Raw genomic sequence first — 140346 nt, forward strand, 5'->3', positions numbered from 1 at the left:
CAATTGAAATGTCAGTATTGTAATAAAACAAGTACAGAGACGGGAAGGTGGAGAGAGAAGTATAATAGACTCTGTCACATAAAGACACCCAGAGAAGAAATAGTTCTGGCAGAACCTTGAGCAGTTAGCAAAGCCATGGAACAGAGGTCATCATAGCAGGTCAGGCCTGAGGTTTTATTGCCACAAAGGCAGCGAAGTTGGTACAAACTAAATATAAGGGCGCACAGTCGGGTGTGTTGTTAGTTATCTGTGGCTGACTGCTGAACTGTCAGGTCTGCTCCATCACTGTGAACCTCAGAGTTGATGGATCGCCGCGAAACGCTTCAGTCCTGCAGATTTCACATCTCTAAATGTCTCCAGAGTCTGGCAAAAGATGATACATTTCACAAATTATATAATGTTTTTGAAGGTAGGAGTTGTTGCAGACCAGTGGGGAACGACTGTTAGCATGTTAGCATTTATGTATAAATAGTGACTCAGTTGTGTCCAGCTCATCTGTGTGTAGGACCTGAGTTGACCAGGCGGCGCATTAAAGCAGTGCTTTGTTTAATTGCCTTCAATAATTAATAGTCTGTCTGCTGAATGTGACGTCATGTTGATACTGAGTTGACTCGCTGTTAAAAATAATAATCCTTATCATTATTAATTTTCCTCTTATAAAAGCTGTTTCATTTGAAATACGGAAGTGAAATGGAAAAAGCACACATGGCAAGTATTTGCACTGACTTTATCCTCCAAAATAAATGGGAAAAAATAGCATAAGTAATGCTGGCAATTGCATGAAACACAAAATAAAAAGCAATAAATGCAAAAGAGTGAGTAGTGGCGTAGCGTAGTGGTGCAGACTGCTGCGTTGCTGTACTGGTTTGCTCTCCTCCCTCCCAGCGTTCATGCCTCATCTCCTACTGGATGACAGTGCTGCTGGCAAAGACTCTGCAGCTCAGAGTGTGCACAGAACAAAACGCAGGCCTCCTCACCCAGCAAGACATCAGCACTGAAGCAAGAAACCTGTGAGGAGCAGCAAGTCCCCAGTAAATGGAGAGGCTACTGATGTTAGACAGTGAAGCTCATCAACAGCCTGATCGGTGACATATAGGATCATAAAGGGATTATACAAAAGAGCAAGCAGACCTTAACCCTGCATCATTCTTCCCCTGAAACATCTGTCCTCTGATTGCACTGAGCGACTCGCAGGTCGGGGGGAAAAAGAATGTTGCAGCCTGTGACTCTCCCTCTCCCGTTGCTTGGCAACATTGCCAGACATGCTATGATGTGAGTCATGTCAAGGTCTTTGGTCTCTGCTGTGAGGGTATGAACTTTGTCCTCAGCTGCAGGCTGCAAAAAACTGCTCTCCTTGATTGAAGTCATGAGTAGAAGGTAGGGAGAGAATAAGAAAAGCAGGAGCTTCAGTGATCAGACACCAGTAAAACCAGTAATCTGGAATGAAAAACACGTCGCCAGGGTACCAAACACTGAGAGACTGATGGACTTTTTGGTGGCTTAAACATGTCTGAGCTGGGTGAGTCGGTCCCTATTAAAACAAGGTGACACTGGCCTCAACCATCGACAGAGATGTTACCATGGAAAATACAAAAATATAAAAATGTTGGTCTCCAGAAAATAGAGCTGGAAAGGAAGATATTAGCACCATCTATGTACCTCTATTGTGGCTGAGAGAAGGAAGACAACTTTATAACTGCTATACAACGCGGATGATGCTATAATTAGCTTGTATTTTTCTATCTAAAGGACCTGATGGTGACGCGAAGCAGGAGCTCAGTATTCAGTAGCTGACTGCTGTTTCCATGCAAGGTGGCGATCCTTCCTCCGAAAGCGCCATGCGGCATTTTTCTAATTCAATTTCTGACTAACCGAATCGTTTTTCCGTCCAAACCAGGCGGCGTTCGGGCTTCTCACCTATGTAAAGAGATGAATCCTTCCTGTGCACGTGGTCGTCGATATAAGACACCCCCAGAGGCTGGACAGGTGTGGCGCCGATGCCCAGCAGCACCTGGGCTCCGATCAGCAGCAGGTACATCATGTTGGTGTTGGCTCTGTTGCTGCATCTCAGCCCGGACTCCCGGTTTTCGAGCCTGGAGATGTTGGAGCAGATGTCCCTGCCGTCTTCAGCGTGCCAGGACTCGCCGGCCTCGTACTCGTACTGATGAGTCAGGAACTCCGGAAGGGCCGACAGAAGCGCCCCCAGTGCCATGACGATTCCCCCACAACCAATCAGGCGGGGCCTGTGGGCCTTGGCACCAAAGTAACTGACAAACAGGATGAGGGCCAGGTTGCCGATTTCAAAGCTGCTGGCGATGACGCCCACGTCGGCGCTCTGGAGGTTGAAGCGCCTCTCCAGAGTGGTGAGAACACTCACCTGGAGAAGAGAATCAGTGTCAGACGGATGTCAGCTGCCAACATTTCACGCGCTTGTTGACAACCTGCGCACGATTGACACACTCTTTAGAGGTTTTTGTTCCGATGCACACGTTAAAGTTTTAATAGAAACAAGCGGCAGATCCAGTGACCTTCGTCTTCCACCGAAGACGTGCCCCAGGCATGTCTGCTGCTCACCTGGGGAAACATAATCATGTTCCTGTGCGGAGCTGCAGGGTGAAAACCGCGTGCAGCTGTTCTCATTAGCAAACTCCAGAGAGATACACCGCAACAGCTGCGCATGTGATCAACTCCCTCCCTACATCTCACACCGTCTGAGCTATTAATGCCAGTGCACCACGTTAGAGTTCTGGAAACACCTTCCTGATGACAGTATCCAGACACACAGACGTACCTGAAATATAACAACAATACAGTGGAACAAGTGCTCATTATAGGGCTCCATTAATACTTTATGGTATAGTTTATAGTATAGTATGGCGCCTCTGCCAAGCTTCAATTCTTCAATGTCACCACTGGTGCTTGTATTTGGCAGGCACATGGCAGAAGTAGAAGCTCCATCACACAAGAATATTGTGTTTTGAGAAACTAAAGGAAAACTCTAAACGGGAGGGTGAAAAGGACCAATGTTTATGTGCAGTAAGGTTTGATAAATGCTGCAGGCATCAAGCTGAACACGATATATAACAGATCAGCTAGATGCTGAGTTGAGAAATTTTCAGTAATCCTGCAGATATTATATGTTAACTTCCACAAATTGCCCAAAACCAGTCGCCTATATGTAGATCGTACACGAATCTGGCAAAAACCACCCTATAAAAATGAGGGAGCGCTGGTTCCGACACTGCCCTCGGGTATCAAAGGCACACAGGTCACGCCGGCTGAAATTTGGGTCCAACGTTTCGTAACCTGCTCTCCAGCAGCTGCTCATAGACTCTCCGGCAACAGCGTGCAGGCTGCGCCGCGGAAGCGGTGACGCGCTGACGCAGAATGCGCATCGGCCTGGTGGAGAAGACGCAGCCAGTCATCAATCTGAGGGCGCCCCGCGGCAGCTGGAGGACGTGGTCGCACTAAAATGGTCGGGAAATGTAGCTGCGTGTCAGCTGCTCCGTCACTGTTGCTGGCAGAGCTGTTTTAGCTGTGGAGTTCACCGACATACTCACCAGATAGGCGCCCACGGTGCCCTGTGCCAACATGAGCGCACATTCAGACACCAGGAAAATCTTAATGTTGGAGAAACACGAGGTCTTCTTCTGGTTTTCATCCTGCTCCGGGTCGTCGGTGCTGCTCCGCTCTGTGCAGATCTGGTTTTTAACCTGCATCCTTCGGCTCAGGCTCCGGTCGGGCTGGACGGCGTCAAAATGTGCGCGTCCAGTATGACGGAGATCATCTGGTAAGAACGAGAAGCTGCACTGCAGAGCAAAACTGCGAATCTATCAGTCAATAGCCAGTCTTGGCTGAAAGGTGCAGGCATAAATAGTGCTGTCCACTCCGCATTACGCACAGACTTCACCGCCTGACCTGCCAGTGCGTCTAGGCGACATCATCCTGAAACAGGCTGCGTAGGATGCGCGTGTAGCTTTAAATGAGGGGATGCTGCTGTTTTCTCCACATCCGGGAGGTTTCATCCCCAGCAGGAACCACACCGGCACGGACTGGTTCCGGACGCGGTACTTTACCCGGATCCCTCGATCTTATGATGCTCCTCCCCCTCCATCCACATCCAATCACCCTCTCCCGTCTGTCTGTCTGTCTTCCCTCTTTTTCGTCATTTTCTTGCGTTTATCCTTGCAGATTTAGTCATTAGCACAAAATGCAGCATAAAAATATAGAGTGGTAATAATAATTAAAGATATAATAGCTTAATTCTATTTGTTTAAAACGTCAGATAAAGTCGTTGTGATGCCCGTTTAGCTTTAAAAACTCTAATATATTCAGTTTTTACAAGCTATAAAATCAAACTAGGGAAAACTTCAAGGGCCAGTAAAAGGAGTTCGGTTAAAACAGGGATTTTCAAATTCACCTTAATATCAGCAATGGCAGCAGAAAAAACAACCCAAAAACACAAGGTGATGAAGCCTGAATGTGCCCAGATATATATATTTTTTGGTGGTTTAAAAAAATCGTCTATAAGTAATGAAAGTGCTTCATCCTATTAATTTATTCATATTTCCTACTGTCTGCTAATGAGTCCAGCTGCAGCACCAACTCGCACTTTTCATCTACGCTATTTATTTCATGATGTGGCCTTAAAGTGATGTAGTGTGGAGTTAATGTGACACCTGATCAGAGCAACATGAAGAGAAAACCTCTGAAGAGAAAACATGTATAAGATATTAAAAAAGAAGGAAGAAAACTAAGTGGTATTTAAGTGTAGATCACACAGTCAAAGTTGTTCTGCTGATTAAATTGGCATCAGCAGCCAAAGAGAGAGCAGGAGGAGCGCAGCAGCAGTATTTCTTACCTCAGAGGTTCGTTTACGTTCCTCCACTGAAACCACTGAGGTGTTTCATCAAGACAACTTTCATCACATCTGAGGCTCTACACTCAGGGAATGTGTGGACTCAGCAGAAAGAGCGCCCATTACTCACAGAATCACTCAGCCAAAGTGATTTAAGATCAGCCTCCCTGCTGATCTACAGTGAAAACAGAGCAGGGGCTCCTCACCACTGCAGTGCAGAGACAAATGTCCAGTGTGGACAGTGTGGACCGGCAGAATTCAGTCTCTTTCAGAACTGAGACATGGGGAAAAAAACACAGAAAAACCAAATAAATGAATGTGTCAGATATTCCCTGTATAATCAATACTCAAATACCCACAAAGGAAATTTAGTTTTAGAAATCATGTCTAGAAATCCATGTTTTTCACTGAGCTTTTGCTATGACACTTGAACGTCAGCTATGAGGACGTCCTCGTCTCAGCTTACACACAGACACACACACTGGTCCCACTGCTGACAGTGTATCCGAGCAACAAACCAAACATCAGGCTCTTCCTGAGCCATGTGTGCAGCTCCATAGTAACACAAACCACACACGTATTGAAATACTAATCACATACTGTTTGGATACGCTGTGCTACAAAATTTCAAACATATAGAATCAAACTGGCCAAGTAAACAAAACACAAATGCTTCGGCTTGCTGAATCTGCTTCTATTTCAAATAAATGAGAAAAGACTCATGGGAGAGCTGTTGATAGATGCTGGTTACCTCTAGATTCACTAGAGTGAAGATCGTTGATGATGATGACGTCACCAGTCACAATCTGACCGGAAGTAAATCTGCTGAGAGCAGATTGAACAACTTGAACTGCTCAGAGCGTTTTTTCCACCCTCTAATTATGTCCAGTAGATGGCGCTGATTTAACGGACGCCCACCTTAAAACTACCACCAGGGGGCGTCATTAAATGTAAACAGTATCAGGTTTTCACTGCTGGACGACACGAGTTCGTGACAAGACGACCAGTAAAACACAAACAAATTTGCAACAAAAACCAACAGCGACATAATTCAACTGTAAATAACTGGCCACTAAACACAAACACACACACACACACACACACACACACACACACACACACACACACACACACACACACACACTGTCTACAAGTACAGTGTATTTCTAGTTGTTCTCTATCAGAAACCAGAATCCATCAAACCCATTTTGAGGTGCCAGAGATCGTCATAGCAAAAGAGGAGCAAGAAGGTCATCTGGGAAAAGCTGCAGAAAACAACATTTTACAGTACAGTTGTAAAATGTGAACAGAAAGTCAAGAACTCATTGACCACCAAACACAGTGGCTTCAATTATTCAAACCAAAAGTGTTTTTGTTTTTGTTTTAAAAATCACAATTTCTCAGTGTTCTGGAGTAAAAATACACACACACACACACACACACACACACACACACACACACACACACACACACACACACACACTTGATTATGAGTTTGGTAAATGAAGCAGGTGTTGGGATCCTGCAGCCCAGTGGGGGTGTGATATGTGTGGGCGGGTGAAACTGGGGCGCTTCATCTGCCATTTTCCAATTTTCCATTAAATGTGGATCCAAATACTTGTCTGATCTTTTTCTCCATTGTTCATGGAATCCTGATAGTCAGCAGGAGCGTCACAGTTTATCCCAGGATTCATCCCGTCAGTCTTCGCCACCCCAGCTTCAGCTGCCCTACAGTCCATGTCGCCTCTGTGTTAAATTAGCTTTGACTACTTAACTGTGAGTTTCATTCGTGACATAATAGTGAGTTCCCAATATTTTTCACAGGATAAGCCACCTGATATAAGTGAATGAGATTTATATTATATTGTTGGGATTAAATTAGCCTTTTCATAGTTCACGGACTCCTTCAAATTCTACATTATCTTCAGTTCTCTCCTGTGTGTGTGTGTGTGTGTGTGTGTGTGTGTGTGTGTGTGTGTGTGTGTGTGTGTTATATTTCTTTCTTCTGATATGTTCCCATATATTTTACTAATAAAATTATGTCTGGATGATCATGTCCTCTAAATAAATAATATGAGGTTTGATTGTGGAGCTTGTTTTATGAAAAATTATGAAATCTAGTTTTTATCCACATGAACATCATCAGTTATTGTTTTTGATGGAAATCCAAATCATGTTTATTTGCATCGTCTTACAGTATCTCTGCCGCCCTCTAGGGGTGAGCATTAACAATGACGTAATCCACATTCAAGCGTTCCAAGAGATGAAAATGAATAGAGTTAATGTGAACAATTTTAATACCTATTTAACGACAAGAATTATATATCTATAGTTTCCACTGGACAATCGACAGATAATATTATTGAATGTTGGATTGATTGTAGCGCACAAATATCCGAGTCTTTTTTGTAATACGTAGTTTTGACCGTTAGATGGCACTACATGACGTCTACGCTTGGACAGCCAGCCTTTGGATAGGTTTGCCATAATTATTCTATAACACTGACTTGAATGTTAAATATATAAGATTTCTTTATCTTTGAGGCTTCCTTGGAGCATCTTATCATGGCAGTCTGTAGAAGGCAAACCATGTCCCCTCAGTCTGGGCCAAAATAAACTTAATTTAAAGTCACCTCTCTCATATTCGGGACACAAAATGACAGGGAAAAAAATAGAAATAATTTTCACCTTTATTTATTATTATTTTCAATCCTCCAAAATGTGCGCAGGGAAATGTCACAAACATGATTTCGGAATCTGAAAAGGAAGACTAACAGGAAGTGACTCCAATATGTGTTTTTCAGAGTTGACAGTTGGATTAAGCAGAAAACAAAACATGAAGATGAACAATCAAGCTCCTCCTGTAAATGACTGATGGTCTGAAAAAGCCACATTTGACAGTTAAGATAAGCATAAGCGTTAACCGTTTTTAAGCATAAACGGTGTGTTTGTTCCTGAACGTTCTGCTCTGATGCACAGGAGTTTCTGCAAATCTTCAAAATGGTTCTTCACAACCAGCCAACCCATTTTCAGAATTGTGCAATTTGCTGAATTGTATTTCAGCTCTGCTCAGTATTTCTAGATGTTTTCTCCCCAGGAGACACTTTTTTAAACTACAGAATCACAGAGGGGACAGATCATTCCAAATAAAGACTGGTAAATAAATTCTCACTGATATTTTAAGCTGCATTCTCCTTTTGCACAATATTACACAATTTTGACAAAACTACATTAGATGTTTACAAAGTTTTCTGTCATAAAATACAGGTAAAACAGTAGATACATATTAATCATTTTATCATTTATTTCACCACTAAGAGCAGAATCATTAAACTCCTTTTAAAACAACATAAATAAATTGGTGCTTAAGTAAGTGGGGAATCTTCATTTACTTCTAGAAATGATGGAACTGTACATTTCTTATACTTGCCCCTAATTTAATTTAATTTAATCTTTTACTGTAACATTTATACATTTTAAATTTGCATTGATAGTATAGTTTTTTCCTTTTCTCAAAGAAAGAGCCTCTGGAACGGAGCATGTTGATCACATACAAGTATCTGATGCTTTTTATGCATGTTTTTCTTCCTTTCATCCTCTCCATCAATGCCTCCCTAGATGATCTGGATCCGGGCTTGTCTCAGGGACCTGCTGGGAAAGAGCTGATAGCTGGTCTGAAAACCGACATATATCATGACCAAACCCAGATTTGATGTCTGTGAGCAGCAGTGTGTTTCCCAGGTAGACTAATCCTGGCAGCCGATGCGCTCAGTAGGAATCTGCATGGAGAGCTGCTGCAGGAATGATGGCTGAGCCAGACAGAGGCAGTGGAGGCTGGTGGTGCCAGCGAGGGGTCACTGTGGGGTTCCTTCCATCTCACCCACCATCAGTCATCAACACACCTTCCCTCAACTGCTCCTGGCATATCCCTGTCTGAGGATGATGATGCCTCCATCCTGAGTGGGATTCTGCCCGCTGGCAGATGCAGCCTCTCACGCTGACTCTAGTGCTCCCACCTCTGTCCCTGGCTGACTGCTGAACTGCTGCCAAACTCATAATCAAGAGTGTGTGTGTGTGTGTGTGTGTGTGTGTGTGTGTGTGTGTCTTATTAAGGACCGGTTATCTTGAGGTTGGTTAACTACATTGATAGACGTGAATGCAGTAACAAGCCTGTCCATGAAAACAGCATGCACAGCTTACACACACATGGAAGGGGACGTCTGGTATCATGTGAGGACAAGTCACAAGTGTTCCTCAGTGAGTCCTGAGCTCCACCAGAGAGCATCGAGTCATCTGCCTCATGCAGCTCCTCTGTGCTGATCCTTGGTCAGCTGTAGGCACAAACCAGGTTTAGTTGCTCTTTCATTTTGTCCACAGCTATGACAAAAAATCAGTCCACTTTTTGTTCTTGCATGCAAGAATCTATAAATGTATTAATTTCCACTCAGCAGAATTTGTCTTTTAGTCTGCATCACTAATTATGGTGGATAGATATGGTGCAGTCGCCTCTTTTTTAGCATTAAAAAGGGTGCGAGTCACCATGAAGCGTCTCTAAAGAGCTTTCATTAAAGTGACCTTTGTTTCCGTTGAAGATTCTGTCTCAGTCTATTATGCACCATGGCAGGCGTTTCTTCAACAAAGCCTTCATATTTTCGTGACATGGCAACCACTGAATAAAATATGGCTTTATTGGACGTGAGTCACTCATGAATACTCAACAGGAACAGAACTTTGAAGGTCTCTGGGTTTGACTTTGCAGCACAGCTCAGTGGGTGGCGACGTTTTTTAAGGTCACTGGAGACCTGTTAAAAAGCCACTTTCAGGAGACAAAATCGGAATAGAGCGATTGAAGTTTGGGGCATCTGAAAATCACCAGTGGACTCATAATGAGCCTTTTAACGGCTGTCACTTACTGTATCAGTGCACTTTATCTGTGTGTGTCCCACAGAAAAGTGCATTAGCCTGTGCTAACAAAAGAGTCAGCAGCCTGACCAGTGTGCCACAGCTTTCTTTGGATTTCAGCTTGAAAATGAATGTTTTTGAATAAATGGTGATTCCAGGATGGAAAGTCCTTTCTGAGGCACAGACTGTGAGGTAATTTAAGATCGGTTTAAGGACAGACAGGATGATCAAACAAAGATAAATCAGAGCTCATAATTGTCTTTGTATAGATTTAACTGAACTCCAGAGAATACATTTACATCACAACATACATTACATGTGTGATTGCCGCAGTCACAGAAGCAGAGACCCACTGGTAGTTTATACTGATATTAACAGGTGCTTTACTTGTAGTTGTTTTTCATGTAAAGCAATGCTACAAATCATTCAAGACAAGAAGACAAAATATGCAAAATACACAAGACATTTAATTTGAATAGATGTTTCAGATGTCTGGCCATTAGTTATGTGGCACCAGTGATGGCACCTTTGCGCATCGGCTGCGTGAGATGTGGGATTTATTTTTAATTATTATATACAGACAATATTTTGGCGACACCGTAGCGCACCGCTAGAGGGCGATCAAGATGCCCTCATCTTTATGTAAAAGATGCCACAGCAGTTTAACAGGTTATAAAGTGACATGAGACAGTCAACTGTGTTTGCCTCACTGGTGTCAGTTTGTGTCAGGTAAATACGGGCAGACGGATGCACAAGACCAAGTGAAAAAGGGATAAAATATTAAATCGCAGCTTCTCTCCGGGAGACAGAACTATATTCGAGCTCACTGAGCTGACAAAAGAAATGTGAAAAAAGCAAACAGTGGTGAGTTTACCAGAGGTTCAGCAATCCGCCACAGAGCCCTTCATCAACAGAAGGGTATGGGGCAGCCTGAATGTATGGACTGGGGTAGAGCTGCTTTTTTGAGGTCAGTTGAGAATAGATGCTTTGTAAGTGGCACCGCCAATAACATATGATGGTGAAGGACCTGGGGGGCGTATTTTTCACCAGAGTAGAGCTCACAGGACAGTCCAAATCCAAAATGTATGCAGCACCTATATATAATGGTAGACAGAGATCAGTGGCCGTGGGAAAAGTACTGACATTCCTGCACAGTATTTAAATATTTCCTGGAAAACAAGGGTTAGTCTGTCAGGACACAGGAAAATGTTCACCTTTGGCCAGACGTGATGGTGGATCATAGCAACAGAAGCCAGTTCTCCAGATGGGCCCAATAGATGGGAGAAACATGATAAATAATGGGGTTTAGCTTCACCAGTTCACAGACAACAAAAGAATTGCAAATAAAAACAATGACAAATGTGTGGATAAAAATCCTATTATATAATGACAGAATTAAGTAAATAACTCCCCTTATTTTATTAGTAAAGTTTAGCTGCCTACAGGGTAATCGGCCCAATTGCAGGTCTGATCAGGCCAGATTATCAGTCAGGATTATTTTGCAGGGCGAGTGCTTTAAGGATCCAGTCTTGACTGACCTTCAGAGAACATTAGGTCATCTGTGTATGATTTAGAATCTTTTAGGTCCAGACTCAGAAATGGACAAAAAGAGAAATCTTGAGACACAAGACCAGCTGGAGGAGCACTTTGACAGCCCCATGCTCCGATCACCAAAGGGATCACTAATGCCTTCACACCCCACATCCCAAGACTACAGGACCTTGGCAAGGTCATTCTCCAGCACCTAGAGAACGTTGTTCACCACCACATTGAGAACACTGGAACGCCCACAAGCGTTGGATGGTTGGTGTGACTAAAAATAGAAGAAAAGTGGCTTTTAAAGACACACAGGTGGAAAAGGAGTCATCAGACGTGTCAGGAGGAAAAGAGGACACAAAGTGCTTTTGATTAAAGCCCCCAGGCTTTGAACTTTGGACAGTCAAATGTCCCTCCAGAATCTGGAACGTCACAAAAATGTCATCCTCTTTTTCTCAGCACCTTATCAACAGTCCCTGAAAATTCTATTAAAACCCTTTCATCATTCTTTGCGTTATTTTGCTAAAAAAAAAAAAGGCTAGCTTTCACATCATCTCCTAGGCAGAGGTAACGACGTTGATGCCCTTTAAGACCTGATGCCGGATTCGTTCAAGTGAATAAAGGCAACACAAGTGTGAATTTGTTATTCACACAGTTCTGAATTCATCACCTAAATTTAATTAAATCCCTGATTATTGTAGACAGCTATTGTTAATAAAGATGCATGCACGTAGTGTTGTCGGAGCATGTTTTGGTTTGTGGCTGCATCTCCTGCAGCTATGAAGCTGTTTATCTCTGCTGTCTTTACTATTCGAGGCTCATTTTGCTGCTAAAGCAGACTCACATCGTGGCTGTGTGCTAATTCCTGAGCTACACACAACACAGCAGCATAAAAATGCTCAACCGCCTACCAATGTGCCAAACATATATATTTTGGTCAATTTCAAATTTGTTCCTGGTAATTGTTATGTCAACACTGGATTGGGATCGTTTTTTCACCTTAGAGGAACAACTGCGTGAGGAGGAGAACGATGTTCTGCTGGTAAACCGGTGGATTAAAGAGGTTTTAATTTTGGAGATGGATCATGTGACCAGCTCTACTATATATATCTATGAGTGGGGGTCCACATATCTGCTAAGGATGGCTTCAAATTCTCGCTCCCTGTGAGCCAGACTAGAATAATATCAACCACTGGGTTGGATCAGACAAAGATGCTTCATGGAGCAACAATTTTATGCTGTTCTTTGAATTTTAATACACAATTTGGAAAGCACATAGTTACACTCCAAAAAGAAAAGCATTTAACAACGTGCACCAAACTGTTGATAATACCGCAAACGACATCCAACATATGAAGTAAAATGTTCTATTGCTTTAAAAATGTTTTCATTTTATGATTAAGGGATGCTGCTGTTCCCAACACAAGCAAGACGGTTACACAACCACAGGGATGAGGGCGTCTTTACTTTTATACAGAAAATCTACAAATGACACGAATGAGTTGAACATGAAAGTGAAAGTACTTCAGAGTTGACTCATCTCTACCGATAAATAATCACACAACTAGTCTGCAACTGCCCCGGCACAAAAAAGAAAGATGAAGAATTCCATTCCTGGCCTCTTCGGCGCCACATTTCACAGTTTTTGGTGACTAAGCTGGCAGTTCATAATAAAGGTGTTAGAATAAAACTGTTCTAACCGTAGCATCTGGGAAGCAGGGCGAGGGATCTACAGCATGTGAAGGACCACTCACACCCCTTTAATATGTCATCACTAATATCAAACGCTGGTCCCAGTTAATTCCGGAGATGGTCAGCGCTGACTGTTGTGTAATGTGCATTAAAAGTAAATAGAGTCGGACAGAACGAGTGCAGCCTGCAGCTGCTCGGCATTGTCTCGCAACACAGCAGAGATCCCTATACTTAAACGTCAGTGGCGTTTCTTATGTTTCTTGCTAAAATATTGCTAATGGGGGAAAGTGAATCTAAGCCTGCTGTCTACTGTCAGAGCTCATTAAAGCAAGTCTACTCTAAAAGAGGATTCGGGATAATGTGAAGATTTGCTCTGCGGTGTTACCTGTTCCATTAAAGCTCCTCTATATCCTCATCATCTTCCACATCTCTTTATCGCTTCATTACACCAATGTTATAGATCGCAGCACACATACCAGCATGGAGTGATTTGTTTTCCAACAACTAAATAATACACCTGCAAAATCTCGTTTTATGGAAGCGGCAAGCCAATTTCACAGACATGAGCTCTGCGGTCTTTTCAGCTTTGCAAACAGGCCCGCAGGCAGTCCCTTTTTCATTTAGTCCTAAAGCTTTCACCATACTCTACTTAACGTGTGTCACAAAGGCCCCCCTTACACAACACGCACACACCATTGTAAGGCCATGAAGGCGTGTGAGTCCACAAACATGTTACATAAGCAGCAATATGGTGGACGGCCTAACTTGCTTCACAGGAATCTTGTTCGACGTGTCCGGCGTTGCTTTTCTTTCCATCTGCGGCCAGTGCTGTTTGACACCGTGAAGAGGGTGCAGAGCATTTCGGAGACTCCCGAAGCATGGTGCCAGCTCCCCGGTCTGACATCGCGTTGGCTTTGCGGTAACAACCCCGCAGGCCTCTGCGGAAGCGTATGGTGAACAGGCCGTAAATGACGGGGTCAAGGCAGGTGTTGAAAAGTCCAAAGATGAACAGGATGTGGGTGAGGGAGTGAGACACCTTTCCCTCCAGGTCATCTGGGAAGAACCAGTACCACAAACCCAGCAGGTAGTACGGAGTCCAGCAGATTATGAAGCAGAGCACTATGACGATGCTCATTTTCAGAGTCCTCATCCGAGCTTTGGGGATGTTGTTCTTTGAGCAGCGGAGATCGAACTCATTTGAGGACACTGAAGACAGAAAACAACAAGATGAGCTGGGGCTTGGCATAAAATAAAGAATGGTCAACAAAGTGGTTTGTTTCTACTCCCTCTCTCCGGACTAACATGATGTTGGCTTTAAATTTACACCTGCACACTCACAACCATTATTCTACCACAACCAGGCTTAGAAATTTGTCAGTAATTTTAACAGAGCGTATAGCTGCCATGAGGTTGGAGCTCATTACTGCAGAAACAAGCACAGGCGTGAACTCACAGCTCTTTTTCGACATGCGTTTGGAGATCTGGATGAAGATCCGGGTGTAGCAGATAATCATGATAACCAGCGGCAACAGGAAGAGGCAGGAGAAGGTGAACATGTTGTAGGCTGTTTCCTGCCAGTGACTGTGGAAGCTTCCTCGGGTGGTGCACTGAGTAAAGTTTGCTGGATAGGTGATGGTCACATTGTGGAAAATAAATACCTGTTAAATTAAAGCAAAAAGAGATAATAAGGAATTAGTGTAGTTTAGCAACAGACTTTTCTCTATGAGACAACCTGTCACGCCTGTGGTTCCTTGTTTCATTTCTACATTGATCTTCAGCCTATCACAAAATATATATTGTTGTTACTTAGTGTAGAGTGTAAGATGATTGAAGTTATTAATTATTATTAGGTGGCATTTTAAAAGATCAGTCCTGGGCCACAGTGGTAGCTTTTTTCCCCCCAGAATATGCAATAAAAGAATATATGTGACCTTTTTCAACATGTATCAGTTTCATAGGATTTCATTTGCCTGGCATTAAAAAGCCACCAGAGGTGAAGTTGCTATGTGGACTCCTGGTTGCTTTTCATCTTCTGCCTCTTTCTTCTTCACCTGCAGGTTCAGTGTTGACTGGGTGAAACCCCACACAATCCTTAGGTTCAAGTGAATTTCACTCTATATGATCCTAATGTGATCATCCAATTGCTGAATGCAATCCAGTCACAAAAAGACAAGCTCTGTCTCGACATTTTCAGAAAAGCCTCTGCCTTATCCCACCAGGATTAAGGAATCCGAGTGTTAATGATAGAGCCACTAATCCCTGGAACCATGTGGCCGCCTGGAACCGTGCACTTCTGTAAATACAGAGATCCATGTGACAGGAAAAATGATAAAATTCACAGAAAGAATTTCCTCTGGGATATGCTGTTTTTCCTCTATTTTGATGTATTTAAGAGACTTGCAAATGTATGCAAATATATCCATTCATCTTTTGCCAGCTATATAGGCACATAGCCTGCTTACATGGCTGTTGTGTAGGTACTTATGAGAAGTTTCGGGAAAGAGGGGGAAGCCTGACAGGGTATTCCAACCTTTCATGGGTATTTTAAATAAATGGTGGCGAAGCCCCACCACAGATAATCTGCATATAAAAAGACTCAAAGCAGAATTGATCCAATTGCAACAGCGTGTTGTCCTACAGCCTCCATATAATCCTAGTCCCTTTGCCAGGCTGCTCTTTGGAGATTTTATTTCATTCCTAATGCTCACACCATCCTCTCGAAACGCCACCAGCAATATCCAAGGTCCGTGGGCTGGCGGGATGAGGACCGCCTTCAAATCAATAGATGAAACAAGGGAAATCATTTTCAAATCCAGGGTATTTGAGGTCTATAGTTCAGTCTCACAGTTAGTGACTGATATCAAGCAAGTCACCTGGACATGTGGGCCAAACTAGTTGTGAACTAAAGGCAGAACACGTAGAAAGTGTGTGCAGGAGATCTTCACAGCCGCCTCAAAGACCTTCGTCTCTCTCAACTCTGAATACATCCTCAATGAAATATAATTCACTTTATTGTCTGTAACTAGAGTGGTGTCTTACCTGAGGAATTGACAACACGGCGCTCATCGTCCACGCCACCGTCAGCATCACCTTGTTTCTTCTCCGGGCCATGATGATAGCCAGAGGGTTGAGGATTGCAAACTGTCTGTCCAGGCTGATCACCACGGTGACAAAGGCGCACGAGTACATCGCCTGTAGCTTCAGAAACATCAGGATTCTGCAGGCCAGGTCGCTGGCCACCCACTGAACTGTTATGTTCCACACTGCGTCCACAGGCATCACGATGAAGGTCACCAGAAGATCGGCTACAGTTAGGTTGATTATCAGCACGCGCACGTGGGATTTACGTTTCTGTCCATTGACTGCCCACAGCGCCGCCAGGTTGCAGAAGGTTGAAATCCCACACAGGATGAAGGTGACGATGACTCGAACTTTGGCGGCTGTGGTAAACGTGGGGAGCTGCAGCGCCGCGGCTGCTGACGTCAGGTTACCGTGAGGAGCCAGGAAGTCCCAGCTGCCGTTGAGGTCAGCCCCTGAGCTCTGCTGATACATGATGACCGGGCGATGGCGGCAGGAGGAGGCATTCATTTTGTGTCCCTCAGCATTTTGTTCGTCTCATCGCTGCACACTGACAGGAGTAATTGGCTGTAAAACACAGCGTCCTGTCGCCTCCAGCTCCCTGCAGGACGGCAGCACCTGACACGAATGAAGATAATTGTATAAACATAAATATAATATATCTTCATCTTCGAAAAATCTTTAACTGGTTTTGCAGAATATTTATTTTATAGTAAAATTTAGAGCATAGAACATCAATGTCTGTAAAGGTAAGTATTTTTGCATTAAGTTGTAACAAAAATATATATTTAATATGTAAAAAAAAAAAAAAGTTTGTATTTTGATGCTTTAAAAGTGTCCCGTCTGAGTTTTAAATGATTTAGACTAAATTGTAAATCCTTTTACAGTGCTACATCTTTTAAACCTAAAGTTTAAATTGACTGTATGCCTAAGAATACGTGCTGATATGTATCACAGTGTAAAGGTGTGGGTACATTACACTGGAAGATTTAGCCACTTTAAACTTATTCTAGATCTGATCTGTTTCTCATTTTTCTTCTATTGCTCTGGAATGAAAGACGCCTGCATGTATAAAAGCAGCTGTAGGAACTAAAGGAACTCACATCTGCCTCCATGTAGCCGAAGTGAAGCCTGGACGAGGATCACAGATGCGCCTGCAGCTCCGTCCTCCTGCTGGACTCCCTCTGTCAGCTGCAGCGTGGCGCTCCTGTGGCTCCTCTAGGGGGAGGAGCTTCTCTGCATTCAGCGTTGCTTTACTGAGCCCTCAGATGTGCAGGCTTTAGTTTCTGTTGACATCTCCAAGAGATATGTTCTACTTTCTAATTTTGTTTGCCTCTGTATTATTTAATAAGGAATAGCATCAGCAGGAGCCATTTCTCCTCTCCTTTAGCTTGTTTTTCCTGTTAATGCAGGTACATCTCTATTCCATGAACATCACTGCTCCAGCAAGATGGAATCTTTCAGAGAAATAGTCCTGATCCAGCTAGAGGTTTAATTTAACCCTACACATTTAACCTGTGGGAGAAAACCCCAACATTAAGCCCCAGCAGCTCATTTTTGATCATCGTCCTCCTCCTGATCACTTTTTTCATTCATTTATAACTTTTATTTCAAATTGTGATTTGTAGAAAGGGGTTTCTTTTTCAAATCCTACTTATGGCTGTTTTTTTTTTTTTTTATTAATAAAACAAGATATCTGAATATGCAGATCCATAAAATGATAGACAGGTTGTGCTGTTTCAGGTAGGCTGCAGGATAATCCTATTTTTAAACCCATCACATCACTTAGCGGGTTATTTTCCTGGTCTTCAAACCTTCATCATCCATTATTTACTTGGAGGAGAGTTAGCCTGTTGTCAAAACTCATGAGCATATTTTAGTTATGAGCCTGGAAATGTGCACTCTGATTTTTTGTTTTGTAAAAAGGGAAATAAATTGTATCCCGGAGCTGAACTTTTTTCTCACTGCACATTTGATCAGCTCTCTATGTCTGACATGGCTAATTTGTGGAGTCATCTTCAACTATTGCATTATATGGGCTTATTATCATCATCTCCATCACTTGACCATTAATTACACTGGGACTTGCACCACTCTTGGCAGCTATACCAAGAAAGCAAATGCTAACATTTGTACAGGTTTATAGCATTAGATTGCGGTTTATGGGACAGAAGCAGGATGAAGCCAGTTAATAAACCTATTGTAATACAATTGAATTTGCTCTTGTTGTCAATGGTATTTTAAGAAAAACACTCTGCTGCTGTTGTCCATCGACATGGAAGTGGCTCTTGGGTACTTTTAATCTCATATCTGGGTCTTGTGCATTAATACTAATTTTAGTGTTAAGATATATTCCTAGTTGGATTTATGGTGCAATTTATTTTGCATTTGAGCACTACTTGGTTTTGTGCTAGGAATAAAGGCAAGTCTTGGAACATAGTGAGCTGTGGACAAAGTTTGGTGATCTTCAGAACTGTTTATGAGATGCCCTGTTGCTTTGGGTCCCAGACAACACACCTCATTTTCCTCCATTTCCAGTGGTGGATTACTAGCAGCAGCTCATCACTGCTGCTTGTTGGTTTATGACTCTGGGCTACTGTCCAAACAAGCAGTGACCTTCCAGGCACCAAGCGCATTAGACTCAGTTCACCTTAATCAATAGTAATTATGCTGCGTGTAGTGAGGTTAAGCTTTATCGTCATTAATCGCCTTATTATATATAAAAACACCCAACTTCAATATCCAACACTCACATTGTTGCTGTAGGTTTAAAGCGTGACATAAAAACCCATTTCCCGCTCTGCCTTTACCACATTTTGAATAGGATGTGACTGATTGTAATGATCCTCCATGTAACAAAATCCTGAGACATCATTTAAAATCAATGGAAATTAACAGGAACCTATAGTGGCTCACATATGGGTCAAATGACATTTATCAGCCTAAAAGCTTCTGACAGCTGCTGAGCGAACTGCTGATGCTATCATGGTCCCACAGTGGCAGGTTTTGCCGGATGTCTGCACAAATACCAGTCTGAAGGTTAGTGCACGTCTCGAGAATGGTGCCACCTCTACAGTAAATATGTGATATCCATTATGTTTTGACCACAAGACCACTGTTACATCTTTAGACTTGAAAAAAAAATCAACATGTTCAGTAGACAACCTCTGTTGTAGTTACAGTATGTATGGTAGTTGTGTAGATGACTATTATACATCAAAGATGTCTTTGCTTTATGTGCTTCACAGACATTCCTCCATCTTCTCTTGTCCCCTCTCTTTCAGCTTCCTCTGGTTATCAGGTAAATCTGGCAGCTGTCGCCCATATAATGTGAGCAGCATTTGACCTTCTCGCTGCCTCCTTCTGCGTCAGACTCAGCAAAATTATCTGTATTGGATCACTTTAGCTGAATCAGGGCCTGGACCATCAATAAGTTGGAAGTCTGACTCTCTCCCCCTGTATGAAGACTTTTAAGGAGATGCTCAGGCTGTTCCTTTGATTTGAGACATTACAAATGTTTTTATAGCAGAACGCCCACTAAGGAAGCACCACATGTGACAAATAATTGAATAGGCAATACCATTACCAGATGAGAAGTATTTAGTTCGTTGAACTGACATTAAAGACTTTTACAATAGTCACCCACATAAGTAATTGGGGTAAATATTATTGCAATGACTATTGGCCTATTTTTTAAAATGGGGAATCTAAACGACATCTGTTTAGTCTACAAAACAGATTCAATGCATTAAGTTGGTTTAAACCTTACTTTTATGATAGGGACTATTCTATGTCAATTAGTAATTCTGAATCTGCGAGTATGAAAATCACTGGAGTTCCCCAAGGGTCCATTCTTTGGATGGCGTCTTTGATTTAGCATGTACATGCACCCACTGGGTCAGATTATGGGATAGTATAATGTCTCCTATCATAATTATGCCATTGCTGTGAGTATAGCCACAGCCACCAGCACCATTAAATAGCATTGCACTCCAAAGAAAGAAATCCCCTCCTTCAGAAAGACCTTGGGGAGGTTCTCAGAAAGCATTGGCCTCCTCTACAAAGCTCCTCTTTGGCATCTGTACATTGACCTAGGGAAAGAACTGAGGTAGCCCAGCATGTTGCAACAACATCTCTCCAGCAAGACATGATTATCATCTCTGAGTCTTTAAAACATCTGATCATGCTGGAACTATATGCTCAGTATTAGGAACGGGTGGAGGAGTTTAGAAGCAGGAGCTGGAAGACATCCTATGAGCCAATAGAAGTTGGCTGTTGAGGCTTTGCAGGGTTCTCTCTGTGTAAAGTTCTCGGCCGGGCAGCCGAGAAGAGGGCCGTTAAGTCCATGAGCGAAGCTGCAGAGAAAGCCACAAGGTGGCTATGCTGAAAAGATCTGTGGGTTGCTACTGGGACGCAAGCTGATCCTTCAGCTAAAGTGATCCCCAGCTGGGTTGTCTGGGCAAGCGTATCTGATATTGCGAAACATCACTAATGATGCGTCCCAGTACATCCATGAGATGTTTCTTTTAAATCATAGTCTGACTAAGCCAGTGACTCCTAGGAAAGGCTAGGTGGCAACCAAGGAGAGTTTGACTGACTACTGGAGTGACAGCTGACAGATCGGAAAGACGGCAACCAGTACAGCAATGGGCTAGCACCAAGTGGCCTGCATCTTTTGTGAGAAAGAGCCCAGAAAAGCTATGGAAATCCCTACAGAAAAATACCCCCAGGAGATCCTGCGATGGGATGGGGGGGAGCATGAAATCTCCAATCGGAAAGACCTAAGGTTAATGACACCCCCAAACAAACTGACTATTGTTTGGAGCAGGAGAGTGAGGTGCAACGCATAGGTTCTTCTGGACCTGATGAGATGCAGGAGGAGCCTGGCCAGGACCCAACCCACAGAGTCCAGTCCCTCCATGTACCAGAGTTTCTCAATCCCAGCAGAAAGGTTCCACTGCAGCAGTTTGAGTGGCCCCCAGCAAGCAGGCAGTGTGTTTGCAGTTTGATGAAGACGTGCCCAACATCATCCAAGCCACAGGCAAAGGAGGTGCTGACAGCAGACTCCAAGCATTGATCGTCAGCTATGGCTTTGAAAGGTTTAAATGGATTGAGGAGAATGTCACCAGTCTACCCCTATACCATGAACTGCAGGGCCACTAAAATACATCAGCAATGCCAGGAACTTGGACCCCTCAAAAAACAGGGCAAGAGAGCAACTGAGGAGAACAAGCAGCCATTAGTAGAGCTCCATTAGTTTCTGTAGAAGAAGCTGATAACCCTTTGCAGAGCAGAGTGGCACGGAAGAGAGAGAGCTGGGAAGCATGAAGCCTTCGTTGCCAACCCCTTCCGGTTTTCAAAATAGTTGCTCAGGGAAAAGCCGGTTTGAGTGCTCAAGAGAGGAAGTGAATCGCTTCCTCCACAACACCATGAGCGACCCACTGAGGGAACAAGACCTAGGTCCCAACAAAGTGTTTGCCATCCCTGCCCCACCAACAAAAGTTCAGGTTGTGAGAACCCAGCCTGAAGGAGGTTGAAGAGATCGTCAAGGCAGCTAATCATCTTCCCCAGGCCCTAGTGGGGTACCATACCTTGTGTACAAGCAGCTTCTCAAGCATCTGTGGAAGACCTTAAAGTGATCTGACGAAGGAGGAGAGTGGACAACCAGTGGAGGTGTGCAGACGGAGTCTGGATCCCGAAGGAGAAAGACCTAAAAAAAAACCTCAACCAGTTTTGGACAATCTCACTATTAAGTGTAGAAGGGAAGGTGGAACAGTGGAAAACTAGCAGTGTTGTGTTTGGACATTTCGAATGCCTAGGTGTCCATCCCACACAGACTTGTTGAGCTCGCTCTACACTTCCACAATTTTCCCAAAAAGATCCTGGATTATTGTGATACTGTCATTTCAGGCCCAGAGTCACTTCCGGGTCAACAACGTTAGACTGGCTTGAGAAGGGAATAATAACAGGCTGTACCATCTCCGTATCTGGCTGTACCACCAGCTTACTACCATCTGAAAAATATTTCAAAAATTAAAGGATTTCTAACTAAACAAGGTGGGCTCCTTCAGGCTGGATTACGTAATGGCGTGTTTACAGGTCTTTGTAAAAAATGAGTCAGACAGTTGCTGCTCATCCAGGACAGTGCAGCCAGAGTCCTCAGTAACACAAAGAGGGTGGAACACAAGACACCTGTGCTTAAGATAGGCTACACTAGCTGCCTGTGTGGCAAAGAATTGGGCCTGTCTTGGGCCAAAATGCATTGCAGATTGACTTATAGACAACCAGGAAGGGACTCACTCCTGGTTTCCTGAGTCAAAGTGAAGCAGCTTTGAGTTACTATGATCCTCACTCATGGAACAAACTTCCTGAATGCTTGAGGGCTGCTCTAACAGTAAATTCTATTAAATCATGCCATAAATATTTATTTGCCCAGGACTTTCTTTCTTAAACAAGGACCAAAAAAATCCACCTATGTTTTAGGATAATGAATGCTCTTTCATCATTTCTTGAAGACGATGACTTACTTACCACCACTGATGATACATAACCACATCTAATGAAAGGACTTGCTTAAAAGCAAGTTTTTATACATTTATAGTCTGAGCGCATTTTCTTGAAAAATAAAACATGAAATAAAACTTAACTGTTTCTTTCTGACTTTTACTTAATGCGGTTTTAATCAGCTTTATTTTGGTGGCTGACCGCCACCTGCAGGACTCGAGTGTAAAACAAACATGTCAGCGTTGTCTCTTCCTTTAATTCAACCATTTTTCCTCCGTCTTTTTCTGTATCTTTTAATGCCTTTCATGAAATGAAGTGGAACTGTGTTGGAGGACACGCTGTGATCACAGATGGACACTCTTCTGTTGTCAAACTGTAAAATATGGCAATACAACTTAAATCTTTATTTAATTTCCCCCTTCTGTACCATGTAGTTCCATTTATTCTTTGGTCCTGTGCTACTCTGCAAGTGCTTCTCTTTATCGATAAGTATCCCCACTGTGGGTTCAAATAAAGGAATATTTTATGCTGAAGATGCATGTTGTGGCCTGGATGGGGCTGTCAAACGTTCAATAGAGAACTAAAGCACCTCCCAGAGGAGCAGCACACGGTGAGGGCAGAGGTGCAACAGCATGCTGCATTCACCAAAAACAGCCAGGAAAGTGACAAAAGAAAGGTTCCCGCGTAGCAACATTGATGGTCGATTTGTTCCTGTGTGTTAACTCAAACTGGGATGTGGGGAATTTGGAGGGCTGGTGAATCTTTTGAGACATTTGTCACATCTTTCAATTTACGTGTAGGTGGAAAAAACCCAACCATTTTTCTGTAACCCGCACATGAATTCAAACATCTAGAAGGCAAAACATGGGTTTTTATGTATTTTAATGTTTGCTTATTGCAGACACATAAAATAGACGCTGATAAAAAGTGGGGTGAGCAGCAAACACAGGATCAGAAACAGTCTGACAACAGGCTCAACTGGATTTCATGGTTTCCTGAAAACTTTCAGAACAACGATGGTGATGCTGGAGGTCTTTCACGGCTGCAGAACAATCACACTTAGAAGCAACAAACCAAAGTTGTTACTTATTCTTTAGTTACTATAATTGAATCAGAATCCCACCTCGCGTTCCCGTTGCCTGCTATGATTCTTAACTGGGATCACTGCTGCCACATTTTCTAACAAATGTTTATTTGGAACAATTACTATTGCACAATAACACAGCTGTATTTCAGCAACACATACTGAAGACAAATGCCTTTCAACAGCTACATCGAGTACTCAGCGTTTTAAGCAGAAACTCAGGTAATTGATAACTGTCCAATGTTCAGCGGTCTATAGCACCACATAAGCAATCCCCTTCCATCTTTCCACAGCTTCTCATAGCATGTTGCTAAATTCTCCACTAACCCCCTGAAATGTTCTGCAGTCCCAGTCAACCCCACAGCAGATCTGGGCTTCATGCACTGCAGCATACAGCATTCAGTCAGATCTTTAGGAGGTAATGGACACCATGGTGTTGGGACTCAGGATCTCAATCCAGTAACCATCAGGGTCCTGAATGAAGGCTAAACCTTTCATTTTACCTGTGGAGAAAAATAAAGGCCTGAAAAATGTGTCACGTGTGTGTGTGTGTGTGTGTGTGTGACGTTAGTGTACGCTTTTATCTCACCATCATCAGGCTTCTTGACAAATGTGACTCCTTGTTCTTCAAATAATTTACAGGCTACATGAACATCAGGAACTGCGATTCCAATGTGTCCTGTTGAATGTAGACACTCACACTTTACTCTAAACCCAATTTAAGTCATATTTCACATGTACAATATTCAAATATTCAAGTTAGAAAGAAACAAAGACTACTTTAAATTAGTTGTGACATATCAAATTGAACATTCGGTAATATTTTTCAATAAAACAACACGGTAATCCTACCGAAGCCACGCGGGTCTGAGTTTCCATTGTGATACGATTGACTCTCATCAGACTCTGAGCCCCAGTTACTGGCAGATAGAAAGCATGAGAGTGAGAAGTAAGACAAAGATACCAGTTTCAATGGCTTTTTAAGGCCTCTACACACTCTGTGAGTGGAGCATTTTAAGTTTATTGGATGCTATACTGAGAAGGCCACCATATTAGAGCAAGTGGATCGTTAGCTGGCACTGGTTGGGTTTCATCATTATGAGGCCATGGCCAAAGATGCCACAGCAGTTTTAGAAACATTTTTCAATCTTACTGTGTAAGCTCAATGGTGGCTCTTCTGGAAAAGGTCCAGGCTGTTCTGTCCTTTAATTTTGCAGGAATCTCCTTTTTGTCCTCATAACCCAGGAAGTAGAGAGAAAAACGCATGGAGGGGAAGTCAAACTTTTGGAGGAGCCTGGAACCAGAGTGAAAACATCAAGTCAATTCCTCATCAAAGCCATTTTGTTGCCGTCTATATTCGACGGGATTGAAACCTGCTTCCATACTTACGTCATGCCAAGGATTCTGGTGTAGAAATCCAAGGATTTAATGGGGTCTTTGACCCGCAGCATGGTCTGCTGCATCATAAAATCCTGAAACACACAATGAAGACGTCACATTCAAACAGCAGCAACGTGAAGCAATCACAACAAAGATAAATACCGTCTTTTAGAGTATATATAACTGAAAAAAGCTGCTGAATTTTCATCATTTTCAGGTGGCTGAGCCTAAATTCTAGCACAGGGTCCAGTATCCTGGCACCGACTTGTGAAAATCTATTTCACTCTGCTGCGGTGGTCTTCATGTGCACGTGCATGAGACACAGACAGTAGATCACATTTACGGGTATTCTGCTTCCTTCTAAGCATAAGAATGAAATTAGAGATAAACCCGTAAAACAAAGTGCTGTACAAAGTTCCCTTTACCACAACACCATTACGACCCATTTCCTTCTGCGAGCACTGAGCGCACTCCGTGTAAACAGCAAATGGCCAGAGTCTCAAGTTTCAAAAATTAGCATTGCTTGTGGATTACAGATTTTAAAAAAAAAAGATCAATCAGTGAAGTACCCAAAATTTCAGTTTATCATATATAATTTTATTGGGAACAAACATTACTCAGTTTTGTATTGACTATTACAGTACTTCTAACAATAGATATAGCAATTACCTCAGAACCGCTCATTCACAACCTTTATAAGGAATAAAGTTAAAAAATTTGACCAATGGATGACAGTTTTCACTTTAAGTAAAATAACTGAGCGTTTTTTGCTGAGTCTGACGTTGATCTGACTGCATCTCTCCCTCCCGTGTGTGTGTGTGTGTGTGTATTTTCACAGTGTACTGTTATCTGTGAAGCTGCTTACTGTTCAAATTTCCTGTTCTCTTCCTCCCAAGACTACTGTAGTATTACATTACCCTTCATATTTAACACACACTCTACTTAAATCACCCATCCATCTATCTCTCTATACATCTAGATATTTCTATATCTATATAAACTAGTTAGTGATGCACCCACCCAAGTGAAAAAGACCTTAATCTATAAACTCTGATGAAACACCAGAGGTGAACTTTGTCCTGAGATTGTGATAAAGCTCATTGGACTGAAAATACCAGAAAACAGGAGTTACAGCTTGTAATAACTAGGTCTGTGAGAATGACAAATATTTCAAGTTTTTCTTTATTTATTCTGAACAATCTCTATTGACAGATGAAAAACACAGCTTCCACAGCCGCCTGGTTTAAACGACAGCACGTTAGCTGGTTTGACCGACCGGCCGCGCCTAAATACCGACGAAAATTCCAACTTGTCAGATCAGTTGAGCATCTTGTCAACGGTCTTTTGTGGATTTACCAAACGCGAAAAAGAATTCCCCAACAACTTTGGAGTGAAACGCTTTCCGTAGCACAAAGTTTTCAACCAGCTAGGTGTGCAACACATTTTAAATAAAATCCGTACAATGCTGCATGTTTCACAACAGCACAATGTAGTTATTTACCGTAAAAATAAACCTAAATGTATTTTATTTCATGAATGCGACCCGTTTAAATGTGATAAGGAAACAGCAGGTTTAAATGTCAACCGTCGGAATGTTGGATTTTAATACCCCTGGAAATCACTAACGACCCCCTTTTTAACCATGAATAATTCGTCTCACCTTCGTAATGGGATCTCCATCTTTACAGACTCCTGCCACCGCCTCGTCCGACAAACCTTTGTCGCCCATTGTCGCTAATGAAGTGCAATAATCTGTAGCGTTGGGCAGCTGGTTTGATGGGCTGGAGGAGCGACTGTGTCGGGGTGAAGTTGGGTGGGCGGGGCGCCAGGAGACCAACTTCCTGTCTCTTTCAGATTAAAACCCGTTAATGATGCAATATCGTATTAATTTACTACATTTTCTGTTATGTTTTTAAGTGCCTATTGTCAATGTGAGGATAGTGAGGGTTGGTGGTCAAGACAGGCAAAACGTGCTGCCTGCTCATTTTCGAGTTCTGCATGGTCTGATGAAGGTTTTGTAGACCCAAATTAGAAAGGGAACTTTTGCATGATCACTGTCTTTCTGTGAACAAAACAAAAAGTAAAACAACCATGGGAAAACAACCATATATCTGTGTGCCCCATAGGTGCACAGTTTACAATTCTAGAAACTCAGCCACAAAAACTCAAACTCCTCAGGAACAGTAGGTTTAAACTCCCCAAAACCCATGTAATCTTAGAGGAGAGGCCCTGGAAAAGTCACGCTTTTGACCCCTGCTTGAATGCCCACAGCTCTACCCTTCATTTCCATAGAAACACCATTCAAGCTTTAAAATGTTTACAAAGTGAAAGTTGCCCCCTAAGGGGGCATTTCTTTAAAGCATGGAATTTCCCTCCCTAGTGTCATTTAACATTGGTGTCTATGGAAGAAGTTAGATTGTGGCAGGTTGAAAAATGCTTTAAAATTTGCTGAATAAATCTCCATAACTCAGTAGGTCCCACACACATGAAACATATATTCTTTTGTAGCTACAAGCCTCTGCTAATCAAAAACATCACTCAGCAGTTTCTGCCTCTCACAGGCCTGTTGCTGGTCATCTTATGTGGGGCGGAATGAGGGCCATGATAAGGCCATGTATTTAATTGGGTTGGGCGAGAATGATCAAAATTTCTGTGGAGTTGTCTAGTTCACTTTACAATGTTTTTTCCCCTTCGGACAATTTAACTGCTTTTATTGTAAACCTTTTTGAAGTTAAAAACGTCATTCTGGTTCATCTTTTCTAATGTCGAATATTTCATGAAACAGAAAATATCTTTGAACAATTTGTTGTCCATGATTTCGTTGGACTCTGTTACATAACAATTTGTATGCAATTCTGTGTACATCTGACCCCACCAATGCTACTCTAAATAAAAATAATAGCTTATTTCTGAACACAAAGACACATTTTGTGAATTATTTTACTTACGAGTAAAATAAAATTTTCTTTAGTAGAAAAGGAGATATTCATTTTTTTAAAAACTTAATTCAGAAGTTATACTGTATTTACATTTTGAATAAATCACAGCCCAAATGTAGCATTTTATTTCTGTTACACAGAAACATCTCCACACATCTCCATACTCTACTACCCTGAGTGGAGATGCCCGGTGTTTTATTATGAAAACCTGCAAAGGAAGTATCTTTTTAACCATTTGGCAAGTCCCAGTATTACATAACTGGTTAAAGCTACACCCTGTATAGTTAAGCAGGAGCTAAGCTGCACTGCTGAAGACTTTCAACTCTAAAAGGACATTTTCAACGTTCTCATAATGGTTTTTGGTTGCAAAGTTGTGTTTTTTTTAATGTAACATTTATTTTCTCCATTGTTAATGCTCGATTTGAATTATGTTCAATGATTCAATACAATACAATGAAGTCAGACATGAATACTACTTTATTATAGACAAGTTGCAGAATAATGGGAGATGTGTGACAGAGGTTGTAATAGGTAATTAGTCATATATAGAAAAAACCCCAACCCATTTTTCCACAATATACTTTGAGTACATTTTTATTAATGTGTGAATGATAACCAACAGACAGCAACTAGTTAGAGAAGAGGGCCAATAACACCATAAGGCCTGAGTACTTGCAGAGTTCCTGAGACAGTTTGGCTGCAAGAAAACTGTGTTTTAATTTACCAAAAGGTATTTCTTCACCTGTCGGCTGTAGGAGAGATTAAACACATGACTGGCTTCAAGTGGTTGGCAGGGAAACAAAAGAAGCAGCCATAAAGAAGAAAACTATGGTACAACATTTTCATTTATAACACAACAGCAAGGTCTGCTGACAGCCACTATCATTATAAAAATAAATGTTCCCCATTCACAAGCCTGAAGTACAGTCGCCTTCATGACCTTAAAAGCAACAGCCACATGAGATTGGAGGAGAAGAAGAATAGACATTAAGCCCTTTTTGCCTTGGTGTTGCTCCTCAATAGCTGCGCCCAAACATGGTGTAGTACTGAGCTGGCTCCTTAACGCAGACACACATTTGACCTGGCTGTAGTGCCTTCAGAGGAGAGAAGGGGATACACAGGCTTTTGGCGCCCATGGATGGAGCTCCAGGCTCCAGGTCCTGGTCCCTAAAAGACAACAGAAACAACAGAAAATACAGTATCAGGTAAAACTGAGGTAATGCCAGGAAACAAATCATAAGAAAATTATGTTTTACGTTGTAATAACCCAACCTGTAGCAGACCTAATAAAAACATGGAGATTCAGCATCCTGTGTCAGCATACACAGAGGTGCACCAAATTAAAAAAACTAGTTAATGTCATTGTCATCTTGACTGCTTTGTCCCTTTCGGGGCTCACATATGGGCAAAGGCAGGGTACATGACTGGATGGGTTGTTGGTTAATCGCAGGGCCCTATGTGAGCATTTGTGGGTTCTTTACCTTGCTCAAGGGTACCTCGGCAGTGCTCTGAAGGTGTTCTGGCACCTTCCCCTACTACCACAACATCTTCCATGTTTTGTCCACACTGGGGTTTGAACCCTTCGCTTCTCAACCCAGTCCCCCACAGACTGAACTACCCCCACTGTACTGTTAAAGTTTATCTTTGAATTTCAACAACTATCCATTTTGAGAATAATGTCCAAAGCTGAATTAAATCAGCATCAAATTCAGACCGAGAGCTTCAAATTTAGCTGAAAGCCTCCTGACAATCTGCAGCCCCAGTGAAACCTTTATGTTACATAATGACACTTCTGAACACGGTCGATTTTAACACAAGAACCATGATGGACTTACTTGGCAGTGATTTTCTTTATCCAATCCTCGCAGGGAATTTTCCCACAGAATGGGATCTGGACAATCTATTGGGAAAAAAATAAATATTGAATTTCTAGCCAAAAAGGGCAGGCAGTGATTGCGGCTTTGTTGCGATTCTCACCTTGCCCTTGTCAAGCTCTGTCTGGAAGTCTTCCATTGTGTCGACAGCCACCATGTTGGACGTCAAGTCATCAGAAGCTCTGACAAACAAAGAACATCTTATAACCTCCTTCTGTAGTGTTTTTATTTTACGCTCAGTTGGGGACAGAGAAAACAAGATTTTAAAAAATCGTATCTGTAAATTGACAGCACAAGTTAGCTTCTTCAATTCACCGCAGTGAACATTTTCTGGCAGGTCAGGGTCTCCAAGCTTGATTTGTTCGCCAGGGAAATTATTTTTATCTGTCACAGCTGAACGCCACAGCAGAAGAGGGATGGCAGATCGTCCTGGCTGCTTCTTACTTTTTAAATAAGCAGGACTGGATGTCCTCCAACATGGCGGGCAGCTGCTTCGCCACTTCAGCCTCTGGAACGGTCACCTTTGCACCCGTGTCTCGCCTGACCGCCACGCACTGACGCTGCTCCAGGTCTTTGGGACCCACTTCGAGACGAATCGGAACCCCCTGAATGAGAGGCAATTACTTGTTTAGCTTTACTCTATTATCCGTCTGTCATTATCCAAGGATAAATTGATCCGTTCTGACCTTGAGCTCCCAGTGGTTGAACTTCCACCCAGGAGAGTAGTTGTCTCGGAGGTCACTCTTCACCCTGATGCCTGCTCTCTGCAGGGCACTCTGGTACTTGGAACACTGGGTCAAGAGAGCCTCCTTATCCTGCTCTGACAGGGAAGCTGTAATTCCGCAGGGGATGATGACAACCTGTTAAAACAAACAAACACTTTAAATATTCCAATGAATATTCCAATGAATCTCAACTGGGTAAGAAGGTGTCACAAAAGTTTGCATGTGATGCGGCTCAGAGTATCCCTGTGCATGTCTACCTGCAGACAGGCCACCCTGGGCGGTAGAACTAGTCCCTTGTTATCTCCATGGACCATAGTGAGGACGCCGATGGTCCTGGTTGTAATACCCCAGGAATTCTGGAAGGCTAGCTGCTTCTCCCCAGGCTTTTTTGGATCTTCAAACATGATCTCAAACATCTTGGAGAAGTTCTGACCAAGATGATGGGATGTAGCACCCTGAGGACACAAAGTCAATGTCTCATCACCTACTGCTCACTATGATAAATCCAAATTCAAGGATTTTTAGGCTTTCAGACTCAACAAAGTTAGTGTGACTGCGCGACATTGCGTGGACGACTCCGCACCTGAATGGCTCGACCACTGGCAGAGATAAAAGCCTCCACAGTCGTGGTGTAATCTCCTCCGGCAAACTTCTCCTTCTCCGTCTTCCTCCCCTTCACCACTGGGATTGCCATCAGCTCCTCGTACACTCTGGCATACAGATCCAGGATCTGCAGCACCTGCACATATATCAAGTACCCCAACAGTTATGTCCTTATGCAATAATCTGTAAAAACAACCCCAAAAAAAACATGTTGGGCATAAAATGTGCCATGTTATTGTGTAGCACTCTCCATACGTTACCTCTTCAGCAGCTTCCTCTTTGGTGGCAAAAGCCGTATGTCCCTCCTGCCACAGGAACTCTCTGGTCCTTAGGAAGGGCTGAGGATGCTTGAACTCCCATCTCTGGTAGGTGGAAAAGAATAATAGACCATAAATAAAAGATCCACATGTTTAGATTGTATTGTATAAGATGTTTAGTGCCAGGTAAGATGTGGAAAACAGGATTTATGAAGGAAAAGAGGATACCAACCACAACATTACACCACTGGTTGAGTTTGATTGGCAAGTCTCTGTGTGATTGGACCCATTTCGCATATGCTGGATACATCACTGAAACAAAACAAAAACATCTTTCATATAAAGGAACAACACCTGAGACACACCACAAAGATTTCCAAAGGTATTAAGATAAAGAGCTGTTGGTCAGACCTGTCTCACTGGTGGGTCTGACAGCAATGGGTTCAGCCAACTCCGTCTTTCCTGACCGGGTTACCCAGGCAACCTGAGCAAGAAAACACACATTCACACATCAGTCACGGTCTTAATGGTGATATTTTGTTGCATCATCATCATCTTTTTCTACCTCTGGAGCAAAATCTTCAATATGAGTCTTTTCCTTCTCTAGGGCAGCTTGAGAGACGAACATGGGGAAATAGCAGTTCTCCACTCCTAGTTTCTTAATCTCCGCATCAAAGAAGTCTTTAATGGCTTCCCAAATGGAGAAAGACCAGGGCCGTAGCACATAGCAGCCGCTGACGTCATAATACTCAATCATCTCTGCTTTAGTGATGACCTGAAAGCGGGACAACACACAACAACACCAGTTTTACTCCAGATGTTCCAGGCAAGACCAGGGTAAGGTTCAACATTAGTAAAGAAGCAATTCACTTATGAACTTACCTGGGAGTACCAGTCTGCCAGGTTCTCCTCTTTTTTGGCCTCTAAACCCAACCTGTCAACATATACATGTTACAATGGTACAAACATGGAGTTTGCTTTGCACCTGTACTGCTTAATAAGTGTTAATACTGCCAGAATTATAATAAAAACACACAAAAAAGCGACCCAAAGCTCATGTCTCTGTAAGAACCCGACAACCAGCTTTCTAATTACCAGCCATGCCAAAAGGCAAAACATAACAAGCATAAATTCATTATTACTTTGTGAGGAACAGACTATTTTATTGTACTTTTTGCATCATATATTGGACAATTCTGACCACAAATCTTGGTTGATGTGCCAAAATTGCATATACTGACAGATAACATGCACAATTGACATATTAGTCACAACACTATGATAGCGCAATCAAACTGCACCACTGAAGCTTTCAGCAGGCTGCAGGCACTAATCAAATGGCTCAAGAGAACCACAACTCACCAAATATGCATCTACAAAAAGCCAAGAGTCTTTGGAAGAGAAACTACAGCAGCAGAGGGTCACATCAATAGAAGATCCATCTTCAGCATCCAAACAACTCCAGTTTGAACGTCTGTCTCTATGAAGTCTTTATTAGAGGCTAACGAATGACGACTGGCACTTTTGTTTTCATGGTAACAATGATGCACACAGATAAAAGTTCTACCAAGTGTCTTGAAAATAGAATTCTGAGGCAATTAAGTGTGAGGCTTTTATTTAACTTAGACATTTGACTAGATAGAAATGCTCTCAAATAATATTTAAGTACAGTTCTGTGTTCTGAGCAGTGAGTATGAACAGTGACAACTGCTTTTAGACAGACGCCATTCTGAAATCAATAATAGTGAGGATTTGAGAGGGAAAAAAGAGGAATATAATGTGGTTTTAGATGCAAAAAGTAAAATAAAATTTTGCCTCTTGAATGAAACAGATTGATGGTTACTGGAAAAAGACTTGTTAAATGCAAAGGTTACAATTACAAACATCACGGTGGGTCTACTTTGCCCTTCTCCTTTCATCGATTTCCTCTCTCACCGTGTTTGTTTTTTTGGTCCTTGACCCTCTCCTGCTCCACCTGCTCCTCCCGATGGCTCCTTGGCCTGGTGGGCTTTGTCTCCTTTTCCCTTCTTCCCCTCTGATCCTCCACCACCTTGTTTTTTCTCAGCTTTGTTTTCTCTTTCCTTGTGGTTCTTGGGCTCCCCACCTCCAGCAGCAGCTACTGGCTTGTACTCCGCCCCAGTAAGGGACTTGTACTTGTTCTTCAGATCCAGTAAAGTCTTGACTGCTTCGTCCACTTGGTCCTGAGAAGGATCAACAATTACTTATTGCAGCACAAACCACGTCAAAGTTGTCTGTCGTCTACTTACTTTAGGAGCCTTTTGAGCTTTTAATTTCCTGACCAATTCTCCCTGAGCAGCAACCTTCTCATAGAGATCTGTGGCTGCAGGGGCAGGGCTGTTCTGAACAGGGGTGGTGGTTTTCTGAGCTGGGGCAACTCCAGGTTTGTACTCCTGACCTGTGAGCTGTTTGTACTCGACCTTCAGCGCGAGGAGCTGCTTCACTGCTGCATCAACCTGGTCCTGTTTGCACAACCATGACAAAACATGGACAAGACGAACACTGGTGTTATACAACCGACTGTATATAAGTGTATTAACCAATTTTATAGCCACCGTTTCCAATGCAACCACTGTTCAAATCATTTAAAGCAATTATTGTGCATGACAGTACAACAATGTATATTGTGATATTATCTAATTCTAAGAAAACTTCAAATGTGCCAATAAAAAAATATTCCTTAACTTAAGGCACAAACATGGAAGACCTGTGACATTTGAAAACAGTTTGAGATTTGGGGGATTACAGCAGCAATGCACAAACCCTTAGCTGCGAGTTTAGTGACTTGGAACATAATACGTAGCATAATATAAAATAAACTTTTGGAAATATTAACAAGATCAAAACCATGATTTTCACAACAGGGGAATTTTTTTGAGTAGTTTATCCAGAAATGTCAAACATTTGCTTCAGCTTCAACAGACAGTGATGCACAATCAACTGTCTTTACTTTCTATATTAATAAAGCGAAATCACGATGTCAAATGTTCTCTGTGCCAGGATACCTTGGGGGCTTTCTCAGACTTCAGTTTCCTCACATTCTCTCCCTGTTGTGCAACACGCTCATACAGCCCAGAAGGGGTAGAAGAGGAGGCCGCAGCAGCAGTGGCAGGAGGTGCAGAAGTGGGGGGGGCCATCCCTGGTTTGTAATCCCGACCAGTCAGTTTTTTAAACTCCACTTTGAGAGCGAGGAGCTGCTTCACAGCTACATCAATCTGGTCCTGGTTCCATCAACAAATCAGCTTATTGTTGAGGGTGTTTAAAAAAAATTCTATTTTGCATGCATGAAAACAACTTTGCATGCATAAAAATGGTGGTGGGGGCACTGACAATGACTGACAAATTACTAGGACATGAGCTGTGAGCAAATACATGGACAGTTTTGTCACAGAACTCAATGGTCATGAGCAAAGACGTGAAAATGACAGGGACCATCCGTAATGGAATTATGGGTGAACCAGCAGATGGGGATGTGAACAGTGAGCAAGCAAACAAGTGATCAGAAATCAAACAAATGACCATGTACCTTAGGTGCCTGCTCTGTCTTGAGCTTCCTGACCAGGTCACCCTGCTGAGTAACACGAGTGTATGGACATGAGCTGGAGTCTACTTGAGGAGCTGCTGGAGCAGGAGCACAGGTGGGAGGAGCCATGCCTGGTTTGTACTCCAGACCCGTTTCCTTCTTAAACTGTGCCTGCACAAAGAAAAAAGGGAAAAAGATTCATCATTTAAATAACCATGTCCTTATTTAGTCGCCTAAATGTTCCGGTGTATGTACCTTCAGAGAGAGCAGCTCCTGAACTGCCTTGTCCACCTGTTCTTTGGGGGCCTTAGCAGCCTTTAGCTGACGGACACTTTCACCGTGTGCTACAATGCTCGAGAACAAGTCACTGGCTGAAGTCGGGGGGGATGTCGGTGCAGAGGACGGTGCTGGTGTTGGGGTTGCTGCAGCAGGCTAGAAAAGGGAATAAACCCCATCATTGACAAAAAAAACCCAACAACTTATTAACAGATTCATTTTGTGATCGGTCACTGACAACCAGCAACTTAACAAATTTATACTCAATTACACAGCTTCGTATGATGACTCGCAAAACCAAAAATCAGAACAAGACTTTGGATTGCAGGCAGCATTCAGTAATGCTGCATTACACACTTATTACTGTATTCTTCCTCTGGCCTACTGTACTGAATACTGCCCCGCTGATTAGACAAAATTATATTTATAGTTTATTGTAAAACAATAAATATACTGTCAATTTCTAAAAGACCTGAATCACTATGAATTGGTGATAGCGTCACTGGGTTCTAACTACTGTAATTAGCAATGATTAACCATTAAATATGTGTTTCTGTTAACAACAGTCTCTATCATAATGTACAGTGTGCAGGATGGGCATTATGGTGATATAAAGTATATTTTTACTGTAATATGTGGACATACATATAACAGGAAGTCCTCAGTCGACTTTTTAAAGCACTCACAGGTTTGCTGGAGGCCTGGTTCTTGCTCTTTTCCTTGGATCCTGCAGTAGGCATGTCTTTGACATGTCCATCAGGAATGTAGAACAAGACGCAGGGACTCTCCTTACAGCTGTTAGGACTTTTAGAATAACTGGTTAGGCAGGCCTGCGCAGGTGTGGTCTCTAACTTGTTCTGCTCTCACCTGATAGGCTCAAACGGTTGGTCACAGATGTAGAAGCCCCTCCTCTGCAGCTGGATGATGTCACCTTTCTTCAGGTTTTTCAGACAGGGATCGCCAAGCATCTTCTCCTCCGACTGAGTGCATGAGAAAAAAACAATAATTGATCAAAATCTCCAGAAACCAAAGCAAACATCCGACTGTGCAGAAAGGACCTTGCTGTTCTGGTTGATGTACTCTTTGAAGTCGTCGTCTTTGGTGATGACGGCTTTGGTGATGAGTGGTTGGTAGTTGACACAGATGGTAGGAACCAGGGGGGAACTGTCGGTCTCAGCCAGCCAGGTAATTTTTGTGGTCTTCTTATAGTCCTTGTTATCCAGGTTCAGGCGTGCCTCCATGGATGTGACCTTCCCATCTGTGCCTCTGAAGAGATACAAGAAGAAAGAATAGGAGTGTTCACCTGATGCTAAACATGTCTTGACATTTATTTGAAAGAGCTGAGGAATGACCAGCACACACTTGTTGATCTTGGTGATTATGAGATTGCCCCAGTTGATGAAGGTGACCATTTCACCCTCCGAGAATGTCTCTGCATCTGCACCTTCAATGAGAACTTTGGGTCCGTACCAAACCTCCTTCATGCCCACTTCTGCATTCTGGTGAGACAATCAAGATTCCCTCATGACTCAGAAACCACATCAACCTCAACATTAACAGTTCCCATTTATATCAAACACAGAATACATTCTATTACCCAAATAGTAGCTCACTGATAAGAAAAGGCAAATCATTCTAGTTTGGGTTAATAAAACCATTTAAACAGAATAAAGATGCAAAATAAATCTGCAGTCACCGGAGAATCAGCCAGCGGCGGTCATTTATTTCTCAGGAATGAGCAAAATTGAGCTGAATAACTGATTATCCATGAATTTCCACGCACATGTACAACAAACAGCAGACGTTTGTAAGTTATGCCAACGATGAAGACAGTGATGTGATTCTACTGTTAAAAGGGCGGTATGGGCGAGTGATGTCTGCAGGGCAGCACGTGCGTTAGACAGAGACAGCAGAAATAAATTGCCTGCTTTGTTTTAGGGTTTATAAAGACCACAAATATACTGGAGAAGAGTATGTGAGAAAAGTTTCTTCTCCTGTGATCAACAGTCCAGGGCGCCTCTGGCTGAGGCAGAAAGGGTGTTCATTAAGATAATTCTATGACTCAGCAATAACGGAAAATGTGCCTTGAAATGTTGTACGACAAAACAATGTCAAAGTTCTAATAGTTTCATTTAGCATATTAGTCTGAATGGACTTTCAATAACCTGTGCATCTGTCCCAAGTTCATAAATGACCAACTGTTCAATATAGTACTTGGTTTTTTTTTTGTTAATGGTGGCCCTGTAATTCATAAAAAGGAAAGTGTTTTACATCATACTGGCAGCCATGAATATTATCTTTTCCTACAGCTTTGTTCATGTCAGTTATCAGAATTGCTGCTTCCTCACTGGAAACATTACTTCAGTTGCGTTTGGTCATATCGACGTTATTCACGCTCCCAATAAAACCACACCATGAAAACAATCTTAGACAACTTCATGGTTCCATATCGCAACCATCTGTCTTTATTTGCTAGAATTTAAATTATTTTTTAACTTTATGACCATCCCTGAATGAAACATGTATTCATGCATGTGCAGATATCTTGGATATAGTGAGAAAATTAAAGTCAAATAAAATGGAAAAAACGAAATGACAAATATATCAATTACTGCATGCTGCCGTAAACTTTATAGTCTACGCTTAAAGAAGATGTTGACGCATTTAGTTATGGTACATTTTAAAAAGACGATGGGACTTTAAACGATTAAATCATGCTCTCACTTTAGGGTGCTTGGCCACTTCATTCATCTCCTCTTTAGCTTCTGGAATTGAAACGGGAACGGCGTAGGAGCCGGACAGAGCCGTGTACCTGGGAGCTACTGGGTCAATAACCTGACGGAGACAGGAGGAAACACAGCTTGGTGAGAAACAAATAAAGCAGACCAATACTTTATAAAAAAAAAAAAAGCCAAACAGTGAAAAGATTAAGCAAAACAAAATAATGTGAGATTACACATAAACAGTTTTCTGGATGACAAATCAAATTGTGATTGGACAAAAGAATATCCCAGCTCAGTGTAAAAGGTGACGTAATAAAGGTAACGAAGAGAGCAACTGAGGAATCATTAATGGCGGAACAAAGTGATCAGGGTTTGTGACAGTGGGAGGAGGGGAAACAGCTGCTTTTTCACCACCAGTCACTTCCACCGTTTCACCAGTGGATGCTTTTACACATCATGAGGCAAACATTACTATTAATATACTGTACAGTACTGTTAAAATGTCACTTGTCCCCAGGTTTAATGGTGGATTTTTCACAAATTTCCTGAACACAGCGGTAACCTCTGACCACAATGCACCACACTGATCAGGCATAACTGTGCTGGCCCCCACCATTGCTGCCATTACAGCCCTTCCCTTCCCAATCATTAGTCTCACTTGATGGTCGTGTCTCCACTGCGGGGTAGGGCTCAGAGACGTCCCGACTTTCTAATGCCACGTATTTGTTGTGTGACAGTTTCGACTGTGATGTCCCCTGGGGAGTCGCCAAAAGCGAAAGTAATAACGGAGTAAACATGAAAAAAGCCAAAACGGTGTACCGGTAATACCGGAAGAGGGAGTTTTGCCCATGTGACATTGAGTTCCGATCTATCGCTGCATCTGCATACACATCAGTAGGGTAATAAATATTAAATAAATAGAATCTGTTGTGTTGTGATAATTATAAATGCAATAAATGCAAACTATTTCGACAGTTTCGGCGGTTCTGGTATGCTTTTTGTCTACACGAATGCTGTGAGCAAGTGCTGTCTGCTAAGCTAATGCTCCTGTTCTGCTGGGTTCCGCGTCACATTCTACACGAGGTTTACCCAATCTGCGCTGATTAAACCTCAAGGCACAGCCTGGAGTTTTCGGGGTCGATCTAAGAAACTTCCCTGGAGCTGGGACTCAGTTAGGCTCCGCAAAGGTTCCAGTAAACGGCCATTTGATGGAGGTTCCTGCAGTAGAGACACACACTAATGCCCCCCTAAAACTACCCAGAAGTTCCTGCAGTGACCTTATGACAATATTATTCAGTTTACCCCTCAGTTGTCACGTTATGCCTGACCAGTGTAAAATATTCTGCAGCACAATTAAAGCTACATGCAAAGAGCAGTGCTTTATCATGTGTACCTTCAACAAACATGATTGGATTAGACTCTGTCTGGTAAAACAGAGGAGGATGTTGGTGGATTTTAACACAAACCAGCCCGATGATGAAAGCAGGAAGAGGAGGTGAAAATTGAGGGGCGCAAAAAAGTACCTTTACACAGCTAATTGGCCGCTTGGAAACAGAAGAGTGAGATGCTGTTTAATGTTTGATATAAGGAGTGGGAAGGATAGAGAGGAAAAAGGTAGACATATTAAGACAGAATGAACCCTTTACATAATCTACCCTTGTTGCTCTGTCACATTCTTATAGCTGTGGTGAATTCATGTCTGTGCTTGGCTTTTAGGTTTTCCCCTCCAGCCAAGCTTCAACACACATCTTTGACTTGTGATCGGAAAGCATGCTAAAGTCGTGCTAAACTGAAACATTGATGATCGTCCAACAGCAACAACAGAGACAAAGAATTGCAAGCAAACACACAAATGACAAACACAATGTAAAATAGGTTGTAGCCTCTTTTTAAAATATATTTAAACATGCTTCTTAAAACAATAGTTTAAACTTAAAATCTGTTGCAGTGACACTATATTTACCAGCTTCAGTAGGAACAGTTTGATTTAAGTTGAATTGAATTTTCACACAGGCAAGATTTAGGTTGACCCAATTTGGTCCTGGTGTGCTGTGGGTCAGTGTGAGCACCAAAACAGCCGCACCGAGAGGCCTGGAGGGTGGCTTCAGTCAAACTACGGTCGCTGTCCTGTGTGAAACCAGCCGCACCAACTGCCTGGTATAGGCTAAAAAAGCTCCCTGGCATTTGCATTTCTGTTGAGACTTTAGGTTGAGGAGGATCATTCTGCATATCAAACCACAGGTCTCTTCAATTATTTAATTAATTGAAATGTTGATGAAATCAGCATAATTATCAACTGTGTTACCACAGAGGTGCTCGACTTGCTGAAAGCTGGATAACAGACAACATGTTTGTATTAACAGAAAAATGGCCATTTATTCAGTGTGGAATTTGGGGAAATAACTGTCAGGGTAATGGATATTAGTAACCCAATTTCCCCAAATATTATCAAATATAGCAAAAGAAAAAACTCTGCAAAACTCTGGACTATGTTCTATTGGGGAGCCCCACAGCTAAACTGGCCCTCTGTTTTCACTTACTGGATGACTGAAGATGTTCAGTTCACAATCTGCCTGGGGCCCAAGATCATAATTGCACATAAAAGTGACAAAATTATGCAAAAGCATGCTCCATATAACTCTGACACTCTCTTCCACAACACATACATAACACATACAAAAACCTAAACACAGCGTTAAGAATACTTTGTTTTTTTATCTAACCTAAGAAGTTATAAAAACCTTTCAGCAGTACTAATAGTATTTTTAACTTAACCTAAAGATACGGATCCACTGAGCAGTACATGCTGCATGCATGCGTCCTGGTCACACTCCACATATTACTATATATTTATTAAAGGGATGAGGGAGCAAAAAAGCAAGTAACACACAAAGGAAGCGGCCAAAATCAAAAGCAGAATGTGAAGCGAAGTGGCTGGTTTGTGTCTGAATGGTAATGGGGTGATATTGAGATGAACCACATAAAGCAAAATAAAGCTATGAATAGAATGAGAACAACAAAGCAGCATGATGCCACAAGAGGAGCAATTCTAAATCTGCCCTTGAAATATCAATATTTTTATGTCTGACACAAAGTCAGTCATAAACCACACACACTATAAATGGCTGATATAAATATAGATAAATGAGCTTAACCTGAATGATCACTTTTAGTTTACAATAATGGTAAATGTCACAGTAAAAGGCCAGATTAAAATGTTTGAATCGCTTTGTAAATTGAAGCAGAATTTACCCAAATGAGAATAATCTGTCTTTAACATGAGATGAGGCAGAACCACTTAAACCAATTTTGTTAAACCTTCCAAGCTCCCAATAGAATAAAGGCTAACAACCTTCTCACTGATTTGTAAAACACATGAAATAAACTACTGCACTTGTTGGGTCCACAAATATTTAGTGAGAACTAGTCAAACGAGCCCTACAACATTTTACCATCTCAGCCCAGCTTCAGCTATGTATCATCTTTAAACTGTGCATATTATATATGAAACCATTCCATTCTTTAAAAGGCTACTTTCAACATCTCTGTACAATGAACATTATTAATTCTCATGTCAAGAACAAAAATCCTTATTGACAGAGAGGAAGATTTTTACCTTTTTATTGAAAGCCCAAATCTTGTCCCATTCCATGTTCACCACTGACCTGGATCCACCCTGGAAACAAAGAAGTTTTAATATTCATTTCTTTTACTCTGTAGCAGTAAAGGAAGATATAATATATATAATTCTGTGAATTCTCAGAATCCAACTGCAACTGTCGGGACCGTGGAGCGAAATCTAGACAGACTGGGCAGATGTTTAATCATCTGTCACATCAGCTGCTCTCAGCTCTCGACATGTCTGGCAAAAAAATAAATAAAAATCTGGGTCCCTCTGCAAAAATGAGACTTGTACCTGAGCTGCAATGAACTGTTTCAGCCCTTCTACAGTCATTCCTCTCCGTAGCACTCCTCTGACAGTGGGGAAACGAGGGTCGTCCCTGCAGGACAAGGGACAATTTAGAAGTGGACGTGGCAGTACAAAAGGGGAGAATCCATGGGCAAATGGTTTTGAGGGAGCAATTGTTTCAGAACTGCTGACAATTAATTTCAACCACCAGATAAACTGAAGAAAACACACCATCCGTCAACGTATCCCTGGTCGACAAACCAGGTGAGTTTCCTCTTGGACAGCACGGTGTTGTTAAGGTTGAGTCTCGCGTATTCCCAGATGTAAGGCTTCCTGAGGCGCAAGGCATCAATTATCCAATAGAACTGCTCATCGCGATCATGGTACTCGGTGGTTCTGAGAGCGTGGGTCACACCCTCCAAGCTGTCTACTATGGGACAGGCAAAGTCATAAGTTGGGTAGACTCTGGAAAAAGAAGAAAAGAAAACTCATTAGAACTCTACAAATCTACTCACTTTGTTTTGATCCAAATAAATCTTGAACTCAATTACTTATATGTGTTTCCAGTGCGGGGGTGGGGGGTGTTCTTGCAGCGAAACAGGGTGGGGTCCCTCATGCAGCCATTGTTGGACTTCATGTCTATCTTGGCTCTCATGCAGCAGGTCTGACCCTGCTCGGTGCCAGCTTTCATTTCTGTCCACATCTTCATGTTCTGCTCCACGGCTACGAAGCACAGAGATGTTCCTCAGTGAGGCTTCAGATGACTGTATCAAGCAATGGGCCACATGTCCGGGACCTACTGTTGCTTCTGCATTTAGACTCGACGCGCTGCTCCCTCTCCTGTTTCATCTGCTCAGGAGGAGTGTTGTCGATGTAGGCCTTGCCCTCCGTGAGCAGCTGCTCGCCAAATTTCAGGATGATGGGGAAATGGTCGCTGGTGTAGGTGAACTGGTCTGGACGGATCTGAAGCATGGCAACATCTTCCAGAATCACCTGAGGAAGAAGGAAGTCATGAGTGGTAATGTTTTTAACATTGCACAATTAAAATCTTTCATTCCAGCATGCTTGTTTTTACCTTCTCAAAGTCCTCCTTTTCTTTCTCAGGGTTGGTGTCATCAAAGCGCATAATGAGTTGACCTTTAAAGGTGAGCTGGTAGTGCTGGTTGAGCAGAGCAGCCTTGGCATGGCCGATGTGCAGGTAACTGACCACAGCAAAGTAACAATTTATTCCAGTTCAGACAGACAGTCATTAAAGCCCCCCGGTGAATACTTATGAATGGAATGGAAACATAATGAAAAACGTTCCAATAAGGAGTGTAACTGTATTATTGGTACATTCATCCCTTCAGTTTTCTCACAAGAACACTTTTCTATTTTTTTTATTCCATTGATTACAATAGTTTCACATAAACAAGGAAGTAGAGGGCTTTCCCCAAACCTTACCCACTAGCTTCAGGGGGAAATCTAACCACCACCTTGCCAATTTCAGCACCTGGCAAATCGACAAACTTGCCAACATCTTGCTTTTTCTCATCGGACTGTTGAAAAGAAACGGGAATATGTCAAGATTCCATTTCAAGTACCGGTATATTTAATGAAGCTCAGCAGTCAAACACAGGAGTCTTGCCTAGCTTCTAAAATGTACACAAAATAAATATCTGAAACTACACTTACATTGGATTTAGTCAGGGGGACATTCTTTTTGGTATACTTATTGCCCACAGCAGAGAAAGGAACCTGTGAGTTCAGGAAGAAGAACCAGCGACTGACATGGGAGAAGGACTTGCCTTGGCTTTGCCATTCCACATGACCTAGAGCAGAACAAGAACAAAAAATGTAACTCTGGTGGAATACTTGTGTAAAGCTACCAAAAAGGTTACAAAAAGCACCTTTGAGGGAAGCCCAGACAGAAATATCAGCCAGTGTCAGGGAATGTCCGACCAGGAAGGTCCGCAGAGAGAGAGCCTTGTCCAGTTCAGCCAGTGCCACAGCTAAACCAGTGTTACCACACAAACGCTGGGCACTAAACTCCAACCAGTGGTCCACCTGCAGAGTCCACACCATTAATATAAGGAAACATAAAGGATGACACAATTATTTATATCACACTTACCTCAGTCTGCTCCATCGTGTTGGATCCATAGAGGCCGAGAGCTGGAGCAACTCGAGCCAAGTATCGACTGATGGAGTTGCAATCGCTGAACTGAATGACACTGAACGATGGAGAGAGACCATTGAAAAAAAGCAACACAATGGCAAGAATACAGTATTATGACAACATGGAGAAAGGGATGAAAGGGAAATGTGGCCTACTCTGAGACATGAAGCCGCGTGTCTTTTCCTTCCTCCACTGATACCTTCACGCTGTCTTTTACATGCTCTGCTGCCAGAAGGGCTCCTGCAAGCCACAGAAAATTTAGGCTTTGCAAATCAGTACATGTCCAGGAAAAGATGGATGAAGTACTTAAACAAATGCTGGTATAAACTCCTAGCGCCTGAAAGGATAAATTCTAACAACCTTCTTACTGGTTTATGACGAAAATTAGTGTATGACCACAAAAATGTAATGAGAAGAACTAGTCAAATGGGGCCTACAGCATTTTACCATTTCAGCAATGCAGTCTTAAAACTGTGCATATTACACATTAACCCATTACATTCTTTAAAAGGCTACTTTAAAGACATCTGTACCTTGAATATTATTCATTCTCATGGCAATGTAAGTTCCTGATTAGCATGAATCCCTAGTAGTAATACAAAACCAGGACGTACAATCTTTGGTATGACACCACCATAAGATTGTTGTTACGGCTGCTTTTATGTGAAAGATATTTAACACGTCGTACCATTCTCCAGTAAAAGTTAGGCACTTTAAGGGACATCTCTAGAAAAGGTGGGGTGTTAACGAGCAGTGAAGCAGAGCTATTGGAGAGAAAAATAGACACACCCCAGTGCACTGGACCCAATTGACTCCACGTTACAACTTGCTTGCATCAGCCTGCTGTTTTCAGTGCAACCGCGGGGTAGCGCTGTTGAGCTGCTGTCAACGTTAATAAATGTATTATGTTGCCTTTATAAAATGCAACAAAATGTCAAACATTGCCCATGCTGTTACAACAAACAATTGATTATTACATTTAATATAAAAGCATGTGATTTTTGCTATTTCGCAACATGTAGTGACGCTAAACCCTTTTGCTGCTCTAAAGGGGAATAGACGAAGTGTTCTGCTCAAGCGTTCTGTATGGATTAATGTGTCAGTCTCACCTTCATTATCAAGCCTGTACTAAATTATATGTAAATTCATTAAAGCCTGAAAAAAATAAATATGGACATTAAAGAAAGCGTGTGTCATTACGGGGAAACCAGCACGAACTGTCCGTATTGTTCGGAGTGCCACGACGACATGCAAGCTAACTTTAGCTTCCGCACTCACAGCGACAAACTGCAAATAAACACGTGATGAACATAACATTTAAAATGTGGGTCAAACTACCACGTTGAACGGAGCCTGTAAATACGGGGTTAAAACATTTGCATTAATTGCAAGCATTGCTTCCACTTTTTATTGAATTGTGCGCAGTTTTGACACATTAAATACTACCGTGGCCAATAGGGGATGAAAGCGAAAGAATGAAACATAAGAAAAAAGGAGCCAGGTGTTTTAAAATGCTGTGACATTGCCATATATTGGTTACGATTCATTTATATAAATTAATAAAGGAAAACTTTGTACTGGCTTTATGTAGCTGTCACAAAGAGTGGACACACAAACCTTATAATCATGTATGCAACGATTGCAAACTGCAACTCACCTAGAGGTGGATTCGTAGTGTTGATCGTGAGGTTTAACGCCATACTGTGAAATCCTTACTGTAAAAGGTGGCAAAACTGCTCAATTTTCAAGAAAATCCCGTTTCAGACAGCCAAGACTTCTTTCCAAACAGTGCACCACCACGAAACCGGAGCAGCCGCACGGCGAAAAGACCGACTCCCCGACTACTTCGTTTAATTACCAGGCAAATACAACTTGTGATGGCACAATACTGCCCCCGTCTGTGTGGAGGACGAATGTGCAGCCGACATATAGCGACATATTAATATCTGACATGTTTGTTCTTTCTTTTTCTTGACCGATTCAACCCTTTGAAGGTCACGGAGAGGGAGCTGGAGCTCAGCCCAGCTACATATGGGCAGTCGTAGTGCAAGGTTACATAACATAGTTGGTTGCTTTATACTAAACAAATGTCAGAACCCGGAGCATCCATAATTTAAGCATCTGTTTCTTGGCCCATGGGCAACTTTTTTAAACATTTAATTACAATCAGTACATAACCTTTTAAGTTATTTTGCTAACAATCCAACAGATGATCAGGGTAATTTGGAGGAGGTAATAACCATAACCTTTAATAAATATACACATACTATAACATTGAACATAGCAGTTTGATTGACAAGAAAGAATATGCATATGCCTTCTGCTTGGTGTCGTTTTTATAATATCCATACAAATACCTTTACAAATGTCTCTAACATTCTTAATGTTCCCTCGGGGACGTTTTTCTCACTCTGAAAGAATATCTGCTTGCCTGACTCTGACAATGTGAAATGACGCGTCTCATATAATGAAAATACTTTCCGCTAGAGGTCGCTACTAGCACAGATAAAGAAAAATCGAGGTTGCCTCAGAACTGAAACACAGCCAGAGGTTTCCACTCGGAATGATATTTCACGGGCACCACTTCTGCAGCGGGTCGTTTTATGGTCCATTTTTGTTTAGAAACGGTAATAACTTGGTGTTAAAAGTGTATGCTGTCATAAATCTGTCGTGATCTCAGCACCGTGTATGATCAAGACCTGGTACAGCTAACAATATTATATAGCTTTTTATTTATTGCAGAAGTTGCATGGTCTGCTATTTGATGTGTTAGATATTTCACATTTAAGATTTGATGCGTGCTCGACGACAACTAATTTTGCAAGCTATGTCAATATGTACGTATATACAACGCTTAGAAACGTAAACATAATTACAGTCTCAGTCACAGATCAGTAATTGTAACATTTTTTTCTTTCAAAACAAATATTTTCCCAGATTTGTATAACTTATGGTAGTTAAAATCAGGTTAACGTCCATTGTTTGATGTTTATTTATTCAAATTCCCAGCATAAAGGGTCATATTTGCATCAGGCCAGTGCAACCCTCCCTTGGATCAACCATGACTAAGGACAGTCATCATGGCAAGTGGACCATCTCCAGCAGTGATGATGACGATGATAATGAACGTCTTCCTCTATCTGGGACTACAACGTTGAAACATCACCAGCTTGCCACATCTGCAAACAGCTCCCCGCAGCCTTCCCCCAGCCCCAAACTAGAAGTGAAAGCAGAGCCAGCTAACCCCTATGCTGTTGGATCAGAGGCCAGACAGACAGCAACACTGAACCAGTCTAATCCTGGGAAATATGAAAAGAATTCCCCCTTATCTGGAAAAAGGAAAAAGGAGGCAGGTGATGGCTCTGGCTGGGCTCTCTCAGATAGTGATGACGAGGACAACGTAGCTGAGAAGCAGAAAAGGCTCAGCAACGTTCCAAAGAAGGAACCACCAAGCTCGAAAGCAAAGAAAATTAAAGTGGAGAGTGAACGTCCCCCGAGTCCACATGGCCGGGTGTACTATATCGATGAGCCAGAGGACTTCTTTGAATCCAGTGTTCCATGTTTGAATGACATGTACAGGTTTTACCTCAACAAAGTCACAGGTCTGGACAGGAAGTACAACACTGGAGCTTTGCACATCAGAGGTGAGCATTTTAGGTCTAATCCAAAAAACTCTCAGCTCTTCAGGATGCTTCTTAATTTACAGTTTTTTCCATCTATTAATTCATGTTCATTTTTATTCATTTAGACATTCTCTCTCCATTATTTGGAACTCTAAAAGCATCTGTCCAGGTGAGTAGATATAAAAACTCCGAAAACCTTTTTTTTACCATGATGAATCAATCACTTAAAGTTAAATACTGGTAGCGTGTCATCACAAGTCTCAAATAAAACATTACTATTCAGCACAGTCTTCCTAGGATCACACAAGCTATTGCTAATATGGCTGTAGACACTTTACAACTTTCTGCTGGATCTGGAAGAATCAAAGATTGTTTTTCTCCTCTAGTTTAACTACTGCTTCGATATTGCCTGGATGGTTAAGCAGTATCCAGAAGAGTTCAGGTAGGTGATATGGTTTTGCAACCTTGTTTTGATTCTGATTTTACTTTGAGATTTTTAATTTTGGTGGGTTAAATGTATTTTTTGCTACATTGTTTAAATGATATACCTACAAAATGGTAAATAGAAGCACACAGGAGGAAGGAAATGTTAATGTTATTAATAATTCAGTCCATATAAGGAGTACATTATTGTGTAGAGATCGACCGGTCCTGATTGTCCATGGGGATAAGAGGGAGGCGAAGGCCCGACTGGTGCAGCAGGCTCAGGGATTTCCACATATTCAGTTCTGCCAGGTAACAGCTCTTTACTACTGTTAAACTGTATTTTTTATTCAGAATCATTCACAATTTTATATACAATCAGATATATGTGGTGTTGTACCAGATAATGTTTGTTAATGAGAGTGGTGTTTTTCTAATGTTTGTCTAATGTGTGTGACCTTTCCTGACAGGCTAAGCTGGATATTGCTTTTGGAACACATCACACGTAAGTGTTTATTTCCTTTTTGTGGTCTTCATCAGTTATCATCATTTATTATCTCCAGCCATAATTTGAATCCAACCACTTTTATATTTGTGTGTACAGGAAGATGATGCTGTTGTGGTATGAGGAGGGCTTCAGAGTCATTGTCCTGACCTCCAACCTCATCAGAGCTGACTGGTACCAGAAGACACAAGGGTGATTCTGACTCTCACACCTTCTGAAGATCAACGCTGTTGTTATGGAACTGTCTCTAAATTTGCTCCTCCTAAACAAGGATGTGGATGAGTCCTTTGTTTCCACGTTTACCAGAAGGCAGCAGTGCAAGTTCAGGTGAGTCTCCAACCTACTTTAAGAGGGACCTTCTGGAGTATCTGGCCTCGTACCGTGCGCCAGAACTTGAGGAGTGGATCCAGCGAATCAAAGAGCACGACCTGTCAGAGACCAGGTAAAGATGCGCTTTTACCAACAGCCTGTTAGGTATTTTGTCACACTGCACAGCCACAGATGAGTGATGGATTGATTCAGCTTTGTTGCAAATGCTTCAAAAATTTAATTTTGTGTAGCTGATTTTTATTTAAGGATTGTAATCTCTTCCAGTGTTTATTTGGTGGGCTCAACCCCAGGGAGGTATGTGGGTTCAGACATGGAGCGCTGGGGCCACCTGAGGCTCAGGAAGGTAAATACAACAACTAAATTCAGTCAAATGAGAAAAAGACACCTAAGTACCGGTAATTGAATTTAATGTGTTTTCTTCGTAATTTGACAGCTTTTGTCAGAACACACGGAGGCTTTTCCTGGTGAGGAAAGGTGGCCTGTGATTGGCCAGTTCTCCAGCATTGGCTCCATGGGTTTGGATAAAACCAAGTGGTTGGCAGGGGAATTTCAGCGCACCATGACCACCATGGGAAAATCCACTGTTCGTTCAGACCCCCCAATGCAGTTGGTATGTTCGTTCAGGTCCTGGCTGATACATCATTGAAGAACAATAATACAAAGAAGTACAGATGAGTTTTTCCTCCTCTGCTTCTGCCTTTATTTTTTCAAAGAGTTTATTGGTGAACATTAGGAGACTTTATTGAAGTTCAGGCTTCCAAAGTAGAAAATCGTGCTGTATATTTTTGATTTATTGCTTTATTGCTGTGACCATGTTTTCATTCATTATGACCTTCAGTCTCTCTTTTTTCTCTTGGTTTGGTTTGTTGCAGTTATATCCATCAATTGAAGATGTGAGGACTAGTTTAGAGGGTTATCCAGGTTCGTCATTGTCCGCCATAAATATTCATCTGTGATTGATCATATATTTTATCTCGGGGTAAAATTTTGACTACACACGTTTACCAGTATATTTTTGTTTGCCTTTAGCGGGAGGCTCTCTTCCCTACAGCATCCAGACAGCTCAGAAACAACTATGGCTCCACTCTTTCTTCCAGTAAGTTCACCAGTTCACTCTTCTTATCTTGGTTTGTCTGCAGCGTATCATCGCTGTAGTGCTGGTGAGCTCATAAGATCTCTCTTTCCACAATGATTCTATTTACACTTGAAAGGCTCTCCAGCTGAAACATTCTTCGCATTTTAAATGTGGTGGACCTACTTATGTGTGTGTTTAGTCGGTGGAAGGCAGATTCAACAGGAAGAAGTCACGCCATGCCGCACATCAAGACTTACATGAGGGTGTCGCCAAATTTCACCGAGCTGGCCTGGTTCTTTATGACAAGGTAGATGTAGAGTACATTTAACATCTCACCTTAGTGAATATTGTAACGCTAAGTTTCCATATGTTTCTGTGTGTGTTTGTATGCACTCCAGTGCAAACCTGTCCAAAGCTGCATGGGGTGCGCTGGAGAAAAACAACACTCAGATGATGATTCGCTCGTATGAGCTGGGAGTCCTGTTCGTTCCGTCTGCCTTTGTAAGAACAACACAAATGAAAACATCAGTTCTTCACTGTGATTTGAATCATTTCAGTGGCTTCAACACGATGCATTCAATACGCCTCTCTAAATGTTTCCACCATTAAAGACACAAATAAATGTGTAATATGTATGTTTTATATCCATTTAGAAGATGAAGACTTTTCCTGTAAACAAAAGTCCATTCCTGGTCTCCTCTTCATCATTCTCTGGGTTCCCAGTGCCCTTTGATCTCCCTCCCACAGCTTATTCTCCTAAAGGTCTGTGCATTAAAGCCTTGATATATCGCTGATGATCTTTTACTCCACATTTCACTCGTTTTAATGTGTAAGATGTCTTTAAAAAAATAATATATATATATATTTCCAATATTCAGACCTGATAATATGATCATTTTTGTGATTTCTATCATGTGCTATGTTTCTGAGGTCAGTCATTTTTTTTGTAGTTCAGTAAAGTTTTCATTGAGGGTTAACTGATGTTCTTCAAATTAGATGGCAAATTTTTGAAATTCTCTGTCCTTTTGTTTTATGTTTTGTTTTCAGATCAGCCTTGGATCTGGAACATACCATACAGCCAAGCCCCTGACACACACGGCAACATCTGGGTTCCCTCCTAACACACACGAACAATCTTTAAAGCTTTTTGTAACCATTAAGCACTTAAGTGTCAGTAGCATTTTTTTTTATATTTTATTAAAAAAATACTCTCACTGTGGTTTCTTATGTTTTTAACAATAAATAAACCGTTGGTGTGCCATCTGCCTGTATTTTTTTCTTCTTCTCATTTTAATTTGAGTTTCTAATAATACTTGATTAGGGTTTTGTGTTATGCATGTGACTGAGACTGATCTGTTGGCATATAGTTTAAATTGTGGCTGTTCTAAGTCAGCTAGGTAAGGCTATGCTGGCATGGTTTCCTCAGTGTTACCTCGAACAATTAAAAAACAATTAGATTACACAGAAAATGATAGGAAAAAGATAAGGCAAATCAATGAAAGGGTCTTGTGTTTAGATTCCATCTTAGTAAATATGTTCACAGAAGTACTCTTAGATAGTCTTTCTGGACCAGAACTACAGTATATTTGCTGCACGTTTCTGAATATGTTAGTTCCTAAATGACAGCATTCTGTTTTAGTTTTAAACATATTTGAAGTTTGTCCTTCAGTGGACAAGCCAGGTGATTATCACGGACCGTTACCGAGTCGTAGGTGGAGTTCGACCTACTGTAAACGTTGACATGCCTGTTTGTGATGACAGTAAAAACTACGTCTCCCACCCTGCTTTGCGTCACTGTGTCAACATGGCGCCTGTCTGCCGGACAAAAGGCAAATCTGTCTGACGGTGGGCTGAAACCCAATTAGAAACGGAGAAGACATTTTGGGAAAACTGTCAGTGCCTGCGTGTTTTGACGGCCTTACAGAACAGATATATGGTAAAACAAACATCCACGGAGGCTCTTTGGTTGGAATATTAAGGTAAGTTCAGTCCCGCATCTACAATTCCCGCTGCTAACCCCGTACGTCTTACGAGTTGATATCCGAAACCTGAACATTTCAGCTGTGCTGCGGTGGTTTTCTTCCAAAGTTCAGGTCCTGTAATTTGACTAAAACGCTCATGCTTGAATTTCAAAGAGTATGTCTGTGATTCGACACGGAGACGCGAAGTTGCAAGTGGCGTCAACTTTTGATCCGAGCTTGCAGCGCTCTCGTCCGCGGTGAACGGAGGGAAATTCGGCTGAAAAAGTCAAACCCGCAGAAATATGCGTTATAACAACTTTGGTAGATGTCTGCTGAGTCGAAGGTTTTCATGATCATCCGAACGCCAGAGGCCACCGCAAATGCCAAGATGGAATTTCTTCTTGCAGCAAGAGGAAAGAAAATCCTCTATTCCTTCCTAAACGTCTTCTGGGACCATTTTAACACACCTCTGCACTGACATTTGCAAATACCTTACCCCTGTAAACACACAAACACACACACACACGCACACAGAGTTTCTCCTCTAGTGTTCCCACTGGGCCATCCTGGTTTCATCTATTAATGTGACATTATTTCCCACAGAGATCTTTTAAAAGTGAAAGTGGGCATCTGTAGGGTTTGAGCAGTTTCTGTGAGTTTGTTGATGTGTGTTGTGACCGTTGTGGTTTGTTGTTTGGCTACATTGTAGACAGAGGTCAAAGGTCAGAGAGTTCAGAGTCCAGGTCAAGTGTAACAACAGAACTGAGCTCCTAGATGGTCCCAGTCTAGGAGAGACATTCACAGGCGTCTGTTCCCTCCTGCTGGTGGCACCGAAGGAGTCGCCCTGTTCTATCAGGGTGTACGAGTTGACCGGATGTTTACATTTTGCCATTATTTTAGTAAATTCAATATTTATGTAAATCATTGAAGGGTTGCAATGATACTGATTGCAGCAAGTCCATCTCATAATGGTCCTGCAGTAGTCCCACCCCACAGTCCACCAACATGCACATTCAATGCAGACCCCCCCCCCCCCCAGTGATTAGTGCATGGTGTGTGTCCTGTGATGGCCTGCTGACCCATCTAACCCAGGAACTGCTGGATCAGACTCCAGTGCTCCGAACACCATCAATAGGAATAAGTGTCTGTTGAGAGAATATGAATAACTGACTCCTGGTCTGTTCTGTCCTATTTTTATCTCTGTGGCTAAAAGTGGCTCTAGCAGTTTAGTGAAGATTTTGTTTTCACTCTTGATTTAAGCATTCATTAAGATGAGCTGCAAAAAATTCATTCTTGCACCTAAAAATTGTCAATAAACGTAACGTAAACAGCACCAAGCCGGCATGTGTCGGTCGTGTAGGAACTAAATACGTCAATCAAACTTTATGAGGTGTGACTCATCCTCTGCAGCACTGGGATACAAGACGCTGTATGAAGCCTGGCTGCTCCAGATGTAACGCACGCACGCACACACGCACGCACAGACCTATCTATCTTTCTTTGTGAAGACGTTTAGACATAATCTAATATCCAGCCCCTTTAACTGTAACCGTCACAACTTCCCCCCTAACATTACCCCAGCCCTAGCTTAAACCCAATATTAACCTCAACCTTAAAACCACATCCTAAGCCTCAAACAATCCAGCCCAAATGTCCTCACTTCTGTAAAATGTCCTCAATTTGCTCGTAGTAGAATGTGGATGTTGGTACCTAATAAGTAGCCAGTGCAAGCACACACAAACACATACATTTATTTGTCTCTCAAAGTGCATGACAAGTCTGCTGACTTTGAATATTTGCTCTGCTGTTTCTCTACTCATGTGAGAAAAGGACTGAGACTGTATTCTGTCACTTGTGTCCCCTGTCAGATTTTTTTTTTTTGTCTGTCAGCTTGGTGGCGTTTTTGTTGAACATAAGAACTTTCGCTCATATACAATATTCATCAAGATGACAGAATAACAGGTTTGTTACTGATCACATTAATGTGACCACACGGTTCTTTGTGAACATGACATCGACATTTAAAAGGTTCCGATTATCATAGAGAGTTTTCATTCTTCAGGAATGTTCTTTATATCTAGCAGCTGCTGAGCAGTCATAATGTGCGTGCGTGTGTGTGCGCGCGTGCGTCTATCTATCTGCGCACACAGGCAGGAAGGAACAGATGTGACTGTTCTCCATTTTGTTCTATGAGTCTTTCTACGATGAAATGCAACATGAATACAAATGAACAAAAAGACGGTGTTTACAAATGCATTTACGGTATATATTATGTTTGTGACTCATATGATATCCAGCACTGCAAATTCACTGCACTGATAATAACTGTAAAGGCCTGCTGCATCCTAACTGGCCTGATTATACCCTTATTTTGTCTTCTAGGATGTTCCAGCAGTGTGAGGAGCCTCGCTTTACCATCCAGCAGATTGACCTGCTCCAGAGGTTGAGGAGAACAGGGATCACTCCGGTGGAGGTTGTCCATGCCCTGGACACCCTGGACCACCTGGAACAGAAACATGAACACAAGTTGAGCCGTAAATCTTCCTACAGGCCTCCCTCTTCCAGCACCGTCCTTGTGTCTTCCTCCATGATGTCCACTGCCACACAGACAAGCTTTCCTGATACCCACCTGTCCCTCTCACCAACCAACAACTTTGACACCACCTTCCCACCTTTACAGATCTCCGTAGCATCGCCTGTCCCTACGGCTGCTGTGGCCGAGAACGGCCTCCCGGCGGCCACCAATGGGAAGCTGTCACCCCCCCGTTTTCCACTCGCCGTGGTTGGTGGCGCTGTAATGGCGCCCAGCTTTGGGTTTGATACAAATGAAGAGGACATTGATGTTGAAGAGAAGGTGGAAGAACTGATGAGGTAAGAACAAACAAGATGGGAATCGGACGTAAAGCTGGATGATGGACATGGATGGGAAGATGATCCTTTAAAGAAGTATATCTGAAATCATCGTATAACTGCCAGCTCATAATATTACAGCGATTCTCTCGACACTGAAATGTCTTCGATAGCCCAGATTGCGTCTCTTTTGTTTCTTTCTGCTCCTTGTGTGTGTTGCATCGCAATATTCTCAAGTGTGTCACCGCCGATCCGCGTGTTCTCTGAATGAAGACTCTAAGGAGAAAATTTCAAAATGTATTTAGCAAATAGAATCAATTCAAGATACAAATATTTCAGAGCTCCGGGCCAGTTCAAAACCCTCCAATAACAAAGTCAATTGTCAGAGCATGAAGTCTGACAACCTGACAACAAACACACAGGCAAATTATGATGCTAATCCAGTCCTCTGATTTTAGCCAGGACAAAGTTCACATTCTTCTTGCAAATGAACTTATCAACACCACTAAACTATGCAGCCCACTTTTGCGATGGGTCGGTTAACACTTTCAGCCTGACTGTTTCCACTGATTACAATTATTGTTATCGAAACAACAGTCATGTCAAGGGACGGTCAACTGACTGCTTATCTTCATTACACTTGCTAGGTAGGGTCAACTGACTGCTTATCTTTTTTACACTTGCTAATGATTATATTATCCCTAACATCTAAACAAATTCTAACATGAAACAGCAACATATACAGAAAACAGAAAATTCTCTTCGTGTGTGTGTCATGTACACACTGTTAAATCACTAATAAGTAATTTCGGTTTGCTTCATTTTTGGTTATATTATACATTGGTAACTCCATCCTCAACCTTTTACTGCACATACTGTACAACACGGTGAATTTATATGGTCACATGTTGGGTGCAGCTACGTCATTCATCATTTCCTCTGCACAAACCAACCTACAACCAATTTTCGTGTCTTTAAATACGCAGATGTGACAGAACGGGGAGAAGGTTGTGCACATTTGCTGACTTCTCAAACGGATGGATTTGTGGGAGTAAATACACGGTGAACATGCAGAGCAGTCACAGCTGCTGTGTGCGTCCCTGTACCCTGTGGTGGTGCATTGTATAGATCTGTGCATTGTCCCAGTGACACCTTACAGCACAGGTTTATTGATACGTAATACGTAAGTCGTCCATTAGAAAAAACATTCTAATCCCGTCGTTGTGCTCCTGCACTTTTAAAAATATTTATTACTTAATCTTTAGTTGCTATTGTGTTGTGTGCATTATGTCGGTAATAGTCTGCTACCCTGTGGTGTTAAATGCTTTGGAGAATAACAAGTTTGCCTTCAGGCTACTTTGATGAAAAGGTTACCCACAATTATTACTCATTCCGGGACACGTGTGCGCACACGCTGGCAGCTATCATCTGTGGAGAGAGAAGACGGCAATCAGAGCTGTATTGAGGTAGAAAGTGTGAACGTCACGGAAGAATGTGGCTTCTGATTGCTGCAGATTTTCAGCTTTAGTCGTTGCTGTGGATGCCGGAGGTGAACCTTTTTAATGAATGTTGATGTAATCCAGTCAGACATGTGAGGCTACTGGAGAGCTGCTTCACTATTTGGTAACGACTGTGATCTCTCTGTGCTCGCAGGCGCGACAGCTCTCTGATCAAAGAGGAGATTAAATTATTCCTGGCCAACAGGAGAATCTCCCAAGCTGTGGTTGCTCAGGTTACAGGTAAGAATCAACTTGCCCTTTAAACCATAGACACTGAATCATACCCAGAGAGACAGCATGCGAGCGAGCGCCCACTCTGTTGACAATACGGATTTCGCTCCATTCTTCGCCCTTCAGGCATCAGCCAGAGTCGGATTTCCCACTGGCTTCTGCAGCAGGGATCTGACCTGAGTGAGCAGAAGAAGCGGGCTTTCTTCCGTTGGTACCAGCTGGAAAGATCTAACCCCGGTAACACTCCCTTCCATTCCCCACAGCCCCTAAACAAGCATCCACCTGTTCCACTGTCAGCTCGACCATGTGGCTACAACCAGGAAATGTTATTCATGTTTAAGTTTTTGGAAATGTAATTCTTCGGTGCATAGTGGCACGAAGAGACGTGACCATGATGCTGTCCTGAATGTTTATTATTCAGTCAAATCATTTAAAAACTGTCATCACATTTTTCTATGAAGCGATAATAGCATGTAAGCTAAATCCTATATGGAGGCGCACCTTCCTCTTCATCTGGTTGTCTGAAAACAGAGTGGACGCACGTCCTTTGTCAGACCTCTAATTATGTAAGCCGTAAGCTTTTAGATTCTAGATATCAGATCTCACTCACCCAGAAGATACACAGATCAGAATAGCCTTGATTTAGAAACATTCCCACACTTCTTAGGAAATTGGGATCAGTCCTGTAGTTTGAACCTAGTTTAGGAATCCTGGTGACAAAAGTAAAACTTTGACTTATGTAAAAGAAACCTGGTTTACATCGATGATGAAGTATGTGGAGAGCAAACATCAGAGGGACTTTGGACACTCCAGGGTCACCAATGCAGAAGAACAGTTGATGTCTCAGCTGATTTATATTTATAGTGAACTCTCCCACCAACAAGCTGGTTCTGCTGTTCCCAGTTAAACCCAGTCAGGACTGAAGTGAAGCCACATGTATGATCCCTATTACTGAGTCCCAAAAACCAACGAGGTGAAAAGTGTAGAGGCAACAATTACTACAAAACCAGGAATTAAGCCAGTGCCCCTCTCTGTTGTGCGTAGGTTGTGGTTTTCTTTCTTCTGAACGTATAATCAAGCGTTATCAGAGACATGTAGAGAATGTTCACTGGTGTACGGAGGTGAAGAATGTATAGAATGCTCTGAACTCATATTCTTTGGAGAAACTGCGCTAACGCGCGACAGCGACTGACACCAGCTGCTCTGTGACATCAGGAGCCACGCTGGCCATGCGATCTGCCCCACTGGGTCTGGATGAGATAATAGACTGGCAGCAAGCTCCTGCCCAGTTTGGCCCTGCTCCCACGGGCTTCCGTCTACGGCGAGGAAGCAGGTTCACCTGGAGAAAGGAGTGTCTGGCTGTTATGGAGAGGTAAGGAAGAGGTGGTGAACTCTGAGGAGGACTAGAAAAGAAGTCTGTGGACATAAATCCATGAGTTATGAGACATGAACACATGGAAATATTATATGTGTGTGTGTTTACTGTGTGTATACAGCTTCTTCAGTGATAACCAGTACCCTGATGAGGCGAAGAGAGAGGAAATTGCTGCTGCCTGCAACTCAGTCATTCAGAAACCAGGTGGAATAAACCCTAAACCAGTTATAATGGAAAAATGTTTCGTAAAGTTGAGATAAAGGGATAAAGCAAACAGCTCTCTGTGTGCGTCTGTGTTTGTTACAGGGAAGAAGCTGTCTGATTTAGAGAGGGTAACCTCCCTCAAAGTCTACAACTGGTTTGCCAACCGCCGCAAAGACATCAAGAGGCGCGCTAATATTGGTAATGTTTATTTCTGAGTTGGGTCTGAGGGCATCAGCCAGTGTTGGGGGCAACAATCGATCCTGGTCTTTTTCATCCCATCTCTTTTAAAAGCCTTGTTTCCACTTTTCCTGCCTTTTTTCTCAGGTTACATCCTAATATGTTTATGGTAACCAGTGTTTTACCCCCCCTGGTTACTCATTAATTTCCCAATAAACGCATTTATGCACGGTTAAAGAACAGTCAGACCCTCCGGGCTGCGTCACGACATGCTCCTCTCGGTGATGACGCGCATATGATAGATTCCTTAAGTACTTGTTATGCGACTTATGTCTGAAGGAAAACAATCCTCTTCCTGTTTACTGGCTGCTGAGAGCGTCAGCTAAAGCGTTTTTAGAAGCGTTCTGGTGTAGATGTCATGTCCGTTCCTGGTTTTACCCTCATTTATTTATAATTCATGGCGAATTTGTTGTATACGATCAACAATCTTAGGTTTTGATCGATATCCGTCTTTTATTTCATTATTAGATGAAATAATAAGTTTCAAAGTTAATATAAATAACGGCTGCAATGTTTTGGATCTTATATCTTTTACATTTCTAAAGAGTAAACAAATATTAACCAGTAAACAAGCACTCATCCTTGATCCTCCGTCAGATGTTTAGTTCTTTAATTCATTTGTTCTCATTGCTGTTTGAGTTAGTTAGGACATTGTGTGTTTTTGTTTTGCAAGTTTTTAAACACTTGTTTGGAAGATGATGCAGTCGAGGCCGATACACTATGATCAGGTTTGTGTTTTTGAAGAAGCAGCCATCTTGGAGAGCCATGGCATTGAGGTTCAGAGTCCAGGAGGCCAGTCCAACAGTGACGAGGTGGATGGAAGCGACTTCCCTGATCAGGTGAGCCGCCCCCCACAAACACCCAGGATTGTATCACCATGACAACGCAAACTGCGGCCCCAGACAGAAGACTTTACTCTCCTCTGAGACTTTGTACTTGTGTATAAAATGTCACACTTGGCTGCTTCGAGGTTTGAACAATAAACCTAAAGAGCGTCGGTGATAAACCTGACCGTTGTATACGTTGGTTCCTCCTGAACCAGCTGGTTATTATTTGATGGTTGTGCTGCTGTCACAGGCCTGCGAGGTGTCCCTGTTTGACAAGAGGACCCCAGCCAGACACTTTGGTTTCGGTCGAGCTGACCTCTCCTCTCCCACCCTGGTAGACCACGCACTTTCAAATCACCTAATTGGTACATTGAGCCAGACACTATGTTGATTTGTCCCCACTCAGGTTCCCATGGTTCTTCCCAGCGGGTTTCCTGTTCTAGGTCGAGCAGGTCTTTCAGGACAACGGGCCGCACTGATTGGTCGTCCCCAAGCGGCTGCGGCTGGCACAGGCGTGTCCTGGTCCCCCCCATCTCCTTCCCTCCAGGAGGAACCCGGCATGCACCTGTCGGAACCCCAGGACCCAATCAGTCTGCAGAAGACAGCCGTCAGTCACAGCAGCCCAGCTCCGGCCAATCGGGAGAGACCGCCGTGCAGCAACGGGAACGACATCAAGACGGAGACGCTGGAGGACGCCTGAAGCTGAGGCGGATCCCGAAGCCTCAGTACTGATGGAGGATCAAAGGTGTGAGATTATGCAAACACATTTCTAAGAGCGTAAGAAACAGGACAAATATGACCAAAAGCTGAGTGAACTCCAACCCCGAGATACCTCCCACCCCTACCACCCCTACCTCCAACCACCAACCTCCAACCTCCTCTGCTATACTCAAGATAATGGTAATATTATAAACAATAATAATTCTAAGTAATCATTTTTGCTGTTCCACTGAGAATAACAGCAGAATAAGCTAAATTTATCGAAGCTCAGATGTATATGGAAACAAATATTATTAAAAGTATCCAGCTGCCAGACTGATGTTCAATAGGAGTGCTGTTTAAATATAATTTATCACATCTTTATTTCTCCTAATTTAGGATTTAATATGTCCTCAATAATAAAAGAAATAAACCTTTTATTACCTTTCTAGGCCAAGTACAGAAACTTTCAGCAGGTTTAAAAGCAACAGTGTATTTATTACACATCACGTCCACTTATTGAGCATTTATGTTGTCTTGTTTATGATGGTGCCTGTTTATTTATGGGTGATCAGTCCAAATACACAAAACACTGTGAGATAATATATAATCAATACTGATCGGTCAGCTGGGAGGTATGTAACAATCTGGACTCAAGTATGAATTTCATATTTACACACACATATATATATATATATCTATATATACACAGTGTATGAACCTTTAGGGTATGTATCTGTGCCTAAAGTATTTCTATTGACATGATAGATGAGAGGAATGATCCAGTGTTTGGTGGAGGAAGGCTGAGTAAAGCATTAGCCAAAGTATTGAGTGTAATATTTGATGTATATTGGGATTGTGCCATAGTTTTGGCTGGAGCTGCGTGTTAGAGACCTGTTATTCAAAGATGCATCAGATGTGTCACATGTATGTGTGTATTTGTGCCATGTGTTCTAAACACATCTAAATTATATTTAATGTCACTTTATGCTGTCATGGTGCTCACAGTCCCTGCTGTTGAAAGGTCTCCTCCATCGCTGGGAATGACAGAAAAGAGAGAAATCAGCAACACGATTTGAGTCTTACAGGCTGTTGAGTTGACTCACCTCAGTTTTTCAGCGGAGAAAAACACAACTCTGTTAATGTTGGTGGAGAAGCTTCACCTGAAATCTTGATTTATGGTTAAAAAACAAAAAAACCACAAAACATTTACTCGTTGAAGTCATTGGTTAGGAAGGAATTGTCCCCGCACAGCCAATGTAGAAGCCTGAAGGAAGAAGTTGGTTTGGATCTTTGGGGTCTTTACATACAGCACCGAGCTCCCATCGACCCCTTTACAGTGTAAATAGTAATAATAGTTGACGTAAAAATGGATGTTTGCTTTTCCAGACCCTGTTGTTAAGTGAAGCCACAATATTGGAAAGGTCCCGCAGCCGTTTCGTCACTTTATTTGTGCCAGAATCATGAGCAGTGGAGCCACGAAAAATTTAAAAAAAGGCTTCATGTCACCTGCGTTAATGTTCATTTCTCCTCCAGATTTCCCCAAATAATCCCCAAACAATCCCTATTTATGTGTCTGACGGAGCAAAGGCGACTGCTGACACACATGTTGATATAGTCTCTGGTTCTCACTGACACTAACAAAGCCTCTCACGTTTGATTTGTAGTAATGTTCCATAGGTTTTAAGTTAAAGTGCCTTATTGTTTCAGTGGCGGTCAGGGTTTCTACGGTGGCTGTGCCGACACAACAGCGTCAGAACGACAGCAACACTAAAGTGACTTCATTCGCATCGGTTTATCACTGTTCCTCATCAGGTGCTTCACTGGCTAAGCTAGTTACGAGTTAAACTCAATCCAAATACCTCACATTAGCCCTCCGCAGCTATAAGCTATACAACGGCCCGCAGGTTCCTCGTCAGCTACTTTAATGTGAATCTTCAACAACACGAGAGCTGAGTTAATTGAGCAGGGACTGATGGCAGACTGTGAGGAGGCTGTAGCAAAGGTTCCCGGGCTGATCTGGAGCAACGGGAACGTCACTGTCGTTTTGTAAAAGGGAAATTGCTTCATTAGAGCCATTACAGAGAGTTTCAGAGTAAAGGGTAATTCCACTTCAGAACACAGAATTCATCACTTGCTGCAATGTCTCAACGTATTTCTTCTCTCTGGTGGAATTCCAACAACTGCTCAGTGATGATTTCTGTATTTTTAATGTCGGGGTGGAGTATTTGTAGGCAGCAGAGCTGTCCTAATGTCTGTGCTTTAAACATTTACACATCATTTACTATTTTTTATTATTATTACCTTTTGAATTTTGTATTCAGGCAAAGTATAAAGATTACGCTATCCTAAGGGCCTTTTTCGGTTGTTGTTTTTTTAAAATCTGCTAAGCAGAAGCCTTTCTAGAATGAATTTTGAATTTGCGATGACCAGTTAGAGATTATTTCAGGGTTTTTATTCCTTCTGTGCTCATCATTCTTCTGAAGTTTTACTTGAGCAACACGTCGAGGTGAAGTGAAAAACTTGTTTCCAGTTATTTCCAGTCTTTCTGGTGCACTTTGTGTCTGACTACAGCCGTGTCGTGGTGTGTTCACTGGCCTCGGTCCTTCTGCCGTTTGCTGGGTTGGGGGGAGCAGGGAAAGCAGCGGCTGGTGGTTCAGGCCAGTAATTCCATCTGGGAGCCAACCTGCTCCGACAGATGCTTCCATGAAGTGGTGCAGGTGCACTTGTGGATCTGCCTCGGGGGGGCAGGCTCCTGTCCTGTTGAGATGCGCTCAATTCACTCACTCACTCACTCACTTTCTACCGCTTGTTCCTCCACTGAGGGTCGCGGGGCGTTCAATTCATACTCCTCAAATTAAATGTAAATACTAAAGAGATTCCTCATCTGGCTGAGTGTTTTTACAGGTCCCGTTGAAGCATTTCCAGTGGTCGTGGTTTTCTTTTTGGCAATAAACTGATCAATAATCAAACGTGTTTGGATAAAAAGCTCGGCAGAATGTTTGCATTGCTTTGTTATCCTCCTGTTCTTCTGATTCCAGCTTTAGTGCCTTGTTTGGACAGTAGACTGTTCTGTAAGTGCTGTGTGGAAAATCTCCATATGCCTTTTGTTACTTTTTCATCTGTTGGATAAACCTGTTTTTATTTTAAAGGTGTGTTTTTATTGATATTCTATTTCCAAGGGAATAAAAATTGATCAGTCCACAGTGGTTGTGTTGGTTTCTGTACAGTTGGCCCATTTCAGCTTCATATATAAATTCTTCCGTTTCTCAGAAAATGACAAACTTACTGGAGACAAAAAGATTTTTAGTGTTGGACTGTCAGAACATGCGCAGTCCTCCGTACTTGTGCACGAGTGACTGCAGCTCCGCATGGAAGAGCTCAGCAGGGCCCCGCTGGAGTGCTCTGGAAGTCCAGGTTGTCTTCTTCGTTTGTATTGAGGTGTCTGAAGCTCCGAGTCCAGCTGTGGTCCACTCCGGGCTCTTAAAGAGCTGCCTTTTTCAATCCTTTGAACATTCTCTCTGTTGCTTCTGCACCCTGTCACATTTTCCCACATTCATCCTTCGGACACGCCTGACTTCAGCAGCGACCTTCGCTGTCTGACCTTTCTGTAGGAGCCTCCTGAGCCAGAGATAATCGAGCTGTTTAAGAGTTAATGAGCAGATAAGAGCGACGCCAATTATCTGGCTTTCATCAGTGGGAAGCCAGAATAATCACATTTTAAAGAAACACATGAAATATGTCTGTGTGATGAAATATGAGTGAAATATTGAAGTGAAACAATCATGTTTTTGAAGATTCCTGTACAAGAAATGCACATTGTGTGCTTTAGACAAAGTATTGTGTACTTCTGGTACATATTTTGATAGATTCGTCTGTATTTTACATATAAAAGCAGACTGAATTAAACAGGCCATTATTGACTTGCAACTTGCTTTTTGTGTCTGTTTCACACAAAAAACAAAGCCTTGATTGCATTTTTTTCCCCCTCACTAGATGATAAAAAAGAAAATTATAACTGTATTATAATACATGTTTATTCTTTGGATTGCAGCATATAAATGACAATTAAATTAATCAAAACTCAACTTTGTGCTCAGATATTTTAAAGTCTTATGCACATATACATTAGTTAAACATACAAACATACATTCACACACTCATCAATGGGTGGACCTCTGACACGGTCACGGGTTCGAACAATACCTGATGATAAATCTGCCGAACCATCAGAACAGCGAAAGTGATCAGTGAGAATATGATCGATACTGACTGAAGCCAAATTTGAGTTATTCATCTGGTTCTTCCGTCAACTTTTGAAAGGTTTGAGGGAACAGGAGGATTGAAGTTCCATCTTCAGACAAGTTCCCATAACTCGGCAGGCACCAAGCCTCCCGTGCTCATCCAGACACAGGTCCTGGATCTGAACTTCCCAGCCAGCAACCAGCTTTAGAAATGTTGGATCATGCAGTGACAACACATTTTATTTGTGTGTGTTTCTGTGTGTGTGTACACAGCCTGCAGCTGCAGAAGGCCTTAGGAGAGAAACAGACTGCTGACAGAGAGGTAGTACAAGAGGCCATTGGTTCTCATAATCCTGGAGGGACAAATGCGTGTATTGACTCAGATATGCAGCTGTCGTCATGACGCAGGTGTAACAGCAGCCACCAGGGGGCGACAGAACTCTGCATCGAAGCAGTTAAATCTTTATTTAAATTCCCCAATGATGCCTGTAAAACCTCAATATTAATACATAATTTGGCAATATCATCATAACATCTCTTAACATTTTTTTTTTTTACAAATCTTTTCATAGCACGGTTTTAAATGACATGTACACCGAGTGTCAGCTGGAATTGTTCCATCTTAAAATCAGTCTGGCTGCTTGATAATGATGCAGCAACGATGTGAGACTGAACAGGATGTGAAAGCAAGGAAATCAAAGAATGTACAGAGAAAGAAGAAAAAATGTAGAAAAAAAAAATCAACTAATGTGCAATTTGATTAGACATAAATCACCAATATAGAATATTCATAGATCTCTATGAATTATTGGGAGATAGAGTACAAAAATCTTTCTTAACCTGCAGCTGATGTTTGTCCTTCCACCATCGGGCTGCATCTTCTGTGTTTTTACTGTAAATATGAAATGTAACACCAAAAGTAATACATGTATGATGCACCATCAGGGAGGAGGATACAGATATTACTGCAACCATACGTGAGCTCTTTTTAAAACAACAAAAAACAAAACAAAAGCTATGACTGTAAACAAAATTCTTTCTGCTTAAAATGCTGTAAAATAAAATCCTCCCAAAAACAGTACAGAAAAAAAAAACACTCCAAAAAACACAGACACCGCTTGTATTTTCATGTACGCACGCTCATGATTCCTCCCTCTGGATGCACCTGTGCAAAAGAACCGAAGCGCGCGTTTATCCGGGCACAACATAACGTAAAGAAACATATAGAAGCATTAAGTGATCTCATTCCCCCTCACCAGCCGTCCCCATTCCACAGCCTGATGGGAAAAAGACGCGGCTGTCACAGGAGCTGATCCTCATCCAACATCAACGCCACTCTTTTCCTCCAGGGTCACTCAAACTGCTCGAGACTGGACCAAACGGCCCATCACAAACCCACAATCTGCCAACCAGTGACACAGCGGACAGTCGTGACCCAAGCGTTGGGTTTTAGGCTGCGAGCTCCGATATTAAACACGCCACCGCGTCCTTGTCTCGTACTACATCGTTAGAAATCCTCTGAAAACACGGCGGGAGGGTCTCTGCGACTCTCCCAACCACCGAACCGTCTCCTCCTCAAGGCCCCGAAACTCAAAGTGCCTCGTTGTTTACAAAAATTTAGAAGGTGTCGATAAAAAACTGCACCCGAGAGGGTTTTAAAAAATAAAAAGGCTGAATTTCAAGCTAAGGCAAAGAAAGAAATGAACTGATACATTTACAGGTAATTTATAATTACGATAGCAGCAATTTTTCAGCTAAATTATTTGTGCAATACTCAGTAAAACAAAAAGGCTATTTCTCAGTTTCATGCCATAAATCATGTGAAGAAAGACTCAAATATAAATAGTCATTTAATGCCTCCTGAATTAAGATGCGTGATAAAAACAACTGGAGGAGAACTGAGTGCTCGTCCACGTACAGTCCTCAGATTAATGAAGGTTAAATGTGCACAGTTAAATATTCTGACATCCAGAGTCTCCAGCTGACGTTTGTGAGCATCGTGATATGAACACGTGACACGAAGACGATCACTCGTCCGGCTGCATCGGCGCTTCAACCTTCCCACGGACCTCGGTCGACTTTACACAAGCGCTGCGCTTGTCGTGAATGTGGCGTCTCAACGGGAAGGGAACTTTACAGATTTCATGAAATGAGTTCAGACGTTTACACAGGAGCATTTTGGTTTAAGCTCCTCAAACACTGGAGCCTTCCTCTCCCATCCTTTTAATTACAAGATTTTCAAAATCAAACATAATATGGCCAGAATCTTAAATAATGTATTCAAGATGTCAACTGACAGGTACTTAATCATAGTCCAAAACATGAAAAAACATGTTTCTTTGCTCCACAGGTTGGATCATTTATGTTATATATCATATATGATGCAGAAAGCCGCAAAAGCCTTCAAGATTAGATTTGAAGCTCCCCCCAAAGCACTTTTTACACTAATAATTTGGAATAGTGGCAGGATACCTTTTTGAAAGAGCTCCAGACTGTACCGTCTTTCTTCCCATGAGCGCATCTCAGGACGTGTACAGATCCATCCTGCGTTTTCTGAAACATCCTGAAAACTGATTTCCAGCTCACGAAAACCAAATCAACCATGTCCGAATCGACTGAAATGCATAGACGGCTCTTATTTCTTCGCCAACGTGCAACAACTAGCAACACGGCTCACTTTCTTCACTCTCGTGCACACATGCCTTTTCCTAACGTCTCCGTTCTACGGCGCCTCCGGCCCACAGGAAAACCAGCCCCTGTTCCTAACACACATGCAGCTGACCTGCTCCCGATGGTTCTATGGCACCTACCTGTCCGTCTGTCTGTCTGTCTTTAAAAATCTGTTCCCACACTGATCACAGATGCTGCGTATCCTCCACCTCCAGTGCAAAATGGGCTCTCGACGCCTCCCAATATAACATCGCTCCCACGATAATTCTGCCCAACGAGAACTCTCCTACTTCACATAAAGCACCAAACACAACATCAACTTATTTGTGCACGTGGAGGCGACACTGTACAACATTTACAAAAACACGGCCCTCCTCGTCCTGTGCCCTCTGCAGTCCCTGAGATCACCTCACACTCAATGCACTCTCTTTAACACACAAACGACTACACACATCGATTAAATAAGAAAGAAAATATGGTGAAGGCACATTCTGGGGGGGGGGGATCCGTCTTTAGAAGAGAGGGAGTTGAGCCCCTTTCACACAGGCAGTGTAATCCAAACACTGACGGGATTTTATCCAGAGAGGCAGTAAGTATAAACACAAATGTAGTTTTATAAAGGTTTCTGGCCTCCTCCAGCATGTCTGGATTCATCTTCTTGCATAAATACAACTGCAGATCCTCTGGAGCAGCGTGCAGAGCAGCATGTGGACATGTTCAAACCGTGCGTGTGTGAAAGATCCAGAAGATCGAGAAGTCCGTGAGCTATGAGCAACAGCGGCCGATGTCAGAAACATTGTTTGGTCACGTGCAACCGTTTCGTTTCATGTGTGAAAGGGGCTCGCGGAGCTGCAGGAAGCCAGTCGGGCCATCTGAGAGAAACCGATGCAAAGATCAGGGGTGCAACGACATCACTGCATTTTTCAAACGCTAAAGTCAGAGAAGCGGATGATAAAATTAATTGGTCTTTAGTTAAAACTCCCCAGTTGAACTGTGCGTCCTCAAAGTTGCGCATATATAGACACAACCGGCGTTAAAACGACTCAAAATATTAAAGTTTGCACTAACTTGTGTATTTTAAGTAAAAACTAAGATGTGCAAATGATAAACCAGTGGTGTTTTGCTAGATTAAAAACCCAATTTGAATACATGTTTGAGAAGAATGTGACTTGTTTGCATCCCACTTTATCAACCCGGGAATCTTCCGAGGCCAGTCTGGTTTCAGCATCCCGGCTGCTCGGTGACGCTACGCTCATTCATTTTAGATCATTTAAAAGGTGATTCCTGCGTTCCTTCAGCAGGGCCTCAGCATTGTCTCTCGTCTCTATTCATCCATTATTGTAAATGGATGTTGTGAGGATAGATTAAAGGAGGCTGGGCAGTACATCACTTTAGATTGAAAAACTTGTTGCATAGCAGGGAGGAGACCACAGGAGAGCAGCCATGGGGAGTTCATCTCTCCTGGCCATCTCCTGATTCCCTCTCAACTACTCCAGGATTTGCGATTCTCGGCCCGGCGGCCAACCGCACTGTCCCCGCGCAGGACCGGGACGTGGGCAGACGCAGGGACGACCGAGTCTTCCGTGTGCCGACTTGCACGGTTACGAGAGGACAGCCGGCTGGGCCGGACCAGGACCCCGTAACCTGGTTTACAATGGAAGTAACGGTGACCTCCGACCGAACCATCGTTTTTACCTGCAAGGAGAGAATTAAATACTCCGTCACGATGGATCGGATACGCGTCACATGCGTTTGAAGCGAGACTTAAAATAAAAAGGCTCCGGAAAGAAAAAGAGGCTTACCTGCAGGAGTGTCCAGCTCCACCCCCACCCACAGGCCTTCTGCGAACTGCGTCAGTCCCATGTAGCGCACCGTCCCGGCCTTATTGCTCCCAACTGTAACGTATGCCCCCTCTCTCAGCCACTCAGGCCGCACGTTTTCCTGACTGTGTTCTTCATCATCTACAAAGATCTCCAGCCTCTCAAAGCCTTCACTCCCTCCACCTCCTCCCCTTGAGTTGACCAGTTTGTGTTCAGAGTTTGTCGTTGTGACACTGTTGTGATTGGTTGTGCTGGGTGAAGCTGATGTGGGGATGTTGACGCCACACTGAGGAGGAGAGGCCACAAGGTCGTTTTTGTCAGCACCCTGCCGCTTCTCCTGCTCCTGGGGGATAGTGGGTAACGTAGAGTCAGCAGCCAGAAGGGATGAAGATGAGGAAGAGGTTTGGAGGACATCAGACAGAGTAACCATGGAAACACTATTGGAGAAGTAGCCACTTGATGACTGACTGAGGGGGCTGAGAGGGGTTGCGTCATGCGGATCATGCAGAGAAAGAGGAGGAACTTCTTGGAACTCTGCCCGTCTGTCTTTGGTCAATGGCCGTAGAACAGTGGTCTACCGGAACCCAATGGTTGCCATAGGAACGGAGGGACAGGTGAGAGCATGCAGACAAGGCAAAACAATAATCAGCAACAATACATCTATGTGGACTTATAATTGTATTTATAAAGACAGGGTCTGTCATGCATGCTTAATATTTTGTTATACAGCCATATACTGCTGGACTGTACAAAATAAAAAAACACACCGTAGGACATAAGCAAGTCCTATAATGTACATACAACAAAGACACTGTCTCACCGTCTCAACCTTGATTCGACTGTCCTCTCCTCCTGATGTCACGATACGAGGAACATTCTGCAGTGCAACAAACACGATTAAAACAGATCACCTGAGCCTCGTGTCAGACGTTAACAAAGATTTGGTTTGGATACGTTTAGCAGTTTAAAAATGGCAAAAATGTTGGGATTTTACTGCCACCTCTCTGACCTGCTGGCTGTTTGGAGAAGGCCTCAGCTCCTTCTTGTCATCTCGTGCTGGAAACAAAGACTTGAGCAATTTGGGCATCTGAGGAACGAGCGCCTTAACTGAAAGATAAGAGGCAGCAAGTCCTGAACGACCTGGGAGGGGGGGGGGGGGGGAGGGAGAGGAGTGGAAAGGCAGGAATAAAAGATGTAGAAGAGATGAAAGAGGCAAGAGGGAGATGGCAGGTATGGGCGCAGGAGGAGGAAGTGAAAGATTAACACAGGAAGTTGAAAGCAAATACAAGAAATGGCAAAAATAATCATAATGAGAAAAGAACATTTATATGATCAGAGCAGAGCACCTGGCAACTTTGGAAAAGATAATGAAGAGGAAGATAGCACACATTAGATAATGCAAAGTCTTCCAAAAGGAATGAAAGTAGCCAGGATGGGAGTAAATCGAATAAAGCTGCTTTGTGCATGAAACGGTTGCGTAGAATTTGAGGAATGAGAATCAAGTATGGGATTTCTTACATGATGTGATGCAGAGGAGAGAAGACGCATGATCTTGGGTTACCTTGCTCTGGTTCCTGGTTCTGTGGAGGTGTCATGCCGAAAGGAGCTGGTGCTGAAGAAGGGGACGTGGAATAAGTGGAAGGAGAGGACGCTGGTCGGGGGAGGGTGCGGGGAAACTGGGAAGGAATGAAGATATCCTGCTGACTCTCCCATCGACCCTGAGCAACAACACCAGACACGGAGACATATCCAGAATATTTAAAATCCAAACAGCAACTATACACTACAGAACATCACTGCTATGCCGGGCGCATCGCTGGCTACCTTGTCATCCAGCAGGCAGGTTGTGGAAAGGTCTTGTCTACTTCCTGACAGCTGAATATAGACAGACAGAAAATTGAATGGAATTATCTACTATACCAGATATGATTCTGCATTTGGATTTTTACCCTGTGGACTGAAGGAGAACTCAGGCTCCTTCTGTTGCTTCTCCCTCGGTTTGTCAGCTGCTCCTTCACTGCCACTTCCTGCGAACATTTCCAGTTGGTTAAAATTAGAAAGAAAAGCTGCCACAAACCACCGCCACACTGCTTCTATAACGTTTTCTCCATCTACCTGTCTGAGTCTGTCCAGGGTCAGGATGTTCTCCAGGCTGAGGACACTTCGGAGGTATTTCTCTATAGCCGCCTCATCATCCCCCGACTGGCTGTTGTGTGCACCCGCAGCAAGCCGGGCCAGCATGTCCCTGTCCTCCGAACCTGGCGCATCCTAGATTGACATCGGTTTACATAATGTAGTGGCATTCAAGACCCTTCTAAGATTATTTAGGCAAACTCAGAATATTAACGTCCAAACGTACCTCAGGGATGTTAGAAACCACCTCAAAAGTGACCCCGCAGCCTGGGATGGTACTGCGGGTGGACATCCTTTTGAGAAAGTTGTGTGCAAAACCCTGGCGCCCTGGGTTCACGTTGACACAGATCCGTTTTCTTAAAACAAGCTGCATGTCAGCAGGGTGGCTGAGCTGAACCACAACTCTAACTGTCAAATAAACCCGCTGCTCTGGCCACATCCCCCCACGGCTCAGCTGGGGACACTCGTGGATGGTAGAGTCCCACGAAGCCTCTGCTTTCACCTACAAAGATTCATTTGTTTCAGGAATTTCCCCAACGGACCGAGTTAATTCTTCAGCAAAAACGCTCGACTTCACCCACACCTCACTGTCGTAGTGCTTAACGATCTGGAGGTCAAAGAAGTCGTCCTCATCTTCTCCATTCAGGATAGCGTCCCAACCTCCAGCCTCAGGAACCTCAAACTGGTCTTGTGAACTGAGGTCATCAGCTGCAAAAAAAAAAAGGATTGAAATATCAGACTGCAAAGATGAAAAACATGTTTTATTCTGAAAATGATGGGACATACGTTTCAGATTGAGGAAGATAACAGGAATGTGAGTCTCCATTCCTGGCAAAGGAACCCTGTGAACAAACATAAAGCACTCAATATAAACAATACATACATAACATTTAAGATAAAACCCAATTCTGCCACATGGCTCACCATTCTGCTGGAGCTCCAGGGATGCCACTACCAGCAGAGGGCACCATGACAGCATTTCTCTCCTCTGTTAGAGTCAAACGCCATTCGAGCAGCTGGGACTCCCTCTCTACATCATCCTCTGTCTTTTCTGCGTGTACGGGAATACTCAAACATTAAATATTTCATACAATAATGGCGCAATGAATAGTAAGAGCAGAAGATAACAGTGAAGAGAACTGTTACCTGCTTTGCTCACAAGATTTTGTAGGTGCTGGTCAAGGTATTCCTGTCTCTTGGTCAGAGCTGCCAACCACTGCTTCCGTAAACGTTCCAGGTCTCTTTCCTACAGAGTTCAATACTAGATCATTGATTTCCAGTTTACTAGCAAGTATGCAAAACCTTGGTAGGGACAGACCTGATAGCTGTCCATCTCATAGCCTTCCTGGTTTGACGCGCTGTTTCTGATCTCCACACAACCCACCGACACCGCGAGCACTATCTCTGCTATTAGTGGCATAGTCCCCGAGTCCTGAACCGAACGTACATCTACCTGGATTCGCCTTGACTGACCCTGAATATGATGCAAAAGAGGATAAGCAAAAAGGATGACCCAATTAGAGCAATTGCCTTTAATGCTGATGTACTCCTCCAGGTACAGCTGCTGTGTTTAGGGTGATACCAACCTGCCGAAGCTGGAAGATGCCACCGGTCTCCACATCTCTGGCAGGAACCACTTCCACTGGAACAAAATCTCCATTATCATTAATCTCAAGGATTTGTATCCACATCTCTAAACGACGCATCACTTCACTCCATCTGTACAAAAAAAAGCAGAAAAGTTTAGCATGTTCTTGCAATGGAGGGCCTGGTTTGAGTTATTAGAATGCAAGAGTCAGGGAAATGCATGTTTCTACCGGTCCCGCAGAGTACGTGTCTTGGCCTGGATGATGCCAAGGTCCCACAGGGTGGGGTTTCTCCCTGATTCAGCTTGTCTATGTCCAAACACCTCAATGACAACAGCTCCTTCAGTCAAGTATTCAATAAAATCCTCGCTTACGGACACAGCTAGCTCCTGCAGGATCAGAGATCAGTCTTAAGCCAAGAACATATTTAGTTTTAATTGGTTACTCATGCTTTTATATAACATTATAATGTATTTAACTTGATTCTCCATATCACCGCGCTTCACCTCACCTTGCAGCTATCAAACACCACCATGCAGTGTGGGTCCTTGGTACTGGTGGATGAGGATGGCATGTCAACTTCAGGAGCAACAATGATGGGTTCCTGCTGGTCCCAGAACGTATACTGACAGAAGACGAAGTTAGAGAGGTACTGTGGAAGACCAGTCGCTTGCAGGATCTTAATCTGTAGATTAAACACAAGTTATTTGAATACATTTTCATGAATTTGTAGTTCGGTTACAGTCTCAAAACTATTTTATCCTCAATGATGTGCTGTTTCAAACTAAGATGCTGACACAACTTGATGTGCTCTAATGGGCTGTCATCGTACCATGCAGACCAACTTGCGATCCTGGATTTCAGCATCTTGGTTGTTGTCAGTTTCATCTCCTCCAACGACGCTGTCTTCTAATCCCCCTCCGACCCTCACTACCTCCACATGAAGACGCCCAGCCACCTGGCCCCAAGCAGGAGAGAAAAATTAAGTCTAAGCTTTTTTCTCAAGTCATTCATTAAGGTATTTATTTAAAAAGCCTGTGACCACTAACCTCTCCTTTCTGATTGATAATAGGAACAGCATACTGTAGCTTCACGTCGTAGAATAAACAGGAAAGGAAGACATTTGCAACACCAATCAGGCTGTGGTTTTCCTGCTCATCAAAAAATGGGTCTGCTCGACGGAAGTACGAGCTCATCACCTAAATAAAAAAAATGTGCATGAAATTATCATTTAATTTCCGTTCCAAATAAACCAAGGACACGTGAAAAAATCTTTTAGCTAACTGACAGGGTCGTCCTGGTGATGCGCATGGTAGTCCTGCCACTCCTGGTACAGCTCCCTCATGTCAACCAGGCGATTCTCCATCTTCTCTAGACTCCAAATTTGCTTTCCTCGACAACGACGTCGAACTTGAATTGCTGGCTCACTGAGCACCGCATCTCTCTGCATGCACAGACACGGAGGCAAGGAGGTATTCAGAGAACTTCACTGTGAGCGAGCTCTTGTAACATTACATATATGTAGGTAAGGAGTCAGACCTTGCGGTTGGCATTCAGATTGTCTGACGGGATCTGCAGAGTCACTCTGTATTCCGTATGTCGTTCCAGCTCCTCGGAAATAAAACTGGCCTCCTGTACCAAGAGGTTTGCCCGAACTATCTGCTCCCTCAACCGTCGCAGACTCCTCACTAACACCACCTCCCTGGTGGTGGTGGACAGGGGAGAAAAAGGAAGCTTTAAGTAGTTGTTTAATTAGCATTGACATGCAATGTAAAAATCTTCCCACCTTTCCTCTGTCCACTGTCTCAGTCTGCTCTGAGCACTAGATGAATGACTCATGCCTCCAACGCTGAGTCTCTCCATACTGCGGTAATGAGACTGTTGTCCCGGTCCTTGATGGCCAGACACTGGCTGTCCCGACAGGCCTGTGGACAGTCTGTCTGGATTCAATTTCTTGCGAAGCTGTTGCAGTTCCGACTCATACATCTGTCTCTGTCGCTCTAAAGCAGAGCGCTTCTCCTCTTCATGTTGCCTCTCCAGAGACTGAAGGACAGCCTGCATTGGATCTAATGACACAAAAGTAAAGATATTTAATTAACTCGTGAGAATGCTTTTTCTGTTTTTTGTCCTCTTAAACTCCCTCACCATTATTCCCAAGAGCTTTCATTAGGACCTCTGTCTGGGCGAACTCATAGGAAAAGCTAACTTCACTGGATACTTCGCTGCCTGTGTCGCCATCAGCATCGAGCTGTTCGTTGCTCCCACTGTTCTTCATCATGCCACCCTCGCCCTCATCAGCCTCAGCTCCTCGAGAGCGCCGTTTCGGTAAGTTGATCCTGCAGATAAGATGTCAATTTAGCTGACAAGAGCATTTCCTCTTCAGTAAAAAAAAAAAAATCTTTTCAATTCTAAAGAACATGGATACCCAGTAGAGGGTCAAAAAGCCTTTATGGAAAGTATGAGTGAGTAAAAAAACAAACAAAAAAACAACAAATGTACCGAAAGAAGTGATTATTTCCCCACAGAATTCGGTCCCCGTGATGAAGCTGCAGACCACTAGTTGCTGGAGAACCATTAACACATGTCCTGTAACAGGTGCAATGAAGAGAGCGACATAATCAGTGACAGTGGTCCGTCTGTCTATCGGTATGTCCGTTCAATCATGTGACGCTGAGATTTTTTTACCGTGCGTTAGGGTGGGGTGTGAGGATGACTGCAACATCTGTGGTAATATCAATGACGCAGTGCTCAGCCTGAATACCCATCCCACAGAGCTGGATGTCCTGAGAGTCTGCAGAGCCCACCTTTGTGTGGTCCTACACCACAAACATTAAGATATAAGACATCAGCAAAGCTTCCAAAAATATTGCTTCATCATTTAAAATGTAAGATCTGTTTTTCTTTATCATTAATAGAATTACCGGTATTTATTTTTTAAACTGGATGATTAGCTTAAGAAAGACCTTAAATTATTTTATCCAGTCCATTACAAAAATGCTTATCTATAATAAACATTTTAGGTGTGAATAATGAATATGAATTAAATACTTAAAATTCAGTTTTTAGGAAACAGCCAGATATTATTTTCTAGAGCTGTAGCATCATTTCAACAGCTGTTGAGGGATTTGTAATATTTTTACAACAGGGACATTTTGATTTTTACACTAGTTTACAACTAAACAAACTATGACACTCATAAAGGAAAATATCTGAAATCCGAATTTACATATTCAACAACCTATAAAAGTGAATTCTATTTCTATCCTTAAGAATGTTGTTCAATGATTTGCCTTGAAACAAACTATAAACTCTTAGAACTACCATTTAATAACTTTCCGGTTAGTTCCGTTATTGATATCTGTACACACCAGCTATGTAGGCATTCATTTTGTGTGTGTTGGTATTTATTTACCTTAAGATAATAAACTAGAAGTTCATTAAGGGCTGGATCAGCATTAAGGTTGACGAGAAAACATTTATCGTCTCCAACTTTAATCCCTGAAGACTGCAGAGAAATGCCTAAACTCTCCAACTGCTTCTGACGCTCCTACAGAGAAACAGAGAGAAAATAAAATAAATAAATGATAAAATCATTTCTAAATCCTAACAAAGCTGTATGAAAAGGCAGGTGGTGTTTGGTACACTAGCACAGAACAGAAAGCAAATACATGATAGAGTTTGTGTGTGTGTGTGTGTGTGTGTCACCTGCGCGATCTCCTCAGTTTTACGAAGCTTCTCCTCCCAAGTGACGGTCATTTCTTGGATCAGCTTTTCTGATTCTTCCAGCCGGTCTTTCAGGTCTGGAGCCTTCATAGACTGGGGATTTAAAAACAAGTAAGCAAAGAGGGCTGCAAATCCACGAGGAACACAATAAATTTCAAATTAAAAACCTTTACCTCTGCCTGAGTCAGTTGGTCACGTAGTTTCTCGACTTCCTCTCTCAGCTCTCTGATGATGCGTGCGTTGGGGTCCTCATTAACAACAGCGTGGTTGACTATGTTCTTAGCTCGGTCAGCGTACCGCAGGGTCGAGAGGGTCTCCTCATAATTATCTGCTGCTGGACTCACTGTTGCAACCATTGCTGTGCGACTATTCCCACCAAGACAGTCCTGTTGCAACATGGGAAACATCAAAATGTGACAGGAGGAAGAGAGAAGAAGGGAGAAATGTTGTCCAGTCTTTTTGGGTTAGGGGAATGATGCCAAGTAGATGTAAGTATGTACTGTAAGTATGTACCTTCAGCAGCCAGGTGAGAACAGAGTCTCTGTATGGAACAAATTTGTTCTTGTTTTTAGCTGTTCCCTGTTCAGCTAAGGCAGAGATGACCAGGCCAAGAGTAGTGAGAGATCTAAGCAACACACAAAAACAAAAGAAAGAGCTGTTACGGCCTCATATCCCCATATTGAGTTTCTTCAAGTGTGTACATACATAAGATGTACAGATTTATATATACTCAGTGTTCAGCTCAAGTATGTTTTATCTATGTACGAAAGCAAACTACTCAAAAACTAATAATGGGTCTAATTCACGCACTACTGCCAGGACAGAAAAATAAGGCTGTGCTTAAAATAGACACAAACTGTTTCCACATACTTGTTAATGTTGCTTCCCTCTTTCAGTCTTTCTCCTGCTGCTCCAGTTTTTGCCGCTCGCTCGCTCCCAGCCAAGTCTACCAGACTCAACCGGCTCACCTTCTCCCCACTCGTCTACAAAAGAAAGAAGGCAGAACAGAACCAGGTTGAACTACAGCATTACCTTGAAGTTGTTCATTTATTGTGAATCAGACTACTTTCTGTTCAACTTAATGAGAAGTAATGAACCAAAGCCATCTTTAAACTCATTTGTAGTTTGTGGTGTGACACTGATGGAAGTTTTATGGAGTTCAGCTAAAAATGCCACCACAATAAGAAAATTTAACACGCATCATGCACACAGCAGAATGCCATCATGGGTCTCCATCAGCGAGATTTCAGCTGGAAGCATGTTGACAGCATTTCTGTCTTCTGCTACATGCAGTCACCATTGTATACCTCCTGACTCAATGTCATGAACCAACTAATCCGGAAAAAAACAAACATGAAAAAGCCTTTGGAAACTCAAAAATCTCGGGGATTACCACGAAGATAACAAAAACACCAACACACATCACAAATAAGTGTCTGGATTCCTGAAATATCTCTTCCTCAAAACTGCAGTTGAAATTACTCTTAAACTCTACCCCTCATTTGTACCAAATTGTCAGCATTCATTCTTTTGTTTAGTGGCTGCCGCTGTTTCCTGTCTTGTGTAAATAGATATCGTATCACTGGCTGTACTGGAAAAGATCAGATTTGCTCCAAGCTCCCACGCATGAGAGCTCAGCAGTCAACAGAGCTGAAGGCAACACCAGATATGCATCTACTGTACGACAAACACAGCACATCTGTATCATCATCACCACAGCTCTATAAAAAAGCTTCTTATCTTTACATAAATAATCTGGATTTCTACATTTTAATTTTGGCCTAAAACAGTCAGGTTTTTTTTTTTTTTTACAACTTGTTTTTTTTGTGTCACTGACAATACTTGTAACAACTGATTCACGTTAGTTTTGTGATGGTGATGGAATGAAAGCAACATTTACAAAGTACGCGAATAATCCAATTTTGAACGCTATTGTTTTGTATTAAAGATTAGCTAAAGATTAATAGACACAGAAAGGGTAAAGAATGGTAGCTTTTAGATTAAATAGTACGCGTAGCCTGTAGTATTTGTTGGTATATGATAAAATCAGCTCCACTGATACTGATCTGCCTGTAAGCAGAGTGTTTGTGCAGTCTTAAATGTATGCATGTCCATCCATCAGCTTTGGAAGAATGGAGTGTTGTTAAACGTGTTTAGTTTGCAGATGAAAACATTTGTCTGCATAATTCCAAAACTTTGCAAAATGATACCCAAATCAATAATATAGATAAAAGATCAACACAAAGTCTGTGAAACTCTTCAGCCTCTGAGAAGGCAGCACCTGAACATGTCCAGGGTATAATAGATATGGTATGTGACCTGCTACTGAGCAAAACACACAATGAAAAAATCCCACCTAAATATGCCACACTAAACTGGTTTTAAATTAATTTAAATAAGCGTAGTGAAAAACAGCAATTGCCAAGTGAGAGTGTTATGAAACAGGACCAAAGTCCAGACTGGTTGTACTTTGACTAGCATTTGCTGAGTGACATAAGGCACAAAATTCTGAGGAGCAGATTAGAGTGACTTAATCATGAGGCGTGATACAACTACGGGCGATAGATGATTTAACTCAACAATGCCCCATTAAACGGTACGCAGGGATGATGTCTAATTCCATTACCTGTAGGACATGTTATGCATATCACACAGTTATGGAATTAAAATGATTGTATTTGAAAATAACACTTAAAAGCAGTATTTCATGTAGTAATAACTAATACGACCAGGTTGAGTATTAAAGTAAAACAGGATTCAAGTTCAAATTCAACCTTCATCCAGTTTAAGCTAGGAAGTCAAATGTACAATCAGCAAAATGAGAACACAACAAGACCAGCAAACACCACATGCACATCGTCATCATCATCTTGCTTAGATTAACTGCTGTGAGAAACTGGGAGTAGATCATTTGTCAAAGGCTGCCTGCTTACACATTTAAATGAAAACTAAGCAAAGTAAACTAAATTATAAGCTTTGTTTAACACTGAAGCGTCTCCCACATCCCTACAATTATATGTGTATTCCTCTAAATACCAAGTAACAGTAAAACCATGAATTGGAATCAATTCTAAATGGTCAAATATCAGCTGATCTGCCCTGTATGGAAAGACTTCATCAAACAGGAATTCACTTTGAGGAGACAAAAGTGGTTTAAAGGAGACAGTAAATGAAGCGATACAGGACATGACAAACTGGCTGACTGTCTACTGACTGACATTGGGTGTGCCATGCAAACAGAGATGGCTGCAGTCTCAGCTGACAAACTCAAAGTCATGCTTGTAAATTATTAAGAGAATGAGATGGTGCCAAGTTGGTGCGGAAAAAAAAACGAGGGAGGGTCAGTCATTAATGTCAGAAAGTCACGCAGACGTCACCGTTTTGTTCACAGACCTAAAGAAAGTCTTTAAAATGTGTTAGGTTCTTTTAAATGAGTGCAATAATCACATTTTTGTTCTTTCACAGACAAAACGTCTGTGGCAATAATAACTAAACTATTAATAATACAGATAAAGAGTCCTAAAACCACAATCAGATGATCAAATATACTGGCTATGTTTATAACCACAAGACACTTGCTTTACTGTGCCCGATGACAGCAAATTTAACATTCGATTAAAATTAGCAGATTTTCCTCCCAGCGCTTCCTGTTATACCAGTTGGATGTTTAAGACTCGCTGTGCACAATAATCTGACACTCTAAACCTTCCCAATATTTACTGTTACAAGCCTGCAGTGGTAATAAGAGGTTTAGCCTACATACAAGCTCGGTGAGACTGTAAACAGCATCACTGTTTCTGGTGATAATATTCATACATCCTGTCCAGAACAGATCTTACCCCGGACTGTAGGTCTTTGAGCGTGTGAGTGAGGATGATGTTGAAGACGGCGTGTGACCGACTGCTCTCCTCATTCATGTTGGTGGCAGCCACGGTCCGTGACTTATTCCCCTCTGACATCAGGGACTCGATATCCTATTAAAACGATCATAACAAAACAAAAAAAGAGACTTAAGTTAATACATTCCTGCTAAAGTAATGTTATTATAACATATCAGTGTTATAAAACATCTTGTAATATGTTGTAAACCAAATATGTTGTAAACCAAAAAACATGTAATGTTTTTTGTTGTAATATTTCTTGTTCCTCATTGTCACGGTGGGGAAACGCACACAAATATTTTACCTTGTAGCTGGCAACAGCTAGTCGAGACAGACCATCCACATAAGGGCCCAACACTTTATGCTCCCTCACCCTCAGAGCTTGTCTGCCACTGGAAGAGAGGTGAAGGAGGGTAAATGCACTCAAATAGCATGCAAACTCAGTATTTTCTGCTATAGTTGATAGATTAGAGGTAAGAGAAAATCAGGGGAAGTTGGCTGTTATTTCTGAAAACATCTGTCCCTGGTCAACAGACTGTGCAAAACTCTGGCACTTGATTCAAGCTTCATTCTTTTCCCTTCTGCAGCAAAGTCCATATGGCTGTCAGATGGTCTGCTTCTTTTTTTTTTTTTTTTACTCAGGGTCACACAGAGAGTTAAGGTCAAAGGTCATGTTGTCCTGGTCACAGTTATAGACCAGCGCTCCTGATTTACTACCAACCCACTGGACATGAACTGGAACTAGGCAGTGACACCACAGTAATGTATCTGTCAGGTGCCCGATTCAACACCAACAGAAAACATCCTCAAATGTCAGATAACTCACCAGAAATGAACAAAGTCTATTTTTCATTAAAAAAAAAAGACAGAACATGACTCTGTCCTTATGCGGACTACATCAAATTTTGGTATTAAATGGGGAAACACCTCATCTTTCTGTCTTTCTCATCTACTAAAGTCCTTACCCTTTGGGATCCAGCAGATCTCGGACCTTCTCGTTGTAGATCTCCATGTAGGACACCTCAACAGTGAAGCTCTCCTCCTCCCGCTGTTCTTTCTGCGTTCGATCAAACAAAGCGCTGCAGAGTCGAGGAATCAGACCTGGCTGGTCTCCTGAACCCATCATGGTGTATGACTTTCCCGAGCCTGGTAATAACACACAACATCCATGGGAACGGCGTCTTAATCAAAAGGGCATCCTATTAGATCAGTTGAGAGCAATATAAATTGATGTAGAAACTGATGTGCTAGAGTTAAATTACATGATGCTGGAAAGATGATCTTGAGTCTGTAATTCACTCAGATATTTACAGGTATTTACAGGAAAAACAGCACCGCGGTTCTGTTTATCTGCCATTTACGCAGGAATGATTTATAAAAAAAAATATTGCTCTTTGGGTTTAAAAAATATGTCTAAATGAAAGTCACATTCTTATGTTTTCATGGAATTCTTTAATCAATATATCATATATGAATGATTGTGATAGAGTCAGTGATTGTGTAAATCCACACCAAAATAAATAATTGCAATTTTCAGTTTTTATACATCTTCTATGAAATTCGTTGACATTAGTTTCACACAGACCACAAGCTGATGTTCATTACCAGTTTGTCCATAGGCAAAGATACAGGCATTGTAGCCCTGAAAGGCGTTGTGGAGAAGACTTTCTCCAAGGCACTGGAAGACCACCTCCTGACCTGCATACGCAGACCATCATCAATAAACAACATAGGTTCAGAGAAATTAAATAAATGTGGAAATAAATGTGGATTTAATACTTGCGCTGACCTGCAAATTTCTCTTTTTCCGTCTCATCCATCGACCAAAAGCAGTAATCATAGGCAAAGACCTGGGAAGTAGCACAAAGGATGATTTATGATGATATGATTTATTATAATATTGACTGTGACTTGCATAAATCTTGTAACATATTTCTAGATATGACAAAAGACTATAAAATAAGCAAGCATCTGATATACATCAAATATGTGTGTTTATAGTTTCTAAAATGATTCATAGTGAACTTTGTTTACACAGTGATTATTCCTGTTTGTGTCGTGTTACCTTGGACTGATTCCTGATGATGTGGGGAAGGTCAAGGTCCAGAGCAGCATGGGCAGAGATAAGATGACGACATTTAGTGCACAACTTAGGCAGGAGTGGAGCCATGTCAGAACAGATAGATAATAACACTGTAATCATCATCATCATCTATAGTAAATATAATCGGACCATCAAAGTAAAAGAAAAGGGAGGAGGAAGCTGAATGCCTGCGAGCAAATGGAGACATGTAGAAACACAAAGGCAGAGAGCTCGAGTCACTGGCCTCAGGTTGTTTTCTAACACATTTGTTATCAGAACCACCCGAGTCTGCACGTCTTGCTTGTTTATAACGTGAAATTTACTTCTCCGCATTTGGAATGGGTGTCTGTGCGGCATGGTCGAGGGGATTAGGGTTGGGGAAACTTCTGCTTATGGGCATGTGTCTGTGAAGGGAGGGGGGTAGATCAGGAGCTGTCAGAGGGGATGTGATGGAGTCAGATGGTGGGGTAAAGGGGTCACTGGGTCTCATGCTGTCAGGGAGAGGAAGAAAAATCTGGAAGTTGTACTTGTTGGTTAACATTATAATCCTATTAAAATGCCAGAAAGACTTTATGTGGATAGAAGTGTTGCCTAGAGCACAGGCTGAAGAAGTGTTTCTGGAATAATAGTGTTAATAACGAAGTCCTACAATGAGAGACTGATGCAGGTGTCTCGTCATCCAGAGAGTCTGACCACGATGTACGTGGCGCTATGCCCTGTGGCAACATTAATCACCATCATGTCAGGAGAAAACACTGGAAATGCTGCCAAGCCCAACATCAAACTACTAATAATAATTTAAAAGACTTGTTTATAAAACACCCTACCAATCTTCTAAAGATCAACTTTCAACATGCAATAACTGACTACAGCTAACATAATTCAGTACATTCAGAGCAACTGGCTGATGCTTTTCCTAACGAAATGACAATCAGCATGAGCACATTAGTGTCAGCCATCTGGTAATCTCTGCAATAAAGAGATTGACTGAAATATGACATTAGCGTCCCTGAGGGCATGAACTCATAAACACGGAGGGCTGCAAAGTGGTAACTGTTCTACAAAAGTGGACAGTTTTTTTGTAAGAGCCCTTTAAATCGAAAAGGTTAACCTTCCGTGCACATTCTCTCCTCTTAAGGCTTTTACAGAAGTCTATACAATTACAGCTGTCAACATCTCGTCCTTCCAGCACAGTTGCCCATGTCTTGCAATCATATGCCAGTTAGTCAGGCAAAAGACCAATAAACCAATGAGAAGAGCCAACGAGGTAGTCAGGAGGGCCAAAACCCCACCTCACATCTCTTTGTCCCTCCTCCCTCACAGGCTCCTCCACACCGATCATCGTCATCATTTAAAAAATAACTTAATGCATGGCTGCTCTCCCCCTTTCTCCCACTCGCGTTGCCCTTCCCTCTGTGGTATTCCATTTATTTTTTGTCTAGGAACGTACCATCCAGGCTGTTTGGGGGGGGCTGGAGGATGGGGAGGAGGCGAAATGGCTGCCGAAGGGGTTATGAAAGAGAGAAACTGAGCCCAAGACTGGAATGTTGAGCTGAGGTAGTAACAGTAGCTGCTAAGACATGAGATCAGCGCATACTGCAGTGACACTATATGTCAGATCATACTGCAGTGACACTATATGTCAGATCTTCCTATACTGTAAAGATGACATATGGCAGACAACCGAAACATCCACCCACCAAAGAACTGAATGTACTGGCGACATAAAACTGGTTCTGTCAACCACGTTACAGCTAGAACTCATCATATAGTCTAAACATGGCTTCAGTACATTACTGGTAGTTAATTATATGAATTTATATATATGTCAAACATTCAGAAAATGCAATAAACAGTAAAACGCCAGATCGACCACACACGCAATTCATTTATTATCAAATACATTTATTTTAACTAAAAAATAAATGCATTTGATAATTGCTTGGCAATGGATTCACTATGATTTTTAAGCTGAAATTCTATAGGTTATTTAAAGTTAGTCCATATGCAAACAAAAAGCAAACCTGTGACATGAGACTGGGCATAAATTACATGGAGCACTGAAGTACAGTGAAACTACCCTTGATTAAGTGCCCACAAAACATAAACTCTAACCTCATTCAGTATTTAGGTCAAGCTACATTTATGACACATGTCAGCTGTTTATTTAGATCGATGCTGTCATACTAGCTTATAAAAGCAAATAATTGACTAGTACGTCAGACTCCACAGAGATGGGGACAATATACAGTAAGAGAAGCGCTAAACTTAAAAATGCTGATTCCCATCATTCAAAAATCCTCAACGTGGTGCCGTTCTTATTTTTGTTTAACGTCATGAAAACAAAGCTAGCTGCATTTTTGACCCCGACATGTGACAGCAGTGAGATCATTGTCAGAGTGTGTCAATGTCTCATTTGAGCAGGCCAAACAACCTGAAGCTGCCGTCCAAATCTGTTGACCGCATGGCTGCAGGGAGGCTAGCTGGCAGGTCATCACACAGCCTGGAACACAGTGCACAGGCTCCACGGGGCAGGGCATCAGAAGGTCGGGTGCGAGAACTCTAAAGACGCCAATGTTTGTGAATGTGATATGACACAATTCATCTACACCCTCCAGAGAATCTTAGTGGAATCTGAAACCCTCTAGATGAACAGCCAGTAGGGGTACATTTACAGATGCTAATTTCCTGCCGTTCTCGGGACCTGCTCCTGCAGAAACCCTTAAAACCAGAAGCTTTGGCCTTGCTGAACTTCATCACCATCATTAGGTGCTGCAGAGATAGTCCTGCTGCATTCAAGCACAGCTCAGATGGGGCTTGCAGGGCAACTGTAGCAATCAGTGCCATAAAACCAGTGCTAAAACGAGCAAAATATTCAACCTTTTCTAACAAGCCGTCACCACAGTGAGTCACCAGCGGTGGCAGTGAGGAGTTTAGGCTTGTATGGACAAACATTCCTGCTGGAAAAACTGAATCAGATACAGTACCAGGACACACCACTGACGAGCACCGTGGGCAAAACGGATCAGCTGAAGCTGCTCAACACTTACATGAATGAAAATGGGGAAAAAGGAACACTATATACAATAAAAGTACATATTCTGTTTATTCAGAAACACAACAGAATAGTCAGAACTCAACTGGCAACATAAAATTAAAAAAAACTTGACAAATCAAAGTTTAATTTACTTTATCCTAATGAAATCCACAGAATAATCCTTTCATTACTGTTTACAACCCCTCCAAAAACACAGTTTGCAGACATTTTTGAAACTGCACAGTTCCCTGCTTTATATTTCCAGTTAGGAAGTCACAAAGCAAGACTACACATAATGGCACATCTTTTATCTATTCTTGAAATTAAATTAGCTCTGCAAACAGCTCTTCACTGTTTTCCTAAGCCAATAATTTTATTATATTATATTTTATTGGATATGGTGTCACATCAGCTGTAATTTCAGTCAGTCTGGATGCTACAGCCGTGGTTCACGTAGTCTGAATCTGAATCCCTACGCACAAACCAAAGGTATCCGGCTAATGCCGATGCAATCAGACACCTGATCTAAAGTACAAGTACAATTCCTCTGTTAGCAACTTCACCAAGACAACAAAATGCTAAGTTACGGACATTTCTCTAATGTCACCAGCATCGGCAGAGCTGCAGGCAGATCGTCCCTTCCCTCTTTGTCACAGAAACAAGGGCTCAGTTTGATTCAGCTCTTGTTCTAATGTTCATAAAAGTCACCAGGAGAAGTTTATGGTCGACAGATGCTTCAGAACATGAGGGGTTTCCCCCTCGTTTCTATCTTCCACTCGCTCTGGAAGGGGCTCCGCGGTCACCAAAAGCGACCCGGTGTTAACCTCCCCCTGTGTTGCTAAGGAAACGGAAGAGCTGAGAAAAAGGGAGGAAGTCGGGCAGCAGGGAGTTACGACCTAACAGAATGAGAAAAGAAGAGCGGAGTCTGCCTTTTTATGCAACAGTGTCTCTGGCTGCCTCTGTTCTGGGTTTATGCCGAACCCAGGTGTCAATCAGACACGTCTCGTCTTCTCAAAGCAGCCAAAGCTGATGCGTCATAATACGTCCTTTGGTGGGAGGTTCGAGACCCGGAGAGGACTCAGTGTTGCTCACAAACAGCAGCTGGTTGGCAGGATGGAAACCAGTGAATGCAAGAACACAGGCATTAGCTGAATTACTCAGCTTCCTGCTTAAACATACAGATAAGCAAATCACTTTTTTTTTTTTTACACTGCTCTATTATTTTAACTAGTTAACCACTCTGAGCGAATATTTTTATAAAGTGCTACTTAAGGGACTTAAATATCAATTGTTGAATAAGCTATCAGTGGAGGCAAAGATAAATCACACACAAATTCTGAGGAAAGTTCCAGAACTCTGAGGTGAAGCTTTTAAATTAGAAATAAGTTCAGGAACAAACTGCAGCCATTGTCTCATTAAAATACATACATTAACCAATGGGGTTAACACAATAAACTTCATGTGCTGAGAGTCAAGACCTGTAGCGCCCTGCCCTCAGTCCCTCTGTCCTGCGCCAACATGTGTTAAATCAGTCGGGAGGAATCCACTAAGGAGTCAATTCTCTTGCATTACAACTCAAGACAGGGTGTTTCCAATAATACACTAGCAAATCTGGCATAATAATAATGAGTAACAAGAGAATAAATGGTGTGGAAACGTACCTGGAGTCTCCTTTGCCCAGGTTAAGAGAGGAAGGATGGAGGATCGTCTGGTTCTTCACCATCTCCACAACACATTTAGTGTTTAACTCCTTTTCTGTTGAACAGAAACATGGATTTTTACAAAGAAATTAGTCCAACAACCATGAAAACATACAACCACGATCATCATCAAAAGAGTATGCCTAACTGGAAAGAGACGGGAAAAGACACTGGCATGTTATCAATACTATCTGGGATGTTGAATTTCCTGTAAATTAGAAAAAAAAATGGACTAAATGTTGATACAGTCATCACAAAAAGGAACTTATATGTGGACGAAAGAGCCAATACAGATGAAAAGTAACATCTAATCAATTGTGTCTCTCATTTACGTAATTTCTAATAGTTTAACTTAGTTTCATACTGGAATCTGCACAGCCTTCAAAAAGATGCCATGCTGTGAAAGGGACCAGTGACAGAACTGGAAAATAACTTGAACCGCGCTGGAAAATCCTGAGCTTTCACCATTCAGCTGGGTTGCCAGTGAGAACATATGATGCTTGTCTGCCAAAATGGCCTGGGCATCCACATCCTGGCAGAGCTGGCCCAGAAACTTTCCCCTGCCTGAGAACACCTTTGTTTACCCTGGGAGCCATGGAAAGACAGCTGAAGACTGATTCCTGTAATATCCTGAATCAAATATATTGTACGGTGCCATTTATGTTGGTCGAAGCTGAATTTCAACATGAAAAATAGCTAATAGTAGAAAGAAAGAAATCATCTTGCATGGGTACAAGCAGAATCTTGTCAGTAATAAGGTGTGAACCCAGACGTTCCAAATGTTCAGCATTTATCAACAGAAAGATCTTAAACTATTTCCAACTATTGCCCAATCCCAACTAAAGTGATTTGAACTCTTAGCACCCACCTTTAAATACTTATTCTGCAATAAAAACAATTCAGGCTAGAATTTATTGTTGATTCATTCCTATATTGACTTCAAGGGTAATCAATAAGATAATATCCCATTTAGGGTAATTATTTAGTGCCGTTTAACCGGGCTGGTATGGATTCATATAACATAACATGATTGTTCTGCTCCAAGTAAGGAAATTCAGTGATGATTTTTATTCCACAGAGAGGTCAGAGGTCAGTGGTAAAACAGTATCATTGGAAAAGTTGTCATGGAACACTAGAGAGAAGAGCGTATAATAAATAAAGCCTTAACCTGGAGCTCATTTTCAGCTCTTCTGTTTTAACACATCATCATTGTGTTTGAATGAGAACAGGAAACAATCTCAAGTTTCACTTCCTATGGCCTGGCTGGGCTGCCAGAGCAGCACTCTGCACGAGGCCTTCTTGGGGCCCGGTTTTGTGACCCTAAAGGATCAGGGGGTGTGGCTGGATTTGAGGCTTGTCCCACGCAAGTATTTACACAACTGTGTGATGTCACTGAGATTATTGTACTGCTCCGGATGAATATTTACCATTCCTGAGCCGGACCAGTAAAGCCAAGCTGACCAGAAGCAGCACCAAGTGGATCTCCTGGACTTTGCCAGTATAAACTGTGCACGAGTGTCTTCTTCGCCAAATGTTAACTTATTTAATGCCCTTCATTTTTTACTTAGCATGACAGGAAAAACTAGGCCAAACTGTCTGTTCAGAGAGCTGCAGGTCAGGATTGTGGAATCTTGGAGTCAAAGGTCAGAGGACCTGACTCACTGCTGTCAGGGACCCCACAAAACACAACAAAGCAAGCAGAGCTGACGGAGAAGGGGGGGGGGGGACAAAGAGACAGTTAGCATGACAGATGACGGGCTTCTCTTTTCCTGTTGCCGTCTACATTACCCATGAGTCTCCAGTGCTGAAGCTGTACTTCCTGATGACCAGAGGGGAAAGTGTGACACTGAATGGATGGGAGAATAAATGCATTGTTCCCTGCCTTTCCTTTCTCTCCATGACCAGTTCCCACTTTCCCCCAACCTTCTCTTTAGTTCTGTCTTGAACTACCGGCGGTGTCACTGTTGCTGCGCCTGGTATTCTTCGAAGTCCAGCCCATGGGAACACGGACCATTACGCAACATTGGCAAATATTCATTCAGACTCACTCCCTTCCGGCCTTTGTCTAACTCTGCAAAACCCACCACCACCACCACTCCTCTTCAACCTCTGATACAGAAAGGGTCGTCGGACTGAACCGTTTAGAAGCTCACGCCACATGTGGCACTCAGAGGTCAGTCACAACACCTGCCGGGAGCAGGTGGAGTCAAACAGGCGGGAATTCTCATGGTTCCCGCTGCCGCACCAAATGCAAAAAAAATACAAGTTCTTGTGAGGTGGTTGGTAACAAGTTACTAACTACTAACAAGTAGGTTACCTGCAACATAATTTTACTCTTATTCCCTAACACTGGGCTACACTCCAGCCGCTACTTTTCTTGTAATACAAATATAATCATTAGCGATGCTTTATGATGCCAACTGTGTTCCACCAATCAGATATAGCCACTGTAATCACATGAATCAGTTTAACCAATCAAAAGAAGCTATGCTGTCATATGACTACATACAAACTTAGTCTTTTTTTTGCTGCAGTTAAGTGGGTGCTAGCCACATTAGGTAAAAGAATCAGTCTTAAAAATGTGTCTTTTATACTGTAAAGGCCATTCTAGCATATGTAAACATTTTATTAAATGGTACCCTAAAGGAAGCAGAACACAATACATTTAAATGGAGGACTGAATTAGTGTTAGCTACCAACTGTTGCTCGTTATGAATGGTGGAAATGGTTTTGTTAACTGACAACAATTGACTCCAGTATTTATAGTCAGAAACTGGTTAGAAAACATCACATCAATTTTTACTTTTTTTTTTTACATTGCTTTATTCAATGTAGCAATGTTATTCTATATAATTAGCATTTACAGTAGCATAAAATACTCAGACTTGTTCAGCTGGATAAGAAGTTACTCCTCAAAAATCTGACATTAATTAAGATAACTTTGACTGGAACTGGAATGTGTGATGATGAGTTTGGTGCAGAGCTTAACCGCTACAGCCCCTGTGGTAACAGAGGCTTTCCCCCGACCAGATGAAGCCGTATGGAGAGATAACAGATTCCCACAGAAAGAGCCGCCTATGAACGGTAAATGTTGTTATTGGAGGTAGTGAACGTAGGTGAAACAGACCCACATCCCCTACTGTAGTTATTGGTTCCACAAGCTTTATGTTGTGAAAAAGGGAAGTTTGGAAATGTTGGTTTCTTGTGTTTTGGTTTGTCATTTTGCATTTGACACAATAACTAACCTATTTTTAATCTTTTAATGTATTAAATGTAAACACCAGAATTTGTATTTTTGTCCGTTTGATTACATAACTTCAAAAATAAATCAGATATTACTGAGTACCAGTAGTCTTTTTGCTGAATACTTTTTACTCTTCCTTGAGTAATTTTTGGGATGGCTACTTTTTTAACTATCTACCATATTATTTGGAAGTAGTGCGACTCTGAATTGAGTTAAATTTTTAGTTACTCTACCCACCTCTGCACGCAACACCGTGGGGAAATTGCACAGTTTTCCCAAGTAGGAAAACCGAGAGGAGAAATGGAATGAAAAGGACGGACTACTTTTGGACAATTTTGCCTCAATTAAACAAGCATCCAGCTCCTTCAGTAAATCATGAATGTGGTTGCCTAGACACAAACCTCACGATTGCCTTTTGCTGTGTCAGCAACAGTGAAGCTGTAATACAGCTGTTAAGTTCCAGTAAAGCCTCCGTGGATCCAAACCTGTGTGAACTGAAGTGAAATTCCTCCACAGCTAATCTCCAGCTTGCGCATTTTTGTGAACTGACTCAGGCTCATTGTTCAGAAACAGAAACACGTGGGATTATTGTGTGTCTACAACAACTGTCTGACTGTCTATCTACTCTGCACTTGTTCCAGTTCGTTGGAAACATCCGCCTATAGGAAAAATCAGTGCGGCGATCCAACAACTGTCCAGGTCAGCTAGATACATGTGATCTATCCTGCCATTTGTCCCACAAAATTTTCAACTCTCCCCCCAACAAAACAGGATCTGGCAGTTAACCAGGAAAAGTCATCTGTGCATGACCACATGCTGAGTTATCAGAACACTAAATGGGTCAAAATGCTTTTGTCAGCCAGTCTTTATTTTCCTAAAGTACAACTGAGGGTGTAAACATAATCAGGCAGCAACGTCAGACACATGACCTCGTACCTAAAAACCTTTTAACACTTGTGTGCACTGATGCCCCTGAGTGGTTTACTGACACACTGCTATTGTCCCCATTAAGTCAAACCGAACTACAGGTCTTCTGTTGGACAGCTCGTCAAAGCCTTTCTGTCACACGTGAAGCCAAGATGCCACCGGCACCAGCATCAGAAGGTGAGAAAGAAAAGGCATCTTCAACGACCATTTCTAAAAGAAGCTCTGTGACAACATAGTGAATTGGTATCATGCAGAGAAGCCGGGCTACAGACTTCCCTGTGCAGAAGCTCATTCCACTAAAAGGTAATGCATCTGACTGGTATCCCATTCCGGGAAAATTAGTAAGCTTTATGGAAGCGCTCATGTGGCTGTCTGGTGATGATGATGAACGCAAGTGGTCCCTGCATCACATCAATCCGACTGTCTGCGCATCAATGAGCTGCTATTCTGTGCATGCGAGCCATCGGAGTAAACCATCATCACTCACCTCTCCGATTCATGGGCCGTACACGAACAGCCACCTTGACATTGGAGTCGTCCAGACTGGGCTCCCCCATCCTGACTCTTCCTCTGAGATGAGAAGGTAACGCCGATCCAAAAGAAACCAGCTCTTCAGATAAACGAGCATCCAAGATGTTGCCCTCGCCGAACTGACGGCCAGCTAGCGGCGTTCAGGTCTGCTCCATAGGCTGGGCATGTCTCCTGCAAGAAAACGCCTGGGTAAAAACCCGCTAATTATCTCCTGCAGCTCATGGTCCAGGTAATTCGGAATCCTTGCGCAGGTGGAGGCTGCAAAGGAGATAAGAGAAATGTAAATTGCAGAGGCCATGAGAGCAGCTGCTGGATGTGACTGAGCAAACATATGCTATCTGCAAGTCAAAAGCGAGCTAGCCAGCTAATTTGCCTGACAAACTGGGGACAAGCAGGGAAGAAGCAATTGATTTCCGCGAGCGACCATTTACCTACAAAACATCTCCAGATACTACCCGGGTTTCGAGCTACATACCATGGTGAAATCATCCCAGAAATGACACCGGTTAAGCCACATGGACAACCGTCTACAGCGTCCTCAAACCCGCCTGGCAGTCATCTGAAGCCACCCAAAGGAATCCAGTGTCCTCCCTCGGTGTCAAGCTAGCAGCAGCTAGCAGCATCCGCCCTTCCGGCCAAATATAAGCTTACTAAATTAAAAGCTCCTCCGTTAGACACACCAAATCCCTAAGACTAATATTGCTGGCTAAGTTTAAAGTTGTGTGAATCTGAATATAAATCACGTCGATGTTTATATTATGTGTGTTTACATTTCCAGTCTCTACACGGTCACGAAGGTTGGGGACAGACATTTAACTGGCTATAATACTATTACAAATGATTTTTAAGAACACCACGGGTGAAATTAGGTTCACTTTAGTGGCTCTAATTCATCAGGAGTGGAACCACTCTGCTCACTCACAGCTCTACTCGTTTCCACAGGGAGGGGGCAGATTTTATGGTGTACCGCCCCAGCCGTTGACCGTTAACTGTCAAGTAAAGGTTTAAAGGTCCAAGATCCCACAAGTCTTAGTTAATTTTAAATAGTTACTATCGGTGTGTCCCTTCATAACAACTAGTCCTACTGTTATTATCATACAGAATATCAGATACATGAGCCTCTTACCCGATATGTCCAAGACTCCAGACAGTCACGCGACACTTCCGTTGTCAGTCGTCAGTGGACTACATTTATTACGCATTTCCGTTTATACCTTTTCAAAATAAATCATCGTACTTCACGTGAGAAAAGTTACCTTTCTGCACTCCGAAATGCTACAGACAACGTATAAAGCAAAGGTCGTACTCGAATCAGTAACACACTTTTAGAATCATACTTATTAAAAATAAAATTAGAGGGGGGATTTATAGATAGAACTTGTTAAAACTTAATACTGACATTTGCACTGCTTTGCGAAATACAGTAATCGTATATTCATAAGGACAAGATATGGTAAAACATAACATTTTTCATAAATATTTCTAAACCTTTTCAGTTGGAATATTACCATCAACGACATGACGACGATAGGAATAAGAAGGAAAAAAATGAGCTATTATTTTGAAAACCATTAAGGAAGTTCACTCAGAACCCTCTGAAACAAAGGACCGCGGTGACTTTAGACGACGAAATATTGCTGACATCTGCTGGATAGTTGCTAAAACTGCATCACGACGTTTCATTACACAACACCTCTATTGGAATACATTTTTCTGTACATTAGATTTATTTTTTCCCCCTGATTTAACCTTCTTTTTTTTAACCCGATGGAAACAAAATACTGAGAATCAGATCAGGATCTTTCTGGTCAAGGGGTCAGAAGTACATATCAAAAGAACTCTTGCAAAGACTGTTGATTAAAGATGTGCAAGAAGTGCAATACTGTTTATCAGTAAGGACTGGAGCTACAGCACAACAAACAGCAATTTTAGATTTAACACAGGCACTGTTTAAAATCACATGCACTTTTAATGGTCTGTCGCTGTTTGCCTCTAGGACGGAAAGGCTTGTGAATAATTTCAGGGTTTCAGTTCAGTCTAGAGAGTATTCCAGTGGGCAACAAAGCTGAAAGTTCTTTTACCAAATTCATTCCTTACTGGAGGAAAAAATAAACAAGGGTATTAGAGGAACGCAAGGCATAGCAACTGCTTGTTTTATGCTAAAAAACACACAAATAAGGATGAATCGAGCATAAAGGAGCGGTATAAATTAAAGTAATCTAAATCTGCGTGCACTCAGAGATTAGACTCAAAACCTTCCTCTTTTAAAAATCTTAATGTACAATTATTCTGTAGTTCCAGTTATCATTCTTGACAGAATAATGATCATATTTAGAGGGTGGTCTAATTACAAGGTTAACATCTTAGTTCTGCTGCTGAGGCTGCCGGGGTACAGAAACATGATCAGGCTTCTGTCACCCTGCTGGTCACAGCTGCAATAAGAACATCTGAGGCTGCAGGTACATGAACACGATCCTGAAAATATTTAAACACTATCATTTTAATAGGGAAACTATTTAGAAGTATTTGGTTAATTTTATTTCAATTACGGGGCAAATTTAAATCAGCTTCATTTGCCAGTCAATGCATTGTTTCCATCATTTTAGGAATGAACCCTTAAAGGGATTTGCTAATTAATGTAAAAGACTGTAAAATCTTCATTCATGTAAATCTACACGCTCCTCCTATGTGTTCAAGCATATCCTTGCTATTTTACATGTTTGACATTTTGTCTTTCTTATCCATCTCTCCATCTTTCCATCCATAATCTTTACAGCACAGGACCTCATGTTAAAGCTCGAATCAGGCGGCAGCTCTGACGATGGGATACACCTTTGGTGATCCGGTTTCATGACCACTAGAGGGCGCAATGGTATGCATGGTGACGACACTGCAGGGTGTGTTCCTCACAGGGAACTCTGTCAGAGAATTCTACTCCGTTTATGGATCTAAACTCTCATTTATGTTTTGTTATGTTTTCTTTTTTCTTACATGTGCCAAGATCATTCCCTATCACCCTACCATCCAGAGGAGTCTCTCACTGGAAGGGAACTGGTTTAACTGGAGAAAGGCCATGCAGACTAGGAGAACTTGAGCCAGAATTCCCTCCCAGTGAGGTGAATATGCTACCGAACGGCTCTGCTAACTATGCTACACCAAAGACAAAAACACACAAACCTTTTTAGTTTATGGTTTTGCCCTTTTAATTTTAAATGTATTTTTATTTTCTCTGAGCACTCGAATGCTCTTCGTGCAGAGGAGAAAAAAAAGAATCAGTTTTATCGCACTGCAGCTATGTAGGAGAAACAAAGTATAACATATGTTGCAGCCGTCTCCATTGGAATTTAAAGTTTATACTTTTTAAGTAAATTTACCTTCAGGACTGAAGCAAATCTGGGAAGTGGCGAGCGGCTAAACTCCCACAAAGGTTTTCTGATGCAAAGGACAGCAGCTTCCAAGAATATTAAGTGCAATCTGGCCGCTGTTTTTATTCAGTCTCCACCAGCATCTCCCACTTAAGGTAATGAGGTTCTAGCCTCTCGTTATCTCCCTCACACAGACACATACAGTAAATACAAATTGGAGGAGAGGTCAGAGGTCACAGGTGAAGCGACTGGGAAAGCCACACATGGACAGCTAAAGCTAAAAACCACTCACACCTGAGAGGTAGTGATGGATCGAAATGATTTCAATTCATATGATAAATCACAATTGTCTAAAATATACCAACATGGTCAATAGTTCAAAGGTTAAAGCAAAGTTAGCTCATGAGATTGCTCTTTACATTTCTTTGATGAATATCTGTTACAGGTGCAACCTGAAGATGCTCCACAGCTTCCTCAGGATATCCTCGGGAACGTTCACATAGAATTAAAATGTATAGATATGAAACAGAAAAAACATAAAGAGGATTAAAGGCCACCAAAACCTACATCACCATTCAAACCATGACACTGTGGTAATTATATTTCTAAGAAAGTCATTGAGTATGAAATGGCTATTTACAATAAATTTTGCAATGTTGGCTGCAGAAATCCGTGTGTGTGCGTGCGCGCGTGTGTGTGTGTATTTGTGTACGTGTGATGGAAGTGATGGGAATGGAGATTTTCAGGGAAGCTTTACTCCTTATCTGATGACACAGATTACAGCATTTGTTCCGGACAATTATTTTCCCAAAATAAAGGATATGCATGTGTGTGTGTGTGTGTGTGTGTGTGTGTGTGTGTGTGTGTGTGTGTGTGTGTGTGTGGTTTTTGGTACCACTAAGACATGGCCATTAGGTCATCATCCAGATCTTGTTTCTGGTTCCTCTCTCTCTCTCTCGCTCTAGTTGTCAAAGTTAGAAACAAGCCCAGTTGGTAGAGGATTGTTTTTCTGTTAAAATCCCTTAAATACAGCGAAACATGTTTTAGTGAGGTCACCACAGCAAATCATCTTCTTCTGTCGTCTGCCTCTTCTTGTCTCGCACCGAATGTCTGCAGGTCCTCCTACATCACATCTATTCCATCATCCGTCAACCTACTCAACGTCTCTCCTGTGGACGCGTCCGAACTATTCCATGTCAAATTGTCTGACCTTTCTAGTTTGTCTTCAAAGCATGCTGTTCAGTCTCTGATGTGCCTCCTTTCAGAACCATGACAGAGATAAAATATAGATACGGATCTGTGAGGAGATGAGTGAGGGAGAGCGTGGAGGGTCTGGAGGAGGCTGCGCATCTGTCTTCTCCGCTCAGGTGCTGATTCATTCTGTGGACATTAACCAGGTTGTCTTACTCTGCCTGGAGGAGCGCTTTGATGACTGGAGCAGTACTCCGGTGAATTCCCAAAAGGCCTGGGGAATTTCAGATAGACGGATGGACGCAGACATAATCGAGTGATGGTAGCCTCCGGCAGTGTGTGTCCACAAAAAAACGCACTGTTTCAGTGTCGTTCATGGAACTGCTGATACCCTCTCACAAGTCGCCCTTTCACCTCTGGGGAAATCGATCTAATGTTAATCAGACCGACAGTCATCGCTGGCAGATAAAACGTTAACTCTCAGACGCACAGTTTAGGCTGACTGGAGCGTCGTCATTTTCGTGGTGCCACACGATCTGAGAAGAGTCCAGCTTTGAACTCTATGATGTCATGACGTCCATTACAGGAGGCGAAGCAATGCATCAAAGCTCCCACGTCTCCCAAAACCCTGAAGCCGCAGCCGACCAAACCCTGATGGGATCTCAAATGGTTGCTTAATATAATTGTCTTTATTGCATATTGCCCGTGCACAGTCCTTGGGAGGGATCAGGGGTGCAGTTAGCGTGACTTGTATGCGGTAAGAGAGGCTAAAAGCAGGGCTGTGATCAGAAGCCGCTGGAGATTGCGCCGTACGGTCTCGGTGGTGGAGGTTCGTGCTTGAACACAGCCGCCCATTACTTTCAAAGGTTAATGACTTTAGTAGCTTTATGGCCATGAGCTCATTACTTAGACTGGCCAATCTAATCAGCAGCCGCACCATTGACCACTGGCAAAATAAACTGGTGTGGGGGTAAAAAAACAACCCAAGTGTTTTCCCTTCATGGAGACACTCAAGGCTTTTTATCCTTTAGACATAAACAACTAAGACAAGGGAAGCTGATATTTACAGTTATATCTCCTATATTTATTGCGCACACACCTAAAGAAGAGGTTTTGCATGAGTTTCAATCATTAGTGGGATGAATTCTGTCTCCAGATGACGTCACACGTGACGGGTGGGGTGGGGGGGGGGGGGGGGGGGGGGGGGGGGTGCACCAGGCTAGGTTGAAAACATGCTGACAAAATTAAACGAGTTGTACGTCTGTGTATTTGGATGCGGGCATTTTTATGGCTACAGAACCCTCAAGTGTTCGTCACCGAGGCAGACAGTGATGAAAAACAGCAGCAGGAGCATCACAGTCTGTTCCCGTGTAGATCTATCAATCTGCTGCTTCTTGGAGCTACGCTGCTCAATATGGAGCTGTGGGGGTTAGTGAGCGTCATCTCCCACAGCAACAACTGGCAGTCGCTTCAAAAGGCTTCGATGGTGCACGGCAGCCTACATCCACACCGTGGTGCCGGATAAATACGTTCTATAGGAGTAAAATATAACTGTTGTTTTGAACTTTTGCTGTTTCTGCCAATGTTTGAAGACACGACAAGTTTGGGGAACCATTTAAAGTACTGGGGAACTACAGGAGAACCAGAGGAGAGACAGACTGGAAGACACTTCTGTCTGAGACCATTTTCAACTTTTAAGAGGATTTAACCTCAAATTACTTCACTTTTAATAAAGAATTATTGCTTTTTCCAACTATTCTTTAGTTGATGAGGAACTATTGTTGGTGTGTGTGTGTGTGTGTGTGCGTGCGTCAGCCATGATGAGCTTGAGGAACATTGGTAGATAACCGTGTTCTCTTCTCTGCTCTGCTGAACAGATAAATCCCTGAGGAATGAAAACGGACGTGCGTGTGTGTTTTGGAGTATATGCAGGGGTGTGTGAGAATGAAACATTCACTGTTCTGCTGGTTTAGAGTTCTTGTATTAAATAGTTCAGCAGTTTTGCTGATTCTACTGTCCTTGAATTTTTTCCTCATCGTGGTTCTAGATGACCCCACAAACCACGGCGAACTCGGGTCCCAGAGGCTGTGGCCTGCTGTCCACATCCAGATTTCTAAGCTAATGGGTCTGACCTCCATTACTGCCCTTGTTTCATCACACTTACACCTCTTTGTTTGGTGCTCTTGTATTTTTCCACCCTTGCTTGGTTTCTGAGATGCTGAAATTTCTTTTCAACCTTCCTCAGTCAGAGCTGAAGTCCAACTCAGAGCCCAACTATCCTCATGTCAGCAAACCAGAAATTCTGGCTCAATCCTGAATTCTTTGTCACATTAACAGAGTAATGACGAGCAGCGCCCCTCAGATGTTTGATTTTCGCTAGGAAATAATAGAGTGACAGTGGAATAGGCAGAAGAATATCAGCATGCGCATGTGCCCCACCAAGATCTGCTGAAAAAGCCATCCCAACCGATACCCCGAATCAACAGGAAGTGAGTTATTCTGGATAGAATGGTTGATTTTGGGCTTTATTTGGACTGTTTTTGTCCTTCATGCATCACTCTTACAATTACATCCAATCTTGCTGAAAATCAGCACGTATCAGCCCAACAACATGAGTATTTTAAGCTGCTAATAACTTTTTAATAGCTAAAAAGTTGTGTCTGCTCTGGTGGCTGTTATTAATGGTTCTCTGTGGACAGGCTAAATCCTTTAAATTCCCCACCCATAGAGGGTTCTTTTGTAAAGTAGGCAGAATAAAGATGAACAGAATTGTTCACATAGTGAACAAACAGTAAAGACAGGTCAAAGACAGAAATTGGACCAGCCACAATGGTCTCATCTGAATGCAGCAATATCTTGATATTTTACATTTCTCCCACTGCCTCTGAGAAAAAGTCCTCTTCCTGCTGATCCAGGGTGGAGGGAAATGCGGGAATGGGGGCATGAGGAGGAGAGGATGTAGAAGGGCGAGGATCCAGTCAGCAATATTCACAGCTTTAATTATAATGACTAATTAATCACTACCATTACTAAAACTAATAGCCAATATTAGTATAATGAGGACATAAGGAGTCAAACAACAAACATGCTCCATTAGATATCCTGCATTTACCATTAAATTGATTGAAGAAAAGAGATTCAAATTCAGCTGTAAAATAAATGTCAGCTCAAATCCCCAGTTTTGCAGTGTTTTCAGGTGGTCCACGCTGAGTTTAACCTCCAACAGAGACCTCCAGCTCTATCGCTGATCTGTGTCCATGCTGCAGATAAGGAGCCGTGCAGGGTGAAGGGGAAACACATTAACCTATTTGACAGAAAAATCCCACACGTGTCAGTCGGCCCTGTTTATCTTCAAAATGAGAGGTGTTTTAAATTCCTTTCCATTACCCGCCTGATACCCTCTCACTCTTATTATTAATTATTTCTGCTGCTTCTCTTATTGAACAGCCAATGACTTGACTATTGACACGCCAGCCATTATGAGTTTTGGCAATGAGTAGTGTATATTGCATTGAATTCAGGGCACCGCAGCAGTTCTCTGTCATCGTTAAACTCCAGAGATGCTGCAGGTCGTCAAATGATGATGACAGAGAATTGTATATTCATTCATTTGCCCATGAGGTCTTGCTGATTAAGCTATCACGGTATCGCTCTTAGAGTCTGATATATCAGCCACTTTGGTGGAGGAGGAATCAAAGTCTCACTGGCCTCCATGTCGACTGTTAAAAGAGCAATAAATACCTGCTATCCCCATTCTGCTTTCACCATAAGCATCAGTCAAGGCCAAGATCAGGTGGAGCCTAGCTTTCCTGGGGTTACTAATGGCACTGGTTTATCAGGCGTTTTAGCTCACCGCAGCTCAAAGCATATATATATATATATATATATAGGCAATGATTTTATTGGTGAAGAACAGCAAGTGACTGTGTCTCTGTGCTGAACAAACAGAGGGTACTGATGGTGAAGGGGTGGTGACCATTAACCTTCAGACAGTGGCTCATTCAGAAGGAAGAAAATTGAGGGGCAGCAAACAGAAAAGGGGCCGTCACTTTAACCTTTTTGATTCTTGTTTGTTTTCGGGAAGAGAAAGAAAAGGTTCTGGCAGGACTAATTCACATCGTTGACCTTTAGTCTAGAGGAAACATGTGAAACAAGAAAGGGATGAAGTCCATCGCTGTCGACTGAGGAAAAGACATGAATTACACTTACTTAAACACCTGAAAAAGAACCCACGCTGTCCCTCAACAACATTAACATCTGTCTTTCACTTAATTTTAGGGTTTGTATGACTTTAATTTACCAATTTTCAGATTAAATCACTACACACCTCTTTAAAATGACATGATTTTGCACAATCCCCTCCCCCATCCTCTGTAAACAACATTGTTTTGTCTAAGAAGTCTTGATTTTTAAGCTCGGGTTTAGAGGTCGATGAATTCTTTTAACCAGGCCTCGATTGGATCAGGCCTTCTTAGCGTCTGGCAGAGAGAAGATAAGACCTGTTATCTCTCACCAACAAAAACCTGCAACCTCGTTCTGTCCTCCTGATGAATGGACCGGAGGAAAAAGAAACAGTAATGAAGGAGAAACAAAGGCACATCAGCAGAGATGCACAGCAATTAACACATTTCAACTGAATCCTGTTACGACGAGCAAAACCTGCCATTTTTCTAACTAAGCACTCTCATTTTCATTCGTGCAATTATTTCATTTGTGATGTAGAGTACTTCCTAATCTGATGTGTAAAATAATGAAAATCAATGACAACTACAAGGAACAAGCGCACTAATATCATAATCAATTTTCTGTTTTGGAGCTATCAGCAGCAGAGATCAGCTCAATCACCATTGACAACAATACTGATTAGAATGTGTCCATGTAAGTTCTCATTCATCCAGCTTAGAAATCTTTGGATGACAGGTGACGCATCTTCCAGTTAGTTATAATGCTTTGTTACACCTTTATGGAATGGAAAGAATAAGAAAAAAATGCCAACAAAAGTGTTCTAAACCAAGTTATGAAAACAGGAAAGTGTCACATCAAGAAAACAGATATTAATGGCCGAGTGAATGTTACATGTACTTAGAAAACCAAGCAGATTATTTTTTTCATGTCAAATAATGGGTGAGCTGTTCTCAGCATGTGGTGAATGCTGCTGGGCCAACAAAGGCTTAATGTTGAAACTCCTGCTGGTGTGACCAGCCACTGCACGGCCTGATGCTTTTATGGTGCGGCAAAACTATGAAAAACTTGGTCATTAAATATTCAAGGAACCCAGAATTTTGAGCAGGAAGAGGATTATGATGATGGCGTGAGGAGGACGAATACTGAAGGATCCATTAGGAAGGAGAGAAGAGAGATACTGTGTCTTATTGTGTTCTTCTGACCATGTGTTGAGTGTATCTAAACTCCCACTGGCCTGATTCAGGCTTGATCATTTACATTAGACAAAAACAAGAGTCAGATCAGAGGTCACGTCCTGATCACATCTGTCTACAAAGAGTGCAAGAGTCAGTGCAAATCGGACAGTGCTTTACACTTTTAGGAATGTACCACAGCTCCTCAATACCTGAACCCTGAGGTGTTTTAGCTGTCAAGGCTTTACCAGATTGGGATTTTTGGGGGAAAACACAAATTAGTGAGTTTACGTAAAGAACCCATCATGTGAGGGAGCAATATGTCTATTTGAATAACCTGTTTATTTACTGTATACACTTGCCTACTGGTGAGTATCTTTTTTTGCCAATTTTTGCTGAAAAGGTTAAACATTAACGACCTCTCGCGGCTAAACAATCGTTCACCACAGAAACACTCAATGTTCCTCTGACCGTATATTAATCAGCACCTTCACCTCCTCCCCGCTCATTTTCCAACAATGCACAAACACCTATAATGGTGAAGTGCTCTAAAAGGCTGGTTAACCACCACATAATCTCCACACTGACCTCTGGACTTGACCCACATCTGTTGCACTGAGGACACCATCTCTTCTGCTCTGCACCTGAGTCTGGCTCACCTGCAGGACAACGACGCGTATGAATGCTGCTGGCTCAGACTTCGACACGATCATCCAGTAGTTGGTGAGCAGACTGAGTTAATCAAATATCAGGGCCCCCATCATCAGCTGATGGACTCTCTCACTCACAGACCACAGTCAGTGAGCGCATGAAACACCATCTCTGGCTCTATCTCTGTCTCTCCCACAAGGATGTGTTCTAAGCCCACTACTGTTCTGACACACAGCTCTGCGTCCCCCTCAAACCACATCATTAAATATGCGGATGACATGACAGTGGTGGGTCTCATTCGAGACAATAACGATCTTTCCTACAGAGAGAGGAGGTAAAGCGACTGGTGGACTGGTGCTGTGAGAACAATCTGATCCTGAATGTCGAGAAGACCGAGGAATTGATCATCGACTTCAGGAGGAAGCAGCACAGCCGCCCACCCCTCATCAGCAACAACAAAGCTGTGGAGGAGGTCAGCAGCACCAAATTTCAGGGGGGTGCATGTAATGGAAAGGCTGGACTGGTCACTGCAAACATCCTCTGGTTTGTCAGATCCAGGGACTTAGATCAAAAATCCCTGGTGGTTGGTGGTAAAAACAGTAGAGAAAATCATTGGGACTTGCTCAAAGCCCGAACATGATCACAGACTCCACGAACCCCCACCCTGGCCTGTTCTCCCTGCTGCCCTCTGGGAGGACGCCTTGCAGTTTCAGAACTGCAGGTTCTGCAACACTTTAATAACCCTCATGATACTTTTAAATTCTCAGTAGTTCCGTTTGTTACTGTTCTCACATTTTTTGTTTTTGTGCACCAGTTAGTGTCTATTCTATTCTATTCTATTCTATTCTATTCTATTCTATTCTATTCGCTTCTTTGGATTTCTTCTGTTATGCGATGCTTCTTCCTCTCTTTCACTTCTGCGTTTGCGTTCACACTGGAAGCGAAGGTCACCAGGGTTTGGTTGCAAACTAAAGGAGTTCCAGGCGTTCAGGCCAGTCAGTATTTGATACTTTCAGCTTTCACGTGTGGCCAAAAGGAGTAGAAGAGAAAAAGTCTGGTCCATTTAAATGACTCAGAGTTTTTGCTTTTTGGAATGTGGCAACAATACTGACCATTGAGGAGTGTCTTTTATTGTTTCATTGTTTTATACTTAAATATTTACACATCAATACAGTTTAAAAGACCTGAAATGTATTAATCATTAGATTAATTCATTGGCGCACAGAAATAGCCTTAGATGGGTGAGATAATGGTCCCTAACCGAAGAAAACCTTTCAAACTCTCCCAGACTTTCTTGAAAGGTCCATTTTTTCCATTTGTTTTAGTCATCTGTAGGGCTACTTTCAGACTGCCTTGTCAAATCATCTGTGCTCAGATGCTTGGCCCACGTGATCATCTCGCTGCAGTCTGCTTCACAATGGTAGCTAATTGCTCATTTAGAGTCTTGGGTCTCCTTTTAGATTTGCTAAAAAAGCATAATGAGGGGATCGTTGCTCAATAGGACAGAGCAAAACAGTCAGCGTGGCTGATCACCGCTGCTGTGTGGGTGATCATCTGATGCCACAGGAGGTTCCGTTTGTTCTCCAGGGAGAGAATCTAACTTTGTCCTGAGCGAGATGGCTATCTGCCGACTCTCTTCTCATTACTCCTCCCTATCTGCAGTCGGATCCTTTTATTTGTACCAGTTGATCTCATATTATCTCAGCTGAACTTGATCAGTCTCAATTACAGTGCTGCCGCCCATCTTTATTGGCCATTCACCTCACTTCATATCGGGCAGAGATCATTAACCAGCGAATCAAAAACCAGACATATTCAAAAGTTGGGAAACAGAGAATTTCAGTAATGAAAGATTTCATCCCATCTGACATATGATGGATGTTTCTCCAGCCTTTGAGCTTCATCTGGACGTGATGTGGTGTGAAAACAGCTCTGCTGGTCCATGTTAAACCTACAACAATTAGCCTACTTGATGAAGCTCTTGATCTGTGTTTCCTCTGATGGTATCTCTTAATGAACTGACCACGAGAAGAGAAACACAATAATAGTCTATTGAGCTCCAGTCAGCTGTCTGTGCTGCTACACCAACCCATCGGTCTTAACAACGGCGCCATGTTAGATAGAAAAAAGTAGAACACATTAACAACATTATTACTAATTGTCTTTATTTGATAGTAAGTCTAGAAGAACAGATATCTGATATTTGTTGTTTTATATAACAAACAGAAGCCAAGTGACTTATTACTGTTGCCAACTTGCTGCTCCCTTGACTTTCCTGGATAAACCTTGTACAATAAGGCAAATATTTGTGAAATTATTCTAAAACTATAAGAGGTTGGACAGCTTCTAAATCTGACAGTTGCTTGATGGATGAAACGAGCTCCCCTGTCAGTTTTCTTTTTCCAAAATCAGAACATTTGAAATATCATCTGTCATTTCCTGCTTGTGTAAAACCAGGGTAGATTGTTTTTCCAGGTAGAACATGTAATATCTCATACGCATTTGGATGAGTTTAAAAGAAACTTTCTTTTGAAAAACAATGTAATTCTTCTTTTGGACTTGCAGAAGCTGTAAACTCACTTGTTGGTGTTGTAGGTAACAGCACACGTGTGTACAAAACAACTTTACGTGTGACAACTCGGAGTACAGCGTGTGTGAAGAAGGTGTTGTGCATAAATACATGAACCTAAACTGAACAAACTCAGCAGCCATTCTGTAAGACCATTTTGTGACTCTTCGATCCCTCTTTCATCCCCCCTGAGCTCTTTTCCCTCCATCTTTCGCTTGCAGCCAGTTTCATGTTTCTTTCTATTGAGCCACTGCCAAATACTGCTTTTCTTCACTTTATGTAGCCAGAACGTGAGTCTCCTGTAGAAGGAGAAACCTCTCACCCCTATTTTCTTCAAAAGATGTTTTTTTTTTCTTAGATGTAGCAACAAACTGCCCTCTGCCCAAAATCCCTCTTCCTCTGGGAAATGTCCCCAACCTTGACAGCCCATTAGGACTATTTTCTTTTTCCCTTTAACAAATGCTTTTAGTTTTTTCTGGAGGTCAATGTTCAGGTTGGGTCCAGGCGCGAGCAGCCTGCTTTTACCTTTATTTGATATACGATGGTATGTCGGATATTCACTCCCGATAAAACTTGGGAGCCATTTGTGTTTAGACAAAGCAAAGCTGGAGCCTCTGCACTTTGGCCCTTGTCTCCTTACTGTACCTCCGTCAACATTTTCCTTTTAGATTCGCTTGTGTCCATCTGTCTCTTGCTGCCAACTACACCATAGAAGAAGACAGTATACAACAGCTTCAGCTTTGGCTCAATGATTGAAGATTTTTGTTTCAGTTCAAAAAGTACAATGTCGGATGTACTTACTTGGTCAAGTGAAGATTATGCGTGTTCTGACGTCTTCTGCTCCACTCATTAGATTATAGTTTGAAAGCAATATCTGTGAATGCCATCAACAATAACCAGCGTGATTAAATGTTTCGGAAAAGTGACTTCATCTGAGAGAAACAGGACTTCTCTCATTAAAGTGATAGATCGATGCAAACATGCTGCACTTTATCACTGCTTGTTTTTCTTTTTTGGATTTTGGTTTTTGTGCCGACTGACAGTAATGCAGGTCTGCTGTCGCCTGCCAGGAGGCTGGGAAACATCTGATTGTCATTCCCACAAAATGGCGGAGGAGTGACAGATGGATGTCCTCCAACCTCTTTTTAAAACAATATTCAGTATGACTTTGGCTTTTTTTAGTCTCATATGCAGCTAACTTTCTGTTTTAATGTAGCACTATGAGTAACGGTGGCAAATTAAAGCAAAGTTTGATATCTATTGTTCTCACTTGAGAATGTTGCAGGTCATAGAAAGTAAATCCGAGCAGTTTTGAAAAACATATATGTAAACGTGTATCTAAATAAATAAATTATATCCACGACTTCAATCAGAAGAGGCACCTAAAATGAAAAAACTTTATTATAGGAACAGTAACTACTATTTTTCGTCAATTCCCTAGAATATAAAGTAATTTTAAAAATATACTATGTGTTCAGTATATACTGTATCTGCTTGCATCTGCTTCTTGATAGAAGTTCTTTTTTAGGTTTTGAGTGAGTTTGGAAATACTTTTTCAAATATTAGATTTGAAATAATTGTGTTTTGTGACACGTCACGTCCAATGAGCATCTTTTCATGTCCCCAAGGGGCTTTTTTTTGCTTTGCAGACGTAATTAATCCAGTGAATAAAAATGGAAAACAAAGACAGGATGAGATCTGTATCGCTCATACAGTTCTGGGAGTAAAAGTTTATTTGGTCCTGCTACTCTGTACGGATGGAGGCTGATCAACATGTGCATGCTGACGACCTCCTGCATGGCTCCAGAAAGGCCAGCTAAGACGTCTGTGACACCACCCACAGGAGGGGGTAGCTACGTCTGCTGGGACCTGGGCTGAGAAGCAGGCACTTCCTGGTTCAAGTCCCGGTGCTGCCAAAACTTGGAAGGTGTTGTACTAGTAAGGGAAGCTGTCAGAGCACTGCTGAGCTACCGTTGGGCAAGGTGCCAAATCCACAAATGCTCATATAGATGAAGTGGTAACTCATCCAGGGGTGGACCTGCCTTGACCCCTTGTATTCCAAAAGGAATAAAGTGGTTAAGAAGATGAGATGAGACTTTGACAATTACATTTAAAAGCTGCAGTGAATACTTTACTTTGGGAATTTGATCATCCTTTTTGGCATTTTATTGGTCATGAATCAGATATTCTGGACGCATATCACACCCCTCCTCTTTACTAAAATAGATGATGGATACCTTTCTTGATTCCTGTTTGTTCAGTCTCCTCCTTCCGCTCCACTTTAATTTCCTTTGTTCATGTTCTCATCTCCTTTTTAATTTTCCCTCCTCCCCCTCCCCTCCCCCTCCCTATCTTTTTTGTTTCACCATTTACCTCTTCATCATGCACTCCCTCCATCTTTTTCTTCTCTCCCCTTCATCCTCCCCTTCTTCTCTCTGCAAATACAGAGAGAGTTTTGGAAGAGAGAGAATGAGTGGGTTGGAGGGGAGGGGTGGGTCTCTATAAGAGCTGCAGCCTCCAGCTTCCACGTAGTCACAAACATCACGCAGAGACTGACAGGAGGAAAGACACACTGACTGAACATCAACAAGCGCTCCTGGGACCTGGATAGGCTTCCATATCCTCAGTCTGATACAGGTAAGAACCCCCCCCCCCCCCCCAGTTATTAAGGAGACCAGAAATTGTCACGACCTCTGACCTTTGCTGTGTTTGTCCATTCCCTCACATTTCACTCCCTTTTTTTTTTTTTTTAGGAGAGTCTATTTTATGATGGAAGATAATCTGTTGGAGTTTCCCTTCAGGAAAAGTCATTTCAGACATCCATCAGTTGATGTTGATTGTAAATGCCCCACGTTTAATATTTTCTCTGGTTACTTTTTGTTGAACATATCGATCCAGCTTGTATTCTCATGCTGCTGTGACCTCCAAATCCTCCAGGTCCAACAAATGATTCCTTTTCATGATGTGGACACTTTGGATAATTTCTCATGTGCCTAGTCTCTAATTTTACATCTTAAATAATCAATTCTAAGCAATTCTTTTAAAACAAAACAGCAATTTTGAACACTATTGTATTCTCCAAGGTTAAATGCTGGTGTTTCAGTGGCATGAGAGCACAGAGCACGGTCAGACTACAGAAAGCAAGGGAAGACTCTCAGTTGAAGGAGCGGACTTGCGCAGGCACTTTGTTTTGTCTGAGTTAAGAGTGAAACGACTTAAATGGTTTACTTCCAGTAGCGGTTAATCGTTAGGGCCTAATTTACTGCTGCACACTGCTGGAGTGAATGAACAGGGTCTCTCTCCTGTCTTCTTCATGCTGTAGCTGGTAATTTGGGTGAGTGCTCCTTCGTTAACCAGTCACAACATTTCATTCTAGAGAGCTTATTTGTTAATGTGTGAATTATGACAAACATCAACGGAAAGGAATGTACCCCGACCAGTAATTAGTTAACTCTTAAGACAATGCTTCCCGAATTACACCACAACACACCACCACAAGATTAAAAAAACAAAACAATGAAACGGCAATTAAAATGTTTTTATACCAAAGCTTTACATTTTAGGAAATCACAAATTCTGCCATTTTCCAGCTTGAAACATTATAAACATGTGGAAAGTTTTATAAAAACCTCCTGAATTGAGGCTAAAAGTATCTACGCGAGCCACAGCCTGACAGTTTTCATTAGATCCATTGTGCTTTCCTGAAGATACTTAAAAACACCAGATAAAAATGTATTAAAATGTAGCAGCGCTGCAATTTCAGTAAAATCCATGAATGTTTTATGGAACCTATTTCTGTCTTTATCTGTTGAAACATCTTGGTGTAATGGACAAATGTTCAACAAATTATGACTGAAATATGTCACTTTAACGCTAATGCAAGCCACATAAGCATAGGAGTTGCTTTATAATTATTAGTATTTTGGCACATTTTCCCTATTACCCATTAATTCCTAGCAAACTTGAGGCGTTATAATGAAAAGCCAATCAGGAGTTTGTTTTGATCAGTGTATAAAGTTCGTAACCTTCTGTGTTGGATTAAATAATTAAGGTTCTGTGGAGCCTGAGGTGCTTTTGCTTCTGACCTTGAAAGAAATTTCATTAATGCTGGAGAATTTGGAGTGGATTATTTTAAGAACGCTTTTATAAAGAGCTAACACAAAGCTTTTCATTTTTTGTCATGCAGGTAGCATTTGTCAGTGGGCTCCGACAGGTTCAGGCCGCAGGCGCGGGATTTTTTTCAAATTCCAGAATTCGACTTTGCATTTGTCATGATGTAAATGAGTCAACCTTTCTTATAGAAGTCGTACAAATGCATATGAGCCTCATTCATTTGGAATTTCTCTAATTTTCCTCCTGCAAGGGGTCATACAGTATGATGTGGGAGAACAGTTTTCTTGTCTTATTGCAATATTTAAACCTTGATCCTATAATAGAGTGTATTTGCAAACATGCATGTTGGCGTTGCTAAAGAGAAGTTGATTGATAGCTAATTTTGCTACTGTGTAGGTTTGGATTTTTCAGGGAACAGTGATGCTTCAGCAGTTCCACAAAACAGTTGCCAAAGATGTTGTTTCCTCCCAAACATACTTTGAACAAAACCCCATTTAGGCCATTTCCTTGTTGAATTCACTCATTTCTCCTCAAAAATGAGTCTTATGAGCATTAGGAGGAAAGTTCCTTAACCCTAGGAAGTCATTCACATCCCAGGCTGATGGGGAGAATGGAGTGAGAATCACAGGTCACACAGCATCATTATGGTGTGTGAAACCCTGGTGGCTGCTCTGAATGGGCTGTAAACACGGAGCGTTGAGCCACAGATATTCGGAACGGCAGGGTCTCCTTCCATCCTTTTGTGCTGGGGGGATTTTCTCCTTCATGTCCTCAGCGGGGGGGCCACCCCTAATTTCTATAGGAAATGAAAAATAAGTGCAGTAAAAAGCTGTTTCTGAATGAAAACCAAGACAAAAATTGTCCCTTGTGGCTGCATCTGATGGAGATATTTGACCAGTAAACTGAAAAGATCTAGAAATAGTGCGATCAGTTACAGGTCGAATCCTCGGAGTTGGGGTTTTACATGACTACATATGCTGCCATGTTGAGTCACCTTAAATAACTGCTGTCATCATTAGCCTGCAGCAGCAGCAGGTTAGAGGCTTTCAGGGGCATCCACTGCAGTTCAGCTCTGTAACTGGGCCCGAGAGCACAAAATACACACCTTTGAGCCAGGCTCATTATTTTGGTCTTTATGTTCTTGAGTCAACCCAGCTACACAACAAAATAAACAGGAGCTTTTTTTTTTTTTTTTTCATTTTTCATCATATATAGAAGAGCTACAACATTAGGTGTTTTTGTCCTGAGATTATTATTCTTATATTTGGATGATGTCTTTATTCACTTGTATTTACATGCTTTCTGTCCATAATTGAACGTTATTGGTGGAGGAATGAGTTGTGGCCTTTCATTTCCTTTGGAATGCAATTTGTCTTGTTTTGGCTTGTCCAAGGAGATATAAACCATGATTTAGCTCTACCAACAAGCCAGCCATAAGAGGTAATAATGATGAAGACAGTAAATGATGACAGCAGGAGGCGGTAAAATTTGTTCCTAGTTGTAATAGAAAATCACAATATAACAGGGCGACACCTCATCTCAAACAAACAAAAAATCAATATGAAATTAGTGTGTTATGATCCCCTGAAGCGTGTTTGCAAGGAGCACGTCCCGGCCATTAATCGACCCGAGGTGATTTGATCCATTGAGAAGGGAAATTGATTTGGCTGAGCATGTCTGCCTGTAATGGTCTCAGTATGTAATCTTCAGCTACGTCACACAGACCGACGACCAGGGAACATCTTTAGAAGCACTAAAGATTCCTTTTAAAGGATTCTCTTGTTCGACAGCCAGGACCTTGCAAGACATTTCTGTTTGGTCATATTTTTATAAAACACACGAGAGGTAGAGGTAAAAACACGCACGAGAAAGACACTTGAAGCAAGTATTTCTTAGATTGTGTAGTGCATCTTAAAGAGGAAAACATCCCTAGTTGATGACATAGAGGATTTATTTAAAGATTTTGCCATTTACCAGCCTGATTGGTGCCACAGGTCTAAATCAAAGTTACAAATGGGTCTCACCAGTGACCAGTCATCAATATAAAGACAAAGAGGGTTTTTGTTTATTTGAGTGGGCCTGAGAGAAGCTGTCAGTCAAAATGATTCTTCTGCCAAATAACACTGATGTGAAGTAGTTAATTACTTGTCAAACTGACACTGGATTAACAACACATCAAATATATACAAAACGTCCAGTGCTTACAGTGTTCACAGCATTATAATGACGCTATTGTTGGTTTCAAGAGCTGGAAATGTTAAAGGGGTTAAGGATACAAACACAGTGAAATATTCGAGATTCCAGCTAAAAAAAATAGTAAAAAAACAAAGATAATAATAGAGGTTGAGCATAAATCAGTTGTATACTCCTAAAACTAGTTTTGGGCCACATTTAAATTGGGAATTTGATCAAAGTTGAGTCACTGAATTTTCCTAATTTAGTTATTTAGCAATTATAATTGCGACGCCTTCACTGACTCAGACTGCGCTAAGGCAAATTAAAATATTCTGCTCGTATAAAAATGTGAAGTTCAGCTTGTAACAATCTTGAAAAGCTGTAAGTCTGCGGATCCTCCGTTCAGCCATGCGTGAACAATCCGGCTTTAAGTCTCCACTCGGTTTGGGAGTAATTTATTTTGTACCGCCTGCTCTTGATGAAAAAATAGCAATAATGGAGGACAATAATAGCAGAGACAGTTAATAAAAACTGTGGAACTGAAAATGTACTGGAGTGAGTCGTGACTTATGTGAAGATGGGACTCCACTGGGCGTGAACTTCGCTCTTCTCCATTTATTTTTCTTGTGCCACAACGTAGAGATTTGTCCGCGGTTCCACTCGATGGTAGCCTGGCTTAGCTTGCAATACTTTAATAAAGTTACAAGTTAGAGCTCCACAGATGCTTCCCCTGAGCAGCTCTGATGCTGCTGCTTCCTGAGGACGAACATGCTCCTCTGCTACCTGTCCAAACCTGAGAAGTCATGGTGTCGTTATCATCTGCGAGGCTCCACCAGCAGCCGCTCAGCCCAGACATGGGCAGTAATGACTTAATTAACTGGTGTATTACGTGGTTAATCAGTTAATTAAACGACTAATTGGCTTTTACGTCCCCCAGGAGAGCCTGAAAGACGTCAGAACGAGACCTCATTGAGAAATCACGTTTATCCATCCATAGCTTTAAACAATACAAATAAAGAAGAAGGAATAGATTTGGGGGAATATGTGGATGCGTCTGTCGAGCCAGAAGCTGGAGCACCAGTCTGTGTCCATGTGTCCTGCACATTAGAGGAGCTGGTCACACTCGGCCTCAGATGACAGCTGTCAGTCACTCCCGTTTCCTAAGTATCAATATTTCTGTTGGAATTATGAATGACAGAAGGCTGAAGCTCAGAAAAGATCACGATCCACAAGCTGAGCTGCCGGTTTCCTCTCTCTGCCTCACACTTTTTGGTTTTGATGATCCCGTGTTGGAAATCACCGACCTTTCTTCTGCTCTCACTGATGGACACATTTATATATTTTTTCCATTTAGATTATTTCCCATTTGTGCTTCAATTACTGACTGCAAATCAGTGGTCGAAACGACGGCTCTGAAGTGTCGATGAAGAGTCATTTAATCTGCTCTTCCCTTTCTTTAATGCAGTAACTCATCAGCATTTCCAGACTGACACCCTCCAGACTGCCTCTATATCAGCTCCCTTTTAAAGAGAGCAGCTGAGATGACTCTATTTTTATTTATTCCATTTTTACATACTGTACTTTGTTTTTATTTGTTTTCATGCATTTAGTTGTCTCTATTTTAATTTTTAATTGATGTTCAGTGTCTCTGCTGGCATCAGAATCTGGAACTGTGAGGGCGCCTCCCACTTGAAAACGGAGGCAGCAGCTGGAACTTTTGCAACTTCAACATCTGTTCAGCTGCTGGCGACTTCATCCAAACACCTGTTTTAACGTTCCAGCCTCTAATGGCTGCTTCCTTTTTGTTCTAAGGGGCATTTGCAAGTGATCCGACACCCACTTGGATGGTTGCACAGCACGTTAATCTCGCCATTTTATGGGATGTTGCATTTTGGAAGGAACAGCAGTGACATTAAACGTTTAGCTGTTTTTAATTATTCCGACATTATAAAGTTCTGTTTGATTAATGGCAAATCAGCTTCACTTTGCGCTCCACAAGTTGAACAGATCACATCCTCCAGCTCAGAGGGCAACGAGCTGTTGCAGCACTCTTCGGCGAGCACGGCTGCTTGCACGTGTGCACGGCGTGTGAGTGGGCGTGTTTCTTAGCACCAAACAATGACTAAGTCTGTTGCCAGGGGCGTTTAATGAGGCATCACTTAGAGGTTAACAAGTTTGTTTAATGAGATGAAAACTCTGCTGGTGTTTCTGACGTCAAACTCTTCAAATCAGGTCGATTTCCCCTCTTTGCCGATTCCTGACGTCTTTTTCCACATCTGTGCTTTTGGCGGTCCTTTTGTCGCACTTACTGTCCAGTCTCATCATTAATTCTTGCCATCTTCTATCTGATTTTTTGTATCTTGACTGTGTAATGTCTCATGATGAAAAATAATGTTCAATTCTCTCATTTTATTGGGATTTGGACCACAGCAGCAGCACAGCATCCCTGCTATGACAGCAAATGAAACAGAGCACTCATGCATGATGCCACTAAAAATGTGACTCATTACAAACAGGAGAGGTTCTTTAAGGGTTTTGTGCTCTATATTCAGTAATTCTTCTTTTCCTTTACATTTTGCCTTTTGCAGAGGAAAACGTGAATGTTATTCTATTAGTTCCATTCTGTTATAGCATTCTCTTCTCTTTTGGAGATCAGTCTTGTATAAATTAAGCAATAATAACATTGATAATAAGAAAATGTATTATCTATAACATATAGGCTTGGCAGAATGTGTAAAAATGTTAATAACAGTATCGAGCATGTGATTAAAATCGCTTTTAAATAGGAGCTTTTTGAGTGTTTTTAGTGTTGCGCTGAGGAGGCGTCAGGTTGTTGGTGAACATTTGTGTCTGTGTGTTGGCAGACGGTGGGACCATGAAGACGGTGCTGGTTCTGCTGCTGCTCTGTCTGAGTGATCCTGGACAGAGCGACTGCCAGGCAGACTGCCTGTCCTGCAGCAACATCCTGCCCAGACACCTCAGTTTCAACGCCAAGGTGAAGAGCACAACACACACACACACAGGCTCAAACCCAAATCAAACTTCCATGATGTAGAGCTTCACAGTGACTTTTTATTTTAAAATTTTATGGCTGGATCATCCTTGATCTTGTTGGTAACATTGGACCCGTGCTAAAGATCTGATAAAGACACTAATCATTGGTCTCAGTCAGAAAACCATCACGCAGTCTTCCTCCCTTCATCTCACGCTCCCTCCCCATCCTGTTCCCTCTGACTCAACAAATAACTCTTTGACATTTGCGTTTTAATTTGTTGTAGTTAATTGATTCCAGGGGACAGATTTGTGTTTCTGGTGCCAGTGCTCATGATTATGTCTCATGTCTGCTGCTCAGACATTCATGCAGAGAAAACAGTAAAACCTTATTAGAGCCGCAAAGCTTCACATGAAACCATCGACTGTTTGGATTAACCGTGCCCACATTTCTCATTTTTATGAGAAAATCTATCACCCATTTGAGTTCATTTGCTTTTTATGCCCTTTAATATCTCATCCAACAAAGAAATAGGTAATGAATTGTATTTTTTGAATTGTATGATCAAACCATAGTCAGATTTTTAGACGTAATTGATCAACATTAAATCTCTTTTGCCGCGCGCGCACACACACACACACACACACACACACGCACAATTCCACATTCTGAGCATAATTACTTGAGACCCAACAAATCAAACGTCTGCATTAGTCTTTCTTGGTTTCTGACAGAGAAATATTGGATGTATCAGCTACATGATCGGATTTATTGGCAGGGACAAGTTTCCCTCTGTATACTAATGCCTGCATATAATGTCCTGTCTTTGTCTTTCTCAGGAGTGTCTGACACAGTGTGAAGGTGACGTCCCTTCGTCCTCTTACCTGGACTTTTGTCGCAAGACACTGTCTGCACAAATTTCATCCATTAGTAGAATGATGCAGAAAAGAGCTAAGGAGGAGGTGGAGGCTTTGTTTCCTGAAGAGGAGAAGGAGGTGGTGGGGCATTTGGAGGGAGATCTGCTTCTACCTGTTGAATTACAGAGATTTGATGACATGACCCAGGCACTTAGAGTGGATGAAAGAAGTTTAGGTGGAAACACCCTGTCTATTGACGATAAGTATGAAGAGGAGGCAGAGCAGGAAGAAGGACCTTCGGATATGGCAGCGGGAGGTCAAGGCGATTACGGTCTGGCTCTCTCCAAGAGGTTTGGCGGCTTTGTCAAAGGGCGGCATGGCTACAGGAAGCTGGTGTATCCAGGAAGGTCATACCAGAAGAGGTACGGCGGCTTCATTGGTATCCGGAAGTCAGCCCGCAAGTGGAACAACCAAAAACGTTTCAGCGAGTTCCTGAAGCAGTACCTCGGGATGAGCGCTCGTGCCACTGAGTTCAACAGCGTGTCAGAGGACCTCGGCCAACAGGACGAGGTTTAGCAGACAGGCGTCATGAGTGACTGATATGAAACAACGTCATGATGTGTTTGTGTTCATCTGGTCTAACTGGCATTCATCTTTACGGTTAGTCCATCAGTGGGAGTTTCTGAAAAAATAAAAAGTCAAATCTGAATAAGTATCCCGTGTTGGCTGCTGTGAAAATGATAATCCCTGAAGAACAGCCTCATAGATGCGAAAATTCCCCCTCAAGGCCCTTAAACAAAACCTTAAAAATAACAGATTTAGCTTCTGAAGCTCCTTTGAAATTAAAAAGTAACTGAAACAAAAAAGATATTATTTATGACACAATAAAAACAACTAATGTAATGCATACTGTATATGATACAGAGGATCACTGCCATATTAGTTGTTTACTTAGTGTCCTGTATCTCACAATATATTGCCATTGTTTTTCTGTATTTGGCTTAATTAATGTGGCATTCAGCAGAATTTGGCTCTTTCGGGGCCCCTCACACACTTTTCCAAGTGGAGCCAACCAGAAGAAGCCGTGTGTGTGTGTGTGTGTGTGTGTGTGTGTGTATGCAGTCAACTTTTCTACCAGACTCACTGAGACTGAGGCCACAGACACACAGAGGCCACTGCTGTTGTTCTGATGTTTAGTGGGTTCCACTGAATGGAAGATTGCGAGTCCCCAGAACCAAACACATCCCTCCTTTAACGTTGCAGTGGTGTGAGGCAAGACGCCGTGTCTGTCCAACTGTCGTCATGGTCGTCATGTACACGTAAAGATCATTTCTGAATGGCTCGAGAGTAAATATACCTGTTTTTTCACCTCAAGCATAACAATAATATGTTTCTGTTGTCCAGCTTAAAAAAAACCTTGTAAATAGCTTAATTTAAAATGTCAATAAAAGCAGTTTACTATTTCTTTTGTGACTTGTCATGAAGCAAAAAATTCTGTGTCTTGAGGTGGTTTGTTCTCAGCTGACATCAGTGTGGCTACCGATCAGAAACCATACTAGTGTCTAGTTTAAAAATCAGCCTCTGTTCTGAAAATGCTGCTTCTCGAATCCTGAATAAAGCTTGAACTTGTTCCGTTACACAGAAAGGAAATTAAGTAAACCCCTGACCGAACATGATTGGCAACGTAAATCCATCTTTCATAGAATTCATGAAAGCAGTCCTCTATTACACGTTCACTGCTGCACATCCTGTGTGCAGGATTCGTGAGCTTGTTGCACACAGGTTGTCTTTTAGGAAGATCAATGGAATGAAATCTGCTGCCAGGGTGGTTGGTGACCTATAGATCGCTGCTTTTGTGAATGACGCGACCTTATTGGCGTCACTGACCTTCTGCTTGTGCTGGAGTGGTTTGCGCAGACTTGTGTGTGGAAGTCAGCACCTTTAATATTCTTAATGTTGAGCTGAGAAAGGGTCCATGGTTTATTTTTCATGCCTGAGGAAAATACTGCAAAATGCCTCTGCAGCTCTGTTTGTAGAAGAAGTAGATTATAGGTTTTTCTTTTCTATCCAGCTCTGGGTGACATCCTGTTGCAGACGCAGGACATGCTGCAGGGATTACACTGCCCATCTACTTTAGAATGCCTTGATGTTCTGGAGGAGCTGGAAGAGGTAACTCAGTTAATGATGAACAGGGTTCTCCGACAGGAATTGGTGCTCTGGACAAGCATAAATGGAGGGAAAACATAATCGAGGCATAGCACAACATTCTTAGATGTGCTGTTAGTGTGAATACGTATGAGCCAGTCCCGTGGATGTAAGGCTTTAATGTGTAGTTTGGCGCTACCTAGCGGTAACCATGTAGAACTACAACAATTTGCGCAGTAGACTCATTTGACCTCCACTACCGTCTGGATAGCTGTTATAAAATGCTGCATTTTGGTTAAATTAACCTTTTTATTCAGTTATTATATGGCAGTCTTTTCCTTGCAGTTGTAGTTGCATAAATGTGGGTTGACAGTGAAGTATATTAATTATACCCACGGTGTGCTGCGATACTTTGGTGTTGTTACTTTATAATTGATGTACTCTATATTGTTGTTTATCCTTAATTCTAAACTGCTTTAAAAAAACTGACCTGAGTGTGTCCTTGATTGTTTAACCTTTAAGCATTGCTAAATAGGGAATCAATTTAAAAATTAGGCATTCAATCAAATGAACATCTTAATATTTATTCTCTAATCATGTCAATTATTGAGGTATATATAAATATAAATCTTAAGCGGACTTTGGCTTTAACAATGAATACAACATTAATACAGTAACATATAAAGGTAATTGAAAAGTAGCCAGGCATATTACGTAGTCGGAAACAGTTAAATAATAGTAATAATAATGACGTCAATCAATCTTTTTGATTTATAAATAAGGTCTTCACTAATTTACGAACACATTTTACTGTATCAAAATATTTTTTTAAATATCTCTGGAGATCCACCAATAAATCCAGTTAAATTACTGACATCACTTTGAGGGTGTTCGAAACATTTCCAGTTAAACGGATTTTATACTGAAATGCTTGGACCGGAAGTTGTCTCTCTGATAAAACTACTTGACATTGTTTAATTATGTCTGCAGAATCGAAATCGTTCAAGACTTCCTAAAACATCACTCATTAAATAATATTCTGTTGTCTTCTGTAAATACCAGCGTCTGGACCTGGGCAGTTCGGTGAGATTTATCACTCCATGAGTAAATGCAGTAAAATAAGAGCGGTGTAAAGAAGTGAGCTAGGTTGATGTTTAGCAAGAGGCTAAACAACACAAGCGAGCTCAGTTTGTGTCCCAGCAGCGGACGCTAAGCTAAAGTTACTCCACACTTAATGCCGACTTATTCCTCGGAGCTTTAAAAACGCGAAATAACATTTTAGAAGCTCTGGCTTGACGAAGATATCGTGGGGATCGCTGGGTTGCTTTCAGCTAACGTTAGCCAGGCAGCTAACACTGGTTTGTGAAGAGCTAACACAAGTTAGTCAAAGCAGTGACAGCTGAAGGGCGTTACTAAGGTTCCACAAACTTTAGTTAAGAGGAAGTGTCATTTAAAAAAAAACCCAACAACAACTACACACTAACTTAGTGGAATCTACGTGTTTGCTAGTAGACATTTTAACAGCTCTCATCCATTAAACCTAACAACTTGGTTGTTTGCGTCCGCAGAAAGCCCAGTTATGTGCAGCTGTGTGCGGAGCTCCAGGGCTCTGTCCCCTGCCCTCCTCCCCAGACTGCTGCTTTCTCAGTCGGGCTTCAGACTGGCCGACAGGGGCTTGAGGACCTCTTCTCGTTGTCTGACATCCAGCGGGGACTCTCAGCCGCTCCCCCTGCCCGGCCAGGCCCGTGTGGTGATCTGTGGAGGAGGCATCGTCGGGACATCGGTAGCCTACCACCTGGCAAAGCTGGGCTGGACCGACATCGTGCTGCTGGAGCAGGGCAGGTCAGGCTGTTCATGAGATGGGGATGCAACAGTTGCAATAGCTTCTGAACCCCCAACAGTGTTGCACTTTCTTTCCAGTCTCAGATGAACACGTGTTAGGATGTCAAATACAGATTTTTGTACATTAATAAGTGGAATCTATGAACATGTTCGCAGACTCGGTGCTGGAACAACCAGAATGTGTGCAGGCATCGTCACGGTGGCCAAACCTCTTTCCATTGAGTGTCAGATGGCAAACTACTCCAATAGTCTTTATGAGCAGCTGGAAGAGGAGACTGGGGTCAAAACAGGTCAGTTATTTGCTTTCATTCACTTGTATCTTGTCTGTATGATAACAGCAATAATAAAATAATCCAAGTGGTCGTGTTGTTATTATTATCATCATTTTAAAATTTAATGTGATCCCTCCCCCGAACAATTAGAATCTGCATTTCAATACAATTTTTAGTCAAAAGGTGAGATCATGTCATGTAGATTCTCCTCCACTTTAAGGTGCTTAAGTGAGAATTTTCTAAAAACTGATTCAAGTTTTGTTATAAGTGTCAACTGCTGTCTCATACTGTGTATGATTTTTATACTTGTTTTCCTTCAGGTTATGTGAAAACGGGGTCACTGTGTCTGGCCCAAAATCAGGATCGCTTCCTCTCTCTAAAACGTTTGGCATCCCGGTTAAAGTAAGCCTCCAAAATCTAATCAATGATCCTTTTTTTTCATACTTATATGTTTATTAGTTGCACGCAGGCTTTATAATTCAACACTTTCTAGGGAAAATTGCAAATTCTGGGAGCCTTGAATGTGTTCTGACCAAGCTTCACCTCTGAATAACTGGAAAAAAATCAACTTTTAATTTTACTTTTCATTCATAAAGTAAAATCACTGTTTTGTGCCTTTATGCTAGTTTTGTTATTGGCCCTTCATGAGTATCTCTTTTACTCCAGGGTGATGGGAATCAGCTGCAGCATCATCAAGCCAAAAGATGTGGCCAAACTTCACCCCTTTCTCAATATTCATGATCTGGTGGGGGCACTGCACCTTCCTGAAGATGCTGTTGTCTCTCCATCAGATGTGAACCACGCCCTGGCTGTGGCTGCTGCTGGACGAGGTATTCATTGTTATTCATATTATTCCTTAAAAGGATTTTAATGATGATCTAACCTTTTTCTTTTCACATGTAATGTATCTCAAAACTTTCCTCATCACATTAGGTGTTCAGATCCTCGAGAGAACCAGTGTTCAGCAGGTTCTGGTCGAGAAGGGTCAGGTAATGGCGGTGGAGACGGATCGTGGATCCATTGAGTGTGAATATTTCGTCAATTGTGCTGGACAGGTAAACCTCCAACCGGGACAGTCGAGCCAGGTGTCCCTCAGCTGGTTTTCAGGTTTTTGTTTCAGCTTTTCTGAAAGTGGGTTCATAATTTTTAACTCTTTAGATTGAGAAGAGTTGAGGTGTAAGATTGGGGGCAAATGACAAGAATTTGCATTTTGCACTATTGAAATAGAGCTTTACTGCCAAAAAAAATAAACAAGAGAGATAATAAGGAAATGGATTCAAAACTCAGCTGGAACTCCAACAGGTCGTTCATCATCTGATCAAAAGTTTAAGGCCTTAAAATGTCAAAATCTGCCCGAAAATATATCCGACATTCAGGCATTCACAAAACCCCGGAGGGCAAAGACTAAATGACTTTGCCTGTGAGGACCGTTGAGGTGCTCAAGTAACGCCGCCAGGGTCAAAGGCAGTCTTTAAATAGTCAGGTGGTAGACCCAGAAATGAACCAGAGGGTCTGACTGGCTGTCTGTGAACATACTGCACAGACCCAAATAAATGCTGGGACTGGTTCTGTAACCTTTAGAGGGAGTTCCTGATAAATGGCTCCAAACTGCCACTGTCAGGGAACACCAAACATGATGGAACAAGGAAACTTCATGGATGTGCACGCAGCAACTGGCCTTGTGGAGATGTTGCAGTGGGTGTCCCTCTTGTCCGAGGACCCTCATCTGGGCTGGACTGGTTGGGTCTTACCACCACGCCTGATTAAGGCCTTTCTGCCGGGGAGTAAGGTTACTCTTCCAGACCGTCCTGCATCTACCCCTCATCCAAATCCCATTAAGAATGTGTGGGAAGGATGAAGTTTACAGATGTCAGTCACAAACTTCCAGAAAGCACCAAACACAGCTTTATTCATTTTTGATGTGATCAGCAAGAACAGCTCCTCTTTACTCTCATTTTAAATTTCAACGCTGTGCTTAAAACCTGCCTGAGATCCACCGGTAAAAAGAGCAAATGCTTGTATTTTTCAGGAGTGTTTCTTTGTTCGCGCTGATAAATGTGAAGTGTTTTTTCTGTCTCTCCTGTAGTGGGGTTATGAGCTGGGCCAGGCGAGTGAGATGAAGGTTTCTGTTCCTCTTCATGGCTGCGAACACTTCTACCTCATCACTAAGCCTTTTCAGGAGCCTCTTTCGCCCAACACTCCAGGTCTTACATGCCAGACATGGACATTTTTATATTGCAGACAAAGATCCAAATGCCCCTGTTTGTCTGTTCTTTCTATTGACATTAATGGCTTCGACTTTACTGTTTTTTTACCACACATTTGAGGATACAACTAGTAATTCATGGAGTATTAGAAGTCATTATTTACCATTAAAATAATTTATGTTAAAGTTTAAAACAGGACAACATGTGTCATCGTGTGTGTGTGGTTTTTCCCAGTTGTGATTGATATGGATGGCAGGATATATGTGAGGCCCTGGCAGGGAGGCCTGCTATCAGGGGGGTTTGAAAAGAACCCCAAACCCATCTTCACTGAAGGCCGCAACCAGCTGGAGATCCAGAACATGCAGGAGGACTGGGATCACTTTGGTAAAGGAGGGAGGGTGAAAAAAGAGCAAAACTGTTTTATTAATGATGGCTTTTAATTGCAAAGGCATAATGTTTGTGGGCAGGGAAGTTTCCACCTTCACAGTAAACTAATGTGTGCTTATGTTGTGCGTCCAGAACCAATGCTGAGTTCTCTGCTGCGGAGAATGCCTGCTCTAGAATCAGCTGAGATTCAGCAGCTGGTCAACTGTCCAGAGTCCTTCACCCCTGACATGCGCTGCCTGATGGGCGAGACCCCGGGGGTGTCTGGGTACTACGTGTTGGCAGGGATGAATTCCTCCGGCCTGGCCTTTGCTGGGGGAGCCAGCAAGTAAGTAGAGAACTGAATACCAGTAAGGATAAATGCCTGCAACTGGTTTGAACTCCAGAGTGGACCCTTATGGTTCAGACCCCATTTATTGAAGCGATCATAACTGAACCTGTAGAGGCGTCACAGTGAAATGTAGTCTGCTGTGGTAACCAGGTATTTGGCTGAGTGGATGACGTACGGCTATCCTACCGCCAACGTGTGGCCACTGGACATCAAACGCTTCGGCAACCTACAGAGCAGTCGAACCTTCCTGCGACACAGAGTAATGGAAGTCGTGCGTAAGTAGCCGACTATGGTGACAATTTCGGGCGTATTTCTTTGCGTTTGTTCTTTTATATAGGCTCGGTGTGGAAAATGACACCATAGATGGTTCTTTGTGCTTGTGTCCAGCTCTGCTGTATGAACTGAAGGTTCCTCGCTGGGACTTCCAGACTGGGCGTCAACTGCGGACCAGTCCTCTGTATGACCGCCTGGACACGCAGGGAGCTCGCTGGATGGAAAAACACGGGTTTGAGAGGCCCAAATACTTTGTTCCTCCAGGGAAAGGTACTGGGCAATAGCAAAGTGAATTAAAGCATTCGTGTGCAAGTCTGTAGAACGCACGAGTAAACCGCTAATTTCATTATGTGGCTTAGATTTTGTATTTGATATTAGAAACAGATCTAAGAATGTTGTGTAAGCATAACAGCTGCATGCAGGAGTGCAACTGATTGCATTCTGTGTGAAATTATATGTTGGATTTGCTATAAAAACTTTGGTCCTGAAACAAGAGTTTGCAAACTAAAAGATAAATGGAGAGCGTTGTTTGTGTTCAGATCTGCTGGCTCTGGATCAGAGCAAGACCTTCTATAAACCGGACTGGTTTGACATCGTCGGGGCAGAGGTGAAGTGCTGTAAGGAGGCCGTCTGTGTCATTGACATGTCCTCCTTCACCAAGTTTGAATTGACTGTAAGTCTTTCTTCATTATACAATAATATACAGGTAGTGACTGCGTATTTAAGGGTAGCAGATATTATACATGTGTGTTTGTTACGAATTCTGATGTTTATTGATCACATCATGATTAAACATGAGCTTTCTGCTTTGCCCTGTTGCTACAGGCAACCGGGAACCAGGCCCTGGAGCTGCTGCAACATCTGTGCGCTAACGATTTGGACGTTCCTGTCGGGCACATCGTCCACACTGGCATGTTAAATCAGAGGGGTGGGTATGAAAACGACTGCAGCGTGGTACGACTCAGCAAGAACAAGTTAGTGATTTCACCTCCAGCACTCATCCGACCGCTCCCACTGTTTCGGTAATCACTCTTTTATCCTCCCCGTAGCTTCTTCATTGTATCTCCCACGGACCAGCAGGTCCACTGCTGGTCCTGGATGAAGAAATACATGCCCAATGACCCACACCTCCACCTAGAGGACGTAAGCTGGAAATACACCGGTAAGTGGAGGCTGTAATTGCAGAGCTCTGCGGTGTGCTTTTATTAGTTCAGTAGTCATTATATTAATATTAATCATCCCTCGGTAACAACTGCAACAATGATTAGGATGAAATAATGTGCTCTCCATTTTGAAAATCATCAGTTTTAATAACTCTGACCCTTACTCATCAGCTTTGAATCTGATCGGACCCCGTGCAATGGATGTTCTGGCTGAGCTGTCATACGTGTCCATGACGCCCGACCATTTCCCATCCATGTTCTGTAAGGTGCGATACAAAGGCTGTTTTTACGCATTAATGGAGGAAAAATGATGAGCAACACGAGCAACAAAGCAGCTGTTCAAATGCGTGTTTGTGTTTGCAGGAGATGAGTGTGGGCTATGCCAATGGGATCAGAGTGATGAGTATGACCCACACGGGGGAACCAGGTTTCATGCTCTACATACCAATAGAGGTGTGTGAACATCCATACGCACATGTATTTAATATTCTTGTGACATGAAGTCCAGTATATTGATGGTGTGACTCCTCTCTCCCCAGTATGCGCTACATGTGTACAATGAAGTGATGTCGGTGGGTCAGAAGTATGGGATCCGTAATGCTGGCTATTATGCCCTCCGCAGCCTACGCATAGAGAAATTCTTTGCCTTCTGGGGTCAGGATCTTGACCCCTTCACCACACCGCTGGAATGCGGACGAGAATTCAGGGTTAAGTTTGACAAGGTCTGTTTACGCGAGTTGAGTTATTTTTAAGAAAAGCACCGTTTGCCAACTTTAGATGTCATGTCTTGTAGAGTATTTTTGTATCTTAACTTCCACGTCACTCTCGAAAGATTGGATGACCTGATGACATCGACATTTTTAGCCCTTCTCTTTGAAGAAGGCAAAAAGGAAAATGTTTATTTTCGGGGGCCTGTCAAGCCATCACAAACATTACAATTTATTTTCGCAAGAAAAACTGCTTTTAACGTATTATTCATGCACGGTATTTTGCTCTACTAGGACACAGACTTCCTTGGTCGCGACGCCTTGCTTCAGCAGCGCCAGGACGGCGTGTCTCGGAGATTTGTCATGCTGGTCCTCGATGACCATGACACCGAACTCGACCTGTGGCCGTGGTGGGGCGAACCCATCTATTGTAATGGTCAGCTAGCCGGGACGACCACCAGCAGCGCCTACAGCTACACTCTTGAGCGTCATGTCTGCCTTGGCTATGTGTCTCCTCCTACGGGTCCAGATGGGCTTCCCACACCGATCACTCCTGACTTCATCAACCGTGGCGACTATGAGGTAGACATCGCTGGTCAACGATACCCAGCCAAGGCCAAACTGTACCCCTTCAGCACCCTGTTATCCCAACAAAAACGCCGCAAAGAAGACATGGAGCTCAGCAACCTCCACAGGGAGTGATGCTGATTAATGTGTTTTTTTTTCTTTTAAACTCCTTCACCCAATCCACTCCTGCACACCAGTTAATAGCACCTATTTCCTAGCACCTAATTTAAGGGCTTTCGGCATCATCACTCCTATTGTTTCTTATTTAAATTAAATGGCGTTTCCCCCCCTTTAAAGTGCAATATTTTTGAGGCACCTTCTGCTGGAGCTGTGTCAGGTATGGAGCTCCTGTGCTGTCACATTCTGCTCATCTCCCACCCTCTCGCTCACTCCGTGCAGTCTGATGTGCGTCGACTCGTTTGTAGACAAGTGCCTTTATGAAGGCAGTGTCAGCATGTACTGAAAACTTGCACAACGTTCAGCTTAATGGATTCTCTTCCAGTCTTGGCCCACCGTGGTTTCGGCGCTGAACCTTGTGTGACGAATATCTTTCAATGCTGATGCACAAATGCCTGAGCAGTCAGTGTGAGGAAGAACCGTCTTACAGAATGTCAATTGCTGCTGTGCACACATATTATTGCTAATGCAGCCCATCATCCAGACCGTCTTTTATAATCCCGGTATAAATGGATTTATGTTGTAATCAGCATGCCTGGCTGTTCTGTACATGACATTTTCTCTGATTTATCATTAAAGTTGAGCTGTTGTGGCATTAAGTGTTTATTGAGCGTGTAATGTATTTATACAGTAACATAATCAAACGTATTTATCTTTTGTGGTTGTGTGAAGAAGCATTGCACAAGTTTTTTGTCTTACTGATGCGTTGCTGAACGTGTAAATGATGTCAGGTGACCTGGACGTAAAGATTGTTCAACTGGAGCCATCATCCTAAATTCTGTCATTGGTTATTTGATATTTGGATGTTGGACTGTTTATGTAACAGATGGTTTTTGAGGTCATCTAAAAAATAAACAGATGTATTTTTACAGGTGGTGTGCAACCTGTCTGTATTTTCATTGCCATCTCTTCCCACATGTACCGGGAAGTCTACTGTATATTTTCTGTTTTGGGTTACAGCATCCATCATTTCAGAATTACAATAATTTCATTCAGATAATTTCACCTTTTCTCTATAAAAGGTTTCTAGTAGAGAGACTGAGGCACTTCACTCTCAGTCTGCAACCCTTTTTTTGAGCTTCACAACTGTGTTTTATTACCTAACTGTTGGTGACTTTTCATTTGTTTGCAAGGATGTCAGTGCTGTGATAATACACCACCCAGCTGGGGTAAAGGAGGATTTAGTTGTCATGGCTACTGGCTGTGTACACACAGCAGTCAGTACAGCAGTGAATGCTTGTTTTCCTCACCCCACACGCAGTACCAACGGCTGCCTATTAAACATCAGAGTGCCTGCGGTCAGAGTGGAGATTTATTTATGTGTCAGCCATCACAGCAGCTGGCTGAGACACCTGCTTGATGCTCATTATTTACACCATCTGCAATTCATTCCACACGCCAACGGTGTAAAATCAGCGCAGAGCCAGGGATGAGACAACAAAACACTTTATTAGCACATTACGTAGCGGCTTCGTTCCGCTGCGGGGGGGTCACATCCTCCTGGCTTTGCGTGGGCGACATCCGTTGTGAGGCACGGGGGTGTTGTCAGTGATCGATACCACCTCCAGCCCTCCCATCGTGAGGCCTTTGATTGCAGACTGCACAACAGAAAAATGGTTGCTCATCCAGAAAGCAAAAGACTCGACGGGTTTCTGTTTTTAATGACAATCCTCTTTATTCCCTCTCTTTTAAATGTACGTTTGGCTGTGATTTTTACAAATATTTACACCAGGCCAATACTATTTCTTTTTCTATCAAATTTCAAAAAAGTTTGCCTGAAACATGAATAAGCTGAAACTAACCCGCTGAAAAACGATCTGAATGGATTCAGTTTTTTAAACATGATCTCTTTCAACTATATAATTGAGTTTATCCTTTATTAGTATTGGGTTATTAAACTGATTAACCAAATCTTCAGCACAGTGACAATGTTATCTCCAGGTTTAAATCATTCCATTCTTTACAAGTAAACACATACACAATTACTAAAATTCTCAAAATACAGAGTGACAAAAAAAGGACCCATAATTATCTAAGATTTTCGTTGGCTACACTTTGACTGTCATGGAGCTGGCACAAAATGACTAAGTAGTGTATAATTTGAGAATAAAATGACAACCCATAATGATGGTGGGAACCGGAGTCGCAAACCATTCAACTCACCAAGCGTCCAGGACCAAGGCCTTTGATAACCACGCGAACAAACAACAATCCCTTCGCTGTGGCTTTCTGTTTGAATGAAGACACAAAGAGGACAGACTCCATCAATCAGAACAGCCAGAGTAGAACCTTTAATGCAGTTAAACTCTAGTATTATACACTAATCAATGCCAGAAGAGAGTAGCAAACATGCAGGAAAGTCAGCTGAAAAACAGACTGGACTGCCCACCAGCCCATTAGCGTTGACTTTAAACTGGCAGAATTCAGCCGACTATCTCACTTATACAGCACCCGATGCTCCAAATTGATAAAATAGCCATTCAATTGGCAAAAAATAAATAAATATGAACTTAACTGAGAGATTTGTTGCAAAAGCCTCATCTTTTAAAAACAAGCCAGAAGTGTGATGGAAGAAATTACCGCAGCGGCTGAGATGCCAGCCGTTTGAGCAGCAATAGGGGTGGATTTCTTGATGTTCCGAAAACCTTCTGTTCCACAGGATGTCCTGACCATCGATTTTCCTTCACTGTCTGTCACCTGGATGTGTGTGCTGGTGAACAACAGGACACTTGATGAAATCTTCCATTTCGTAATGCATCGAAACCCTTTACTTCACAAACCGACACGGCTGTTTGACAAGACGTGAAGTATTTCCTTAGATTTTAGACAGAAAAGGTCAGATCTGAGCAAATTCTCCAAATGTGATTCTACTTAATGTCCTGTAAGCTACTCTTTATATTTGAAACAATATTTAACATTTTTGTTCATTCCTTAGACAAGAGGGACTAAAATCACTTTAATTAGACAGCATATAATGCCAATTTTAAGTGCGAAATGTGTTGCAAACATTAGTGACAACTTTGTTCCTGCAGTTACATTGATACCACCATATGTTTAATGTCAACTGCTCTCCATTCTCATTTATCAGTGTGGCCTCTTCCATGTTAACTGGTTCTGTTCTGGATGCACCGACATGCAGTTGGCTAAAGAATGAGCATTTTACAAATATAGACAGTTGCTGTCAGTGATATCCTGATGGGTATAACAGTTAACTTAAATCTAAATACTCACTTGTTATATGTGGCTTTAATGTGGGCGATGGGTAACTCCTCAAACGACTTCCCTGCCCATCTCAGTGGACTGTCCTGACCAGGAAGTGGAGGCAACTGGCTGAAGTATTAAAAGCAGAAAAGTAATTTTAATATTTCATAATAAGCAATGTTGGAAAATTGTGTCAGAAACTGACTGGTATGAAGAGATCACGCTGATTTTACTCACCTGAACGTTGAACTTTCATTGGATGTTGTGGCAGATTCTTTGGTGTCGTGCAGCCTGACAGCACTGCTGGATAATGTTCGTTGTAACGCAGAAGTTGCACATCTATCAAATAAAAAGTCATTTTCATTGCAATTAAATGTTAGCTCGAAACATGGTTCACCAATGCCTAGCAAGGATGCTAGTACCCATTTAGCGATACTTACATTCCGTTTGTTTTTAAGGATGCAGTCAGCTGTCGACATACATTACTCACAGAATTAATCAATGTGCAGTTTAATGTATACATGTTTAATAGGTTTACAAACTAACTCGCTGTCATACAGTTCGCATTACACAAACAACAAACGTGACATTGAAGATCTGCGATTCAGACCAGACAACTGTACTATTCTTTGAGGGAAGCGAATGTTACCATAAAATAGTTACTGCAAATACAGTCCAAAATGGTATCAACATTGATCATGTATTTCTTGATATAGTTCATTTTAATAGCCTGTGTATTATTTTGTGAGTAAATGCATGCTAAAATGTCTATATTTATTATATTACTTTAACGCTCACCCCCATTTTTATTCCGAATAGTTCGTCCTTTCTTTACAAAGAATTGTGGGACAAAAATACGGGGATGTGGCCTTGAAAAACATCGTAGATAACGCAACATCCGAACTGATACTTTTCTGTGATCGTCATTCTGCCTCAAACAAACAAATAAACTAATATTAAACAAATAAACTGGAGTTCACATTTACACGTTCCACTTTGATCATATATAGAATGCTTAGTTTTGAAAAAACATTGGTTCGTTACGGGCTATTACAAGGGGTGCTTTAATTCCCGAAGAGACCATGAACGCAGCAAAAAAGATGGCTGCGCCCTGTAAAAGGATGGCGAGTCGGGCTGTGATACCGATTCTTTCTCAATTTAGGAGGACATGGTCTAAAAACAATGTTTTTTGCCAGGGATTCAGCACATCTTTTTGCCGACAGACCTTGCAAACCAGAAGTGTAATAGAAAAAGCAACCTCTCCGTGGCGTTTACTGGCAGCTGTGTGTCTGCAAAGGCTTCCGGTCATTTCGGCGAAATGCTCCCCAATAGAGCAGCAGTTCAAGGAGATGTTGCAGCAGGTTAGTAGATTCATTATTTTTTTCACAAGAGGTGTTATTATTATTATTATTATTATTATTATTATTATTTTAACTTAAAAATATTATCTTGAAATATCAAAATTTGAGATGTTATCGTAATTATTGTAGCCTCTAGGGTATTTAACACTTACATTGTCCTCGTAGATGGAGTTGGAGAAAAGTTTAATTTCTGACCATGAGATGCGGCTACTGGAAGATGTGGAAAGGCTACGTCGAAAGCAGGCAGGCGACTACGACTCGGATGAAGAAGACAGCCGTGGAGGCCAGGAAATTGTGCTGTCTCAGGATCTGGAAGACATGTGGGAACAGAAGCTGAAAAACTTTGAGCCAGCCCCACGGGTCAGGGGTCAGTATGAGGGATGGATAAACTGTTTGAACGGGTGGGAATGTTGGATATGAATATCGCCATTGTGTCAGAATGAAGTGTAACCTGCAGCAAATGAGAACAAAAACAGCAATCAAGGTCACATGATTTGCTCTCCTGTACTCGTCAGCTTGTCTCAGTTGCTTTCCCACTGCTAACAAATGCTGCTTAACTAAGCTGGCTGCTATCGCAGTTGTGCAGGACATTACTGTGCTGCAGCACAGCCACAGACTGTCCAATGCCTCACAAACAATCAACATTGTCTCGGTCAAAATGGGCCCATCCTGACACTTCTATTTGGCACCATTCCTCATTCTTCCCTCTCCTTGGACGGGAACTAGGCATGAACAGGGGACTAGGCGCGAACAGGGGACTAGGTGTCCCTTTTCATGTCCTGCCACAGATTTTCGCTTGGATCATCTAAGCTTTGACTCTCCATATTATGTCGTCCTCTTGTGTCTTTTTACTTTGGGTCATTGTCTTGATGGAAACTGAAATTTCACCTCAGCTGTTTTACTGAATACTGCTGCATTCATGTTACCTTTAGAAACAGCTTCCAGAAACAGCTACAGCCAGCAGAATATCCAGATATTCCAGAGAATCTTCTTCTCTTTGACCCTAAAGTCTCCCTCGTGTTTTTTAGCAGCGCACAATGGAGTTTCTGATTTTCTTCCTGCGATTGTAAACCAGACTGACCTTTTAGACAAAGGTCTTCATGCTTTTGGCACCTGAGATGTCAGGCAAAGTTTATCATATGTGAGGAATGTGGGTAGTTATTTTAAAGGTGTTTATGCTTAAGGAGCAGTGACTGTTTGGTGTAGGCAGATTGTTTGTGCCTGACGGTGTGAGTGGGAGGTCTACCTGGGTTTTGATGTTACCTGTTGTATCGGTATTACTGTCTTGGCATCTCAGCCCCGGTGGTCACAACCTCATAGAGCTGAGGTGAGTCAAGTAGTAAAGAGAGTAAAAGGGTCATTATATTATAAAGGTTCAGGGATATTATCTTACAGGCATGAGTTTTATAAAGTTCAGAATAGGAGTTTTAGATTTTCTTGACATTCAGAAAGTCTCTTCACTCCAGCACTTCCCAATTTGCATTTTATTTCCTGCGACATTTCCAAAGCGTATGCAAATTTTTCTCAAAAAACGGAAGCGCCTTCGTCGTCGTGGAGATGCTGATGCTCTGTTTCCCCTTCAGCTGACGCGGAAAAAGACTTGACATCTTTGGAGCGCTGCATGGCCGACTCGCTGCTCCTCCTGTCCGAGCACCAGGTTGGCGACAAGAAGCTGTGGCTGATGCCACAGAGCGAGTGGCAGGAAGGAGAAACCCTGCGGCAGACGGCTGAAAGAGCCCTTGCCTCCCTCTCTGGTAACAGACTGTTTTGATATGTAATAAAATGAGAAACAAGTTTGTCACAACTTACAACAATTTCACAATAGTTGACATTGTCACGGTTGCCGGGGGAAACCCATCGACACACACCAGAGTATTTTCAATTTGAGAGCACGTCATGAGTTGTCTCTATTTCGTGCCTCTATCTTCTCGCAGCAGCAGGGTTCTTTTTTTCTAACATGCTAAAGGTTTTTACAGTTTATGCCATTGGTTCCACTGTTACCTGGGGACAGTCGCCGTGAAGAGAAACTCAGTAATTTCCTGTTTTCGATTCACAATGACTGTCACGCTTCCCTTGTGTGCTAAATGAAAGTGCTTTTTTCCTCCTAGCTGGTGGCAGCCAATCCAAACACAGATGTCCATGTTTTTAACTGCACTCTCAATGCTGAGCTTTATACATCTGCATTGTTTTTACTTCACAATACATTATAGCTGTGTAAATGCTCGGTGGACCCCGTAAGCTAATGTTGATTTAATAATTAATGTTAAAAAATGAGCCACTAAATGCAACCATATTGGCTGAAGTATTTCTAGTGTCAGATCTCATTTTATTTAAATTATAGCCAAGTTTCCCTCCTGTTTTCTTCCTGCATCTTAGTTGCTCTTAATGAGAAGAGACACATCCAAGAAGTGTTTTGTATGTTGTAGGAAAGAGCCATTGTCATCTCATAAACCGTAACGAGCCTCTCGGGTCGTATCCATGCACACAAAGTTTCGCTGCAAATTGTCAGTTTATCATGCATATTTTGTCCTGCCCTAAATTAAAGACCATTACAAACTATCTGCAAATACAAACCTGATGCCATCTGTGTATCAGACGCTATAAAGCTGACTGTTATTATGTTGTTATTGTTGCAGCCGCTAATGCCGTGAGCTTCTGCCAATTATCCCAAACTGAAACTGATACATCTACACGTTGATGTTGGCTCACAACAATCTAACGCCTCATCTGAGACCAAGTCGGGAAGATGTGATTGAATTTGTTGCCTGCTTTCTCCCAAAAGCACAAGCAGGTGGGGGGGTGGTGAGCAAAGGACCAGTCCCCAGATCTGTAGTTCATTAGGTGTCAGTTTGTAGAAACAAACAGATTTGTCCCTTTTTAATCATTTTAATATGGATGAATCAGAGATTAAGTTTATAAAATTTTAGTCAAAGGCCAGGATTTTTTTAAAAATGCAATTGGACCTGTCTAGAGGGCAACATAAGTGCACCATTCCACACTAAGCAATGAGTTTATTTCCCAAACAGGTTTTTCCAAAGTTCTGTTAGCTGTTTCTGAAGCAAATGAAGGCGGTCTGGGTTAGTGTGCTTATTGATTTTTAGAACATTGTGATGTAGAAGTAAAAATGCTTGTGCATGTTGCTTGTGCTGGTTTAATGATGTGATGGCTGCAGCGTAAAAATCTCTGTTTCGGCTGTACAGGAATTTTGACTGTGTCTGTTGACAGAACAAGCTGGAAAAACTGGCGATTTGAGGTGGAAAGAGTGGTGTTAGTATGCTCTCTCAAAGGGAAACCTGTGTGTTCTGTTCCACCAGAGATGCTTCAAAATATATTTGAATCAATATATTTTATATATATATACACACACACACATATATATTTTTTTTTTATTCACATGCTGCTTTCGCGTTTCTTACTAGCAAAATCATTTTTATTTTTTTGCAACCGTGACCCAGTTTGGATAAGTCGAGTATGATCTAACCTAAAATAGCTCTTTGGTACTTTGAGAACACTCAGCTTCAATTGCAACAAGAGACTCTTTACAGTTTCATCCACGTTTGCAGAGTTTGACCAGTCGTATTGTAGCAGTGGCGCCAGTCTCTGCTCATCCTTCAGGATGTTAAATAACAGCAGACAGCTTCTCCGCGCTGCTCATGAACCTTTCATGTTCCAGCCTAATCAATCACTCCCCATTAAGACTTTCCGCTTGACATTAAGGCTTGTCATTTGGTGAAGGATTTTATTTAAAGCGTCTAATATGAGCCATTTTTAATGTTGTCAGACTTACGCGGGAATCTGTAAAGCGGCCACGCCGTGGCGTCTTGAAGCCATGTTTAAATGACACAAATATGTACTAATTCCTCCTCTTTTTTGTCACTATAGCGGAAGAGTTAAAACCTGATTATGATGACACATTTAATTTGTGTTGTGCTCAGTTTAAGAACACGTGCTCTTGTCTCTGGGTGAATTAACAGCTTGTTTATTTCCTCCTGCAGCTGATTTCAAGGCTACGTTCCTCAGCAACGCCCCCTGCGGGGTGTACAAGTACAAACTGCCCAAAGGTGCGCGGACAGATAGCCTGATTGGAATGAAAGTGTTCTTCTTCAAGGCTGTTCTGTCACATCGAGCCCCCCCAGCAAGCACAAACAAACCATTTCTGTGGCTGAAGAAAAGTGAATTAGAAGGCTACCTGAAACCAGCGTACATGAAGAACGTTGAACGCTTCCTCATTGATCAGTGAATGCTCGCTTGATATTATGAGTAGTCTCCAGTTGCTTGTGTGTCATCCTGTAATATAAGATTCATCATTGCTCTGTGTGAATAAATGTTTTCACTCACGCTCCGAAGTGATTTGTCACAAACACATTTCCAGCATTGAGATTCAATAGTTGCTTCATGAAACTGCCAATATTGAGTTTTGTGGATTATTCTGAGTAACTGGATCATCTCCTCTGGAGAGAAATTCTCCTTAAATGTGTTCTATTGGCATCTTGAGCAGCACTGCAAAATGCAATCTAGTATCCGTGATGTTGGAGAGAGGGCAGGAAGAGCTCATTGTAAATCCATCAGGATGATAAAGAGCACCAAAGATAAGAGAAGAAACTTCAGTATTTCTGTGTGAGGCGTTACTTTAAACACTTTAAGACCTCATTTGAATTCATTAAACTTCTCTGCATTCATCCTAAAGGTAACAACCTTTTTGAGAAACTTTATCATTCATACTAAAGTGATTTTAAAACGCTTTTAAAAGCTCTTCACAGCATATCACAGACAAAATTTGGGACTTTTCTGTAAAGAGAGTCATTTTTAAATTTAGAAAATAGCTGAAAGAAACACTCCAGTAAAGACAGAATGAGAGGAAAATGGATGCATCCCCTCATGAACACAGATTTGATCCATCCTGAAGAAGCACATTTTTACAGAATCCAAAGTATAAAACCCCACACACACCTTTTTTTGGACCGGAGATATGAGAGAGATTGTTTTTATTCAGCTCTATGGTTTCAACGCTTGCTGGGTCCATTGTGCAATTGGTTCATGTCCAGTCCAGTCAGGCAATAGTTGCTAATGGTTCATCTAGAAAACCTAGTCTGTTTGAGTTTAGCAGTACTCCTGGCAGGTATAACCACTCGGCTGTTGGGGCTGCAGCATTGGTTGTATCGTGTGTGTGGGTGGACGGAACATCTGCAGCAGCTGCTGCAGCTTCCCATGTCTGACAGTAGATGGCAGTGTTTAAGCACCAGCAGTCCTGCAGCACTGAGGAGTAATCAGGCCTGTGTTCTGACCTCGGAGGGGGACTGCAGAGAGCTTTTTCTGCTCAGCTTGGCTCGCTCCTCCTTTACAAGGGAAATATCCATCATTGCTGGCTAATGTTCCGACGAAATAGCTCTGATAATTTGTCTTAGGTAACAGCGTTGTGATGTTCCTGACCCATCCTCAGCACTCTCTCTGTTCTTTCTATTTTTGTCCGCGGGGACAAAGAGTTAATGTTGTAGATTATTTTTTTCCTCGCCTGTCTTTATTTTCAGCGTTCCAAAGCACTGTCATCCCACTTAAGATGTGAAGGTCAGCGCAAGCTAACACCGGGCATTTTTAGAGTTTGTGTTTATCTTCCTCATTCAGTTTTGGTGTCTGAAGATTAATCAGGGGTGTATTCACAAGTTTAAGGTCTGATTTAACACTTAAGAGCTGTAAAAACAGCCTGAAATCCACCAGTGCAGTTCATGAATATCAGCGTTGGAGATAAATGCTGAAATTTTTTGAAAAAAAAAAAAAAAAAAGCAACGGTATTTTGAGAGGCCCCGGTTAAAAAAAGAAACTCCATTTGAAAAAGATAAGCCTGCCACAGATCAGCATTCATCCCCGGGTCACATGATGCCACCTTCATATCCCATCGCCCAAAGTGTGCAAATTCACAAATGGAAATCTGGGCAGTGACGCAGGCGTCCCTGTCAGCTCATCACAGTATAACAGTGGTAACCAAGGGCCAAAACAATGCTGCTCGCAGCAGAGGAACAGATAATAGTTTTTCTGGGTTTAGCGTGTAACAGCAATTTCACGCTGTGGATAATTATGCGGCCCTGGTAAGACAATAAGGTCAGAGAGCTCCTTTTGTTTAGTGGTGGAGCAGAGATAAGGGCTACATTTGTCTCGCCACTTATATTGTGTTTCAGTCATTAGTCGACTGTCTTTGTGTGTTTAGACAGAAACATGGCAGCATCATAGCAACCCTCCGCAGTGCGATTCAAAGATATGAGAGTTCGGTTTCAACACCGATGAAACCGCAGCGACGAGCTCGTGGAAATTTTCGGGCATTCAACATTGATCACGTTAACACTGGTCTGACGCCTCCAGGCAATCTCAATCGCCAGCCATGATCATAAGGAGCCACTAGGTTGGCTCTTTTACGCAGAGGGGTCAGTGTGGACCTGTTCTCTTTCTGCCTGATCTGCAAAGACTCAACCAATGTTTTAATCGACGAGGCTCTGACATTTAGCCAAACGCAGTAGGATTATTTGAAAGCAGCACTTAGGGGTTAATTTAACAGTGGAGGGCGTCTGGGTTCAGGCTTTTCAGAAGAAAAGCGGCGGTAAATGTTGCAACGCTGGCCCTTCCTTTACTAATTGCTGCTCATCATACGTTTGAAATGTCACATCAGACCCCAACTCATCTCACCTCTTTTTACTGCAGGGAGCCACCTCGCTAGAGTTGATCAGGAGTTTCTGCTCAATGCACTTCTTCTCTGTGCTTTAATGAAACTATTATTTCTAGGAACATCTTTTCAATCGCAATTCTGGAGTTCGGGGCAGGTTCATTTGTCATTTTACGACAATGTTTTCAGTGTTTTCGGTGCTGGGTGCATCTCAGGTGTGTGTCCCCGGTCTCTCTTTAAGTGAGTGTGTGTGAGACACATGACACCAGTGTGCACATGTGGATTCTGTAGATGACGGAGGGACTAATACTGAGTTCAGTAGTGGTGATCATAAAACAAGGAGTCATTCCAATCAGCTAACCTTAAAAAGTACAATCGCCATTTTCAATTACATGGTGACCTTTGAGAGAAAGCGTTGGCTTAATTCAACTGAGAACTTTTTCAGTGCTGTTGCACTGAAAGTTTGGAGACATGCGTTTTTGATAAACTGCTGGTGATCTAGATTTTCGCTCCACTGTTTGCTGTCCTGCACGGCTTTGTTCAGAAAGTCAAAAATGTGGACTTGAAGAAGAAGAAGACGATAAATAACATCAGACCAAGGAAACAGTGGGTGCTGGTAAAAAAACCATTTTTGGACAAAAGGGGAGATGTCGGAATGTTGTGTTTCAGTACATTACAGTGTGCTGGGAAATGTTTCCGCTACTGGTTTATCGGATTATCTGATTACTTGAGAAGGATTCAAACCCCATTGTATTTTGTTGATAACAAGATTGAGGCTTTTATTTTGGTTCCCTTTGTGAATCAAATCCCTAAATAACAGGAGATTACAGCTGCATCTTGCACTGAGATTTCTACTGGTCAGTGCAGGCAACCTCTGACCTTTACACTCACTTTTTAATATCTGTAAATATATACCTTTAAATAAACCCAACTAGTGGGGACCTGTTCACACCACTGTGACTGCAGGAGGAAACTGACATTTGTGCAAAACTGATGAGGAAATGCTTTTATTATTCTGTGTCTGTAAGCAGAATTTCTGAGAATAAATGCACATGAATCAGGTGCTACATACTGCACACAGACAATAACAGAGCACGCCAAAGGCAGAGGCTGACACATATAGACCTCAGTAAAGTATCTCACCTCCTCCTTCTGCTCCTGCAGGCTGCCCCACAGTCTCCTTCTTCATCCAATTAGAGACCACATGATAGCACCGGGATAACAAAGGTCAACAGAAAGGTCTCGTAGTTTTTCGCCACTGAAAAGGGTAATAGAGAGACGGTAAATGCCGAGGACGAGGCGCCTCGGAGGTGGCTGATAGCGTTTGGTAAACAGTAGCATGTACTATATAATAGAGGTTGTAACAGCTCTGCAACACCTTCACATTCATGCTGGCCTCATTCGGACTCAAACTGATTTTAAAGCTGAATTTTAACCTTATTCTTATGATCCTTTGAAGTTCAGTGCACAGAGCATTAGCTGGAGGGCTCCGATCCATATGAAACGAGCTGTGCGTGCTATCACTCGCATGTCTCTGACAGGAGGAAAAGGGACTAAACTTATCTGTACTAATGTGCCTTCCTTACAATGTGGTAATTAAGTACATTTACTCAAGTCACATCCTCCAGAATATCAAAACAAACACAAACAACTGCCATAAGATGCTAAACGTACATGGACTGATCTTAAAGGTCGGGCTGTATGAAGCAGAAAGAACACGAGCGTTCTATCACGTCTGGAAACTGTCTCCCAAATGGCCAAATTCAAAGTCAGTTTTTGTTTTGATAACCAGAAGAACCATAGCAAACATATCCCAAATCTGCCCTAAATAAGGCCCTCTCTAAACACACACACACACACACACACACACACACACACACTGATCCTACACACACACTGATCCTACACACACACACACAGGACTTTCCACTTGTACTTCAAACACACATTTTTACACAAACAACTTGGCTAAATAATACCACTTATACTACTAATAACCGCACTTTTACATTTATAATCCCATCTAATCCTATAACATGTTTACTTTTAACCAGTATGTATGTGTATTCAGGTCAACTTTATTTATATAGAGTCTGTTACAATCATGTCTTTAGGTACTTTACCCAGAGTCTGACCCTCAAACATCCAACAGTGGCAGGAAAATCTGCCTTTTACCTGAAGGAAACCCTGAGCAACCTTGAGCTTATATGTGCTCCGTTTTGCAAAACCGTAACTCTCCGTACATCAGTGAAAGATTTGTGCCTGCTGGCAGAGAGTCGATGTTGCTGTGAATGTGCACACAACAACACAACACACCAACAGAGCACGGAGTTGAACTTCTCCATTCTGACCTGTCTGAATCATCTGAAGCTCAGAAACAATGGCCGCCTCTGGCTGATGGAGGCCATATGTGGGAAACAGGCCACTGCTGTTTGGAGAGTGCAGAGAGGACAGGCCCTCCCTCCCCAGCTCAAGCAGTGTTTACGCACACACACTCGCTGTTTTAAGTTTTATGCAAATGATTAGACTGAGAAGGATGTAACCAGGCGAATCATTCACTGCAGCTTACCAAAACATTTGATAAATGGGCTTATTCAGGCCCTTTATGTAGCATAAAATAAAGCTCTGAAACATGCAGGTAAGGAGTGTGGCAGTGATGAAGGCTTATGGATCCCGGCCGAGCCAGACCACATTAAACACCTTAACCACTATCCCTCCTCACTTTCATCCTCCCATCATGCAGTGCCGCACACTGTGCCATATTTCTTACCTGGCGATCTTTCCGTGACAGGCAGCTCAAAACCCGGATCTTCAGTTCAGCTCTGTCACTGTATGTGCCAGACAGCCAAAAAAAGGAAAAAATAGCAAAAAAGCAATTTAAAAAAATGAAACAAAGTGTGACTCAATGAAAATTTAGCAACCCAACAGGTGTTATAAATAGATAGAATTGTTGACAGTGAATATATATCTGCCCTTTGACCCTCGAACTGCACTTGATGCCACATCTTTTAGAGAACATCTAACAATTGCAGAGAACATCTAACAACGCAATGATGTTGGGCCTGTGATTTGTGGCGACCCGGCGGTTGAAAGGTGCAGCAGAGATGTGCTTTCCGTCTCCTGGATAAACTACTTTATCTTAGATCACAAGCGCACCCTTGAAGTAGAACCCGTTTTCCAGGATCAAAAAGCTGCAGTGTTTGTGTTCGGGCAGACGTATAACAGAAATCAAAACCTGAGCCGAGGTTCTTGACAGACGATAATGCACCACCCATTTTATTGTTAATCTAGTCTATTCATACACCGCTCAATAATCTGTGGTAGAGTACATAATGTTGGCTTGCACTGTAATTACATATCAGGTAAATCCAAATGGCTTTTTGCTGTCAACATAGAGGCCTTCAGTAAGCATCCCCACGCATCACAACACCTTGATAATCTTTGCATACATAGGCGTCGTGAATGAAAACTGAAGTCAAGGTATCAAGGCCGGTGTCATAATCACTCATCATCCACATCTCTACAAACGATCCAATTTGACGGACTGCAGGTGTCAATATTTACTCCTCTCTCCATATCATTTGTTTTCTCTTCTTAAGATAGGAAGATTTACAATATAGGGTTTATACACAATGAAATAATAGGAAGAAATTACACATCAACACACTAGGAACAGTAATTAACCCAAACTTTGTGATACCTGGTCGGAGCCTATGAAGTGGAACATGAACATGCAACTCATTAAACACTAGTCCTCCAATAAAACGTTAAAAGATAATTAAAACAGCTCAGGAGATGCTGTATAACAAGCTCCGCTTCTGGAGAGGACAAATGTTAGGCTTCACAGTCCACCTCCATTTTTCTTGATCGATAAATTCATGATTTGGATTCGGAAAGCTCTGTGTTGAACAGTGAGTTAGTGAACTGTGATGCTGCATCTGTAGTTGAAGCCATATTAAATCAGCTGATTAAATGTTTCATATTTGACTCCTGGCTGTTCCTGCCTTGTGTACGTCTAGCGCGAGTCAGTCTGCATGTATTAGCGCAAAGGCAGAGAATGTGTGCGACATCGTTAGGATGGAACAGTTGGAGATGGCAGACGCTCCCCCTGATGCCTCCTGTCCCGGTCTACACTCTGCAGGAGGAGTGCGTTGGTCCTTCACACCTCCGTCTCTCCTTCCTTCTCACCCTCTTCCCTTCCGTCCCTACATCTAGAGTGGCATTTCAGTCATTTTTTGGCTACATTAACTGTGCAAACGTCACCTAATTAACTGTGCGCTTTTCTCTAGAGAGAATTATGCAGCGTTTCTCAAAATTTTGGGCTCATCGTCTTTGT

General features: G+C 42.2%; 11 protein-coding genes across 21 annotated transcripts in view; 5 read left to right on the forward strand and 6 right to left on the reverse strand.

The window, feature by feature from the left end:
* LOC101075828 (solute carrier organic anion transporter family member 3A1) overlaps window positions 1-4079 on the reverse strand; it is a 14038-nt gene extending 9959 nt beyond the window's left edge. The window contains exons 1-3 of one of the 2 annotated variants that reach the window (XM_029846576.1): window positions 3561-3689; window positions 3307-3467; window positions 1918-2377 (exon numbers count right to left, since the gene is read on the reverse strand). In XM_029846576.1, coding sequence (XP_029702436.1) covers window positions 1918-2212 — 295 coding nt within the window. In that variant the 5' untranslated portion in view covers window positions 2213-2377; window positions 3307-3467; window positions 3561-3689. Of the gene's footprint in view, window positions 1-1917; window positions 2378-3306; window positions 3468-3560 lie in introns of both variants that reach the window. The other variant, XM_003969418.3, reaches the window with a different exon arrangement.
* Window positions 4080-12546: 8467 nt separating this feature from the next.
* On the reverse strand, window positions 12547-17251 carry LOC101075605 (putative gonadotropin-releasing hormone II receptor). Its single transcript, XM_003969417.2, has 4 exons — window positions 17170-17251; window positions 16028-16684; window positions 14442-14646; window positions 12547-14194 (listed from the first exon to the last, which is right to left on the reverse strand). The coding sequence occupies exons 2-4, from the start codon at window positions 16574-16576 to the stop codon at window positions 13749-13751; spliced, it is 1200 nt and encodes a 399-aa protein (XP_003969466.2). The 5' UTR covers window positions 16577-16684; window positions 17170-17251; the 3' UTR covers window positions 12547-13748.
* A 6184-nt stretch (window positions 17252-23435) lies between these two features.
* glo1 (glyoxalase 1) lies at window positions 23436-26854 on the reverse strand. The gene is made up of 6 exons (XM_003969407.3): window positions 26695-26854; window positions 25044-25126; window positions 24808-24948; window positions 24507-24574; window positions 24244-24333; window positions 23436-24157 (listed from the first exon to the last, which is right to left on the reverse strand). The coding sequence occupies exons 1-6, from the start codon at window positions 26761-26763 to the stop codon at window positions 24066-24068; spliced, it is 543 nt and encodes a 180-aa protein (XP_003969456.1). The 5' UTR covers window positions 26764-26854; the 3' UTR covers window positions 23436-24065.
* A 1578-nt stretch (window positions 26855-28432) lies between these two features.
* eprs1 (glutamyl-prolyl-tRNA synthetase 1) lies at window positions 28433-45885 on the reverse strand. 2 transcript variants are annotated; one of them, XM_011609534.2, is made up of 34 exons: window positions 45698-45885; window positions 44196-44280; window positions 43996-44095; window positions 43772-43928; window positions 43557-43693; window positions 43326-43420; window positions 42958-43084; window positions 42683-42875; window positions 42434-42605; window positions 42114-42347; window positions 41889-41973; window positions 41589-41648; window positions 37974-38084; window positions 36612-36748; window positions 36308-36515; window positions 36117-36229; window positions 35936-36053; window positions 35229-35405; window positions 34977-35144; window positions 34456-34671; window positions 33700-33912; window positions 33368-33633; window positions 32315-32366; window positions 31998-32207; window positions 31844-31916; window positions 31665-31744; window positions 31436-31537; window positions 31156-31311; window positions 30830-31027; window positions 30534-30707; window positions 30292-30452; window positions 29951-30029; window positions 29809-29873; window positions 28433-29140 (listed from the first exon to the last, which is right to left on the reverse strand). In XM_011609534.2, the coding sequence occupies exons 1-34, from the start codon at window positions 45738-45740 to the stop codon at window positions 28990-28992; spliced, it is 4716 nt and encodes a 1571-aa protein (XP_011607836.2). In that variant the 5' UTR covers window positions 45741-45885; the 3' UTR covers window positions 28433-28989. The 2 variants fall into 2 exon arrangements, with proteins under 2 accessions (XP_011607836.2, XP_011607837.2); XM_011609535.2 differs by lacking the exon at window positions 34456-34671.
* Window positions 45886-46551: 666 nt separating this feature from the next.
* On the forward strand, window positions 46552-51260 carry tdp1 (tyrosyl-DNA phosphodiesterase 1). 3 transcript variants are annotated; one of them, XM_011609532.2, is made up of 16 exons: window positions 46552-46667; window positions 47050-47684; window positions 47789-47832; window positions 48050-48105; window positions 48302-48398; window positions 48557-48591; window positions 48691-48783; window positions 48863-49033; window positions 49186-49264; window positions 49355-49531; window positions 49794-49842; window positions 49951-50017; window positions 50196-50303; window positions 50395-50497; window positions 50650-50758; window positions 51044-51260. In XM_011609532.2, exons 2-16 carry the CDS (start codon window positions 47102-47104, stop codon window positions 51115-51117), a joined length of 1845 nt encoding a protein of 614 aa, XP_011607834.2. In that variant the 5' UTR covers window positions 46552-46667; window positions 47050-47101; the 3' UTR covers window positions 51118-51260. The 3 variants fall into 3 exon arrangements, with proteins under 3 accessions (XP_011607834.2, XP_003969465.3, XP_011607835.2); XM_003969416.3 differs by having other exon boundaries at window positions 46624-46742; XM_011609533.2 differs by lacking the exon at window positions 46552-46667 and adding an exon at window positions 46764-46877.
* A 510-nt stretch (window positions 51261-51770) lies between these two features.
* Window positions 51771-63088, forward strand: LOC101075164 (homeobox-containing protein 1-like). 4 transcript variants are annotated; one of them, XM_029846571.1, is made up of 11 exons: window positions 51771-51975; window positions 54340-54484; window positions 54638-54828; window positions 56461-56546; window positions 56664-56774; window positions 57753-57909; window positions 58034-58116; window positions 58219-58314; window positions 59098-59192; window positions 59431-59514; window positions 59587-63088. In XM_029846571.1, exons 2-11 carry the CDS (start codon window positions 54341-54343, stop codon window positions 59878-59880), a joined length of 1341 nt encoding a protein of 446 aa, XP_029702431.1. In that variant the 5' UTR covers window positions 51771-51975; window position 54340; the 3' UTR covers window positions 59881-63088. The 4 variants fall into 4 exon arrangements, with proteins under 4 accessions (XP_029702431.1, XP_011607832.1, XP_029702429.1 ...); XM_011609530.2 differs by having other exon boundaries at window positions 51772-51975; window positions 54340-54828; XM_029846569.1 differs by having other exon boundaries at window positions 51772-51975; window positions 54340-54828; window positions 59101-59192.
* An 810-nt stretch (window positions 63089-63898) lies between these two features.
* On the reverse strand, window positions 63899-92642 carry kif13ba (kinesin family member 13Ba). 4 transcript variants are annotated; one of them, XM_011609525.2, is made up of 40 exons: window positions 92585-92612; window positions 91934-92086; window positions 91415-91716; window positions 86718-86811; window positions 82002-82014; window positions 81726-81786; window positions 81542-81634; window positions 80902-81082; window positions 80241-80328; window positions 79895-80029; window positions 76926-77038; window positions 76569-76680; window positions 76229-76441; window positions 76038-76148; window positions 75745-75879; window positions 75018-75148; window positions 74832-74918; window positions 74478-74668; window positions 74119-74398; window positions 73872-74034; window positions 73621-73776; window positions 73382-73531; window positions 73165-73290; window positions 72844-73017; window positions 72564-72721; window positions 72333-72465; window positions 72065-72220; window positions 71893-71992; window positions 71671-71797; window positions 71533-71588; window positions 71330-71454; window positions 70973-71248; window positions 70729-70881; window positions 70563-70640; window positions 70438-70488; window positions 70175-70331; window positions 69623-69753; window positions 69434-69490; window positions 68596-69187; window positions 63899-68488 (listed from the first exon to the last, which is right to left on the reverse strand). In XM_011609525.2, the coding sequence occupies exons 3-40, from the start codon at window positions 91482-91484 to the stop codon at window positions 68277-68279; spliced, it is 5439 nt and encodes a 1812-aa protein (XP_011607827.2). In that variant the 5' UTR covers window positions 91485-91716; window positions 91934-92086; window positions 92585-92612; the 3' UTR covers window positions 63899-68276. The 4 variants fall into 4 exon arrangements, with proteins under 4 accessions (XP_011607827.2, XP_011607829.2, XP_011607828.2 ...); XM_011609527.2 differs by having other exon boundaries at window positions 69623-69720; window positions 92585-92611; XM_011609526.2 differs by lacking the exon at window positions 91934-92086 and having other exon boundaries at window positions 92585-92642.
* Window positions 92643-107119: 14477 nt separating this feature from the next.
* Window positions 107120-116213, forward strand: pnoca (prepronociceptin a). Its single transcript, XM_003969413.3, has 3 exons — window positions 107120-107228; window positions 113744-113874; window positions 114711-116213. The coding sequence occupies exons 2-3, from the start codon at window positions 113755-113757 to the stop codon at window positions 115302-115304; spliced, it is 714 nt and encodes a 237-aa protein (XP_003969462.1). The 5' UTR covers window positions 107120-107228; window positions 113744-113754; the 3' UTR covers window positions 115305-116213.
* A 1590-nt stretch (window positions 116214-117803) lies between these two features.
* Window positions 117804-125679, forward strand: pdpr (pyruvate dehydrogenase phosphatase regulatory subunit). The gene is made up of 18 exons (XM_003969412.3): window positions 117804-117956; window positions 118442-118715; window positions 118872-119005; window positions 119308-119389; window positions 119654-119817; window positions 119921-120042; window positions 121074-121191; window positions 121429-121578; window positions 121714-121906; window positions 122060-122184; window positions 122297-122452; window positions 122722-122855; window positions 123008-123156; window positions 123232-123344; window positions 123517-123611; window positions 123709-123798; window positions 123885-124067; window positions 124347-125679. The coding sequence occupies exons 2-18, from the start codon at window positions 118453-118455 to the stop codon at window positions 124752-124754; spliced, it is 2679 nt and encodes an 892-aa protein (XP_003969461.1). The 5' UTR covers window positions 117804-117956; window positions 118442-118452; the 3' UTR covers window positions 124755-125679.
* A 546-nt stretch (window positions 125680-126225) lies between these two features.
* On the reverse strand, window positions 126226-128627 carry mrps11 (mitochondrial ribosomal protein S11). Its single transcript, XM_003969411.3, has 6 exons — window positions 128438-128627; window positions 128235-128336; window positions 128028-128126; window positions 127377-127506; window positions 126960-127025; window positions 126226-126394 (listed from the first exon to the last, which is right to left on the reverse strand). The coding sequence occupies exons 1-6, from the start codon at window positions 128518-128520 to the stop codon at window positions 126287-126289; spliced, it is 588 nt and encodes a 195-aa protein (XP_003969460.1). The 5' UTR covers window positions 128521-128627; the 3' UTR covers window positions 126226-126286.
* A 437-nt stretch (window positions 128628-129064) lies between these two features.
* mrpl46 (mitochondrial ribosomal protein L46) lies at window positions 129065-133696 on the forward strand. The gene is made up of 4 exons (XM_011609524.2): window positions 129065-129358; window positions 129524-129725; window positions 130942-131112; window positions 133354-133696. The coding sequence occupies exons 1-4, from the start codon at window positions 129080-129082 to the stop codon at window positions 133596-133598; spliced, it is 897 nt and encodes a 298-aa protein (XP_011607826.2). The 5' UTR covers window positions 129065-129079; the 3' UTR covers window positions 133599-133696.
* The last annotated feature ends 6650 nt before the right edge of the window (window positions 133697-140346 follow it).

Source organism: Takifugu rubripes, chromosome 13 (genome assembly GCF_901000725.2).
Source record: "Takifugu rubripes chromosome 13, fTakRub1.2, whole genome shotgun sequence".
Taxonomy (NCBI): Eukaryota; Metazoa; Chordata; class Actinopteri; order Tetraodontiformes; family Tetraodontidae; genus Takifugu; species Takifugu rubripes.

Coding starts and splice junctions, on each gene's coding strand:
- LOC101075605 (XM_003969417.2), bottom strand. CDS start 16,576: ATGAATGCCTCCTCCTGCCGCCATCGCCCGGTCATCATGTATCAGCAG. Junction 14,647..16,027: donor CCGTGTTGTCAATTCCTCAG/GTAAGACACCAC, acceptor TTAATTTAACAG/GTATTTATTTTCCACAATGT. Junction 14,195..14,441: donor ACGCATGTCGAAAAAGAGCT/GTGAGTTCACGC, acceptor TTCTGTCTTCAG/TGTCCTCAAATGAGTTCGAT.
- glo1 (XM_003969407.3), bottom strand. CDS start 26,763: ATGGGCGACAAAGGTTTGTCGGACGAGGCGGTGGCAGGAGTCTGTAAA. Junction 25,127..26,694: donor ATGGAGATCCCATTACGAAG/GTGAGACGAATT, acceptor TGTGTGTTTCAG/GATTTTATGATGCAGCAGAC. Junction 24,158..24,243: donor TGTCAAGAAGCCTGATGATG/GTGAGATAAAAG, acceptor TTTTCTCCACAG/GTAAAATGAAAGGTTTAGCC.
- eprs1 (XM_011609534.2), bottom strand. CDS start 45,740: ATGGCGTTAAACCTCACGATCAACACTACGAATCCACCTCTAG. Junction 38,085..41,588: donor TTTGGGCTTTCAATAAAAAG/GTAAAAATCTTC, acceptor TGTCTCCGTCAG/GTTATTGACCCAGTAGCTCC. Junction 34,672..34,976: donor AGACAGAGCAGGCACCTAAG/GTACATGGTCAT, acceptor TGATGGAACCAG/GACCAGATTGATGTAGCTGT.
- tdp1 (XM_003969416.3), top strand. Junction 49,843..49,950: donor TAGTTTAGAGGGTTATCCAG/GTTCGTCATTGT, acceptor GTTTGCCTTTAG/CGGGAGGCTCTCTTCCCTAC. Junction 50,759..51,043: donor CACAGCTTATTCTCCTAAAG/GTCTGTGCATTA, acceptor TTTTGTTTTCAG/ATCAGCCTTGGATCTGGAAC.
- LOC101075164 (XM_011609530.2), top strand. CDS start 54,341: ATGTTCCAGCAGTGTGAGGAGCCTCGCTTTACCATCCAGCAGATTGAC. Junction 56,775..57,752: donor GCTGGAAAGATCTAACCCCG/GTAACACTCCCT, acceptor CTGTGACATCAG/GAGCCACGCTGGCCATGCGA. Junction 59,515..59,586: donor ACCTCTCCTCTCCCACCCTG/GTAGACCACGCA, acceptor GTCCCCACTCAG/GTTCCCATGGTTCTTCCCAG.
- kif13ba (XM_011609526.2), bottom strand. CDS start 91,484: ATGGGGGAGCCCAGTCTGGACGACTCCAATGTCAAGGTGGCTGTTCGT. Junction 73,291..73,381: donor TTATCAATCAGAAAGGAGAG/GTTAGTGGTCAC, acceptor GCTTGGGGCCAG/GTGGCTGGGCGTCTTCATGT. Junction 71,993..72,064: donor ATGAGATGGACAGCTATCAG/GTCTGTCCCTAC, acceptor TGAACTCTGTAG/GAAAGAGACCTGGAACGTTT.
- pnoca (XM_003969413.3), top strand. CDS start 113,755: ATGAAGACGGTGCTGGTTCTGCTGCTGCTCTGTCTGAGTGATCCTGGA. Junction 113,875..114,710: donor ACCTCAGTTTCAACGCCAAG/GTGAAGAGCACA, acceptor TGTCTTTCTCAG/GAGTGTCTGACACAGTGTGA.
- pdpr (XM_003969412.3), top strand. CDS start 118,453: ATGTGCAGCTGTGTGCGGAGCTCCAGGGCTCTGTCCCCTGCCCTCCTC. Junction 121,579..121,713: donor GGAGGACTGGGATCACTTTG/GTAAAGGAGGGA, acceptor TTGTGCGTCCAG/AACCAATGCTGAGTTCTCTG. Junction 124,068..124,346: donor TCAGGGTTAAGTTTGACAAG/GTCTGTTTACGC, acceptor TTGCTCTACTAG/GACACAGACTTCCTTGGTCG.
- mrps11 (XM_003969411.3), bottom strand. CDS start 128,520: ATGTATACATTAAACTGCACATTGATTAATTCTGTGAGTAATGTATGT. Junction 128,127..128,234: donor AATGAAAGTTCAACGTTCAG/GTGAGTAAAATC, acceptor TTAATACTTCAG/CCAGTTGCCTCCACTTCCTG. Junction 127,507..128,027: donor ATTAAAGCCACATATAACAA/GTGAGTATTTAG, acceptor GTTGTTCACCAG/CACACACATCCAGGTGACAG.
- mrpl46 (XM_011609524.2), top strand. CDS start 129,080: ATGAACGCAGCAAAAAAGATGGCTGCGCCCTGTAAAAGGATGGCGAGT. Junction 129,359..129,523: donor TCAAGGAGATGTTGCAGCAG/GTTAGTAGATTC, acceptor TTGTCCTCGTAG/ATGGAGTTGGAGAAAAGTTT. Junction 131,113..133,353: donor AGCCCTTGCCTCCCTCTCTG/GTAACAGACTGT, acceptor TTCCTCCTGCAG/CTGATTTCAAGGCTACGTTC.